The sequence below is a fragment of the Centropristis striata genome, chromosome 21 (assembly GCF_030273125.1).
Source record: "Centropristis striata isolate RG_2023a ecotype Rhode Island chromosome 21, C.striata_1.0, whole genome shotgun sequence".
Classification (NCBI taxonomy): Eukaryota; Metazoa; Chordata; class Actinopteri; order Perciformes; family Serranidae; genus Centropristis; species Centropristis striata.
In genome coordinates this window covers 101927-246105 of record NC_081537.1, presented here as the reverse complement: position 1 = coordinate 246105, position 144179 = coordinate 101927, and the positions used below count along the sequence as shown (strand labels likewise).

Below are 144179 nucleotides of genomic sequence, written 5' to 3'. Positions count from 1 at the left end.
GTAGAGAGAGTCTGACTGGACGATGTTACTGGGAGGTGGAGTGGAGAGGGAATAGAGTTGATGTAGCAGCTTCATACAAGAACATCAGCAGAGGGGGGTCGGTTGACTCTTTATTTGGATTCAATGACAAGTCTTGGGCATTAACATGTCACAACAACAAATATACATTTTGGTACAACAATATCCAAACTCACATCTCAGGTCCTCTGTCCTCCACAGTGGGAGTGTACCTGGATCACAGAGCAGGTATTCTGTCCTTCTACAGCGTCTCTGAAACCATGACCCTCCTCCACAGAGTCCAGACCACGTTCACTCAGCCGCTCTATGCTGGACTTTGGCTTGGTTACATATATGGAACCACTGCTGAGTTCTGTAAACTCAAATAACCAAAGGGACAGCAGGTAAAAATGTGTTTTAACTCTTAAAGCTCCCATTTTGTTCACCTTTGTGGTGTTTTATTTGAAGTTTTTATATCTATAAGAGGATACATTTGTAGTTTTATGTGCTAAAACCACCTGAGTTCAGTTGTTCATCTGCTCTCTCAGCCTCCTTCTGCAGCTCCAGCAGCTCAGATCATGTTGGGCCTGTCTCATTAATATTCATGAGCCTTTCTTCTGATTGGCTGACAGTCTTGAGTGACACCAGGCCAGGCTAACCACAGTTAACAGTTTGCAGGTTAAACTCACCAGTGAATGCAAAAAGACGATGGCCACCGCTGAGGAAGATGTTGTCAGACTTTACATGTTAGAGCCTGATGATGCTTCCCTCTGACTCAAACATGAAATATATTACTGGTTCACTTACAGGTTGCAGATTTACAGTCGGACACGATAATGTGTATACTGCCGTATCCTATAGGAGCAGCTTCTTTGAGTGACAGATTTTTAGGAAGCAGTCAGAAAATATATTTTCACAGTATTTTTATTGCAACTGCACCTGCTTTATAATCACAAGACTTGTAACTGGTATTTTTCCACAATAAGGGACCTTTAAACTGATTTCTTTCCATGTTTGTTGCTGAGAGCTCATCGTTGTGGCATTTCTTCTCTGCAGAGATCAGCTGTCAATCAAACATTATGGGCGGGGCTTTGACATCTGCTCATTAGTTGTTCTGTAGATGTTTGACTTTCCTTCCTGTGTCTGTTGAGCCACGGAGGCTTTCACTGCTCATGATGACTGTTGTTCACCTCAACTCATATTTCTCTGCAGGAAAATGTACATTTCTCTGAGCTCCAAATGTTTGTTGAATATTTGTATGTTGTTGTTGTTGTTTTTCTTTCATGCATGGGTCTGAAGAGAGAAAGCTCCAGATATTCAAAGAAAATGTTTTTTAAAAAAACTAGAATTATATCTACATTTATTTGTTTGTTAGACCAAATGTTGCTGTTATAATCAAAGCACAAATGAGGCTCTATGATGTATTATAAAACTATAATTATCATGTTCATAATCAATAAGGAAATAGTCATAATTATCTTGTATATCTCTGAGATTCTGATCAAACTAATTGATTGTGTGGATGAAGTGAATCTGTACAAGAAATCACTGAACAAAAATCATTTAACAAACTTCACTGATGGGATGTGTGAACAAACTGTTTATATAATGAATAAACAAACATAAACAAAGTATTTTCTTCTGGTCTTAATTCCAGGGTTTGATATAAAGCTGATGGATAAATGATGAGACTAATATGAGATATAACTGAGGCTGTTCTCCTGAAACAACACAAAGTTCACTGTTCATGTTGAGAGCAGAAGAACATTTGTCAGTCAGTCTCTCATTTCTCCAACAAAAGCTGTTTTAATGAGGAAAGTTCAAAGGTCAGAGTTTTCTATCACTTGTTGCTTTTACAGCCAAGATTTGGTTTGTGCTCTTAGTTGATAAAAGGATTTATTACAGACACATTCCTGACACATATACATGCTACTAAACTCTTAAATCTTAGTGAAGTCAACAAGGAAGAAAACTCTAATCTATTGTCTTAATGTTTACCTGTTGACTCAGAAGAGTTTGCCTGCTAAAAGTTGAAATGAGCAGTGAGTTTAAAAGAGAAATGAGCTCTGTTGTAAACGAGAGTTGAACAAAGTGTCAAGGATCCTTTCTTCAGAGTCGCCCCCAGAGGCCAGAGTCCTTCCTGTATCACTGCTGACTGCTGGCAACTCAAACAACCAAAGTCATTTAACCCTTTATCAGGCAAAGAACTATGTTTGGTAACTTCAGGTAATATTTAGAGAAAAAAGTTGCAAATTTGCTAGATTAAAGTGGCAAATCTACCAGAAAAAAAGTCGCAGATTTAAGAGATTTAAAGTGGGAAATCAAAATCAATCAAATCAATCAAAGCAAATTGGTAAAAAAAAAAGTGGTAAAAAAGCAACTTTTTTCTCCCAGATTCACCACTTTAAATCTCATAAATCTGCACATTTTTTTCTCGTAGGTTTGCCACTTCAATCTCATAAATATTTTTCTCAAAATATTATTTTCGTATGTTTTTTTTTACACATTCTAGCGGTATGTAATATCCTCCAATATTCTCTAGGGTTGAAATTTGGAATTTGCAAGTATTTCAATGAGTGTCCTATTAAGGGTTAAAGTGGTGAATCTGGGAGAAATAAGTTGCTTTTTTCCCACTTTTTTCTCATAAATCTGTGACTTTTTCACACAGATTTGCCACTTTAAATCTCTTCAATCTTCGACTTTTTTCTTGTAGATTTGCCACTTTAATCTAGTAAATTTGCAACTTTTTTCTCGAAATATTACCTGAAGTTACCAAATATAGTTATTTGTCTGATAAAGGGTTAAATGATGCAGGATAAAATGTCTTTTAACTTTTAAAGCTCCATATTGTTCACCTTTGTTGTGTTGTTATTCAAGTTTTGACACCTAAAAGGAGATAAATTTGTAGTTTTACATTCTAAAATGATCTCAGATCAGTTGTTCATCTGCTCTCTCAGCCTCCTTCTGCAGCTCCAGCAGCTCAGATCATGTTGGGCCTGTCTCATTAATATTCATGAGCCTTTCTTCTGATTGGCTGACAGTCTTGAGTGACACACGGCCTTTAACTTTACAACTTTACATGTTAGAGCTGGAGTCACAGCCTGAATCCCAGATGATCTAAAAACCTCCACAGTTGTATTTTATGAAGCACTTTGTAACTTTAGTTTGAAAGGCGACAGACACACAAACATACACAATATGTTCACACACAGTGTGTCTTTATAGTCCGTTAGTCTAGCTTGGGGTTGCTGTAACGTTTGACCGGCGCAGGCTAATGTTTCCCATAGACTTCAATTCATTATGCTAAGCTAGCGCACTATTATAGGTCATCTTGTGTCATTTTTTGGTCATTTTAACATCTATTTTTGGTCATTTTTCTGTCTTTTTTAATCATTTTTACATCTATTTGAAGTCATTCTGTGTCTTTTTTAATTATTTTTACATCTATTTTTGGTCATTTTCTGTCTTTTTTTAATCATTTTTGCATCTATTTGAAGTCATTTTGTGCAGGCTAATGTTTCCCATAGACTTCAATTCATTATGCTAAGCTAGCGCATTGTGCTAACTGTAGATACGACTTAATTATCAACTTATTTAAAACATTTGCAAATCATTTAACACTATACATGGTGAGTGACTGTTTACTTTCCCTCTTTTTCTTCTTTTAAGGTGATCTAGTTCAAGCTCAGTTCAAGTCTGAATGAGAGTTGTAGAGCGACCGGAGCAGAGTACTTCTTCTTCTTTGGTGCTTCCTGCATATTTTTGAAAATCGACTCGGACAAACTGATTGGCAGCTCTGGTGGGCGTGGCCAGCAGGGTGGCCAATCACATTTCAGGGGTAGCCGGTGCCCCCCCCCCCAGCCCCCATGGTGGCCACGCCTCTGTATATGAGGCGTTTGTTCCACTAGTTTTTTTCAGGTTGTTGCCAGGAAGTTTTCTGTAGGTCATCAGTGACAGACTACTGATTGGTGGGGATCACTTTATGACTGATTGAGCCAATTTGTACGATCCAATTACTACTTTTAACTACGTCTTTTATTCATTTTACTGTTTATCTGTTTGATTGTATTGTTTTATTTATAGCATCATTTTAGATTCATACACTTATTATTTATTGCTGATTGGTATATGGAAATGTTTGTTTCATTGTTGATTCTATGTTCAGCACTTTGGAGACGTTGTTGTTTAAATGTGCTACAGAAATAAAGTGGACTGGATTGGATTGATTATCTTGCTGCAAAACCAACTTTGGACCCACCAGTCTGAGTCCAGATGGAAGTGAATGATGCTGGAGGATGGAGGTCCTGGTCCTTCATCAAACCCTTTACTTCAGACAGATCTCCTCCTCTATCACCTGGAAAACATCTCCACCTCCAGGCTTTATTGTGGGAGTTATGCATGGTGTTTTAAGACCTTCACCAGTGTTTCTGCTGACATAGACTGTGATTTGAACCAAATAGTTTCTTTATTTTCTTTCGTCAGTCCAGAGAACTGGTGTCCACTCATCATAGGTGTGTGATTTTGCCCATGTGTATTAGATTAGATTCAACTTTATTGTCATTGCACATGTCACAAGTACAAAGCAACGAAATGCAGATAGCATCTAACCAGAAGTGCTTAAGCAGTAATTGTGAATCATATTGCAATATATACAGGAATGAATTGTATAAAAATGCAGTATATATAGTTATAGATTATATAATAAAATAAAAAGAATTAATGCAGATCTAACTGTACCTTAGTGCAGGAATATATACATATACACACATACATATACACATACACATCTCTTTTTCTTGTTCTTTGGACCAAGTATTTTGTTTGTTCCTAACAGTTTTTAAAATAAAGTCATTGTGAACAGAAAATTGAAGTTGTTTGGCCTGTATTGTCCTTGCTTCCAGACTTTGGGCCTGTACTGTATACCTCTGGCTTGTCATATTTATATAGTGACTTTTTAATTAGAAACGGCGACTCTGATGTACATTGTCAAGTTCTGTCTTCTTTTTGACCACAACTTTGCCCCAACTTGAAAAACTGCCTGATCAGTATGTGAAGGATGCAAAGGAACAACTCGTTTTCCACTTTTTCTTTGGTTTTTTATTTTCTTGAAGATGGTTGGTGATTTATGGTTCATACAGAATTATGCAGAGTGGTGTGAAATAGGTTGATAACCTTTAAGAAACAGAAAAACAGGCATTAGTCTTGAAAGCAAAACACTAAACATTTAACTAAACAGTTTTTCTAGAAAATACATTTTACCATTACTTTAAAACAAACAAAGTCATTCAAAATTAACCAAGTACACACTTAAAGTAATGATTTACATACTTAACCATAAGGTTTACTTAAACAAACGTTACATTTTTTGTAACTAGTTGAATCAAAACAGTCATAAAAAAGCATGACCTCAACATATATCATTCCCTATTTAGAGTGGGTTTCTCCTACCAGCTGCATCTCCGATCTGATTAGGAGTTGTGGTCTTCTGTTGTTTCCAGCAGCAGGTGAAAGGGCCAACTTCTTCTTCTTCTTATTTTAATTGGTGGCTGGCATCCAACTTATAGGTGCATTGCCGCCACCTACCGGATTGGAGTGTGGATCATTTGATTAGCAGGAAATAAAAGAAAACAACAAACAAAACAAAAAGAACAAAAAAAAAAAAAAAAAAAAAAAAAAAAAAACCTAAATCCTCTCCATTAGCCCTGTTTCCCTCAGGTATTTCCGTACTTGTTTACTGACATTGTCTGATCTTTGCAATAAATTTCCTAGTGTAAAACTGACTTTCTCCCTTTGCATGAATGCTTTTAAATCTCTCCTCTCCCTCTCATACTCCTTACACTCCATCATAACATGCTCTACTGTTTCAGGTTGATTACAGTTTGTACAGTTGCCTGTGGGATGTTTCCCTATTATACTTAGTGTGCTATTGAGTCCCGTGTGCCCCAGCCTCAGACGGGTGAACACCACCTCTTCCTTCCTGCTCCTGTTCAGCACCCGTCCTCCCCCCACTTGTTTCTGTATGTTATAGAAATGCCTACCTGTTTCATTTCTGTCCCAGTACTCTTGCCATACTTTTTGCATTTGTGTTTTTATGATTGATTTCCCTTCATCTCTTCCGAGCGGGATGTTATTTATTTTTTGAGACCTTACTGCCTGTTTTGCAAGTTTGTCTACCTCCTCATTGCCCTCAACCCCTGCATGAGCTGGGACCCAGACAAAACAAACTGTCTCCCCTCTACTATGAAGTTCATGCAGCAGCTGATGTATTTCCATAATTATGTCCTGCCTACATGACTTCATTGTTTTGATACTTGTTAAAGCTGCACAACTATCCGATGCTATTAATACATTTACTTTACTGTTTCCCTTTAACCACCTTAGTGCCAGTGTAATTGCCAAGAGTTCAACTGTATAAACTGAGGCATGATCTGTGGCTCTCTCCTTAATTGCCAGTCTATGCTTTGGGATGAAAACAGCTGCCCCTGTGCGTCCAGTTTTTGGGTCTTTTGACCCATCTGTGAATATTATTAATCTGTCTACATATTTCTGTTCAATATATTTTTGCACAATTTCACCTGTACCATTTTGTCCTGATTTCTTCTTGAGTTTGGTCTGAATGCCAAAATCCACCAACGGCTCCTGAAATAACCAAGGAGGTATTACTGATAAAGGAACACTCGATATATACTGTATATTACACAAACCAATGTTTTCAGCCTTTGCATTTCCCACCCAGCCCAGGTTCCTAAAGTTTGTCTTACTGTGTTCTGAACACTCATCTAATATTGCTTTTGCTGGATGTGAATTTTTGTGCCCCTGTAGATATACCCAATATGCCAGCATAAGCTTCGCCCTTCTTATGCGTAGAGGTTCTTCAACCATCTCAACTTGTAGAGCTGCTACTGGGGAGGTCTTAAAAGCCCCGCTACATATCCTCAACCCTTTAGCCTGCTCTACATCCAGTTTCTTCAGATGGCTTTCTGCCGCTGACATATAAGCCACACTGCCATAATCTATCCTTGATCTCATCATAGATTGATATATATTTACTAGAGATTTCCTATTCGCACCCCAATCTCGTCCTGCCAAACACCTCATAAGGTTATTAACATTTTTACATGTATCTCTCACTTTTTCAATGTGATGCTTCCAGGTAAGTTTTTCATCAAAAAGTACACCCAAAAAACGAATCACTCTGACTTGTTCTAGTGTTTGTCCATATAATTTTATTGATATCTCCTTGTGTCTCTTAGCAAAGCATATCACCTGAGTTTTTGCAACTGATAGTTTAAACCTCCATCTACTTGCCCACTTCTCCACTTTATCAACTGCTGCCTGCAGTTTTCTCTGCAAATACTCCTGGTTTCTCCCCCTCACCCATAAAGCCCCATCATCAGCAAACAATGCCTTATTTATTCCACCTCCCACCTCCTCAAATATATCATTTATCATGCAATTAAACAATACCGGGCTACACACACTCCCTTGTGGAGTTCCGTTTTCAACTTTATATACTGGCGAGTACTCCTTCCCTACTCTCACCTCTATTGTTCTTCCAAATATGAAGCCCAACACCCAGTTATATAACTTCCCCCCCACTCCCAACTTATCTAATTTGACTAACAGCCCTTCTTTCCATAACATATCATATGCCTTTTCAATATCAAAAAATACAGCAACCACTATTTCTTTGTTTGTCTGTGCTTTCCTAATATCTGATTCTAACTTCAGTACTGAATCCATGGTGTTTCTTCCTTTACGAAATCCACTTTGATATGGTGAAAAAAGATCTCTACTCTCTAAAAAATGCATTAACCTTTCTGTTACCATCTTCTCCATAGTCTTTCCTAATTGTGATGTTAGAGCAATTGGTCTATAATTTGATGGATCTGCTGCTACTTTACCGGGTTTTAATATTGGTATTATTACTGAGTGTTTCCATGCTTGCGGTACCTCCCCTGAATCCCAAACTTTGTTAAATAACTTCAATACCACTTCCAGTGACCTATTGTCCATATGATCTAACATACAATAACAAACTTCATCTTTTCCTGGTGATGACTGTCGAGTACTAGAAATGGCTCTCCTTAACTCATACATATTGAAATGCTGATCTAGGTTATCCCCTCTTGCATGTTTTTTGTTGCAAACCCAAGTATTTTGCTCTAACATATTCTGTCTTTGCTGCATCGCTTCTGTTGAAATATTTTCTGAGCTATGAACTTTAATCAACGTTTCAGCCAGTAACACTGCCTTTTCTAGACTACTAGTTGCTGTTCTGTTATCTTTCCTCAGCATTGGAATTGTTATGTTTCTTCTTATCCCACTCATTTTTTTGATCATTCCCCAAACATCTGCCATCTGTACATCCTGCCCTATCCCACTACAGTACTTCCTCCAACATGCCCTCTTAGCTGCTCTGATCGTCCTTCTCACCACTGCCTGTGCTTTTCTATACTGAATCAATGATTCCATTGTATGATGTTTCTTTAATAACCTGAAAGCCCTATTCCGTGTTTTTATTGCCATTCTGCAGTTATCATCCCACCATGGTACACTCTTCACACTTCTGCCCCCTGAAACTCTTGGGATTGCCTCATTAGCCGACTGTATTATAGCTGTGACTACTTTCTTATTCCACTCATCTACATCTGTCCATTCCCCTCCATGTAATTTCTCAAAACTATTTCTACTCATCACCTGAAAAATGTCCCACTTAGCTTTGTCTATTTTCCATCTTGGCACCCTCGTCTCTGCTTCATGTTGTATTTCTACTCCAACCTTACTAATGACTGGATAGTGATCGCTGCCCATTAACATTTCATCTAGCACTTCCCAGTCTGTGATACCTGCCATCTCATTTGATATTAAGGTTAAATCAATCGCACTCTCCTTATTCCGTGCACAATCATACCTTGTGCCCCTTCCATCATTCATGCATACTAACCCTTTGTCTTCTATTAATTCTTCCACTATTGATCCATTCACATCTGTTTTCTCACTCCCCCATAACGTGCTGTGTGCATTAAAGTCCCCACACCACACTAGTTTCCCCTGCACATCCCCCAGTACCCTATTCAGTATATCCATACTCAGTTTGTTACATGGATTATAGTAATTAATAATCATTAATTCATATTTTCCTGTCCAAATTTTTATTGTTATAGATTCATGATCCCTTCCTAATTGAACAGTATTGAACCCTATCCCATCCTTGACAAAGGTTGCTACCCCACCACCTGCTCCAGTCTCCCTATCGTTTCTTACCGCTGTGTACCCGTGTATTATAAAATCCCACTGCACTCTCATCCACGTTTCTTGGACACAGATTACACTGGGCTTATCCTGCATCCCAGAGATAAACTTCTTAAACTCCTGCCCATTAGCTATAAGGCTTCTTGCATTCCATTGTAATATACTTAGGACCATGATGACCCACCACCCCATGATGATAGTTGCTGTGACGGTATCTGTGAACTGTGTGATCCTCCTTTCAACATGTCCTCCACTTCCTCCCACCCAATGGCATCCACTCCCAAATATTTCTCTGCTGCTCTCACTATTATTTTGATTTTTTCCGTTTTTTTGTCTGTTTGCGCAGTACAGTTAACAACATCAACCATGAACAGTATAAATTCTCTCTTCCCCACAATCAGAGTATCTTCCTTAACTTTTTTGCATCCTTCACATGCTCTTACTTCATGCTTATCTGTCATCCTGACATTATTCTCAGCTGGCTGTTCCCCCACCCTTCTAGCCGCTTCTGCGTATGTGATCCCATGTGAAGTTTTCATTCGCTGCACTTCAGCTGCTTTCTTACTCACTTCACATCCCCTGTACGCTGAGGAATGCTCCCCTCCGCAATTACAGCACTTGAGTTTGGCTCCATTTTCACATTTCCCGTACTCGTGCTCCCCAGCACATCTCCCACACCTTTGCTTCCCCCTACACACTGCCGCAACGTGCCCATACTTCTGGCATTTATAACACCTCAATGGCGGAGGCACATATAGCCTCACATCATAACTCATGTATCCTATATACACTTTATCAGGGAGTCGTTCCTCGTCAAAAGTAAGCATTACAGATAAACTATCACATTTTTGACCTTCACGAGTTGTTTTCAGTCGCCTTGCTTCCCTCACTTTCGCTCCCTTTATATTCTCTTTTATCTGATCAGTAGATACACTCACCGGAATCCCAAAGATCACTCCTCGAACGAGACCACCTCCACTCTTAGCTAGCGTTGCTAGTACTTTTTTCCCCTCAATTTTGTTCAGCCTGATCGCTCTCCCCAACTGCGCACTATCTCTACAGAAAACCAGCAATGCTCCACTGCGCAAAACTTTCGCACTTTTCACTTCTCCCACTTGTTTATTTATGGCTTTAGTGATGCGAACAGGGTTCCACTCCCCAAATGACGCACCTTCTTGTTCCAGTGTAATTATTATTTTGTGCTCCTCCTCACCTTTTTTCGCTTGTTCACTATCTGTCTCTTCTGACACTGAAGTCCTTCCTTTCTGTTCCCTTTCTTTGCGTTTACGCTTAGCTTTCCCCCCCTTCACAACATTCCAGCCTTCGTCCCTCCCGCCACCATACTCCATCTCAAGCTCACTTCCTGATCCGTCACTTCCTTCTGCCATCTCCTGTCCATTCACAATCCGGTTCCGAAAGGGCCAACTGAACCACCACCAAACATTTAGTGCCATGCCTTTCCAGTTGGTGTGCAGCAGAATATGGTCCCCCTGGGATCACTTCCTGCTACTTTGGTTCCACCCACCTCTTGTGTGTGGTTGCCCTCTGCAGGTCTGGAGTGCATTTTGTAATTGTGTTTTTGATGAATATTGGGATTTGACACAACATACATTAATGTATTAACCAGAAGATGTAGCCTTAATGGAAACATAATCACCATCATTGGCTGTTAGATCTTATGGTCATGTGAAAAAATGACAGGAAAAGTGGAATACTTAAAAAAAGAATGAATGTAAAAGGAACTTTTCACCCCAAACTGAACATTTGTTCATCAGATACTCACCATGTGGTACCTTGAATTCAAGAAGAAAACGTTTTATCTCTACAGTGAACAGAGAATCAGAGAATGTCCGACAGTGTATTAAATCCTCAATGAATGGTAGTAAATGGGGGAGTGTTTTCTAAAAACCCAGTGTCAAAAAACGGATACTTTTACTATGTCTAGTCATAATATATCATGAATCTTATCTGATTTAATGTGTGTTGTATATGTCAGGTTAATGGGACCATTCTGTAGATCAGGGGTCTCAAACTCAAATTACCTGGGGGCCGCTGGAGGCAGTATCAACATGACCAAAAAAAGACACAAAATTTTTTTTAAAAAGACACAAAATTACTAAAAAAAAGACAAAATTACTAAAAAAGACACATAATTACTAAAAAATACACAAAATGACAGAAAAAAACTAAATTACTTAAAAAAGACACAAAATGACAAAAAAAAATACACAAAATTACTAAAAAAAGACACAAAATTACTAAAAAAAAAGACAAAATTATTTAAAAAAGACACAAAATTACTAAAAAAAGACAAAAAATTACTAAAAAAAGACACAAAATTACTAAAAAAGACACACAATTATATAAAAAAGACAAAATTATTAAAAAAAGACACAAAATGACTAAGAAAGACACACAATTATATAAAAAAAGACACAAAATTATTAAAAAAGACACAAAATTATTTTAAAAAATACACACAATTATTAAAAAAGACACACAATTATTAAAAAAAAATACACACAATTATTAAAAAAGACACACAATTATTAAAAAAAATACACACAATTATTAAAAAAGACACACAATTATTTAAAAAAAGACATACAATTATTAAAAAAGACACAACATTATTTAAAAAAAGACACAAAATTACCCAAAGCAGTAATTAAAGGGACCTTCCACACACAACACAGTAAAGTGCCATTCATATAAAACTCACATTAAACTTTCATATCAAGGTGGGGGCCACAAAATATCATCACGAGGGCCACAATTGGCCCGCGGGCCGCCAGTTTGAGAACCATTCTGTAGAGTCAGTTTAGTTTCTGTAATCATCAACCAGAAATGTATAAATTGGACACTGGTTCCATCTACTGACTCATTCATGTATTACATCAATAGAAATGTGTATTTTGTGTCTGGTCGAGTAATGGAAGATAAAATAATAGCAGTTAACATCAGAAAGTTGTTTTTTCTTTGAGTCTTGAAAGATTATCAAACCATAACTCCTCATCTTTATCTGCACTGTAAAAAAAACTGCTGTTTTTATGGTAAAAAACCAGCAGCTGTGGTTGTCAGAACTTTACCGTAATAAATACAACTTTTTCTAATATTACGGTAAAATGATATTAACACTGTTGATTTCACGTTTAAGATTGCCATTTTATTCCATATTTTACTGTATAAATAAAAAGTTTTTCCATCAAAAGAAACGCTGTTCTGCCATATAATTGATAAGAAAATACTTTATAAATGCTGCATAAATTAAAGATTTTACCATTAAATATTACAGTATATTTCTGTTAGAGATATGGTGTTTAGTACATTTAACAGTGAGAAAAAGTATTTTTACAAAAAATAAATGCAAAAATTACAGTGATGCTTGTTTATATATTACAGTATATTTTTGTTACAAACACGGTGTATGGAGTATTTTACAGTGGAGTAATTTATTATTTTTTTTAAATAAAAAACTGGCTGATATAAACATTTTTTACAGTGTAATATTGTCATTCTGCTCAGTTTTTTTTTTTTTTGTAATATATTTTATTGATTTCACAAGAACAAACAACGAACCATACAGCACAGACATATTTAACCAAACTGCAAAATGAAAAATACACTAATTCACATATATGAATTGCACATCATACAACATACAAAAAATTCACATGGGGACTATACTGAAAAGGGAGAAGAGAGAGAGAAGAGAAAAAAAAAAAAAGTATTCTATGACTTATTGATGAAGGTAAAATATGGTCGCCCTTTCTGCAGCAGGTCAACGAGGTCACCAGGAAGGTGATTCAACAGAGGTTGCCAGATACCATAAAATAAGTCGTCATTGCCCTTTAACGAGGCACTGAGGTGTTCCATAGGAAAAACCTTGAATATTTCCCTGTACCACTGTGTAACTGAAGGGGGTTTGTCTTTAATCCATTGAAACAAAACACATCTCCTCGCCAAAAGAAGCAGCTTGCCCATTAATATAAGCTGTCCAGCGGGTAAAGAGAGCTGCCCCTTATGTATATTCAAAAGAAATAAGATTGGTTCCAGCTTTACTGTTTTGTGAAAGATTGAGCTGAGTTCCTTAGCAATATTATATATATATATATATTTTTCCAATATCTGGCTATCAAGGGACATTGCCAAATGCAGTGGTAGTATGTCCCTACCTCTTTTTTACACTTCCCACACAAAGGGGAGATCTGGGGATTTATTTTGTTTAGAAGGTGAGGGGTGCATTGTAGCCTGTGTAGAATTCTGTACTGGCTTTCTCTGAGTCTATTACAAGTAAAAGTTTTCTTTATAGATTCAAAGGCATCTGACCATGCGTTGGCATCGAGGTCAGCCTCCAAGTCCCTACCCCATGACTCCATATACCTGCTGGTAGTGACAGGATTCACAGAGTATAGTTTTGCATAGAACAGGGAGATGAATCTTTTACCGTTCATGGCAGTTAGATTAAAATTAAGGAGGAAACTTTCAACTGGGCTGACTAATGGTTGGTCTGTTGGGAGTGTAAAATTAGTTTGTACAAAGTGTAAAATTAGTTTGTACAAAGATTCTGCTCAGTTTTAACTCCTTAAACCACCGAACCATCAGGAGGCAGAATCACCTGAAATGACTCATAAAATGTGTGTTAAGAAGAGACATTGAGAGGGAAAAGGTGTGTGTTTATGATGAAAATGTTACATGCGGCCGGTCTTCATTTATGATTTAGGGATAAAAACTGAAAACATAAAGTTAAAGTTATCACTTCCTGTCCAGTAAAAGCCAACATGATGGAAGACGAAGCGTTCTGGCTCAGTGTTTTTATTAAACAGCTCAATCTGATTCAGAGACATCCTCTCTATCCCTCTGTTACTATTTCAGAAAGTATGAATCTACTTATGTCTACTGACTCTCTTCAGTGTCACTGCAGCTTCCTCTCTGTCCTGCTGTTTCCTGGTTCCCTCCCCTTCACATCTACTAGTTAGAAAATGGGTGTTACCAACATGGTGCTGACTCACTGCACACACACACACACACACACACACACACACAGTTCAGATCAGAGCTCAGAGCGGTTTAACTTATGAGGAAGTGAAACTCAGACAGTCGTTGTGACTGAGAGGTGAAATGGCGCAGAAAGGAGTTCAGCTGGACCGGGAGAGTTTCTCTTGTTCCATCTGTCTGGATCTACTGAAGGATCCAGTGACTCTTTCCTGTGGACACAACTACTGCATGAAGTGTATTAACAGCCACTGGGATGCAGAGGATCAGAAACTGGTCTACAGCTGCCCTCAGTGCAGGAAGGCCTTCAGAACGAGGCCAAAGCTGGAGAAAAACACCATGTTAGCAGATTTAGTGGAGCAGATGAAGAAGACTGGACTCCAAGCTGCTCCTGCTGACCACTGCTATGCTGGACCTGGAGATGTGGCCTGTGATGTCTGCACTGGGAGAAAACTGAAAGCCTTCAAGTCCTGTCTGCAGTGTCTGGCCTCGTACTGTGAGAAACACCTCCAGCCTCATTATGAATCACCTCCATTAAAGAAACACAAGCAGATGGAGCCCTCCGAGAAGCTGCAGGAGAACATCTGCTCTCAGCACGATGAGGTGAAGAAGATGTTCTGCCGGACCGATCGGCAGTCTATCTGTTATCTCTGCTCTGTGGACCAACATAAAGGCCACGACACGGTCTCAGCTGCAGCAGAAAGGAGCGAGAGGCAGAAAGAGCTGGAGGTGAGTCGACTCAACATCCAGCAGAGAATCCAGGACAGAGAGAAAGATGTGAAGCTGCTTCAACAGGAGCTGGAGGCCATCAATCTCTCTGCTGATAAAGCAGTGGAGGACAGTGAGAAGATGTTCACTGAGCTGATCCGTCTCATGCAGAAAAGAAGCTCTGAGGTGAAGCAGCAGGTCAGATCCCAGCAGGAAACTGAAGTGAGTGGAGTCAAAGAGGTGGAGGAGAAGCTGCAGCAGGAGATCAGAGAGCTGAAGAGGAAAGACGCTGAACTGAAGAAGCTCTCAAACACAGAGGACCACAACCAGTTTCTCCACAGCTACCCCTCACTGTCAGCACTCAGCCCGTCTACATCCAGCATCCAGATCTGTCCTCGCCGCCGCTTTGACCACGTGACAGCGGCCGTGTCACGAGTCAGAGACATACTGCAGGACGTCCTGAGAGACAAATGGACAGACGTCTCACTGACTGAAGTGGATGTTTTACTGTCAGATTCACCAGCAGAGCCCACGACCAGAGCTGAGTTCTTAAAATATTCATGTGAGATCACACTGGATCCAAACACAGCATACAGACGGCTGTTATTATCTGAGGGGAACAGAAAAGCAACATACATGGGGGATCAGTTCTATCCAAGTCACCCAGACAGATTCACTGGATATATTCAGGTCCTGAGTAGAGAGAGTCTGACTGGACGATGTTACTGGGAGGTGGAGTGGAGAGGGAATAGAGTTAATGTAGCAGCTTCATACAAGAACATCAGCAGAGGGGAGTGGAATGACTCTTTATTTGGACAGAATGACAAGTCTTGGGCATTAAGATGTCACAACAACAAATATACATTTCACTACAACAATATCCAAACTCCCGTCTCAGGTCCTTGGTCCTCCAGAGTGGGAGTGTTCCTGGATCACAGAGCAGGTATTCTGTCCTTCTACAGCATCTCTGAAACCATGACCCTCCTCCACAGAGTCCAGACCACGTTCACTCAGCCGCTCTATGCTGGACTTTGTCTTCATTTCATATGTGGAAACACTGCTGAGTTCTGTAAACTCAAATAACCAAAGGGACAGCAGGTAAAAATGTGTTTTAACTCTTAAAGCTCCCATTTTGTTCACCTTTGTGGTGTTTTATTTGAAGTTTTTATATCTATAAGAGGATAAATTTGTAGTTTTATGTGCTAAAACCACCTGAGTTCAGTTGTTCATCTGCTCTCTCAGCCTCCTTCTGCAGCTCCAGCAGCTCAGATCATTTTGGGCCTGTCTCATTAATATTCATGAGCCTTTCTTCTGATTGGCTGACAGTCTTGAGTGACACCCGGCCAGGCTAACCACAGTTAACGGTTTGCAGGTTAAACTCACCGTTGAATGTAAAAAGACGATGGCCACCGCTGAGGAAGATGTTGTCAGACTTTACATGTTAGAGCCTGATGATGCTTCCCTCTGACTCAAACATGAAATATATTACTGGTTCACTTACAGGTTGCAGATTTAGAGTCGGACACGATAATGTGTATACTGCCGTATCCTATAGGAGCAGCTTCTTTGAGTGACAGATTTTTAGGAAGCAGTCAGAAAATATATTTTCACAGTATTTTTATTGCAACTGCACCTGCTTTATAATCACAAGACTTGTAACTGGTGTTTTTCTACAATAAGGGACCTTTAAACTGATTTCTCTCCACGTTTGTTGCTGAGAGCTCATCGTTGTGGCATTTCTTCTCTGCAGAGATCAGCTGTCAATCAAACATTATGGGCGGGGCTTTGACATCTCATTAGTTGTTCTGTAGATGTTTGACTTTCCTTCCTGTGTCTGTTGAGCCACGGAGGCTTTCACTGCTCATGATGACTGTTGTTCACCTCAACTCATATTTCTCTGCAGGAAAATGTACATTTCTCTCCAAATTTTTGTTGAATATTTGTATGTTGTTGTTGTTGTTGTTTTTCTTTTATGCATGGGTCTGAAGAGAGAAAGCTCCAGATATTCAAAGAAAATGTTTCTAAAAAAAAAAAATCGAATTATATCTACATTTATTTGTTTGTTAGACCAAATGTTGCTGTTATAATCAAAGCACAAATGAGGCTCTATGATGTATTATAAAACTATAATTATCATGTTCATAATCAATAAGGAAATAGTCATTATTATCTTGTATATGTCTGAGATTCTGATCAAACTAATTGATTGTGTGGATGAAGTGAATCTGTACAAGAAATCACTGAACAAAAATCATTTAACAAACTTCACTGATGGGATGTGTGAAAAAACTGTTTATATAATGAATAAACAAACATAAACAAAGTATTTTCTTCTGGTCTTAATTCCAGGGTTTGATATAAAGCTGATGGATAAATGATGAGACTAATATGAGATATAACTGAGGCTGTTCTCCTGAAACAACACAAAGTTCACTGTTCATGTTGAGAGCAGAAGAACATTTGTCAGTCAGTCTCTCATTTCTCCAACAAAAGCTGTTTTAATGAGGAAAGTTCAAAGGTCAGAGTTTTATATTACGTGTTGCTTTTACAGCCAAGATTTGGTTTGTGCTCTTAGTTGATAAAAGGATTTATTACAGACACATTCCTGACACATATACATGCTACTAAACTCTTAAATCTTAGTGAAGTCAACAAGGAAGAAAACTCTAATCTATTGTCTTAATGTTTACCTGTTGACTCAGAAGAGTTTGCCTGCTAAAAGTTGAAATGAGCAGTGAGTTTAAAAGAGAAATGAGCTCTGTTGTAAACGAGAGTTGAACAAAGTGTCAAGGATCCTTTCTTCAGAGTCGCCCCCAGAGGCCAGAGTCCTTCCTGTATCACTGCTGACTGCTGGCAACTCAAACAACCACAGTCATTTAAAGGATGCAGGATAAAATGTGTTTTAACTTTTAAAGCTCCATATTGTTCACCTTTGTTGTGTTGTTATTAAATTTTGACACCTAAAAGGAGATAAATTTGTAGTTTTACATTCTAAAATGATCTCAGATCAGTTGTTCATCTGCTCTCTCAGCCTCCTTCTGCAGCTCCAATTGTGGCCCTTGTGGTGATATTTTGTGGCCCCCACCTTGATATGAAAGTTTAATGTGAGTTTTATATGAATGGCACTTTATTGTGTTGTGTGTGGAAGGTCCGTTTAATTACTGTTTTTGGTAATTTTGTGTCTTTTTTTATATACATATAATTTTGTGTCTTTTTTGGGGGGTAATATTGTGTCTTTTTAAAATAATTTTGTCTTTTTTAGTAATTCTGTGTCTTTTTCTGTCATTATGTGTCTTTTTTTTGTAATTTTGTGTCTTTTTTTGGTCATTTTGATACTGCCTCCAGCGGCCCCCCAGGTAATTTGAGTTTGAGACCCCTGATTTATAATATTAAGTCTATTAAAAAAAAGTATTTTCTTCTTCTATCTATCAATAGTATCTCAATTATCTTGTTCTGAGTATAATTTACCTACTGACAATAGCTTTATGTGCTTATTTTAACAACATGTGTCTTTTTGTAACTAAACTGAGTGAATAACCTCTTCACAGGGATTTCAGTCTTGACTAAAGCACTAAAAAAGACACAAAATGACTAAAAAAAGACACAAAAAGACACGTATTGACCAAAAAAAGAAACAAAAAGACTAAAAAAATAGACAAAAAGACCAAAAAGACACAAAATGATTAAAAAAAGACACAAAATGAACTGAAAAATAAACAAAATGACCCAAAAAAATAGACAGAAAGACTTGTTTTTAGGATTGACATTGTGAGCTTTTTCATGCTTTTCAATCTATTCAACTGTTGAATATGGTGAGTTTTTACCTAAAATATTGGCTCCAGTTGAGAGTTTTAGTTGCATGTAGTTTAAATGATATTTAAAAGTATTTTCTACCACCAGTATCTACCATCTATCTAGTGTAATTACACGGGAAACGTATCTTCAGTGGTGGTCGGAATCTGCGCATTGGTTGCGCCAAATAAAGTAATTCCTCTCTGAATGGTAAAGGGCAATAAGTAATCAATATGCTATTAATATATAACTGTTAGAATCAATTGACACTGACAACGACCCGACTGACTTGTACCCTGTATATATAAAACATTCTAACGACATATAAAACATCACATATAAAACATTCTAACCCATTCACTCATATCATGTTAAAGGCTCCATATGTAATTAAATGTTAATTGCCTGCTGCAGGTTTAACAAGTATTTTCTAGTGTTTGTATTAATGTAATTTGTGCTGGCAAATTGTCTTGTGAATTCTGTAAAGACTATCATAAGTAAAAATATCACTGTAAACTGGCAGGAGAGAATCAGATGCAGAGCCAGTAGAATAAAGGAAACGACACACAAACGCACACACCAAAGCTCCCTCACATATAAAGGGCAATACGTAATTGATATGTAATTAATATGGATAACTGTTAGAAGTACATAAGTACAGACCTCACAATCAAATTAGATGATTGACACAGATGAATTGGACAAGAGGTCAGAAGGGTGTAATTCCATGGTACACTCAAGAAATCCAACATGTTTAAGAAAAGAAAAGTCTAAATACCAAAGTGAACAAAAACAGACTGACTCATACTAAGGAACCTGACTGACTGACTGACTGACTGACTGACTGATGTTATAATATCTTTACTTAAAAGTGTTATATTTTATTTTTTCTGTTTCTGTTATGAAGTTCAATATGTTTTTATATATGTGATTTGAACAGGCACATTGTGTTACGAGATAATATGTAAATACTTGTTTATGTGTAAATACATGTTGTACATACATGCTGAGCTAAAGTTAATAAGGGGTTAAATGCTCTAAGCAGAGAACAGGAAGGGACACACAAACTCTGACCACACTGACAGAGCGCACACATACACTGGAAGCACACACACACACCTTCAGGAAACACACACACACAATACAACGGCATTCACAGAGAGCAAACACACATTCCCCCCGCCCCTACAACTCCATCAACTCTGATACAATTTTACCCTTTTCTTTTTTTCCCCAAGAAAGAAAGTTATTAGCTAGAGGTTTTTGGATTTAAATGAGCAGATAGGCCTATAATAAGAATTTTAAACAACTCCTAGAACTGTTTGGATTAATTTTAGACGATAAAGTGATTGAAAACTTTTGTTTGATTAGAAATGACATCTCACAATACCAAAGATGATTTTACCCATGACATGTTAATGATTCTGATGTCCCAACTCCACAGTTCTGGAGACTGTGGAAGGGGGGAGTTTGGAAATGATGAAAAGCTTGATGCTTTGCCGCTTGCTTTCTTGCAACTAACAGAGCATGATATAATAATGCTAACCACCAATGCTAACAAAACGATTACTGGCTCCCTATAAAATACCCTCGCTTGAGCAGTCGCAAGCTGAGATAACATGACGCAACTAACAGCGAGCCAGAGATCAACCAGTCTAGAGGAAGACGGTGAGAGACAGCGATCAGGAGCCAACAGCAGTCCAGGAGGAAGAAACACCAGCTGGTGTCCTCTGAAGACAACAGACACAAGGACAGTATGGTTCAATATAGACAATACTGGAAAATGACTGTGATGCACGATAAGAATGAAAACATTTTGTTGTTGATGTTGCCAAGGCAACTGGGACAGCCTGTGGAGAAGCTGAAGGGCCCTAACGAGGCTTCATGTGACCAGGAGGCTCTTAGCAGAGAGGCAGCTAGCTGCAGGAGGACCACACCCAAATCACTAAAGATGAGTACGATGCAACACACACACCAACCCAGACAGTGCTGACCCACACCAACATTCACACTTCATACAGACAAGAAAACGTCACAGCAACATTATAGATCAAGCACATAGAACATTCTCATTTCAAACAGTCAGGAACATGTTAAATAGGTTTATGTCCCAGGGAGAGACAGAGCTATTTAGGAGGCCACACAGACTTCAAGTTACACAAAGTTAACCTGCTCACCTCACAAGCTGACACACCAACATGTTCTAGTAGATTATAAAACACATATTGAATGTTTGCAAATGCTGGATTTCTGAATGCTGAAGGATGTGATATGACTGTAAACTGTAAAGTGACGTGGGTTATTATCATAGTTCTCACATGTCAAATGACTCTACCCCTCATAGATATACTAGTACGGTTTGAAAATCACATTACAATAAATCAAAGTTGCCAGGATTTGAATATGACCAGCCCAGTTAATTCTGCACGGACAGGATGTGTAGGAACGACTCAGTGAACAATGAGCTCTCAGGAGCTGGTGGGGGTGTATGAAGGAGGAAGAGACTCTCAACATTAGAGGAATGTGTGGAGAGCTTTGGAGAAACAACCACTCACACCAAATGCTAAAATGTCCTTAAACCTGCAGCTATCCCCACTACGTTAAAGGCTCAGGATGAGTCCAGGGCCGGTCTGAAGTCCAGACTTCTCTTGATCATAAATGATAAAAATGTTAACTGGTAACTGTCACATAAGTGAAATCCTGAAGGTGATGAGGGAGCAGCTGCATGTTACCATGACAGGACAGAACAGACAGGTGTTTAGTATGTAGTTAGCTGTAGTTTGAGAAATATTATTATTGTACATTCATTTACATTTTACATAGCAGAATGCTGGTAGGGGGAGTCTGTCAGGGGATTGGGCGAACCAAATGTTAGAGTAATGAGGAGCCGTTTTGGCTAAGGCATTAATCAGTTTAATTCTGGTTTCCTTTGACATGTTGCATCGTATCCATGCTGAAGAGACAAACAGACCTGTTTCTACATGATGACAGAGACATTTCAGACTATATGGCGAGTGTGAAGGGCTTTAAAAACATGGCAGGTGGACCATCCAGGAAAAAGGTAATGGAACATTTAGCAGCATCACAATGAAGGAACTTGGACTGAGCAGAGGACATGGAGGGACGCCTGAAGGAACCGAAGAACACCACACAAACTGTTTTGTTTTGTTTTGTTTTGTTTACAGGATACTACGTATATTAACTTTAAATATATTGTACCACAGTTACACAGTAATGTTCAGCAGTACACATTTTATACATCTAATGTCCTCCATAGTTATGTGACTTGATTTGTCTATAATACTCAATTAATTTGACTTGTGTTGTGTCTTACATGTAACATTGTATTGGTTTGGTGATCCTGTTCAGTGATGTGGTGACATGTATCAGTGTTCGACTTTCCTCATAAACATGACAGCCTGTTTGAGGTTTTCACCAACTGTACACTGAGCCGCATCTTACAAACAGAACATACAGAAGTATTTATCAATGTTTATAATCCACTTGGGTATCTCATAATAATTAATCAAGGTATTAGGTGAAGGTTTGCTCATAACCATTAGAAAGTGTCTGACTTTGTTGATGTGTTGTAAATTTTTTAAATGTATATGTAGATACTAGTATATCAAACTCCTATTTGTCCACAAAGCAATATCTTGCAGGAAAGTCCCCACACCCAAAAGGAAAAACTCACTAGCCAAACCTGCCTGATGTTTCCTGTTTAATTTTTAAATCTCCTTAGAGGTCCCATGTTTATATAGAAACACACTTCTTTCAAATTAACTTCTGTAGATGTTGCTAATGGATATCTCCATTAAAGGGGGGATATGTCGTAGAATTAATTTGAAGATGTATTAAAATATCTGACATATAGCAGTTTAAATATGCATCAAATATGTTTTGATAAACACACAGAAATCTGACCAACAGTCACAGTCTCTTTACAGGAAAACTTCTGCTTGATTGAGATATGAACAGCTCTGATTTGGGAAATCCCAAGTGTGCTCTTATATCAAGTGTTCTTCATAACAGGAAATTACAGGACGTTGACCCTTAGTTACACAGAAACAATGACACGCAAACCTGCAAAGTAAAAAGAGAGAAACTGGCTGCTGTCTCTCAGTGTTGTTCTGACCGTTGGATGCGTTGTATCATTTGTTTTTAATGTCTGCTAAATAAATCCCGCACAAGGCTGTGATTCGAATCTATCTGTTCGTCAAGTGTTTTCTTTAAAGATTTTCTACAACGCAACTAATAAAAACTAAACTACAACTAATAAAAACTAAACTAAAACTAATAAAAACTAAACTACAACTAATAAAAACGAAACTACAACTAATAAAAACTAAACTAAAACTAATAAAAACTAAACTACAACTAATAAAAACTAAACTACAACTAATAAAAACTAAACTAAAACTAATAAAAACTAAACTAAAACAATTAAAACTAAACTACAACTAATTGTGGAGCGGCTAAGTGCTCATTTTTGCCAGAATCTTTCAGTTTATGATACAAGAATGAAAATTGGCATGAACACTCTCCATGGGTCACTTGACAAGAAAATTGTCCGAGACATTTGAAATTTAAAGATGGCGGCCATTTTTTCAAGATGGCCGACACCTAAGTGGAGCAGATAAGTGATATAATGGTTTATTTGGTGATACAAGCATAAAAATTGGCATGAGCCGTCTCTGTTGGTCACTTGACAATGACCCACCCGCAGTTATTTGAATTTCCAAGATGGCGGCCATTTTTCAAGATGGCCAACACCTTAGTGGAGCAGTTAAGTGATATAATGGTTTATTTGGTGATACAAGCATACAAATTGGAAGGAGCAGTCACTGCTGGTCACTTGACAATAACCCACCCACAGTTACTTGAAATTCCAAGATGGCATCTTGAAAAATGGCCGCCATCTTACAATTTCAAATGTCTCTGACAATTTTCTTGTTAAGTGACCCATGGAGACAGCTCATGCCAATTTTTATGCTTGTATCACCAAATAAACCATTATATCATGCAATTGCTCCACTAAGGTGTCGGCCATCTTGAAAAATGGCCGCCATCTTGGAATTTCAAGTAACTGTGGGTGGGTTATTGTCAAGTGACCAACAGAGACTGCTCATGCCAATTTGTATGCTTGTATCACCAAATAAACCATTATATCACTTAACTGCTCCACTTAGGTGTCGGCCATCTTGAAAAATGGCCGCCATCTTAAAATGTTAAATGTCTCGGACAATTTTCTTGTCAAGTGACCCATGGAGAGTGTTCATGCCAATTTTCACGCTTGTATCATAAACTGAAAGATTATATCACTTATCCGCTCCACTATAATAAAAACTAAACTAAAACTAATAAAAACTAAACTACAACTAATAAAAACTAAACTAAAACTAATAAAAACTAAACTAAATCTGTCTGTTCTATGTTTCTTTTGGAGTAATGTCTTCTTCCTGCAGAGTGGTCTTTCAGCCCATGTCTCAGGACTCATTTCACTGGATAATGACACACTTTTACCAGCTTCAGCCAGCATCTTCACAAGGTCTTTTGCTTTTGTTCTGGGGTTGATATGCACATTTTGGACCAAAGCCTGTTCATCTCTGGGACACAGAGCCCGTCTCCTTCCTGAGCGCTATGATGGCTGGACATTCCCATGGTGTTTATACTTGGCTATAATTATTAGAACAGATGAATGTGGAACCTTCAGGAATCTGGAAATATCACCCAAGGATGAACCAGACTTGTGCAAGTCCACAATTCTCTTCCTGATATCTTGGTTGATTTCTTTTGACTTTCCCATGATGTCACACAAAGAAGCAGTGTGTTTCAGGTGTGCCTTAAAATACATCCACAGGTGTGTCTCCAATTAACTCTAATGTTGTCCAAAGACATGACAGCATCATCTGGGCTTTCCCAAATTGGTTCAAGGCATAATAATTTTAGTGTATGTAAACTTCTGACTTTGAAGAAAGTAATAAAAAATTGTTTTAAAAAATCGTTCTCTCATTATTCTGGCATTTAGCAAATAGAAATAATTTTGGTAATCCTAACGGACCTAAAACAGGAAAAGTGATTGTCTGATTTCATGTCAGACAGTGAGAAAAAAAGCATATGTGTCTTTTTATATAGTGTATGTAAACTTCCGGTTTCAACTGTATATATATATATATATATATATATACATACATATATATATATGTATATATATATATATATATATATATATATATATATATATATATACTACTTTCTATTTGATAACTGTACAAAAGCTTATAAAAACAACAACCACACATCCACTCATCAACAATAAAGACAATTGAAATACACATAAAGTAATAAAACAGAATGTATTTAATAGTTCTTGATTGTTGTGTGGCAGTAGTGAGTCTGAGTGTGACTGATTCAGGATGGAGTGACTGATACCTTCATCATCGTTATCTGCAGGCTTTTTTTCTCTTTATCATGAAAAATGTCTCAATGTTTTGAATCCTTTCCATCCTGATCTCTCTCTCCCTATCACTGTCTGCACCTGAAGAAATCATGCATGACATTTGGTCTGAAATAATATTGTTGAGTCAGAAAAGCACTTTCCTTAAAGTGAAACACACAGGATAGGTATCACACACAATGACATCATCCTCTAATGATTTGTTACAGCAACCCCTCCCTCTTCTCCTGCTCTCAAACAGCCAGCTCCACTCTGTCCTGCTGTTTCCTGGTTCCCTCCCCTTCACATCTACTAGTTAGAAAATGGGTGTTACCAACATGGTGCTGACTCACTGCACACACACACACACACACACACACACACACACACACACACACACAGTTCAGATCAGAGTTCAAACCAATTTCAGTTATGAGGAAGTGAACCTTAGACAGTCGTTGTGACTGAGAGGTGAAATGGCGCAGAAAGGAGTTCAGCTGGACCGGGAAACTTTCTCTTGTTCGATCTGTCTGGATCTACTGAAGGATCCGGTGACGACTACATGTGGACACAACTACTGCATGAAGTGTATTAACAGCCACTGGGATGGAGAGGATCAGAAACTGGTCTACAGCTGCCCTCAGTGCAGGAAGGCCTTCAGAACGAGGCCAAAGCTGGAGAAAAACACCATGTTAGCAGATTTAGTGGAGCAGCTGAAGAAGACTGGACTCCAAGCTGCTCCTGCTGACCACTGCTATGCTGGACCTGGAGATGTGGCCTGTGATGTCTGCATTGGGAGAAAACTGAAAGCCTTCAAGTCCTGTCTGCAGTGTCTGGCCTCTTACTGTGAGAAACACCTCCAGCCTCATTATGAATCACCTCTATTAAAGAAACACAAGCTGGTGGAGCCCTCCGAGAAGCTGCAGGAGAACATCTGCTCTCAGCACGATGAGGTGATGAAGATGTTCTGCCGGACCGATCGGCAGTCTTTCTGTTATCTCTGCTCTGTGGACCAACATAAAGGCCACGACACGGTCTCAGCTGCAGCAGAAAGGAGCGAGAGGCAGAAAGAGCTGGAGGTGAGTCGACTCAACATCCAGCAGAGAATCCAGGACAGAGAGAAAGATGTGAAGCTGCTTCAACAGGAGCTGGAGGCCATCAATCGCTCTGCTGATAAAGCAGTGGAGGACAGTGAGAAGATGTTCACTGAGCTGATCCGTCTCATGCAGAAAAGAAGCTCTGAGGTGAAGCAGCAGGTCAGATCCCAGCAGGAAACTGAAGTGAGTGGAGTCAAAGAGGTGGAGGAGAAGCTGCAGCAGGAGATCAGAGAGCTGAAGAGGAAAGACGCTGAACTGAAGAAGCTCTCAAACACAGAGGACCACAACCAGTTTCTCCACAGCTACCCCTCACTGTCAGCACTCAGCCCGTCTACATCCAGCATCCAGATCCGTCCTCGCCGCCGCTTTGACCACGTGACAGCGGCCGTGTCACGAGTCAGAGACAAACTGCAGGACGTCCTGAGAGACAAATGGACAGACGTCTCACTGACTGAAGTGGATGTTTTACTGTCAGATTCACCAGCAGAGCCCACGACCAGAGCTGAGTTCTTAAAATATTCATGTGAGATCACAATGGATCCAAACACAGCAGGCACATGGCTGTTATTATCTGAGGGGAACAGAAAAGCAACATGCATGAGTCATCAACAGTCCTATCCAAGTCACCCAGACAGATTCACTGAATGGCCTCAGGTCCTGAGTAGAGAGAGTCTGACTGGACGATGTTACTGGGAGGTGAAGTGGAGAGGGGTTAGAGTTGATGTAGCAGCTTCATACAAGAACATCAGCAGAGAGTCTGTATTTGGACGCAATGACAAGTCTTGGGCATTAACATGTTTCAAGAACAAATATACATTTTGGTACAACAAGATCCAAACTCCCATCTCAGGTCCTCGGTCCTCCAGAGTGGGAGTGTACCTGGATCACAGAGCAGGTATTCTGTCCTTCTACAGCGTCTCTGAAACCATGACCCTCCTCCACAGAGTCCAGACCACGTTCACTCAGCCGCTCTATGCTGGACTTGATCTTGGTTACAGCGATGGAGCTACTGCTGAGTTCTGTAAACTCAAATAACCAAAGGGACAGCAGGTAAAAATGTGTTTTAACTCTAAAAGCTCCAATTTTGTTCACCTTTGAGGTGTTTTATTTGAAGTTTTTATATCTATAAGAGGATAAATTTGTAGTTTTATGTGCTAAAACCACCTGAGTCCAGTTGTTCATCTGCTCTCTCAGCCTCCTTCTGCAGCTCCAGCAGCTCAGATCATGTTGGGCCTGTCTCATTAATATTCATGAGCCTTTCTTCTGATTGGCTGACAGTCTTGAGTGACACCCAGCCAGGCTAACCACGGTTAACGGTTTGCAGCCTCGGTTAAACTCACCGGTGAATGCAAAAAGACGATGGCCACCGCTGAGGAAGATGTTGTCAGACTTTACATGTTAGAGCCTGATGATGCTTCCCTCTGACTCAAACATGAAATATATTACAGGTTCACTTACAGGTTGCAGATTTAGAGTCGGACACGATAATGTATATACTGCCGTATCCTATAGGAGCAGCTTCTTTGAGTGACATATTTTTTCGAAGCAGTCAGAAAATATATTTTCACAGTATTTTTATTGCAACTGCACCTGCTTAATAATCACAAGACTTGTAACTGGTGTTTTTCTACAATAAGAAGCCTTTAAACTGATTTCTTTCCACGTTTGTTGCTGAGAGCTCATCGTTGTGGCATTTCTTCTCTGCAGAGATCAGCTGTCAATCAAACATTATGGGCGGGGCTTTGACATCTGCTCATTAGTTGTTCTGTAGATGTTTGACTTTCCTTCCTGTGTCTGTTGAGCCACGGAGGCTTTCACTGCTCATGATGACTGTTGTTCACCTCAACTCATATTTCTCTGCAGGAAAATGTACATTTCTCTCCAAATGTTTGTTGAATATTTGTATGTTGTTGTTGTTGTTGTTGTTTTTCTTTTATGCATGGGTCTGAAGAGAGAAAGCTCCAGATATTCAAAGAAAATGTGTTTTTAAAAAAAACTAGAATTATATCTACATTTATTTGTTTGTTAGACCAAATGTTGCTGTTATAATCAAAGCACAAATGAGGCTCTATGATGTATTATAAAACTATAATTATCATGTTCATAATCAATAAGGAAATAGTCATTATTATCTTGTATATCTCTGAGATTCTGATCAAACTAATTGATTGTGTGGATGAAGTGAATCTGTACAAGAAATCACTGAACAAAAATCATTTAACAAACTTCACTGATGGGATGTGTGAAAAAACTGTTTATATAATGAATAAACAAACATAAACAAAGTATTTTCTTCTGGTCTTAATTCCAGGGTTTGATATAAAGCTGATGGATAAATGATGAGACTAATATGAGATATAACTGAGGCTGTTCTCCTGAAACAACACAAAGTTCACTGTTCATGTTGAGAGCAGAAGAACATTTGTCAGTCAGTCTCTCATTTCTCCAACAAAAGCTGTTTTAATGAGGAAAGTTCAAAGGTCAGAGTTTTATATCACTTGTTGCTTTTACAGCCAAGATTTGGTTTGTGCTCTTAGTTGATAAAAGGATTTATTACAGACACATTCCTGACACATATACATGCTACTAAACTCTTAAATCTTAGTGAAGTCAACAAGGAAGAAAACTCTAATCTATTGTCTTAATGTTTACCTGTTGACTCAGAAGAGTTTGCCTGCTAAAAGTTGAAATGAGCAGTGAGTTTAAAAGAGAAATGAGCTCTGTTGTAAACGAGAGTTGAACAAAGTGTCAAGGATCCTTTCTTCAGAGTCGCCCCCAGAGTCCTTCCTGTATCACTGCTGACTGCTGGCAACTCAAACAACCAAAGTCATTTAACCCTTTATCAGGCAAAGAACTATATTTGGTAACTTCAGGTAATATTTAGAGAAAAAAGTTGCAAATTTACTAGAATAAAGTGGCAAATATACAAGAAAAAGTCACAGATTTAAGAGATTTAAAGTGGCAAATCTGTGCGAAAAAAGTTGCAGATTTACGAGAAAAAAGCAACTTTTTTCTCCCAGATTCACCACTTTAAATCTCATAAATCTACACATTTTTTTCTCGTAGGTTTGCCACTTCAATCTCGTAAATATTTTTCTCAAAATATTATTTTCGTATGTTTTTTTTTAGACATTCTAGCAGTATGTAATATCCTCCAATATTCTCTAGGGTTGAAATTTGGAATTTGCAAGTATTTCAATGAGTGTCCTATTAAGGGTTAAAGTGGTGAATCTGGGAGAAAAAAGTTGCTTTTTTCCCACTTTTTTCTCGTAAATCTGTGACTTTTTCACACAGATTTGCCACTTTAAATCTCTTAAATCTGCGACTTTTTTTCTTGTAGATTCTTGTAGAATCTAGTAAATTTGCAACTTTTTTCTCGAAATATTACCTGAAGTTACCAAATATAGTTCTTTGCCTGATAAAGGGTTAAAGGATGCAGGATAAAATGTGTCTTAACTTTTAAAGCTCCATATTGTTCACCTTTGTTGTTTTGTTATTCAAGTTTGACACCTAAAAGGAGATAAATTTGTAGTTTTACATTCCAAAATGATCTCAGATCAGTTGTTCATCTGCTCTCTCAGCCTCCTTCTGCAGCTCCAGCAGCTCAGATCATGTTGGGCCTGCAAGGCCGCTTTAATGCATGGGGTTACCTGGGCTGAAGCCCAGGGGCCTCCCAAGTTAAGGGGCCTCCCATGTTCAGGTTCACGATGAGCTGAAAAGGTCACATTGTTTTGTAACTTGTCAGGTTTTCTGTCAATCACTCTAATTGCACGTTACGTCACGCAATGTAACGTAACTTACGTGGCTGCTGATTGATCTAAATTAGGAGTGACCCACGTGCCCCCATCATAGACATGTATATATATATATATATATATATATATATATATATATATATACATGTCTATGGCCCCCATAGCCTATGGCAGGTGGATGTAGCAGGGGGGAGCAATATGTGACGCGCTCCATCAAAATGAGTCGGAAGTCGCAGCCGCCCGTTCTTGTAAAAACATGTTTAAACATGAAAAAAGTGATTTGGGGCTGTTTTGGGGTTTTATGCGTTTCTGAATAAATAAAGCCTCAGCTTAAAGACAATGTCAACATTAATATGAAATTCAAATGATAAGTATAGTTTTTAAGCTTTTAAACGTAACGTTGTCAGAAAGTTATTCGCGGCACACAGACAGGCTGGATGACGTGGTTCAGATAGTGGTGAAGATCGCTGGCTTAACTAGATGGATTAATGTGAGGAGATCATTGCAAAACTTTTCAATTTAATCAGAGATAAAGGTGCTACATGTGATGATAACTGGACAGAGTTAATTATGGACTATTTCACCGCACCGGTAGGTGAGGAGACGAGAGGAGAGAGAGACAGCGGACGGTCCGGCTAACGTTAGCCAAGATAATGACGGAGAGAGTGAGTTGGAGGAAGATGAGGAGGAAGATATTGCACTGATGGATGAGCCGATGGTAGCATACGATGTCTCTGACTGTAGTTATCTAAAGGAGGACAATGTCTCTGACTGTTTTTATCTAAACTAGGACAATGTTAAAGAGAGAGTTTTGCAATGTTCTCCTCACATTAATCCATCTAGTTAAGCCAGCGATAGCTCGGGAGTACAAGTCGAGCAGCAAACTTCACAACAGCGGGCCTGCTAGCTGCTGTTCACCGGAGGAGACGCGAGAAGACGCGACCTAGTTAAAGAGACGACTGATGGTAAGTGCTTATACTTTATCTACACGATCATCTTTTTCTCTGTTAGTAAGGGCTAATAAAATCACTAGAGCAGGCTAAGAAAGCAGCTAATAATGCTGTGTGATAACTATAGTGTGTGTAACGTTAGCCCAGGTGTGGGCGTGTCAGGTGTCTACTGTCTCCTATACATTACATTAATTAACATAATGAGCAAAATCAGAGTTTCATTCACTCAAAAAAGTGTTGTTTCTGAACATAATCCAGGCAGTGATTACTTTTTCACCACACAACTGAGGCTAATTATTAAACAGTAATATACAAACATAATTTGTAGGAGACAGGTTTGCTGTGAGACACAAAGGTGAGGAGATCTTTAGGCTATAACAAAATAAACAGCCTAAAGTATGGTTAATGTATAGTAAAAGTATTGTTTAAAAGATCTGATATGGTGAATCATAAATGTTATGTTTCTGAATATGGGGCTGTATTAAATCCTGTGCTGCAGTCTGTCTATCAGTTAATACACTGATCACATTGAAGCAATAATACAGAAATGATCAGGCCTCATTCAACAATGATTCAATATGATTTAGCCAGCCCAAAAGGTTTGTGATGATGACTGAATTTTTTATTAATGCTATCTTATTTTGTAGATTAAATCATTTGGTCCATCTCGTGAAGCTCCATACGACTCTATGAGAGGATGCAGTGTGAGAAGCAGCAACACCAGAGGACTGCCTGCTTCCTTGATGCATGTGACAGTTTAATTATGAAATAATAATAAATAAATATGAAATAATATAAAATATATTCTGTATTATTATATTAAAAGGGCCATTGTCTGTATATATATTTTTAATTGTATGGTTATGCACTTGTAAGTAACTGTAAGTACATGTGTGCACATGGCTCACCATTTAATATTTTATAAATATTCTTTATATTAATATTTTTAAAATATTATTATATTTAAATACCCATCATATATTCTGTATTACATCATATGTACAGTATATTTGTTCAGATTTTATCATTATTGTATTCCATATGTTTTGGATACTTATCTACATGGGTTTCTAGGCCTGTACTGTGTTGTGTATGTGCTCGTGCACGTGGTCACGTGCATGTGTATGTGTGACAGTATGAGTAGACTACGCATACAGATGTGGGGTATCACCTTTGACCCAAAAATATTGTGTTCATTTGGACTCTAGTCTTAATAAATGTGTTTTAATGTGAAACATGGAGGAATCTGTATCATTTTCTTTAAAGCCCTTTTTCTCAAAACTAACTTTTGATAACAGTCGAACTTTGGAGGAGTATATCTCATGGAATATTTGGCGTAGAAACATAATGTTGGTATTGACATGAAGCTAAGAGTCTCCTTTTTACAGATATATCAAAATCTCAAAATGTGTTTCGGGGTCAATGTGACTTATTTTGATGGAGCAGGTCACATTTGCCGCGGAGCACCGCGTTTTCTTTCTCCAGTGTTTCAACTTGACTCTGCAGAAGACTCTTGTTACTGGCAGAAGGCGCTGAATGACAATTGGGAAAAAACTGGGAATTACTGAAATTTGAAATAGCAAAACACCTAAGACAGTATGGATCATTATTGGCTAAACTAAGAAAAGAGGAAGAAACAAAAGTAATTACCAAAATCGCCACTCTTACTCAATGTATGCCTGAAGATTTAACAGAAGATGACAGATAAGAACTATTTGAGCAGCAGCTCAAGCTAGATGAAATATACAGAGTTAAAGCAGAAGGTGCTTATGTAAGATCCAGAAAGCAATGGCTGGAAGAAGGGGAGCAAAACACAGCATATTTTTTTAGACTGGAAAAGTCACGCAGCAGAACGAATTGCATTCAAAAACTTAATATAGATGGAGCTGTCACAGATGATCCACGAAAGATATCCAACCACTGTTTAATGTTTTATAGGAACCTGTATAAATCACAATATGATGAAAATGCAACAAAATATTATCTTGGACATCTTTCTCATTTAAAATCTATAAGTCTTGAGCAAAGAGTCCTCTGTGACAAGCAAGTAACCTTAGAAGAAGTCAGATCGGCAATTCAGCATCTAAAGTTAAATAAATCCCCTGGAACTGATGGCTTGACATCTGAATTTTACATAACCTTCTCCGATAAGCTTGCCCCCTTCCTCCATGGTGTAATCACTGAAAGCATCCATAAGCAGACTCTTCCTCCCACTCTAAATCAAGGACTGTTAACACTGATCCCTAAACCCAATAAGGATCCACTCTGCATTGATAACTGGAGACCAATCTGTCTCCTAAATAATGATTATAAAATCTGAGCTGGAATCTTTGCCAAAAGACTTAAAGCAGTACTGGACAACGTTATTGATGAAACACAAACAGGTTTTATGAAGGACAGACATATATCTAATAACATAAGACTTGTTCTGGACCTCATTGATTATGCTGAATACTGTCTTGATCACAGCTTTATTTTATTTTTGGATTTTCGCAAAGCGTTCGACACAATTGAACACAAATTTATGTTCCAGGCTTTACAGAAATTCGGTTTTGGTCAGTACTTTTGTCCTGCAATTGAAACTATATATAAGAAAGCGAATTGCTCAATTAAACTGCATACAGGTTCTTTTCCATGTTTTGATTTAAATCGTGGAATCAGACAGGGCTGCCCTGTGTCACCATATTTATTTTTGCTATGTGCCCAACTGCTCTGACTTTATCAAGCAGAGCCCCATCAAAGGGATATCTAGAGCAGACAGGGAAATAGTCATCAGCCAACTGGCAGATGACACCTCCTTATTCCTAAAAAATGCCTCACAAATTTCAATTGCTGTTAACCGAATTTCTGAATCTTAGTAAGTGTGAACTTCTCCCACTCAAAAACTGTAATAGTACATCCATCTCCAACATACCTGTAAAGGAATCTGTCACCTATTTGGGAATCATCATCAACAAAAACACAAGCAACAGGTGTTCCATGAACTTTAACCGCATCATAGAAAAAACACAGAAAACATTCAACTGGTGGCTCCAGAGAGATCTGTCCCTTCAGGGCAGAATCCTTTTATCTAAAGCAGAGGGCTTATCCCCAATCACCTATACAGCAATATCTCTGGATGTCAACAAGCAAACCATTTGGCTATTGACAAAATTATATAGAACTTTGTGTGGAAAAATAAAATTCATTATATTAAAAAATCAACTTTAATGAACTCCTATGAAAACGGAGGTTTTAATTTTCTTGATTTTTCCACCCTGTACAATCCATTCAGAATCAACTGGATCAGGCAATTTATTAATAACCCAACATCAACCTGGAACTTCATTCCCAACTATATATTTTCCAAAATCGGTGGCCTTAAATTTTTGTTGCTCTCCTCTTACAACATTGAAAAACTCCCCACAAAACTAGCCAACTTTCATAAACAGATACTTCTTTCCTGGTCTTTGGTTTATAAACATAACTTCACCCCACATAGATATTACATTTGGAATAACAGGGACATACTATACAAACACAAATCACTTTTTATAGAGAACTGGTTCAATCATGACATAAATAGTCAGTCAGCTTTTTAGTCCGAACGGCAAACTGTTATCCTACACAGAATTTTTAAATAAATATACATTTCCTATTCCTCCAAAAGAATACGCACTAGTATTTGCTGCAATACCCTCTGGTGTAAGTATGTTGTTCAAAAGTGTCATAGTATCTGAAATTGAGCTGTTACCTCTGGAGCCTGTGCTGACAGAAGTCGGTCGAATCTGCTTTTCAGGGAAAAAGAACAATAACCGTAATATACGTGCACTATACCAAAAAGAAATCATCAGTACCCCAAATTCCGTATCATACTGGAACAATACATTCACAAATCTGGTCTGGAAAAACATATGGTCTCTACCTGCCAAATACTTCACATCACATCACAAATAAAATCAAAGAAATTTCCCTCAAACTCATCCACCGAATCTATCCCTCCAATCTATTTATGCAAAGATATAAAAAAGACATCAGCAAATTCTGCTCCTTCTGCAAACAGGCTCCAGAAGATCTTCACCACCTCTTCTGGTCATGTCCCCACCTGCAGACATTTTGGAAAAATGTTACCACATTCATCCGTCAACATATTGACAAAAACTTTCTTTTGGAATATCAAAATGTAGTTTGGTTTCTTTTCAGTCCCATTCCCCCAAGTAGACCAATATTATAAAATTAATTTAATATTATTTTTAGCCAAAGCTCATATCCATAACCGGAAATTCACTAACCAAATACCATGTACTTACCGTCTTGAAAGGGAAATCAAACAATACATTAATACAGTTACTCAATCCGAAAACAAGAAAGCCATAAAGACTCTAGAATTATTTTGTCTGTTTCCGTGTTTTTGAAGTGACTTTGTGTTGTGCTGGCCTACCAGAAACGTACCTTGTCTTCCTGCACTCTATGATTTCACACAACTATTAATTGTAATTATGTTACTCCCCCATGTAACCCCCTCACTCTTTATTTTGCTGTAATTATGTTACTGCAAAACATATTAAAAAAAAACCCTTCCTCTACTCCTGCTCTCAAACAGCCAGCTCCACTCTGTCCTCCTGTTTCCTGGTTCCCTCCCCTTCACATCTACTAGTTAGAAAATGGGTGTTACCAACATGGTGCTGACTCACTGCACACACACACACACACACACACACACACACACACCTTGTTCAGATCAGAGTTCAAACCGATTTCACTCATGAGGAAGTGAACTTCAGACAGTCGTTGTGACTGAGAGGTGAAATGGCGCAGAAAGGAGTTCAGCTGGACCGGGAAACTTTCTCTTGTTCGATCTGTCTGGATCTACTGAAGGATCCAGTGGCTCTTTCCTGTGGACACAACTACTGTATGAAGTGTATTAACAGCCACTGGGATGGAGAGGATCAGAAACTGGTCTACAGCTGCCCTCAGTGCAGGAAGGCCTTCACAACGAGGCCAAAGCTGGAGAAAAACACCATGTTAGCAGATTTAGTGGAGCAGCTGAAGAAGACTGGACTCCCAGCTGCTCCTGCTGACCACTGCTATGCTGGACCTGGAGATGTGGCCTGTGATGTCTGCACTGGGAGAAAACTGAAAGCCTTCAAGTCCTGTCTGCAGTGTCTGGCCTCATACTGTGAGAAACATCTTCAGCCTCATTATGAATCACCTCCATTAAAGAAACACAAGCTGGTGGAGCCCTCCGAGAAGCTGCAGGAGAACATCTGCTCTCAGCACGATGAGGTGATGAAGATGTTCTGCCGGACCGATCGGCAGTCTATCTGTTATCTCTGCTCTGTGGACCAACATAAAGGCCACGACACGGTCTCAGCTGCAGCAGAAAGGAGCGAGAGGCAGAAAGAGCTGGAGGTGAGTCGACTCAACATCCAGCAGAGAATCCAGAACAGAGAGAAAGATGTGAAGCTGCTTCAACAGGAGCTGGAGGCCATCAATCTCTCTGCTGATAAAGCAGTGGAGGACAGTGAGAAGATGTTCACTGAGCTGATCCGTCTCATGCAGAAAAGAAGCTCTGAGGTGAAGCGGCAGGTCAGATCCCAGCAGGAAACTGAAGTGAGTGGAGTCAAAGAGGTGGAGGAGAAGCTGCAGCAGGAGATCAGAGAGCTGAAGAGGAAAGACGCTGAACTGAAGAAGCTCTCAAACACAGAGGACCACAACCAGTTTCTCCACAGCTACCCCTCACTGTCAGCACTCAGCCCGTCTACATCCAGCATCCAGATCCGTCCTCGCCGCCGCTTTGACCACGTGACAGCGGCCGTGTCACGAGTCAGAGACAAACTGCAGGACGTCCTGAGAGACAAATGGACAGACGTCTCACTGACTGAAGTGGATGTTTTACTGTCAGATTCACCAGCAGAGCCCACGACCAGAGCTGAGTTCTTAAAATATTCATGTGAGATCACACTGGATCCAAACACAGCAAACACATATCTGTTATTATCTGAGGGGAACAGAAAAGCAACATACATGAGTCATCATCAGTCCTATCCAAGTCACCCAGACAGATTCACTTATTGTTCTCAGGTCCTGAGTAGAGAGAGTCTGACTGGACGATGTTACTGGGAGGTGGAGAGGAGAGGGGGTGAAGTTTGGGTAGCAGCTTCATACAAGAACATCAGCAGAGGGGGGTGGACGTCTGACTCTTTATTTGGACGCAATGACAAGTCTTGGGCATTAATATGTGACAACAACAATTATACATTTTGCTACAACAAGATCCAAACTCCCGTCTCAGGTCCTTGGTCCTCCAGAGTGGGAGTGTTCCTGGATCACAGAGCAGGTATTCTGTCCTTCTACAGCGTCTCTGAAACCATGACCCTCCTCCATAGAGTCCAGACCACGTTCACTCAGCCGCTCTATGCTGGACTTTGGCTTGGTTCGGGAGTAACTGCTGAGTTCTGTAAACTCAAATAACCAAAGGGACAGCAGGTAAAAATGTCTTTTAACTCTTACAGCTCCCATTTTGTTCACCTTTGTGGTGTTTTATTTGAAGTTTTTATATCTATAAGAGGATACATTTGTAGTTTTATGTGCTAAAACCACCTGAGTTCAGTTGTTCATCTGCTCTCTCAGCCTGTTGTTTTTCTTTTATGCATGGGTCTGAAGAGAGAAAGCTCCAGATATTCAAAGAAAATTTGTAAAAATAACTAGAATTATATCTGCATTTATTTGTTTGTTAGACCAAATGTTGCTGTTATAATCAAAGCACAAATGAGGCTCTATGATGTATTATACAACTATAATTATCATGTTCATAATCAATAAGGAAATAGTCATTATTATCTTGTATATCTCTGAGATTCTGATCAAACTAATTGATTGTGTGGATGAAGTGAATCTGTACAAGAAATCACTGAACAAAAATCATTTAACAAACTTCACTGATGGGATGTGTGAAAAAAACTGTTTATATAATGAATAAACAAACATAAACAAAGTATTTTCTTCTGGTCTTAATTCCAGGGTTTGATATAAAGCTGATGGATAAATGATGAGACTAATATGAGATATAACTGAGGCTGTTCTCCTGAAACAACACAAAGTTCACTGTTCATGTTGAGAGCAGAAGAACATTTGTCAGTCAGTCTCTCATTTCTCCAACAAAAGCTGTTTTAATGAGGAAAGTTCAAAGGTCAGAGTTTTATATCACTTGTTGCTTTTACAGCCAAGATTTGGTTTGTGCTCTTAGTTGATAAATGGATTTATTACAGACACATTCCTGACACATATACATGCTACTAAACTCTTAAATCTTAGTGAAGTCAACAAGGAAGAAAACTCTAATCTATTGTCTTAATGTTTACCTGTTGACTCAGAAGAGTTTGCCTGCCAAAAGTTGAAATGAGCAGTGAGTTTAAAAGAGAAATGAGCTCTGTTGTAAATGAGAGTTGAACAAAGTGTCAAGGATCCTTTCTTCAGAGTCGCCCCCAGAGGCCAGAGTATTTTATTATAACTCTGATAATAAATTATAACTCTGAAAATGAATTAAATCCATAAAAAGTATATTACTAAAAACATAATGCAATACAAACCTTGGCCAGCAGAGGGCAAAATTCACCCAGCAATGTTTCTAAAAGGTAAGTCTAATAATATAACTCAAAAAACAATTTCAATTCGTCAATAAAATTACAATGTTTTTGGGGGTGCAATACAGACCTTGACCAGCAGAGGGCAAACCTCGCCTATAGGAACAGCACTACTTAAAGCATACAGTCTCTCAACTCAATAATAATACAATAATAAAATAGATACATAATAAAATAAAATAAAATAAATAATATCATAAAATAAAAATAAAATGAAATAATAATATAATCAAACAAAAATATAATAATATTAAATAAAATAAATAATTAAATAAAAATAAATAATAGAATGAAAAAATAATAAAAAAAATATAATAAAATACAATAATAACGAAATAAAAAACAATAAAATAATATAAAGGAAATACAAAATCAAATACTATGAATAATACAAATGTTAAATAGATAAAATAAAATGAATTAGACAAAAAAAGTCTACAGAAAAAGTCTCCACATCTTCATACAAAGGAGGCTTCCAGATCCTAATAAAAACCTCCACCAAGTCGAAAAGACAAAAATAAATAAAGGATAACAAATTATGAAAAAAATACTCTAAACAGGATAAAAGTCCACATGTGACTCCATACAAAAAAGTCTCCACATCTTCATACAAAGGAAGTTCCCAGATCCTAATACAACAAAAAGGTGATGTACAAACTGGAGTATACCTCCACCAGGTCGAAAAGACAAAAATAAATAAAGGATAACAAATGAAGAAGAATACTCAAAACGGAATACACGTCCACATGTGACCTCAATGAAAAAAGAAAAGATTCCACAGCCCAATACAGGTAATGAACAAAACAAGTGCTTCTTCTTATTATATAATTCCTCATTATATATCATTATATTACTATATGTTATTATACATTATACATTAATGATTATATATCATATATTATTTATTATATATTATTATATATTAACCCTTTCGTGCATAGAGGTCACTACAGTGTACAGCTGTTAAAAAGTGCTTTTTCTCTATACATGCCTGTAATTTTGGGCACTGCTGCATATAGTCCACACTAGTGGAAGCTAATGCATCATCCCATACAAAAAATCCCATTGGCTGATCATTGCAATGGGGAAAAGTAGTCAGTGAAACCAAGATGGCCGACAGACAGGGAGAAAGACCAAACACCTCGGCTATTTCGGTGTCTAGCTTCTATAAAAAGATACCACTGCAGGTAAAAAAAATATAATTACATCAAGTAACATCTAAGGTGACATATTATGTAAAGATTTTCCAAGTTTTGATTTTATATTTGGAGGAAACACGGATTAATCGTCTGTCCACTCAATTGTACATCATGCATCAATAGCTATATTTCAACTTCAAAGCAATGTCAATTACTAAAAATGTTGTTCTTGAAAATAATTCATATTCTATAATGTTTTGGCTGTAGATCAACTTCTTTATGTTTTTTATCATGTAATTTGATATTTTTTTATATATCCTTATATTTTGTAGAGCTCAAAAGTAGTAGTAGAGCTCGTGCTCTCATCAATGCAGGATCACATGAAGATACTCACCAGAGGCAGACCCAGTGCCACTCCACCACCGGCTAACAGAGAGCAGTGTCTAAGGCCCCCTTAGATCTGGTTTGCCCCCAGAAACCACTGGCCCCAGCTCAAGGAAGCAAAAAATGCCAGCAGATGCCAAGATGCTGCATGCACACAAAGAACCAAGTAGATCTGCGTACAGCGTCTTGCAAACTCATATTACCTGGGGGCCTGGAGGCAGAATCAAGATGATACAAAAGATACAAAATTACTAAACAAAGACACAAAGTGAGCAAAAAAGACAGAGAGTGACAGAAAAAAACAAAATTACTTAAAAAAGAAACAAAATGACCAAAAAAAGACACAAAACTACTAAAAAAAGAGACAAAGTGAGCAAAAAAGACACAAAATGACAGAAAAAAACAAAATTACTTAAAAAAGAAACAAAATGACCAAAAAAAAGACAAAATTACAAAAAAAAGAAACAAAATGACCAAAAAAAATACTAAATTACTTAAAAAAGAAACAAAATGACCAAAAAAAGAAACAAAATTACTTTTAAAAAAAGACACAAAATGACCAAAAAAAGACACAAAATTACTATAAAAAGAAACTGAATTACTTAAAAAATACACAAAATGACCAAAAAAAAAAATTACTTAAAAAAGACACAAAATGACAGAAAAAAACAAAATTACTTAAAAAAGAAACAAAATGACCAAAAAAAGACAAAATTACTAAAAAAAAAGAAACAAAATGACCAAAAAAAGACAAAATTACAAAAAAAAGAAACAAAATGACCAAAAAAAGACACAAAATTACTTTTAAAAAAAGACACAAAATGACCAAATAGAGACACAAAATTACTAAAAAAAGAAACTAAATTTCTTAAAAAAATACACAAAATGACCAAAAAAAACCTAAATTACTTAAAAAAGACACAAAATGACCAAAAAAAAGACACAAAATTACTAAAAAGAAACTAAATTACTAAAAAAAGACACAATTACCAAAAAGAGTAATTAAAGGGCCTTCCACACACAACACGGTAAAGTGTCATTCATATAAAACTCACATTAAACTTTCATATCAAGGTGGGGGCCACAAAATATCATCACGAGGGCCACAATTGGCCCGCGGGCCGCCAGTTTGAGACCCCTGTACTGAGGTGTCAGGAGGAAGACTGCAGATTTATTCTAGTGAGATAACAGCAGGAGAGTCTGAAGATGAAAAGTCATCATCATCATCATCAAACTTTATTACAGACTCCAACGTCCAAATAGACATCAAACCACTGACAGAACATAAAACAAATGCAAACACAGCTGAAGAAAGAAAGATGGATGCCCTCCTGTCAATGATAACTGAATGATGATATATTTGTATATATTATGTAAGAACAGACAGAAACAGCGTGTGGTCTGTGAGCTCCAGTGGTTTCTTCTCCTGCAGCATCACAGCTCTGGAGCAGCATGTTGGAATAAATGTTGGAATAATGCATTGTGGGTAAATAAACATCTGTCCTGTTGCTTCACTGGAGACAGATTGATGCTGAGGGCTCTTTAAATATTACAGTTATAGATTAGACAAAACTACCTTTCATCAACAACCAACCTTCAGCCAGAAAAACCACGTGTTACTTGTCTGTAACAGAGTAACAAGAGTTTCTATCAGAGGAAGGAGCTCTCACAGACTTCTGGTGCTCATGATGGACACTCTGAAGGTGGTTCTACCATAGAGATCTATGGGCTCAACCATAGAGATCTATGGTAGAACCAACAGTGAGGAGGAAGTGTTGGTGGAGCTCTGCTGCCACCATGTGACGTCCATGTGGAAGTTCATCTAATTTACTAGGATGATTAATGTGCAATATTCTCTGTGTAATGCTTCATATCCAACTGCTGGTAGCACCACGAGGACAAACCTCACAGCCCCAACGCCTGAAATGATGTTGTCTTATTTGAAGTACGTTGCTATGTGTGTTGTTTTGCAAACATGCAAGTCAAGACAATGTAATTCACAACATGTCATTCAGGCATCCCGGGCTGTGTGGTTTGTCAAATTTGTCCTCAGGGTGCGGCATAATTGTGCCGTCAAATTGGTCTCAGTCGCTCAACCAGTTATGCTGCTGGTTTCCCTAAAAACTCTGGTGCTCTTGCAATAAATAAACAGTGAAGTCAAAAGAAGAAAATGCAGCAGATGAAAGTATGTTAAATGTAAATGAGCTGCTCTGCTTTATAAAGTCTCACCTGTCTGCAGGTTCCAGCTCTCCTCATTTACACCATCAGAGCTTTAAATGGAGCTGATGATCACAAAGATCTTCTGCTACATTTACTTTAAATGTCTGTTTCATGTCTGATCTGAATCATCTGATTCATGTGACAAAATCTGATGTTTATGTATTTCACTACATGGATGAATGAAGATGTTCATGTATGTCTTTTTTTCTGACTGAATCAAATTGATTTTAATATTTTTCTAATAAATTCTGCAGCATTTTTGCTGCACTAACTGACTGTTGAACTGAATGATTTGTTAGTTACTGTAGTTGTTGGTGTTGTTGTTTTATACCACAAATAAAAAGGCTTTAAATATACTTTTTTATTTAATTAAGTCATTCATATATATATATATATAGATATGTGTGTGTGTGTGTGTGTGTGTGTGTGTGTGTGTGTGTGTGTGAGACCAACTAGAATTGTATATTGTGTAAAACTAATCAGAATATCAACATTGACTCTAAAAGTGTCATTATGTATTTTGAACATTAGACATTTAACACTGATTTCTCTGTAAACCTGCTGTTTAACGTCAGATAGAGATAAAACATGTTCAAACATTCATCTCATGTGTTTATGATTATGATTAAAAATGTGTCTTTAAATGATGTTCAGGCTGACACACTGTTGTGAGTGTGGTGAATAACCACTCAGCCGTATTTATACAGTCTATGATAGACTGTAAATAGTGTCGGGGCTCACCACACTAGTGTTGAATTGTATTTAAGTTATGAGGAAATAATGTTTATTTGATTGTTGAAAACAACACCAATAAGCTTAATTATGTGAGTCAGTATATCAGTGGTGAGGTGTGTGCATGCATGCGATGTGGTGAAATGCAGGTGAATCAGCTGAAAGTAACTAAGGCCGCGTTCAGACTGCAGGCGAATCTGATTCAGATCAGATTCAGACTCAAATCAGATTTTTAGGGCTGACTGTCCACACTGTTTTTAGCAAGTGTCCAAATCGGAAATGGCTCTGTTCAGACTGGGCCACATTACTGACTGAGAGAGCTGAGGCTTCACCTGTATAACCTGGATCCAGGTGTGCTCCTCCAGCTTCTGCAGACTGGAGGAGTGGCCTGACCTGTGGCTCCTCCCACTAAAAGAACATGCCATTCATCAGGGAGGGGATCGTCACACCCCACTGCATTGATAATCACTCTTGTTGAAAATGCATTTACAATTACTCATGTTGAAGCTGCACTGGCATGTAGTGACACTATGACTATGATGGGTCATAATGCAGGCAATTAGCTGGGTGTTACCAACATGGTGCTGACTCACTGCACACACACACACACACACACACACACACACCTTGTTCAGATCAGAGCTCAAACCAGTTTAACTTATGAGGAAGTGAAACTCAGACAGTCGTTGTGACTGAGAGGTGAAATGGCGCAGAAAGGAGTTCAGCTGGACCGGGAGAGTTTCTCTTGTTCGATCTGTTTGGATCTACTGAAGGATCCAGTGAGTCTTTCCTGTGGACACAACTACTGCAAGAAGTGTATTAACAGCCACTGGGATGAAGAGGATCAGAAACTGGTCTACAGCTGCCCTCAGTGCAGGAAGACCTTCAGAAAGAGGCCAAAGCTGAAGAAAAACACCATGTTAGCAGTTTTAGTGGATCAGATGAAGAAGACTGGACTCCAAGCTGCTCCTGCTGACCACTGCTATGCTGGACCTGGAGATGTGGCCTGTGATGTCTGCACTGGGAGAAAACTGAAAGCCTTCAAGTCCTGTCTCACCTGTTCGGCCTCTTACTGTGAGCAACACCTCCAGCCTCATTATGAATCACCTCCATTAAAGAAACACAAGCTGGTGGAGCCCTCCGAGAAGCTGCAGGAGAACATCTGCTCTCAGCACGATGAGGTGATGAAGATGTTCTGCCGGACCGATCGGCAGTCTATCTGTCATCTCTGCTCTGTGGACCAACATAAAGGCCACGACACGGTCTCAGCTGCAGCAGAAAGGAGCGAGAGGCAGAAAGAGCTGGAGGTGAGTCGACTCAACATCCAGCAGAGAATCCAGGACAGAGAGAAAGATGTGAAGCTGCTTCAACAGGAGCTGGAGGCCATCAATCTCTCTGCTGATAAAGCAGTGGAGGACAGTGAGAAGATGTTCACTGAGCTGATCCGTCTCATGCAGAAAAGAAGCTCTGAGGTGAAGCGGCAGGTCAGATCCCAGCAGGAAACTGAAGTGAGTGGAGTCAAAGAGGTGGAGGAGAAGCTGCAGCAGGAGATCAGAGAGCTGAAGAGGAAAGACGCTGAACTGAAGAAGCTCTCAAACACAGAGGACCACAACCAGTTTCTGCACAGCTACCCCTCACTGTCAGCACTCAGCCCGTCTACATCCAGCATCCAGATCCGTCCTCGCCGCCGCTTTGACCACGTGACAGCGGCCGTGTCACGAGTCAGAGACAAACTGCAGGACGTCCTGAGAGACAAATGGACAGACGTCTCACTGACTGAAGTGGATGTTTTACCGTCAGATTCACCAGCAGAGCCCACGACCAGAGCTGAGTTCTTAAAATATTCATGTGAGATCACACTGGATCCAAACACAGCACACACAGAGCTGTTATTATCTGAGGGGAACAGAAAAGCAACATGCATGAGTAATGAACAGTCCTATCCAAGTCACCCAGACAGATTCACTAGATATATTCAGGTCCTGAGTAGAGAGAGTCTGACTGGACGATGTTACTGGGAGGTGGAGTGGAGAGGGGTTAGAGTTGATGTAGCAGCTTCATACAAGAACATCAGCAGAGGGGAGTCTGATGACTCTTTATTTGGACAGAATGACAAGTCTTGGGCATTAACATGTTTCAAGAACAAATATACATTTTGGTACAACAAGATCCAAACTCCCGTCTCAGGTCCTCAGTCCTCCAGAGTGGGAGTGTACCTGGATCACAGAGCAGGTATTCTGTCCTTCTACAGCGTCTCTGAAACCATGACCCTCCTCCACAGAGTCCAGACCACGTTCACTCAGCCGCTCTATGCTGGACTTTGGCTTCATTACAAAGTAGGAACCACTGCTGAGTTCTGTAAACTCAAATAACCAAAGGGACAGCAGGTAAAAATGTGTTTTAACTCTAAAAGCTCCCATTTTGTTCACCTTTGTGGTGTTTTATTTGAAGTTTTTATATCTATAAGAGGATAAATTTGTAGTTTTATGTGCTAAAACCACCTGAGTTCAGTTGTTCATCTGCTCTCTCAGCCTCCTTCTGCAGCTCCAGCAACTCAGATCATGTTGGGCCTGTCTCATTAATATTCATGAGCCTTTCTTCTGGTTGGCTGACAGTCTTGAGTGACACCCGGCCAGGCTAACCACAGTTAACGGTTTGCAGGTTAAACTCACCGGTGAATGTAAAAAGACGATGGCCACCGCTGAGGAAGATGTTGTCAGACTTTACATGTTAGAGCCTGATGATGCTTCCCTCTGACTCAAACATGAAATATATTACTGGTTCACTTACAGGTTGCAGATTTAGAGTCGGACACTATAATGTGTATACTGCCGTATCCTATAGGAGCAGCTTCTTTGAGTGACAGATTTTTAGGAAGCAGTCAGAAAATATATTTTCACAGTATTTTTATTGCAACTGCACCTGCTTTATAATCACAAGACTTGTAACTGGTGTTTTTCTACAATAAGGGACCTTTAAACTGATTTCTTTCCATGTTTGTTGCTGAGAGCTCATCGTTGTGGCATTTCTTCTCTGCAGAGATCAGCTGTCAATCAAACATTATGGGCGGGGCTTTGACATCTGCTCATTAGTTGTTCTGTAGATGTTTGACTTTCCTTCCTGTGTCTGTTGAGCCACGGAGGCTTTCACTGCTCATGATGACTGTTGTTCACCTCAACTCATATTTCTCTGCAGGAAAATGTACAGGCACTTTATTGTGTTGTGTGTGGAAGGTTCCTTTAATTACTTTTTATGGTAATTTTGTGTTTTTTTTATATATATATATAATTTGTGTCTTTTTTTTTGGGGGGGGGGGGGGGGTAATTTTGTCTTTTTAAAATAATTTTGTCTTTTTTAGTAATTCTTTGTCTTTTTTGTCATTTTGGGTCTTTTTTGGGTCATTTTGTGTCTTTTTTTGGTCATTTTGTGTGGTTTTTGGTCATTTTGTGTCTTTTTTTTAAATATATATATATATATATATATATAATTTGTGTCTTTTTTGGGGGGGGGGGGTAATGTTGTGTCTTTTTAAAATAATTTTGTCTTTATTAGTAATTATGTGTCTTTTTTGTCATTTTGGGTCTTTTTTGGGTCATTTTGTGTCTTTTTTTGGTCATTTTGTGTCTTTTTTTGGTCATTTTGATACTGCCTCCAGCGGCCCCCAGGTAATTTGAGTTTGAGACCCCTGATTTATAATATTAAGTCTATAATGTTATCTCACTTTTTTACTTCATCACTATCTAGATAATAATTTCCCTATCAAATAAAGTTATAATTTCGATTATTCTTGTCTTCACTATTCAACACAATAACACTACACTGTTTCACAGTCAAAGTGAACTTATTGCATTTGCTTTGGTTTTGAGTTGGATTTTGTAGTAACTGCAACTTTTGTATCATTATTTCTCTGAAATAAAGCAAAATTCAAATCTTAAACTTTGTCACTAGATAAAACAGACTTCAAGGAGTTCATTTTTAGTTATAACTCAGTTTTGACCAAACACTTAGTTACTGCAGTTAGACTTTGTAGGGTGCAACAGAATAGTTCCCACCATAGACATGTTATTATATATTATTAGTATTGTTATTATATTATTATTATTATTACTATTATATATGATATATATTATTATATGTATATGTGTCTATGATTTCCACCATAGACATGTTATTATATATTATTATTACTACTACTATTATTATTATTATTATTATTATTATATGTTAATATATTTTTTTATTATTATTATATATATATTATATGTATATGTGTCTATGATTCCCACCATAGACATGTTATTATATATTATTAGTATTATTATTATATTATTAGTATTATTATATTATTATTATTACTATTATATATTATATGTATTATCATATGTATATGTGTCTATGGTTCCCACCATAGACATGTTATTATATATTATTATTATTATTAGTATTATATGTTATTATATTTATTATTATTATTATATATATTATATGTATATGTGTCTATGCTTCCCACCATAGACATGTTGTTATATATTATTATTATTATTATTATTATTATTATATATATTATATGTATATGTGTCTATGATTCCCACCATAGACATGTTATTACATATTATTATTACTATTATTATTATTATTATTATTATTATTACATGTTAATATATTTTTTTAATATTATTATATATATATTATATGTATATGTGTCTATGGTTCCGACCATAGACATGTTATTATATATTATTATTATTATTATAATTATATGTTATTATATTTATTATTATTATATATATATATTATTTGTATATGTGTCTATGGTTCCGACCATAGACATGTTATTATATATTATTATTATTATATGTTATTATATTTATTATTATTATATATATATTATCTGTATATGTGTCTATGGTTCCGACCATAGACATGTTATTATATATTATTATTACTACTATTATTATTATTATATATATATATTATCTGTATATGTGTCTATGGTTCCGACCACGCCCACTAGCTGTGAACCGAGCTACGGCGGCCGGAGAGGCTGAGTTGATTTAAAGCTTCGCGGTCCGTCTCCCATAGAGGTGTATGAGCAGACATGGCGGAGCAGCAGGAGTCTCTGAGGTGCTGCAGGAACCGAGGAGGCGTGCAGCGGGTGGAGGGGAAGCTGAGGGCCAGTGTGGAGAAGGGGGACTACTATGAAGCCCACCAGATGTACCGGACCCTGTTCTTTAGGTAAGAACCCGTTTAACGGTGATAAACATAAAGATCCTCCGGCCCCGGGCCTCTTCCAGATCATTCTACTGTCAAACCTGCTGGCACGCCTGTCCCGCTCTGATTGGTCGAGCCCCACAGCGGACCCGCCCACTCCCGCTGGTCCGTCCTGTCTGTGTGGACAGCTGTCCTGTCAATCTATTAGCTGTCATAAAACGGGACAGCTAACTGCGGCTAGCTAGCTGCTTAGCTTCATGTTTTTGCAACACAACTTCACTCATTTCGGCTTAAAAATGCAGGAACCGCTGATACAAGGATGCGTTACATTACATTATAAAACATACTTTACCTGTAAAGTAACAGAATAAACCGGCTAACTGCTGTTTTAGTCGGGTTTTATCTCCTAAACGTGTGTTAGCATTAGCCAGTTAGCCACACTGCGGTGCTAGCTATGCTAATGTCTGCTACAGCTATAACTGTGTTTATCCCACTAATAGTTTATTTATTTAGATTTATAGGTGTTTATGTTTACATCAGTCACACTGTTAGTATCTGGGATCATCAGTTATCATCTGATCATCTTCATCATGTCATTAATGAACGTTTAATGTTCATCCTGTCCAAATCCAGTATATAAACCTGGATAATAATAATAATAATAATAATAATAATAATATAATAATAATAATAATAATGATACCACCTTTATTTATATAGCACCTTTAAAAACAGTGTTCACAAAGTGAACAAGCATGAATAAAACTCCTGCAAGAATAAGAAACCAATAATGAAGAATATATATATATATATATATATATTAGGGTTGTCACGATACTAAAATTTTCAATACCACAAGGATAAAAACAAAGACCCCAAAATTTAACAGAAATATTTTTATCAACAAGAAAAATGTAACACCACAGGTTAAATATTTGTAATAAAAAACAGTTGTTGCAAAAAGAAACTGCAACTATGATAACAAGCTTCAGGTCTGAGGTCGTGCAAACAATAAATAAATACAATAAACAATAACAATTGGAACAATATTTTGAGGTTGTATGGTTTAGCTGCTTAATAAGTTGTTGGATCGATACTTTTGAAAATGAGTATCGTATCCGGATACAACGTTTTAGTATCGATACTTTTTTGAGTTTCGATACTTTTGACAACCCTAATATATATACACTCATACAAATACATATATATATATATATATATATATATATTATATACATATATGCATATAAACATACCACAAAAGTTAGAAGGACCAACATCACGTGAATGCAAGTCTGTAAAAATGTGTTTTAATGTGACTTAAAAGAATCCAGTGATTCAGGTCCTCAGGTCCTCAGACTGGACGCTGTGGATGCTGTACGAGGTGATTATTGATTAGTTGTGCTGCCAAACTGAATCAATCAATTTAAAGCCAATCCTTCTCTATTACAGGGAGAGTTTACTGCCCTGCTCCTTGCTGTCTCTCAGGACTAACTGTCATAATTGCTTTATTATCTCTTGAGATGCTCACATTAGGGTTGTCAAAAGTATCAATACTCAAAAAAGTATCGATACTAAAACGTTGTATCCAGATACAATACTCATTTTAAAAAGTATCGATAGCCGCAGCTAGCAATTAAACGTAAATACGTAAATAAATAAATCAGGCACGTAGTATGCCCATATTAGGTTAATTGCCGTATACATAAGCATTAAGAGTTAATACGTTTACATCAATGTTGGTGACTGAAAAGTGTCATTTTCTCTCTTAAAGTCTCAGAATGAAGCAGAGAAAAGCAACCAAACAGCCCACAATATTGTTATTGTTTATTGTATTTATTTATTTGTTGCACTACCTCCAATGGTGGAATGTAACAAAGTACATTTACTCAAGTACTGTACTTAAGTACAACTTGGAGGTACTTTACTTGAGTATTTCCATTTTATATAACTTTATACTTCTACTCCGCTACATTTAGCTTTAGACAGCTTTAGTTACTTTTCAAGTCGAGATTTAACATAAAAAAACTTGATGAATTCAAAGTATCGAGTATCTGAAGCTTGTTATCATAGTTGCAGTTTCTTTTTGCACAACTGTTTTTTATTATTAATATTTAACCTGTGGTTCTGTTCATTTTTACATGTTGCATTTTTCCTGTTGTTAAAAATATTTCTGTTCAATTTCGGGGTCTTTGTTTTTATCCTGGTGGTATCGAAAATGGTATCGAGTTGAATATTTTAGTATCATGACAACCCTAATATGTAAGACTGTAACAGTCTAAAAGCTGCAGCTGGCCTCTTTTCTCTCTTGTAGAAAGTTGCTCTCCTCACAGCAACATTGCCGTTGATACCTTGTTGTGTATTTGCAGCAACAGCAGCCTGTTATCTGTTGGCTCCATAGGGAACACTGACGTACACACAGTCTGTGTCCAGATAAGCAGACTTCTAGTCTCATGTCTTCATAATGCCCCCACCAGGATCAAAACAAAGACCCCAACATGTAACAAATATTCTTTATTAACAAGAAAAATGCAACATGTAACAATGAACAGAACCAAACAGGTTAAATATTTATAATAAAACCAGTTAACTGCAGCTATGATAAGAAGCTTCAGGTCTGAGGTCGTCAGTGGTGGAAGAAGTATTCAGATCTCTGACTGCAGTAAAAGTACTAATACACACTGTGAAATTACTCCACTACAAGTAAAAGTCCTGCATTCAAAACTTACTGAAGTAAAAGTACAAAAGTATCAGCATCAAAATGTACTTAAAGTATCAAAAGGAAAAAGTACTCGTTATGCAGAATGGACCCACTCAAAGTGTTTTATATATTCCAAATATATTATAGGATTATTATTATTGATACATGTATGTAATCAACGTTCTACGTTCTATGTTCTACTAGATGTACTACATGTTCTACTAGATATACTACATGTTCTACTAGATATGCTACATGTTCTACTAGATATACTACATGTTCTACTAGATGTACTACATGTTCTACTAGATGTACTACATGTTCTACTATATGTACTACATTTTCTACTAGACGTACTACATGTTCTACTAGATGTACTACATGTTCTACTAGACATACTACATGTTCTACTGGATATACTACATGTTCTACTAGATATACTACATGTTCTACTAGATATACTACATGTTCTACTAGATGTACTACATGTTCTACTAGATATACTACATGTTCTACTGGATATACTACATGTTCTACTAGATATACTACATGTTCTACTAGATATACTACATGTTCTACTAGATGTACTACATGTTCTACTAGATGTACTACATGTTCTACTAGATGTACTACATGTTCTACTGGATATACTACATGTTCTACTAGACGTACTACATGTTCTACTAGATATACTACATGTTCTACTAGATATACTACATGTTCTACTAGATGTACTACATGTTCTACTAGATGTACTACATGTTCTACTAGATGTACTACATGTTCTACTAGATATGCTACATGTTCTACTAGATGTACTACATGTTCTACTAGATGTACTACATGTTCTACTAGACATACTACATGTTCTACTAGATGTACTACATGTTCTACTAGATGTACTACATGTTCTACTAGATGTACTACATGTTCTACTAGATATACTACATGTTCTACTAGATGTACTACATGTTCTACTAGATGTACTACATGTTCTACTAGATGTACTACATGTTCTACTGGATATACTACATGTTCTACTATATGTACTACATGTTCTACTAGATATACTACATGTTCTACTGGATATACTACATGTTCTACTGGATATACTACATGTTCTACTAGATGTACTACATGTTCTACTAGATATACTACATGTTCTACTAGATATACTACATGTTCTACTAGACATACTACATGTTCTACTGGATATACTACATGTTCTACTAGACATACTACATGTTCTACTAGATATACTACATGTTCTACTAGATGTACTACATGTTCTACTAGACGTACTACATGTTCTACTGGATATACTACATGTTCTACTAGATGTACTACATGTTCTACTGGATATACTACATGTTCTACTGGATACACTACATGTTCTACTGGATATACTACATGTTCTACTAGATATACTACATGTTCTACTAGATGTACTACATGTTCTACTGGATATACTACATGTTCTACTAGATGTACTACATGTTCTACTGGATATACTACATGTTCTACTAGATGTACTACATGTTCTACTAGATGTACTACATGTTCTACTGGATATACTACATGTTCTACTAGATGTACTACATGTTCTACTAGATGTACTACATGTTCTACTAGATGTGCTACATGTTCTACTAGATGTACTACATGTTCTACTAGATGTACTACATGTTCTAGTAGATGTACTACATGTTCTACTAGATATAATACATGTTCTACTGGATATACTACATGTTCTACTAGATGTACTACATGTTCTACTAGATGTACTACATGTTCTACTAGATGTACTACATGTTCTACTAGATGTACTACATGTTCTACTAGATGTACTACATGTTCTAGTAGATGTACTACATGTTCTACTAGATATAATACATGTTCTACTGGATATACTACATGTTCTACTAGATGTACTACATGTTCTACTAGATGTACTACATGTTCTACTAGATGTACTACATGTTCTACTAGATATAATACATGTTCTACTAGATATACTACATGTTCTACTAGATATACTACATGTTCTACTAGATGTACTACATGTTCTACTAGATGTACTACATGTTCTACTAGATGTACTACATGTTCTACTAGATGTACTACATGTTCTACTAGATGTACTACATGTTCTACTAGATGTACTACATGTTCTAGTAGATGTACTACATGTTCTACTAGATATAATACATGTTCTACTGGATATACTACATGTTCTACTAGATGTACTACATGTTCTACTAGATGTACTACATGTTCTACTAGATGTACTACATGTTCTACTAGATATAATACATGTTCTACTAGATATACTACATGTTCTACTAGATGTACTACATGTTCTACTAGATGTACTACATGTTCTACTAGATGTACTACATGTTCTACTAGATGTACTACATGTTCTACTAGATATACTACATGTTCGTGTGAGCCTTTAATTGCTAGCTGCGGCTATCGATACTTTTGAAAATGAGTATCGTATCCGGATACGACGTTTTAGTATCGATACTTTTCTGAGTATCGATACTTTTGACAACCCATGTTGTGAAGTGTATTGTGTATTATGTTTAATGTTTCTGAGGTTTTTTTCTTAGTTTTCTCCTCATTTCCTTTCCTTATCACAAAGTCCAGTTACAATTATGTCAATTAAAATAAAGCAAATAAAAATATGGTTTGAAAATGTTATTACAGAGCTCTTCCAGATATTCAATTTTAAAAAAACAAACAATCTAATATATTAAACAACAAGAATGAATATAAAGTGTGGATTTCAATAATAAAGGTAAATGTATCTGTATTATTATGTTGTCGTTACATAAAGAACTAAACTGAAGTGAACATGTTGTAACGAGGCGTTTCAAGACTTTCTGGATTTATTTTCTCATTGTGTGAAAAGGAACATTAACATAAAGTGTGTTGGGAAATTAATTAATTATTGTTACATTTCACAGAGAAAAACTAAACTAAGAAACACTTTATAACAGGGGTCTCAAACTGGCGGCCCGCGGGCCAATTGTGGCCCTCGTGATGATATTTTGTGGCCCCCACCTTGACATGAAAGTTTAATGTGAGTTTCATATGAATAACGAAATAACGAAAACTAGGATTGAAAAAACATTTTTGTTAAATGACAAGAGTAAAAACAAGAGTTTTTAAAAAAACGCTAACTAACTGAAACTGTATTTTGTGGTTACAAAACTAACTAAAACGAATTAAAATTATAGTGAAAATGTCCTTTTTTTTCGTCTTTGTCAACTTTTTTCATAGATAATCCAGAGTTTCTATTATAAAGAGGATTGTGTTAGTGAACAGGAACACATGGAGAATCTGTTTACTGAGACTGGGATGTTTACACAACAACCAACATGATAAACACCTGAACTGTGAGAGTTAATAACCTTATTGGGGCTGAGATGATAAACCAAAGAAATAAAGGAAACATTTATTATGACCTCTTTGAATCTGGCACCAACATATAGAACATCACAAAACAACTACAACTAAACTAAAACTAGCAAACTCACTCTAAAAACTCAATAAAACTAACTGAATTTAAAAACAAAAATTCACAACGAAATTAAAACTAAAAGTAGTAAAAAACAACAACTATTATAACCTTGATCCACCTCTGTCATATGTTTTGTGTGTTTTAATCTTGTATGACTTTTTGTCTCATATTTTGACTTTTTATCTTATAATTTTGACTTTTTATCTCATAATTTCAACTTTTATCTCATAATTTTGACTATCTCATAATTATGACAAAAAAAAACAACTATTATAACCTTGGTCCACCTGATATTGTCATATTATATGTGTGTTTTATACGTTTGGACGTGTTGATGGCTAATCTTGTTGTTCTAGTACTTGTTAATGTGTGTAATGATAATAAAAGTTATTTTCTCTCCATCAGGTACATGTCACAGGCCAAACACGCCGAGGCCAGAGAGCTGATGTACAACGGAGCTCTGCTCTTCTTCAGCTACAACCAGGTACACGTTCTACTACATGTACTACATGTTCTACTACACGTTCTACTATATGTTCTACTACATGTACTACATGTTCTACTACGTGTTCTACTACATGTTCTACTACACGTTCTACTATATGTAATACATGTTCTACTACATGTACTACACGTTCTACTACATGTACTACATGTTCTACTAGATATACTGCATGTTCTACTAGATATACTGCATGTTCTACTACATGTACTACATGTTCTACTACATGTACTACATGTTCTACTAGACGTACTACATGTTCTACTAGATATACTGCATGTTCTACTACATGTACTACATGTTCTACTACATGTACTACATGTTCTACTAGACGTACTACATGTTCTACTACATGTACTACATGTTCTACTAGACATACTACATGTTCTACTAGATGTACTACATGTTCTACTAGATATACTACATGTTCTACTAGATATACTACATGTACTACATGTTCTACATGTACTACATGTTCTACTAGATATACTACATGTTCTACTAGATATACTACATGTTCTACTAGATGTACTACATGTTCTACTAGATATACTACATGTTCTACTAGATATACTACATGTTCTACTAGATATACTACATGTACTACATGTTCTACATGTACTACATGTCCTACTAGACATACTACATGTTCTACTAGATATACCACATGTTCTACTACATGTACTACATGTTCTACTAGACATACTACATGTTCTACTAGATGTACTACATGTTCTACTAGATGTACTACATGTTCTACTAGATTTACTACATGTTCTACTAGATGTACTACATTCTACTAGATGTACTACATGTTCTACTACATGTACTACATGTTCTACTAGATTTCTGCATTATAAGCTGGCCTGGTTTGTCCCACACCAAGAGTTAAATCAGTGTAAATGCTCATGTAAAACCCCAGATAGGTGACAAATTCACGAGAAAAAAGTCACAAATTCACAAGAAAAAAGTCACAAATTCACAAGAAAAAAGTCACAAATTCACAAGAAAAAAGTGACAAATTCACAAGAAAAAAGTGACAAATTCAAAAGAAAAAAGTGACAAATTTACAAGAAAAAAATGTCAAATTTGCATGGAAAAAATTCTCAAATTTACGAGAAAAAGAGTGACAAATTTAAAGAAAAAAGCAAACTCACTCTAAAAACTCATTAAAACGAACTGAATTTGATAACAAAAAATCACAACAAAATTAAAACTAAAACTAATGAAATATCCAAAACTATTATAACTTTGGTTTGTATGTGACAGTGTGCAGCAGAAAGATAATGTTGGCATCTGATTATTTCTGGTTACATGCTGTTTAGAGAGAAGATAAATGTTAAACTGTTTCCAGTTCTAATGTATGTATGTAATGTAAACATCCACAGTTTTAGTTGTGCATGTAAAGTAAACCAGAAGTCAGTTAGAAGACGGTTAGTGGGGTGATATATTCATGATCGATTAATTGATTAAGCTTCTCCTCCCAGCCATCAAGGTTGTAAAAAAAAATATGTAAATAAAGATTTTGTTTCTATCTGCAGCAAAACAGTGCAGCAGACCTGTCCATGCTGGTTCTGGAGGTGTTGGAGAAATCTGAGGCCAAAGTCGACGATGAAATATTAGGTGAGTGGAAATATTACCTGTATTCAGTCCCAAGAGGGTCACAGTTCTGTCTGTGGAGATTATAAGGACATACTTTATTAAACTAAATATATTTCACTTTTATATGAATGAACAATATCTCCATAATGAGGCACAATTCATTGTTTTGTGCTAAAATAATATTTTCTATATTTTTAAATATATTTTTGATTCACAAATTCATTACTGTAATACGTCCAGATAAAAATGTCATTGTTTCCCCCACACCTATATACAATAAATATGTAATAAACTTTATAAAAAAATTTACAAGACAAAAGTGACACATTTCATGAAAAAAGTGACAAATTTACGAGAAAAAAGTGACAAATTAAAGAGAAAAAAGTGAAAAATTAAAGAGAAAAAGGGGCGAATTTACAAGAAAAACGTGACAAAATTACGAGAAAAAAGTGACAAAGTTACAAGAAAAATTTGACAGGCAACATTTATTGTGACCTTATTGAATCTGGCACCCAACAAATACCCCATTACAAAACAGCTACAACTAATAAAAACTAAACTAAAACTAAGCATTTTCCAAAAAATAAAAACTAATTAAAACTAGCAAACTCACTCTAAAAACTCATTAAAACTAACTGGATTTGAAGACAAAAAATCACAACGAAATTAAAACTAAAACTAATGAAAAATCTAAAACTATTATAACCTTGTGTATTTTTCTGTGTGTGTGTGTGTGTGTGTGTGTGTGTGTGTGTGTGTGTGTGTGTGTGTGTGTAGAATGCCTGGCGAAGCTGTTCAGCCCGATGGACCAGAACTCTCCAGAGAGAGTTGCGTTTGTGTCCAGAGCCTTGAAGTGGTCGACGGGAGGATCCGGGAAGCTGGGCCACCCCAAACTGCACCAGCTGCTAGCCATCACCCTGTGGAAAGGTTAGTGTATTACTATATATATATATATATATATATACTCATCCATCCATTCATTCCTCATGTTATTAATGCTGCTGTGTGTTTGAATATCTGTTTTTTTTATTACAGCAGATCATTATATCCATTTTTCCTTTCATACTTTATGAATGAAATAGTTTTTGTATTATTACATCAAGTTTACACACATGGGTCTAAAATGACCTTGTGCATTAGAAGAGTAGTGATACAAAAAGTGATTCACTGAATGAACAATGTGAGTATATGTGTAACTATGTTTGTCTTATTTTGAAGGTTTAACTTTAAAAGAGTTGTTAGAACCACCAGGTTACATTGGAAAATCACATATTTTAACATTTGAGACTTATTAGAGCCACCAAATAATAATTTACATTGGAAAAAACACCAATTTAACAAACTAGGATAGTTAATATTTGTGTCTTCTTTGTCAGGTTTTAAATGGGTGACAACATATAAACACCTTCTAATGCACAACATGGGTCAGAAATCACCTTGTGCATTAGAAGAGTAGTTATTTGAGGAAAACCTGCAATATTGAATGAAAAAATGAATTTAGTGCAAAGATATAGAACATAAAAACTCTGGTCACTTTAGACCAGGGGTCTCAAACTCAAATAACCTGGGGGCCGCTGGAGGCAGTATCAAAATGACCAAAAAAAGACACAAAATTACTAAAAAAAAGACACAAAATGACCAAAAAATACACAGAATTACCAAAAAAGACACAAAATTATTTTTTTTAAAAAGACACAAAATGACCAAAAAAGACATAAAATGACAGAAAAAACTAAATTACTTCAAAAAGAAAAAAATGACCCCAAAAAAACACAAAATTACTAAAAAAAAGACATAAAATTATTTTAAAAAAAGACACAAAATTACCAAAAAAAGATACAAAATTACTAAAAAAAGACACAACATGACAAAAAAACTAAATTACCAAAAAAGACACAAAATTAATAAAAAGACACAATTACTAAAAAAAAGACACAACATGACAGAAAAAAACTAAATTACTAAAAAAAGACACAAAAATTACCAAAAAAGATACATAATTACCAAAAAAGACACAAAATTAATAAAAAAGACACAAAATTACGAAAAAAAAGATACATAATTACCAAAAAAGACACAAAATTACCAAAAAAAGATACAAAATTACTAAAAAAAGACACAACATGACAAAAAAACTAAATTACCAAAAAAGACACAAAATTAATAAAAAGACACAAAACTACTAAAAAAAGACACAAAATTAATAAAAAGACACAATTACTAAAAAAAAGACACAACATGACAGAAAAAAACTAAATTACTAAAAAAAAAGACACAAAATTACCAAAAAAAGATACATAATTACCAAAAAAGACACAAAATTACTAAAAAAAAGACACAACATGACAGAAAAAAACTAAATTACAAAAAAAAAGACACAAAATTACTAAAAAAAAAAGACACAAAATTACCAAAAAAAAGATACATAATTACCAAAAAAGACACAAAATTAATAAAAAAGACACAAACTAAAAAAAAAAAAGACACAAAATAACCAAAAAAAGACATAAATTACCAAAAACAGTAATTAAAGGGACCTTCCTTTAATTACCACAATTGGCCCGCGGGCCGCCAGTTTGAGACCCCAGGTTCAGACCATGTTGTGCAACAAAGGGTTAACATGTTATTTTTCAGGTCCTGACCAGAGTAATCAGCTGCTCTCTCCCTGTTTGACAGTTATTGATCTGTTAATAATTAAATATTTCCCTGTTTGTGTCAGAACAAAACTACAGCGAGTCCCGTTACCACTTCCTGCACTCGTCTGACGGCGAGGGCTGCGCTCACATGTTGGTCGAGTACTCGGCGTCACGAGGCTTCCGCAGCGAGGTCGACATGTTTGTGGCGCAGGCCGTCCTACAGTAGGTCACACACACACACACACACACACACACACACACACACACACACACACACACACACACACACACACTAGTTGTGAAGCTGGAATCACTCTCTATGTCTGAGCATTGAGGATAAACAGTGGCACACATAGCTCAGGAACGACTAAACAGAGTAAAAAGAGAATAACCAGGAAATGTTTATCACAGGAGAGAACAAGCTTAAATATATGGATGGATATTACAATGGACATTTATAAAATGGAGAATATAACAGCATTTGTTCATCTCAAATTGGAGAAATTCACATCATACTGGGAAAACTGGGTCAAATATATTTTATATATTTTTATATTTCTTATAGGCCTGATTTTATTTTCACAAACCATGATGATGGCTCTGATTTATGATAAGATCAATCCCTACCCATACAGAGTTTTTTTGATTAATTTAGTTGTTGTTGTTGTTATGGTTGTTTGTTTTTATTTTCATTACTTGGATATAAACGAAAATATTATTTTGGCATTTTAGGGCAGACAACAGATGAAGTAAGAAGTATGCTCACATGATGTTTACACTGTACATGATTCTGATTCTGAATGTCAATAAAACATAAATAAAAAAAGAATATGCAGTAGATAAATTAGTCTTAATGTTTCCTCCTCCAGTAAGTTCTGCATTCTGCAGTCTGATCCACTTTCTGTCCGTCAGCAGTTCATTGAACCCATTTAGTCCTAAAACGGCTGTAAAAACTGCCTGTAAAACCTCTGGTTGGTGATTTTAAAAGTCAAAAAAGTTTTTCTGTAAATCCAACAGAAGTGTCAACTCTTCCTACTAAATAATAGATTTTTCAGCCTCTGTAGCAGATAGAAATGACATTCATAAAGTATGTGAGAGCTTATAGCTGTGGCTTTTTATGAGAAGTTTATTTGTCCAAACCTTCAATAAAGTTTTTTTTAAAAACCAACGTGTTTCATTGTGACACTCCCACATGTATTCTGATGCATTTCATTGGCCAAGAGACCGAAAATAGGTGGAAAAAACTACAAATACTACAAAACGACGTACCTGCTTTCCCGCTTTAATGGTAGAATAACACAACGGGTTTTAATGGTTGAAATGTGGTGATGCTTTCCCGACTTAAATGGGTGAAAATGATTTTGTTGTCCCGTCTCTCTTTCTCTCTGAACGTTTTCTTTCCCATGTTCTCCTTTATTTCTAACCTGTGTCTCTTCTACCTCCTCTCTCTGCAGGTTCCTCTGCTTAAAGAACAAAAACAGTGCTTCCGTGGTGTTCAGCACGTACACAGAGAAACACCCGTCCATAGAGAAGGGTCCTCCCTTCGTCCAGCCTCTACTAAACTTTATCTGGTTTCTGCTGCTGGCAGTGGATGGGTCAGTCTCTGTTTTATATACACTGAATACTTTTCATTCTGCCTGGACATACCAAGGTTATTATAGTTACGAGAAAAAAAAGTGACAAATTCATGAGAAAAAAGTGACAAATTTATGAGAAAAAAGTGACGAATTCATGAGAAAAAAGTGACAAATTTACGACAAAAAAGCGACAAATTTACGAGAAAAAAGTGACACATTTACAAGAAAAAAGTGACAAATTTACGAGAAAAAAGTGGCAAATTTACGAGAAAAAAGTGACGAATTAATGAGAAAAAAGTGACGATTTCATGAGAAAAGTGACAAATTTACAAGAAAAAAATTACAAATTCATGAGAAAAAAGTGACAAATTCATGAGAAGAAAGTGACAAATTTACGAGAAAAAAGTGACAAATTTACGAGAAAAAAGCGACAAATTTACAAGAAAAAAACGACAAATTTACAAGAAAAAAGTGACAAATTAACTAGAAAAAAGTAACAAATTCACAAGAAAAAATGACAAATTTACGAGAAAAAAGTGACAAATTTACAAGAAAAAAACGTGACAAATTTACGAGAAAAAAGTGACAAATTTACGAGAAAAAAGCAACAAATTTACAAGAAAAAAGTGACAAATTTACGAGAAAAAAGTGGCAAATTTACGAGAAAAAAAGTGACGAATTCAGGAGAAAAAAGTGACGAATTCATGGGAAAAAGTGATGAATTCATGAGAAAAGTGACAAATTTACAAGAAAAAAATGACAAATTTACGAGAAAAAAGTGACAAATTTACGAGAAAAAAGCAACAAATTTACAAGAAAAAAGTGACAAATTTACGAGAAAAAAGTGGCAAATTTACGAGAAAAATAGTGACGAATTCAGGAGAAAAAAGTGACGAATTCATGGGAAAAAGTGATGAATTCATGAGAAAAGTGACAAATTTACAAGAAAAAAATGACAAATTTACGAGAAAAAAGTGACAAATTTACAAGAAAAGCGACAAATTTACAAGAAAAAAGTGACAAATTTACGAGAAAAAAGTGACAAATTAACGAGAAAAAAGTGACAAATTTACAAGAAAAAAGTGACAAATTTACGAGGAAAAGGGACAAATTTACGAGAAAAAAGTGACAAATTAACGAGAAAAAAGTGACAAATTCATGAGAAAAAAGTGAGGAATTTACAAGAAAAAAGTGACAAATTTATGAGAAAAAAGTGAGGAATTTACAAGAAAAAAGTGACAAATTCATGAGAAAAAAGTGACGAATTCATGAGAAAAAAGTGACGAATTCATGAGAAAAGTGACAAATTTACGAGAAAAAAGTGACAAATTAACGAGAAAAAAGTTACAAATTTACAAGAAAAAAGTGACAAATTCATGAGAAAAGTGACAAATTCATGAGAAAAAAGTGCGTAGAGAAATAAACTAACCCTCTGGATGAATATGGAACATGATGTGAACTGCTTGTGTTCCTGTGTTAACACTAGATTCTGGATAGTAAAGAACATGTTCTTCTCTGTTTCTTCAGGGGTAAATTAACAGTTTTCACAGTGTTATGTGAGCAATATCAACCTTCCCTGAAGAGGGACCCCATGTATAATGAGGTGAGTCTCAGTTATTTCTATGTATAATGAGGTGAGTCTCAGTTATTTCTATGTGTAATGAGGTGAGTCTCAGTTATTTCTATGTATAATGAGGTGAGTCTCAGTTATTTCTATGTATAATGAGGTGAGTCTCAGTTATTTCTGTGTATAATGAGGTGAGTCTCAGTTATTTCTATGTATAATGAGGTGAGTCTCAGTTATTTCTATGTATAATGAGGTGAGTCTCAGTTATTTCTATGTATAATGAGGTGAGTCTCAGTTATTTCTATGTATAATGAGGTGAGTCTCAGTTATTTCTATGTATAATGAGGTGAGTCTCAGTTATTTCTATGTATAATGAGGTGAGTCTCAGTTATTTCTATGTATAATGAGGTGAGTCTCAGTTATTTCTATGTATAATGAGGTGAGTCTCAGTTATTTCTATGTATAATGAGGTGAGTCTCAGTTATTTCTGTGTATAATGAGGTGAGTCTCAGTTATTTCTATGTATAATGAGGTGAGTCTCAGTTATTTCTATGTATAATGAGGTGAGTCTCAGTTATTTCTATGTATAATGAGGTGAGTCTCAGTTATTTCTATGTATAATGAGGTGAGTCTCAGTTATTTCTATGTATAATGAGGTGAGTCTGTTATTTCTATGTATAATGAGGTGAGTCTCAGTTATTTCTATGTATAATGAGGTGAGTCTCAGTTATTTCTATGTATAATGAGGTGAGTCTCAGTTATTTCTATGTATAATGAGGTGAGTCTCAGTTATTTCTATGTATAATGAGGTGAGTCTCAGTTATTTCTATGTATAATGAGGTGAGTCTCAGTTATTTCTATGTATAATGAGGTGAGTCTCAGTTATTTCTATGTATAATGAGGTGAGTCTCAGTTATTTCTATGTATAATGAGGTGAGTCTCAGTTATTTCTATGTATAATGGGGTGAGTCTCAGTTATTTCTATGTATAATGAGGTGAGTCTCAGTTATTTCTATGTATAATGAGGTGAGTCTCAGTTATTTCTATGTATATGTATAATGAGGTGAGTCTCAGTTATTTCTATGTATAATGAGGTGAGTCTCAGTTATTTATCACATGAATCCCTAATGAAACGTAACTGTGACTGTAAGGATTCTAGCTGCATGTGTTTAAGTTTTGAGATTGATTATCCATAAACATATCTATTTTCTAACCTCTCCTCCTCCTGCTCCTCCTCCTCCTCCTCCTCCTGCTCCTCCTCCTGCTCCTCAGTATCTCGACAGAATAGGACAGGTTTTCTTTGGTGTTCCTCCCAAACAGTCTCCATCATACGGAGGACTGCTAGGTGAGTCAACAGGCTTCCTGTTACTGATCTGCTGTGTTTGTGTTAATCAGGTTTAATATTAACTTTTGGTCCATTTATGATCTGATCTGATCAACTTCACACCACTGTTCACTCTCATCACACCTCGACTCTTTTTCAGTCATTTTGTGTCTTTTTTTGGTAATTTTGTGTCTTTTTTTTTGTAATTTCATGTCTTTTTTTGGTAATTTTGTGTCTTTTTTTTTGTAATTTTGTGTCGTCTTTTTTGGTAATTTTGTGTCTTTTTTTTTTAGTAATTTTGTGTCTTTTTTTGTAATTTCATGTCTTCTTTTGGTAATTTGTGTCTTTTTTTGTAATTTCATGTATTTTTTTGGTAATTTGTGTCCTTTTTTTGGTAATTTTGTGTCTTTTTTTTTAATTTCATGTATTTTTTTGGTAATTTTGTGTATTTTTTTGGGTAATTTTGTGTCTTTTTTGTAATTTCATGTATTTTTTGGGTAATTTGTGTCCTTTTTTGGTAATTTTGTGTCTTTTTTTGTAATTTCATGTATTTTTTTGGTAATTTGTGTCCTTTTTTTTGGTAATTTTGTGTCTTTTTTTGGTAATTTGTGTCCTTTTTTTTGGTAATTTTGTGTCTTTTTTTGTAATTTCATTTCTTTTTTTTGTAATTTGTGTTCTTTTTTTGATAATTTTGTGTCTTTTTTTTGGTAATTCTGTGTCTTTCTTTTTTGTTATTTCATGTCTTTTTTTGGTTATTTGTGTTCTTTTTTTGGTAATTTTGTGTCTTTATTGGTAATTTGTGTCTTTTTTTGTAATTTTGTGTCTTTTTTGGTAATTTGTGTCCTTTTTGGGTCATTTTGTGTCTTTTTTAAAGTAATTTAGTTTTTTATGTCATTTTTTTGTCTTTTTTGGGTCATTTTATGTCTTTTTAGTAATTTTGTTTTTTTGGGTCATTTTGTGTCTTTTTTAAGTAATTTATTTTTTTTCCATGTCATTTTGTGTCTTTTTTTAAGTCATTTAGTTTTTTATATATCATTTTGTATTTTTTAGTAATTTTGTCTAGTTTTTTTTTATGTCATGTTGTCTTTTTTTGTTGTAAATTTGTCTTTTTTTAGTAATTTTGTGTCATTTTAGTCATTTTTTTTGTCTTTTTAGTGTCATTTTATGTCCTTTTTAGTAATTTTGTCTTTTTTAGTCATTTTGTGTCTTTTTTTAAGTAATTCCCGCGGCCCTCAGGTAATTAGAGTTTGAGACCCCTGGTCTATGTTCTCAGGGGGAACCTTCATAGTACACAGGAAGAGAGAAACGGTCCGATATATTCCAGATAAAGGCTCCATACGTTATAGAAAGCGTCCCCAGACGAGAGCAGCATACAAGAGATAGAGATATAATAATAATAATAATAATAATAAACGCTGTTCTGTGCAGTAAATAACGCTGAGTGTGTTTGATGTTGCAGGAAACCTGCTGAACAGCCTGATGGGTTCTGGTGAGGATGATGATGGAGCTGAAGAGGCTCAGGAGGACAGCAGCCCCATAGAGCTGGACTAGACTACAACACACACACACACACACACACACAGAGAGGAAGACCACGCCACCTTCATCTTCTCAGCGAGGGGGGGCAGGCGGACCGTGTTTCAGAGGCTGTTTCCAAATCAAACCCTCCTCCCTCCTCCGTCTATCAGCCATCCAAGTCTTAAACCAGAGGACTGACTGCTAACTCCTCCCCTCCAACTATCTAAGATATTATTATTATTATTATTATTATTATTATTATTTTAATCATTCTTTCTGTTAGTTTGGGACTCTTGCTCTCTGCTTTTTAAACAAGAGATAATAACAAACTGTGTGTGAAAAGACGGGAATGTTTGGAGTGTCCCAGTAGAGAGAACGGAATAAAAACCTTCTTCGTGATGATAATCATCATCATCAGTCGGTTTAATCACTCACTACATAAACTGACGTTTTGTTTGCCAAACAGCCGCGTGGAGCTCCGTCAGCTGCTGCTGCTGCTGTTTCTGTTTCTCAGCTTCTTTCCATGTTTAACTCTTCTTGTTTCAGCAGTAAATTAAATTGTTCTCGTAGTCAAACTCATCTGCCAGTTTCTCATCGTCTCTTTAAAGACGACGAAGCTCTCTGGAAGTTCTCATCAGACGTCTTTTGTTACACATTAAATATCAACCAAACGAACCTTTTCTGCTCTTCTTATTGTGCACTCGCTCAGCAGCAGTTTGCATCTCCAACAGAAGAAGATTGTGGAGAAATCTAAAACTTTTCAGCCATTTTTTGCATAAAAATGTATGAGTATGAGTAGAGCTGCAACAATTATTAGATTGTTAAATTAATCGTCAACTATTTTGATGCTCAAATAATTGTTTTTTTTTAAAAACAATAAGTCCAAATTCTCTGATTTCAGCTTCTTCAATGTGAATATTTCTGGTTTCTTTGTTCCTTTATGACCATAAACTGAATATCTCTTTGATATAGAGATTTGAGGACGTCATCTTGTGGTTTTGGGAAACACTCATTGATATTTTTATGCATTTTATTCACCAAACAACTAATCGATTAATCGTTTAAATAATCAACAGATGAATCCATAATGAAAATAATCGTTAGTTGCAGCTCTAGTTTGAAGCACTTCAGAGTTCTTAATGTCGCAGTGAGAAATAATTAACATGATGTAAAGTTGTTTTTACACTGAAAACTGAAAATCTGTTGGAGTGAATCTTGCTTTGTGTGTTAAACATGTTAACATCTACACTAGACGACTATTACCAACTATTTCTGACTTCTGTCGCTTTTTATTTTCCTTTTCTCTCCGTTTAGTTCAGCCAGTGCACAATAAGAAGTCATTCATTAAATAACTCGAGAAGGTTCAGTCTTCTGCTTCTATTTGTCCTCATAGCGACATTCAAGTGGTGGGTTAAACTCCTCTAGAGAGCTCTAAATAATCTTATCATGAATTAAATCCTCCATCGTAAAGTCAAATTGCAATTTAATTAAATACCAGGAAACTAAGAAAGCTCAGAGGTCTTTAACATCATGTTTATTAGCTTCTATGTAATTATCTTTGGGACCAAAATGGCCGATACTAAAAACACTGAAATAAAAAGGAACTAATTAAATGAAAATAACTTATTTAACCCTTTTGATGCCCAACATGGTCTAAAATGTCCCTCATTCATCCCCTTCATGTTATTTAATGCTGCTGTGTGTTTCTGTGCTCTATCTTTTGATATCAACTGATTTTAGGATTGAATATTCCAAGTATTCTTTAAATATCTTGTTTTTGATAACAACAGATCATTATTTACATTTTGCTTCTCACACTTTATGAAGAAAAAAAGGTTTTGTGTTATTACATAGCTAACTACTTGGCTAAGTAGCTTGCTAAGCTAACTGCTTAGCCAAGAAGTTAGCTAAGTAGTTAGCTTAACAAGCTACTTCGCTAATTACTTAGCCAAGAAGTTAGCTAAGTAGTTAGCTTAGCAAGCTACTTCGCTAACTACTTAGCCAAGAAGTTAGCTAAGTAGTTAGCTTATCAAGCTACTTCGCTAACTACTTAGCCAAGAAGTTAGCTAAGAAGTAAGCTTATCAAGCTACTTAGCTAAATTCTAAGCCAAGAAGTTAGATGAGTAGTTAGCTTAACAAACTACTTCGCTAACTACTTAGCCAAGAAGTTAGCTAAGTAGTTAGCTTAGCAAGCTACTTAGCTGACACAAAAAGGGATTTTATTAAAAAATGAATAAAGGAAAACATTAAATGAGGATGTATGATGATCAAAAACAAACTAATTGAGGAAAACCTGGAATACTGAATGATGAAAATAATTTATTGTTGAGATATAGAACATAAAAACTCACACCACAGCTGGTATCGTGGACATGTTACTCATTGATTTCTATCATGTTTCATGTTAATATCGGCCATGTTGGGATGATTTACAGGAGCAGCTCAGAGTGAATGTGATTAACTGGGAAATAGAAACGTTGAACTTCAAACAAATACTGAATGAATCCTCCAACAGTCCAGAGCTGCTGCATCACATCACTCCCTCAAACTGTCAGGACTCTGTTTCTGCTAACCTGGAAGTCAGTTTGGTTGAAATGCTAGAATGCTCAGGCTGTAAAAAGGCCTGTCTGTCCTCCTGTCTGTCCTCCTGTCTGTCTGTCTGTCTGTCTGTCCTCCTGTCTGTCTGTCTGTCTGTCCTCCTGTCTGTCTGTCCTCCTGTCTGTCTGTCTGTCCTCCTGTCTGTCTGTCCTCCTGTCTGTCTGTCCTCCTGTCTGTCCTCCTGTCTGTCTGTCCTCCTGTCTGTCTGTCCTCCTGTCTGTCTGTCCTCCTGTCTATCTGTCTGTCCTCCTGTCTGTCTGTCTGTCCTCCTGTCTGTCTGACTGTCTGTCTGTCTGTCCACCTGTCCTCCTGTTTGTCTGTCCTCCTGTCTGTCTGTCTGTCTGTCTGTCTGTCCTCCTGTCTGTCTGTCTGTCCTCCTGTCTGTCCTCCTGTCTGTCTGTCCTCCTCTTTGTCTGTCTGTCTGTCTGTCCTCCTGTCTGTCTGTCCTCCTCTCTGTCTGTCTGTCTGTCCTCCTCTCTGTCTGTCTGTCTGTCCTCCTGTCTGTCTGTCCTCCTGTCTGTCTGTCTGTCTGTCCGTCCTCCTGTCTGTCTGTCCTCCTGTCTGTCTGTCTGTCCTCCTGTCTGTCTGTCCTCCTGTCTGTCTGTCTGTCTGTCTGTCTGTCCGTCCTCCTGTCTGTCTGTCTGTCTGTCCTCCTGTCTGTCTGTCTGTCTGTCCTCCTGTCTGTCTGTCTGTCTGTCTGTCATCAGCTGTTTGCTTTGTTTTCTGCTCCTGTTTTTGCCTTTTCAATGATTCACTAATTGAGTAAATAAACTACAACTGAGAAGAGTTTGAGAATGTCTTGAAACAAATCGTGTCCTGTCAACTTTTTATTTTCAACAAATATGATCAATATTTAAACACACAAAGCAAGATGAGCACACTGCAAAAAAAGGTCGATATATTCAGGTTTTATTACTTTATTTTCTCTTGATATGAGGCCTAATTTTTGATATTTGACTAAAATTTACCAATAATAATAATGAAAAAAAAGAGAAAATTATATATCAGTGTGTTGGTCATGAGTTGCCTTAAAAGGCGAATTAAAAAAAAGTTGTTAATTTTTTTCTACGTGTCCTAAAACCAGTCTGATGTCATGGATTCACATTCCAGTGAATAGTAGAAATGATTATTAGTCTTAAATAAAGAAAGAAAAGAGAAATAGAGGAATACATAACACACAGTTAATACTGCTCCAAACCAATTTCAAACACATGACGTGAAAATTTAAGTATTTACAAAGTTTCCTTGTACGAAATACATTTAGGGATTATTTTCTTCTTCTTCTTTCTGCTTGTTGGTATTTTTTATTTACACATTTAAAGAAGCTCGTGTTGTGTTCAGGTGCGTGACTGCAGGCTCAGCCTCTGGACCGTCTCCGACAGGTGGGACATGTCCGGCTGCTGGGACTGAAGTCTGATGGACTCCAGGGTCCGGACCTGGAGACAGGAGACAGGAGGCAGGAGGCAGGAGGCAGGAGGCAGGAGACAGGAGACAGGAGACAAGAGAGAGGAGACAGGAGACAAGAGGCAGGAGACAAGAGGCAGGAGACAAGAGACAAGAAACAAGAGACAAGAGGCAGGAGACAAGAGACAGGAGGCAGGAGACAGGAGACAGGAGGCAGGAGACAGGAGGCAGGAGACAAGAGAGAGGAGACAAGAGACAAGAGAGAGGAGACAAGAGACAGGAGAGAGGAGACAGGAGACAAGAGACAAGAGGCAAGAGACAAGAGAGAGGAGACAAGAGAGAGGAGGCAGGAGACAGGAGGCAAGAGGCAGGAGACAAGAGGCAGGAGACAAGAGAGAGGAGGCAGGAGGCAGGAGACAGGAGGTAAGAGGCAGGAGACAGGAGACAAAAGACAGGAGGCAGGAGACAGGAGGCAAGAGGCAGGAGACAAGAGACGAGAGGAGACAAGAGGCAGGAGACAAGAGACGAGAGGAGACAAGAGGCAGGAGACAAGAGACAGGGACAGGAGACAAGAGGCAGGAGACAAGAGACGAGAGAGGAGACAAGGGACAGGAGGCAGGAGACAAGAGACGAGAGAGGAGACAAGGGACAGGAGGCAGGAGACAAGAGAGAGGAGACAAGAGGCAGGAGACAGGAGACAAGAGACAGGAGGCAAGAGGCAGGAGACAAGAGACGAGAGAGGAGACAAGAGGCAGGAGACAGGAGACAAGAGGCAGGAGACAGGAGACAAGAGACAGGAGGCAGGAGACAAGAGACGAGAGAGGAGACAAGAGGCAGGAGACAAGAGACAGGAGACAAGAGGCAGGAGACAAGAGACAAGAGACAGGAGGCAGGAGACAAGAGAGAGGAGACAAGAGGCAGGAGACAAGAGAGAGGAGGCAGGAGACAAGAGGCAGGAGACAAGAGACAGGAGGCAGGAGACAAGAGACAGGAGACAAGAGGCAGGAGACAAGAGAGAGGAGACAGGAGACAAGAGACAAGAGGCAGGAGACAAGAGACAGGAGGCAGGAGACAAGAGAGAGGAGACAAGAGGCAGGAGACAAGAGACAGGAGACAAGAGGCAGGAGACAAGAGACAGGAGGCAGGAGACAAGAGAGAGGAGACAAGAGGCAGGAGACAAGAGAGAGGAGACAGGAGGCAGGAGACAAGAGAGAGGAGACAAGAGGCAGGAGACAAGAGAGAGGAGACAAGAGGCAGGAGACAAGAGACAGGAGACAGGAGACAAGTTAACACAAATTATAGATGCATTTTGCTAATCGAGCTTACAAGCTAACATTAGCATTAGCTTGTTAGTTATTGTCTTCCTCTCGTCCAAACATGGTCACTTCTGACAAAAAAAAAAGCAAAATGCCAAATTTAAAGACGACTATGAGACTATTCTCCTATAGAGCAGCTATTCTCAACCTCCGGGTCCCGACCCCAATTTGGGTCTCGAGATGATTTCTGGGGGTCGCGAAATCATTTAGGAAGTCAGCTCTGTCTCCACTGTAATAAAGTGTTTATGTGTTTTAGTCTTTTTGGTCATTTAATGTCTTTTTTTGGTAATTTTGTGTTTTTTTTTTGTCATTTTGTGTCTTTTTTCGTCATTTTGTGTCTTTTTTGATCATTTCGTGGTCAATTTGTTTCTTTTTGGTCATTTTGTTTCCTTTTTTGGTCATTTTGAGTCCTTTTCTGCTTAATTTTATGTAATTTTTGGTCAATTTGATTATTTTTTGGGTAATGTTGTGTCTTTTCTGACAAATCCCAAAGTATCAAGTTGTTCCTTTCCAAGGAGTCTCTGGCTTGAAGCTGACTGTTACACACTCAGGAGGTCAGAATGGACCTTTAAACTGATAGCAAAGGACTTAGATTAAAAGTAACAATAAAATATAAAAACATATACAGTCATGTGAAAAAATTAGGACACCCTATGAAAGAAGTGGGTTTTTTTCACATATTTGGACATATGGATATTTAATATCAATTTCAACAATACTGAGAGATTCAAGTAATACAACTAAACAATTTTAACTGAATAAATTATTTTTTAAAACCTTCTGTAAAATATAATTTAAAAAAAATGAAATTTCTGGTGAGGAATAAATTAGGACACCCCCACATTTATTCCCACTTAAAATGGCTAAAATCACACACATGTGTATCACATTAGATGCACATGATTAGAACATCGTTACTCAGCATTTTGAAGGAGGCTTGCCCTATTTAAACCTCAGATATTTAGTTTGGTGTGCTCCTGACTGTTGAAGTGAGAGTGAAGACCATGGTGAGATCAAAAGAGCTGTCTGAGGCCTTCAGAAAGAAGATTGTAGCAGCTAGTGAGTCTGGTAAGCGATTTAAAATGATCTCAAAAGAATTTGACATCAGCCATTCCACTGTCCGGAAAATAATCTATAAGTGGGGGACATTCAAAACAACTGCCAACATGCCCAGGTCTGGCCGTCCAAGCAAGTTCACCTGGAGAGCAGACCGCAAGATGCTGAAATTAGTCACCAAAGACCCTAAAATGTCATTATGGGACCTACAGCAGGCTCTTGCTACTGTTGATGTGAAAGTGTATGCCTCTACAATCAGAGAGAGACTACACAAGTTTAACTTTCATCGGAGGTGTGCAACGAGGAAACCATTGCTCTCTAAGAAAAACATAAAGGCCAGAATAAAGTTTGCCAGCGAGAACATAGACAAAGACCAGGACTTCTGGAATAATATTCTTTGGACAGATGAGTCCAAAATTGAATTATTTGGACACCAGAACAGAGGACATGTTTGGCGTAAACCAAATACAGCATTCCAGGAAAAGAACCTCATCCCAACTGTGAAGCATGGAGGTGGAAGTGTCATGGTTTGGGGATGCTTTGCTGCAGCAGGACCTGGCCAGCTCACCGTCATAGAATCCACCATGAATTCTACCGTGTATCAGAGAGTGCTTGAGGAACATGTGAGACCATCTGTAAAAAAAATTAACGCTGAAGAGGAACTGGACCCTGCAACATGACAATGATCCAAAACATACCAGTAAATCCACCAGGGACTGGCTGAAAAAAGAAATGGAGAGTCCTGGAATGGCCGAGCCAAAGCCCAGATCTTAATCCCATTGAGATGCTGTGGGGTGACATGAAACGGGCTGTACATGCAAGAAACCCCTCAAACATCTCACAGCTGAAAGAATTTGTTGAAGAGTGGGGCAAACTTTCCTCAGACCGATGTCAGAGACTGGTAGAAGCTACAAGAAGCGTCTCACTGAAGTTATTTCAGCCAAAGGGGGTAATACTAGCTATTAGGGGGTAGGGTGTCCTAACTTTTTCCTCAGTTAAAATATGCATTTTTGTTGTTATCTTTTGTTTAATGAGTAAATCAAGGTTATTTTTTGTTGTTTAGCTGCAATTAAATCACATTCTTTCCCAGAGATAAATAAAAACAAGATTAGACATCGGTATGTGAACATTTCTTAATTAAGAACTGAATATTTAATGGGGTGTCCTAATTTTTTCACATGACTGTATATAAATGCACAGACAGAGAGATGTTTTAGTTGTTGTCTGCTTCTTTATTTGTCCAAAATTCATCGTATCAACTGAGTTTGTCTGGTCTGAACTGTGAGATTGTGTTCAGTGAGACAACATGATGTTAGATTGGGGGTCGAGACTCTAAAAGGTTGAGAACTGCTGCTGTAGAGAGTGTGGTGTGACTCACGGAGACTCGGGTCTCACAGGATCCGTGTTTGTGGCTCAGGTTCCACAGGTTGACGGACAGCTGACTCAGCTTGTTGTTCCTCAGGTCCCCGTGAGCCAACAGGACCCCGAACAGGGAGAAGGCCAGAGAACCCTGTCTCCGGGTGTTCTGCTGCTGGAGGACAAGAAGAAGAAGAAGAAGAAGAAGACATTAGAAGAAGAAGAAGAAGAAGAACACATTAGAAGAAGAAGAAGACGAAGAAGACATTAGAAGAAGAAGAAGACGAAGAAGACATTAGAAGAAGAAGAAGACATTAGAAGAAGAAGACGAAGAAGAAGAAGAAGAAGACATTAGAAGAAGAAGAAGACATTAGAAGAAGAAGACGAAGAAGAAGAAGAAGACATTAGAAGAAGAAGAAGACATTAGAAGAAGAAGAAGAAATTAGAAGAAGAAGAAGAAGAAGACATTAGAAGACGAAGAAGACATTAGAAGAAGAAGAAGAAATTAGAAGAAGAAGAAGAAATTAGAAGAAGAAGAAGAAGAAGAAGACATTAGAAGAAGAAGAAGACGAAGAAGACATTAGAAGACGAAGAAGAAGACATTAGAAGAAGAAGAAGACGAAGAAGAAGAAGAAGAAGAAGGCGTTAGAAGAGAAAAGTCACGTAGAGCTGATAGGGTGATAGGCCCTAAAAGATTATCACAAGATTTTTAACTCATAATAAAATAGCCGTTATAATGTTGAACTATACGATATAGAACACCCTAAAGTCCCAGCGAGTGGTTTCCTGCTCACCTCGTCCCGACCCAGAGCCTTCAGGTGGTCCAGGATCTGACCTATCAGAGTCTCACACAGCTTATTGATCTCTGATAGGAACTTGGGGTCTCCGCCATAAAGAGTCTCATTGGAGTCCACTAAGACCAAGACAGAGGAGAAACATGATCATATTAAACATATTAAACATTAATATTAATACAACCACTACAACAAAAAGATGAACAGAAGAACCAGCTGGCAGTAGCTGAAGCTGTAACGTCTGGTAGGTATTTATACCTTTAGGGATGCAGTATTTATACCTTTAGGGATGCAGTATTTGTACCTTTAGGGATGCAGTATTTATACCTTTAGGGATGCAGTATTTGTACCTCTAGGGATGCAGTATTTGTACCTTTAGGGATGGAGTATTTGTACCTTTAGGGATGCAGTATTTGTACCTCTAGGGATGCAGTATTTGTACCTCTAGGGATGCAGTAGATGTACCTCTAGGGATGCAGTATTTGTACCTTTAGGGATGCAGTAGATGTACCTCTAGGGATGCAGTATTTGTACCTTTAGGGATGCAGTAGATGTACCTCTAGGGATGCAGTATTTGTGCCTTTAGGGATGCAGTATTTGTACCTTTAGGGATGCAGTAGATGTACCTCTAGGGATGCAGTTTTTGTACCTTTAGGGATGCAGTAGATGTACCTCTAGGGATGCAGTATTTGTACCTTTAGGGATGCAGTATTTGTACCTTTAAGGATGTAGTATTTGTGCCTTTAGGGATGCAGTAGATGTACCTCTAGGGATGCAGTATTTGTACCTTTAGGGATGCAGTATTTGTACCTTTAGGGATGCAGTAGATGTAGTTCTCCTGGCTCATGGCGGCCAGCAGCGGCAGAGCGCTGATGTAGACTCGGACCTTGGCGTCGCTGGTTTCCTCCCAGGTGTAGTCCTGCACCATGTTGAGGAGACCACGGACCAGGTAGAGGACGCCGTGCTCCGGGTGGTCCTGGACACACAATCACACAAACACACAAACACACAAACACACAAACACACAATCACACACCTGTAGAACTTTAGAACCTGTAGAACCTGTGGAACAACAGATTCAGTTGGTACCTGGTTGTTTTCCTCATTCTTCTGTTTAACCCTTTGATGCACAACATGGTCTAAACTGACCTGAGTTTTTATATTCTATATCTTTGCAATAAATTATTTTCATCATTCACTACTCTTCTAATGCACAACATGGGTCAAAAATGACCCATATCCATTTTTTCTAAGTAGTTAGCTAAGTAGCTTGCTAAGCTAACTACTTAGCTAACTTCTTGGCTAAGTAATTAGCTAAGTAGCTTGCTGAGCTAACTACTTAGCTAACTAATTAGCTAAGTAGCTTGCTAAGCTAACTACTTAGCTAACTTCTTGGCTAAGTAATTAGCTAAGTAGCTTGCTAAGCTAAATACTTAGCTAACTTCTTGGCTTTTTAGCTAAGTAGCTTGCTAAGCTAAATACTTAGCTAACTTCTTGGCTTTTTAGCTAAGTAGCTTGCTAAGCTAACTACTTAGCTAACTTCTTGGCTAAGTATTTCAGGCTGACTGTAGAACTGAATGGCCTTTCTTGGACTAAAGAATAAAGTATTGTGATGTTTTACCGGGACGACCAGCAGCGTCGCCAGGAAGTTGTTGATGAAGTCAAGCAGGAAACTCTCAGAGGAGCGAAGCTTCCCCTCCACGCTGATGGAGCGAGGAACCTCCGGGAGCAGGCTGACCGCCGCCTTCAGGAACGCATCCGCTGGTGAGAAAAGACAAAAAGAAGATTAGAGAAAGGAAAGAGGTAGCTGAGGAAGGAAGGAAAGTAGAAAGATAGATATTACACGTTCTAAAGTCTCTGCGTTGGCGGCCTGTGCTCTTCAGATTCAATTTTAAGATTGTTTTCCTGGTTTATAAATGTCTTCATGGTCTTATTCCAGCCTGTTTATCTGGTTTATTCTATCCTGTGGACCCTGGAGGACCCTCAGGTCTTCTGTAGGACCCTCTGGTCTAATGGAGGAGCCTCAGGTCTTCTGGAGGACCCTCAGGTCTCCTGGAGGACCCTCAGGTCTTCTGGGGGACCCTCAGGTCTCCTGGAGGGCCCTCAGGTCTTCTGGAGGACCCTCAGGTCTTCTGGAGGACCCTCAGGTCTCCTGGAGGACCCTCAGGTCTTCTGGAGGACCCTCAGGTCTCCTGGAGGACCCTCAGGTCTTCGTTTTCTCTCTGTGGTCCACGTTGGTGGAAGACCTGAAGACCTGAAGACCTCAGAGACGCTTCACATCTTTAACAGCAAACTGGAGACTTTTCTTTTTAATTTGGCTTTTACTGGAAACAGTTTTAAATATTTTTCTGCTCATGTATCTTAGTGTTACAGGATCTTCTCTTTTTTATACATATATATATACACTCTACTCTTTAATTATTTATTGTTTTAAACTTTTTTGTTTTTATTGTTATTATTTACTTTTGTTTTAATCTTTTTAATCTATTTTTTTTTACTTTTTATTCTTATTATTTAATTTTGTTTTAATCTTTTTATCTCGTTTTTTTTCTTTTTATTCTTATTATTTAATTTTGTTTTAATCTTTATTATGTAGTTATTTAACTTTTCATTGTTATTATTATTTTCTTTTGTTTTAATCTTTTTAATCTAGTTTGTTTTAATTCTTATTGTTATTATTATTTACTTTAGTTTTTTTATTTTATTTTCTTATATTTTATCTTACCTAACTTTATTTTTATTTATTTTATTATGTTTGCTTGTTTCTATGTTTTATTATCATTATTATTTTCTCCTTTTGTATGTGAAGCACTTTGTGTTAGATTTCTCTTATATAAAAAGTGCTCTACAAATTGATTGATTGATTGATTGATTGACTGAAAAGAAGAATGTTAAGAGCTGCACAGCAAAATGAATCATCTCGCTTTTATTTCCAAACATCCTGAACTTGTCATGAGTATTTCCTGAGTTTGAAGGTGTGAGTTTAAAGGTGTGAGTTTAAAGGTGTGAGTTTAAAGGTGTGAGTTTGAAGGTGTGAGTTTGAAGGTGTGAGTTTAAAGGTGTGAGTTTGAAGGTGTGAGTTTAAAGATGTGAGTTTAAAGGTGTGAGTTTGAAGGTGTGAGTTTAAAGGTGTGAGTTTAAAGGTGTGAGTTTAAAGGTGTGAGTTTGAAGGTGTGAGTTTAAAGGTGTGAGTTTGAAGGTGTGAGTTTAAAGGTGTGAGTTTGAAGGTGTGAGTTTAAAGGTGTGAGTTTAAAGGTGTGAGTTTAAAGGTGTGAGTTTGAAGGTGTGAGTTTAAAGGTGTGAGTTTAAAGGTGTGAGTTTAAAAGTGTGAGTTTAAAGGTGTGAGTTTAAAGGTGTGAGTGTTGAAGGTGTGGGTTTAAGGGTGAGTTTAAAGGTGTGAGTTTAAAGGTGTGAGTTTAAAGGTGTGAGTGTTGAAGGTGTGAGTTTAAAGGTGTGAGTGTTGAAGGTGTGAGTTTAAAGGTGTGAGTTTGAAGGTGTGAGTTTAAAGGTGTGAGTTTGAAGGTGTGAGTTTAAAGGTGTGAGTTTGAAGGTGTGAGTTTGAAGGTGTGAGTTTAAAGATGTGAGTTTAAAGGTGTGAGTTTGAAGGTGTGAGTTTAAAGGTGTGAGTTTGAAGGTGTGAGTTTAAAGGTGTGAGTTTAAAGGTGTGAGTTTAAAGGTGTGAGTTTGAAGGTGTGAGTTTGAAGGTGTGAGTGTTGAAGGTGTGAGTTTAAAGGTGTGAGTGTTGAAGGTGTGAGTGTTGAAGGTGTGAGTTTGAAGGTGTGAGTTTAAAGGTGTGAGTGTTGAAGGTGTGAGTTTAAAGGTGTGAGTGTTGAAGGTGTGAGTTTAAAGGTGTGAGTTTGAAGGTGTGAGTTTGAAGGTGTGAGTTTAAAGGTGTGAGTTTAAAGGTGTGAGTTTGAAGGTGTGAGTTTAAAGGTGTGAGTGTTGAAGGTGTGAGTTTAAAGGTGTGAGTTTAAAGGTGTGAGTGTTGAAGGTGTGAGTTTAAAGGTGTGAATTTAAAGGTGTGAGTTTGAAGGTGTGAGTTTAAAGGTGTGAGTTTGAAGGTGTGAGTTTAAAGGTGTGAGTTTGAAGGTGTGAGTTTAAAGGTGTGAGTTTGAAGGTGTGAGTGTTGAAGGTGTGAGTTTAAAGGTGTGAGTTTAAAGGTGTGAGTTTAAAGGTGTGAGTTTGAAGGTGTGAGTGTTGAAGGTGTGAGTTTAAAGGTGTGAGTTTAAAGGTGTGAGTTTAAAGGTGTGAGTGTTGAAGGTGTGAGTTTAAAGGTGTGAGTTTAAAGGTGAGAGTTTAAAGGTGTGAGTGTTGAAGGTGTGAGTTTAAAGGTGTGAATTTAAAGGTGTGAGTTTAAAGGTGTGAGTTTAAAGGTGTGAGTTTGAAGGTGTGAGTTTAAAGGTGTGAGTTTAAAGGTGTGAGTGTTGAAGGTGTGAGTTTAAAGGTGTGAGTTTGAAGGTGTGAGTTTAAAGGTGTGAGTTTGAAGGTGTGAGTGTTGAAGGTGTGAGTTTAAAGGTGTGAGTTTAAGGTGTGAGTTTAAGGTGTGAGTGTTGAAGGTGTGAGTTTAAAGGTGTGAGTTTAAAGGTGTGAGTTTAAAGGTGTGAGTGTTGAAGGTGTGAGTTTAAAGGTGTGAATTTAAAGGCGTGAGTTTGAAGGTGTGAGTTTGAAGGTGTGAGTTTGAAGGTGTGAGTGTTGAAGCGTCTCACCCTGAGAGAGACACTGGTTGGCCAGAGCCACCTGTCCTGACAGCAGGTAGAGGCTGAGACGGCTGAAGATGCTGCTGAGAGACGGGATGGTGATGAAGCTGTAGGCAGCACACGCCTGCAGGACATATAAACAAACAAACAAATAAACAAACACACAAACAAACAGCAGCTTAGAGATCTGACAGTCAGTCACTAAACTGTCTGACCTGATACAGTTTAACCCTGAGGAGTTTGGGGCTGTTTTGTTGGTTTTTGACTCCTTTTCATTCTGTCTGTTTATAAACCACTTAAACATCTTCACCATGACGTGTTGGTGTTATTGTTTTCAGCACAACCTCACCTTTATGAGCTGATTATTATTGTTTTCATTTTGACTTACTGGATCAACATTTTGAACACAAACAAAACAAAAACACAAAAAAAACACACAAAAAACACAAAAACACACCAAAAACACACAAAAAAATACAAACAACACAAACAAAACAAAAACACACTAAAAACACACAAAAAAAGACAAAAAAAACCACACACACAAAAACTCACTCAAAACACATATAAACACAACAAAAACATAAAAATAATTTAAAAAAATAATAAAAAAACCACACAAAAAACACACAAAAAAATCCAAAAAACACACACAAAATTACAAAAACACATGAAAACTCACTCAAAACGCACATAAACACACCAAAAACATAAAAAATAATTACAAAAAACACACAAAAAAACCCACACATAAATGACAAAAAACACACAAAAAAACCACACATGAATGACAAAAAACACAAGAAAAAAAACAGTAAACATAAAAGATTGCATTAAAATGCTGAATGCACACAGCAAAATTAGAAAAATCTTTTGCAAAAACTGTAAATCATGTTACTAAATTTGGTCGAGGTGTTTTTTTTTTTAACCTTTGCTGTAAAAGAGTTGATGCATTAAATGTGACATGTAAACTTGTAAAAGCCAAAACTGTAGAGTTGAGCTGCCAGCAGGAAACATGCTGCTGGAGGTTTCTACATCGTGAAGAAGTCAAAGAGCTGCGGAGCTTTAAACTCCAGACGGTTTTCAACATTTGCTTTTTTTATGCTATGTATAAATGCAACTCCAAGATAATGTTGCATTTTCTTTTAAACTAATTGTTCCATATTTCCCTCATTAAAACGCTGCGTAGGACCCTGAAGGCTGGTCCTGCAGAGCGTACGGTGGCCTGCAGGCTCAGACGCTGAGCAGCGAGGCGACTCACCCTGACGAAGGCGGCTGTTTTACGGGAGTGAGTCCCTCTCATCACCCGGCTGGTCTCCATCGCCAGCTGGTTCACCGTCTGGAACAACAAGTAAACATAGAGGAGGAGGATACATGTGTGTGTGTGCAGGAGTACCACACACACACACATCAGACATAGAAACACACATTCATCAGCTGCATCACAAAATAAAAGTTGTTCTGTCCTGTTTTTTCCACTTACGCTAAAAATGGGAAAAAATCTAAGTCACGAAAAAAAGTCAAAATGAGAAAAAACATCAAAATGAGAAAAAGTCAAAATGAGAAAAAACATCAAAATGAGAAAAAAGTCAAAATAAGAAAAAGTAAAAATGAAAAAAAGTCAAAATAAGAAAAAACATCAAAATGAGAAAAAACATCAAAATGAGAAAAAGTCAAAATAAGAAAAAGTAAAAATAAGAAAAAACAAAAATAAGAAAAAACATCAAAATGAGAAAAAAAGTCGAAGTCACGAAAAAAAAGTAAAAATGAGAAAAAAGTAAAAATGAAAAAAAGTCGAAGTCACAAAAAAGTAAAAATGAGAAAAAACATCAAAATGAGAAAAAAAGTCGAAGTCACGAAAAAAAACTAAAAATGAGAAAAAAGTAAAAATGAGGCAAAAAGTTGAAGTCACGAAAAAAAGTAAAAATGAGGAAAAAAGTAAAAATGAGAAAAAATCAAAGTCACAAAAAAAGTAAAAATTTAAAAACATCAAAGTCATGAAAAAAAGTCAAAATAAGAAAAAGTCAAAATGAGAAAAAATCTCCAAAACCAAACCCACTCTCTTAATGTTTTTCTTTTAATGTTAGAATAGTTTTTATCCTTATGGCTTCATTCTCCTTGTGATTAACTCTCTCTGTCCAAACACTTTGTGAACTGATGTTTTTAAAAGGTGCTATATAAATAAAGTTATTATTATTATTATTATTATTATTAGTACTGACGTGGATGAGCTGCACCATGACCGGCTCCAGGTTACAGAAAGTCGCTCTGGCCTCCACACAGAAACTCAGCTGCTGCTCAAAGTCACGACCGAAAGAAACCTGACGGAGGAAGAAAATAAACATTTAACACCTGAAATAAACATATGAACTTGTACAGTTTATTCCTCAATGCCATGTTATTGTATCAAATAATGATTATAAATATAATATCAATAGTTTTTCTGGGTCATGTCTATTCATCACGATGAACATTATCTCATTATTTATTTCTCCTTTTCACCTTTTCACCAATCTTCTTCTGTAAAACTGTTTTTAAATATTTATGTCTTCAGTCAGAACAAACAGTCTTCAGAAAGTACTGACAGATTACTCAGTAAACTTTTGGTTTTGTCGACTATGAGAAGATATTAAATCTTGTTTCTGAGAGAGTTTTGTCACCATGCGGATGAATCCGATGATCAGCAGAGCCAGAGATCTTTTCTCGTCCTCCAGAGTGAGAGCGCTGAAACACAAGAGATAAATCATCTCTCCTCATTAACACGAGTGGAACTGGTCTTCAACATCACTGACGTTCGTTATTATTAAAAAGAAAACAAACACTAAAATTATGAGAAACTATAATTAAATAATGATGACGGAAAAAAATTACAAGTCACAAAAAAAGTCACAGTCACAAAAAAAGTCATAATGAGAAAAAAAAGTCAAAATGAGAAAGTCAAAATGACAAAAAACGTTGAAGTCACGAAAAAAAGTCACAAAGTCACGAAAAAAAGGCACAAAGTCAAGAAAAAAGTAAAAATTAGGAAAAAAAGTTTAAATCATGAAAAAAAGTCCAAATGAGAAAAAAAAGTAAAAATGGGGGGAAAAAAAGTACAAATGAGAAAAATCGTCAAAGTCACAAAAAAAGTCAAAATGAGGAAAAAAAAGTGGAATTCACGAAAAAAAGTCACAAAGTCACAAAAGAAACGTCAAAATGAGAAAAAACGTCAAAGTGACGAAAAAAATGTAAAAATGAGAAAAAACGTCAAAGTGAAGAAAAAAAAGTAAAAATGAGAAAAAAGTAAAAATGAGAAAAACCATCAAATGAGAAATAAAGCCGAAGTCACAAAAAACTCAAAATGAGAAAAAACGTCAAAATGAGAAAAAAGTCACAAAGTCACGAAAAAAAGTCAAAATGAGAAAAAAAGTCAAATGAGAAAAAAACGTCAAAATAACGAGGAAAAAGTAAAAGTCACGAGAATGAAAAGAGGAAGTCGTGTAAGATAATAAAGCAGCTGTTGGTGTGTTTGTTTGTGTCTTTCTGTCCGTCTGTGAATTAAATTATTTCAGTAGAGTGGTATCTGCGGCCTCGAGCAGTTCACAAATTTAGTTTTTGACAATTTGTTCTCTCCTTCTGCACTCTAGCGATGATGTCATCACTCTAGCCTCTCCATAGGGGAACATTGGGGGGATTTTGTGTCGTGTTTTTGCTGAATAATTTGAAAACCGTTTGTTGAAACTCTTAGAAAAGTCACAGCACACTTGTCATGATCGAGCCGGAAGATTTGATACCTTTTTAGTGTTTGTAAGACCAAAATTCTGAGAGGAGTAGTCGACCAAAAAAACACAATACGAAACAGAAGAATAAAATCTAGGATTAAGCCCCGTGGAGAGAATATATGATTTAAAAAAATCCCTAAATCCCTAAAAGGCAGGAATTATGACCTGAAACACACACAAGCACATAAAAACCAAACCAAACCTACTTGACGGAGTCGTGCATGGTCTTGCAGATGTGCAGCATGGCGTTGAGGATGACGGGGTCTCTGGTGGGCTCCACCTGGTGTCTGCAGGAGAAACACATCCATCAGCGTCTAGAAAGGTTTAAACCCTTACTAACACATCTGTGAGAAGTTATGGAATGATATTTAGGTCAATATTAATTCAATAAACACAAAAGAATAAATATACATATGAAATAAATCCTGGAATAAAAACACGAGACAATAAAAACATACATACGTGTAAATATGAATTTATAAATGAGTTAATCCAATTCAAATAAAATTACATTTTTCATTTTTTGACATTTTTCTTTTTTTACATTTATTAATTTCAAGGGACTTTGATTTCCTAATGTAAGGGCAACACACACTCTCGCCTCACAGCAGGAAGCTAAAGCCGGTTTGAGAAAAAAATGAGAAAAAAAGTCGAAGTCATGAAAAAAAAGTCAAAATGACAAAAAAAGTCACGAAAAAAAAGTCAAAATGAGAAAAAAAGTCACAAAAAAGTCAAAATGAGGGAAAAAAATCACCTTCATTTTTGATAGTTTCATGCAATTTATTTTCTAATGAAATAATAGAAACTTGTTAAAATGCAACTGTTGCTTTGAGGCAACAATGAACCATGATGGAACCAGCAGCATGAGATAATGGTAGTGTTTGTTTATATATTTATATAATATTCAAAATCATAACATTCATCATAGTTTAGTTTTGATCTTTACAATTTAACAAAGATATATTTGATGTTGGTTGCAGTAAAGTAAACTTCAGGTTATTACTATTAATACCCTGTAGGCCATAATCTACTATTATAGTCAACTTTATGTCTTATTTGATTATAATTTCCACACATGGCAACAGGCAAAACCCCAAAACTTCACACAAAAAAAAGATAATAAAATTTCTTCAGATTATGTTTATTCAGTCTGTTTTAAGACAAAAAACACATTTTTTCGTAAGTGGCATCATAATGTACCATAGAGGGTTAAATGCTTTAAAAAAAATGTTTATCTCAAAAGTGTTTTTTCATTTTTTAAATGTTTACTTTATTTATCTAATATTGATTTAAATGTCCATAAACAGGTGTCCCTTTAATGTCACAAATGAAATAAATGTCCAGACTGTGAGGAGAGCCTTGCTTACTTTATGAAGACCTCCATGATGGACCTGCAGACCTCCACCCTCACGCTGTCCTTCTGGAACATGTCGAGGAACGGCAGGAACCGCTCCTGGAACAGAACATGACGGGACAATGTGGAACTGTGGAACAATAAAGCTGATTTTCATGTGTTCCTGTGTTGTAAACGGCGTCTGCTCACCATGGAGAAGAGGACGGAGAAGTCATGGAAGTAGGTGAGGATCTTCCTGATCACTGACTGCAGCTGCATGGAGAAACAGTTAAAACAGTCACACAGAATACATAAATACTAAATATATAATATAATACAATACAATATAATATAATATAATATAATATAATATAATATATACTGAATTTTAGGGCTGCACAATTAATCAAATTTTAATCGTAATCACGATTTCGGCTGCCACGATTAAATTAACCTGATCGCCGGCGATATTTCCATTTTAAAATCCCGGTGAAGCAGTGTTGCCAACTTAGCAACTTTGTTGCTATATTTAGCAACTTTTCAAACCCCCTTAGCGACTATTTTTCAAAAAAGCGACTGGAGACAAATCCAGAGACTTTTTCTGGTGTTATTGGAGACTTTTGGAGACTCGTTCTTACTCTTCTTAACGAGCCGCGGGGAGCAAATCATCTGATGTCAAAATCATGTCGGAGAAGAGATGAGAAGTTTTGTTTTGAAACAAAATTTTTAACTGAGCCATGTTGGTTTTGAAAAAGCTGACTCTTCAGAATGAAACAGATCACGGGGCCGGCGGCTCGTTAAGAAGAGCCTCTGGCCCCCGCGTGTCGTTAAAAGAGTAAGAACGAGTCGAAGCGGCACAGTCCTCCTGCAGCAGTCTCTCCCAGCTGCAGAGCCAGAGGGGATGTTAACCCCTTACCGTCCAGTCTGTAAATTGCTAACAGTTAGCTCTGTAGCAGTACAGTGTGTATGTGCTTACAGGCTAACAGTTAGCTCTGTAACAGTACAGTGTGTATGTGCTAACAGGCTAACAGTTAGCTCTGTAGCAGTACAGTGTGTGTGTGCTAACAGGCTAACAGTTAGCTCTGTAGCAGTACAGTGTGTATGTGCTAACAGGCTAACAGTTAGCTCTGTAGCAGTACAGTGTGTATGTGCTAACAGGCTAACAGTTAGCTCTGTAGCAGTACAGTGTGTATGTGCTGCTGCTGCAGGAGGTGTTAGCTTAGCGATCTCTGTTTGTTTACAACAAGCACTGACACTAAAAACTGTTCCTGTTGTTTGTTTAAAAGTAGTGCAATAAAAATACAGATGTTTTCCCTAACATGATGAATAATGGTGATTATCATATAATGGTGCAGCCCTAGTGAACTGTCCTCTCAGCCAATGAGCTGCTGACCTGAGGATAAGCGTCTTCAAACGCCCGGTCAGGCGTCATGTGTTTGATGATGTCAGCCAGGACGGTGTTGACCTCACGTTTCTGAGCAACAAAGTAAAGGTAACGATTAGAAAAAAGGGGAGAGAAACTTTACATACACACATTGGTAAAATAAAAGTAAAAAGGCAGCAAAACTTTACCACCAAATAACAGAAAGCAACCTTCAGTTATTTGATGTATCCAAGGGTCTAATAATGTAATAATCCCCCCCAAAAAAAATCCAGTTTGCACTTAGTATATGGAAAATATTTAATATTTTGTGTTTTTATCATTCAAAACACGTGTATTAACATTTCTAAAAGGGCATTAAAGGGTTAAAATTATTTAAGAAATGCATGTAATTGTTATAGTTATGATCAGGACTGAAGTTGGTCAAAAGATTTGGTGCATTGAAAGTGAAAAAAATATTCATTCATTATATTTTTTGCACCAAGGATAAAAGGTTATTTATTTAAAAATATAAATAATATAAATAATATATCTGTATTTACATATATATATATTTATATATATCTGTAGAATAATTTAAGTTGTTTTTTTTACTTTAATATGACAATAAGTCATATAACTTTTGCTTACATTTTTTTTTTCAATTTCTTTTAAATTTTTTACATTAAATTTAAAGTTTTACTGTAAGAAAACAGAAAGTTGCATTCATTTCATATTCAGCAATATGATGATAGTTTTTTTTTTTTTTTTTTTTACATAAAATTCACTGTAATTTAACATTCAACACCATTAATTACTCAATAATAATTTAGCTATAATGCCTTATTCGATTCATTTAAATATTCCAACATCCAATTTATGGTTAATGTATGTAATAAAAGTAAAAACAAGTGAAACACTGTAAAAAAAAAAATAATCCAGTAAATTTCTGGTAAATAACTTTTTTGTGGTTTTACTCACGGTGAAGTGTCGGCAGGTAAACTCCACCCAGATCTCAGCACAGTTCACGTAATCCTAAAAACCCAAATAAATCACATTTATTATCATATAGAAACATTTGTGTGAGCGTCATGGCGGTGTGGAAACATTAAATGTGTTTTTTATAGTTCTTAGAGCGAAGAAAAACTCTGAAGTGGTCTGAAAACGCTCCTCTAATGCTGGTTCACACTAAAAGATGTCTCCAGTCCCAGACTGAAAGCTGAAAGTCTTTAGTAAATCTAGTTTTACTGGATCATCTCCATGGTTCAGTTTAATCTGGTTCATATCAGTCTTTTATAGTCTTGGGTTTGTCTCAGTGACGTAACACAACAAGGTTTTATTCATAATGATATTGGGTATTATCAAGAATGTTTCCATGACTGTAGATGTAAAAATGACCAAAAAATGAGACAAAATTATCGAAATAGACACAAAATGACCAAAAATAGATGTAAAAATGACTAAAAAAGACACAAAATGACCAAAAATAGATACAAAAATGATCAAAAAATACACAAAATGACCAAAAATAGATGTTACAATGACTGAAAGATACGGTACACAAAATAACCAAAAATAGATGTTAAAATTATCAAAAAGAAACAAAATCTCCAAAAATGGATGTAAAAATTACTAAAAAGACACAAAATGACCAAAAATAGCTGTTAAAATGACTAAAAAAGACACAAAATGATCAAAAATATATGTAAAAATTATCAAAAATAACACAAAATGACCAAAATTAGATGTAAAAATTATCAAAAAGACACAAATGACCAAAAATAGATTTAAAAATGATTAAAAAGACACAAAATGACCAAAAATAGATGTAAAAATGATTAAAAAGACACAAAATGACCAAAAATAGATGTAAAAATGATTAAAAAGACACAAAATGACCAAAAATATATTTAAAAATGACTAAAAAAGACACAAAATGACCAAAAATAGATGTAAACATGATCAAAAGACACAAAATGACCAAAAATAGATGTTAAAATGACTGAAAGATACACAAAATAACCAAAAATAGATGTAAAAATTATCAAAAAGAAACAAAATGACCAAAAATGGATGTACAAATTACTAAAAAAGACACAAAATCTCCCAAAATGGATGTAAAAATGACTAAAAAGACACAAAATGACCAAAAATAGATGTAAACATGATCAAAAGACACAAAATGACCAAAAATAGATTTAAAAATGGCTAAAAAAGACACAAAATCTCCAAAAATGGATGTAAAAATGACTAAAAAAGACACAAAATGACCAAAAATAGATGTAAACATGATCAAAAGACACAAAATAACCAAAAATAGATGTAAAAATGATCAAAAAGAAACAAAATGACCAAAAATGGATGTACAAATTACTAAAAAAGACACAAAATCTCCCAAAATGGATGTAAAAATGACTTCAAAGACACAAAATGACCAAAAATAGATGTAAACATGATCAAAAGACACAAAATGATCAAAAATAGATTTAAAAATGGCTAAAAAAGACACAAAAACTCCAAAACTGGATGTAAAAAGGGCTAAAAAAGACACAAAATCTCCAAAAATTGATGTAAAAATGACTAAAAAAGACACAAAATGACCAAAAATAGATGTAAACATGATCAAAAGACACAAAATGATCAAAAATAGATTTAAAAATGGCTAAAAAAGACACAAAAACTCCAAAACTGGATGTAAAAATGACTAAAAAAGACACAAAATAACCAAAAATAGATGTAAACATGATCAAAAGACACAAAATGACCAAAAATAGATGTTAAAATGACTGAAAGATACACAAAATAACCAAAAATAGATGTAAAAATGATCAAAAAGAAACAAAATGACCAAAAATGGATGTACAAATTACTAAAAAAGACACAAAATCTCCCAAAATGGATGTAAAAATGACTTAAAAGACACGAAATGACCAAAAATAGATGTAAACATGATCAAAAGACACAAAATGACCAAAAATAGATTTAAAAAGGGCTAAAAAAGACTCAAAATCTCCAAAAATGGATGTAAAAATGACTAAAAAAGACACAAAATGACCAAAAATAGATGTAAACATGATCAAAAGACACAAAATGACCAAAAATAGATGTAAAAATGATTAAAAAAATACACAAAATGACCAAAAATAGATGTTAAAATGACTGAAAGATACACAAAATAACCAAAAATAGATGTGAAAATGATCAAGAAACAAAATGACCAAAAATGGATGTACAAATTACTAAAAAAGACACAAAATCTCCCAAAATGGATGTAAAAATGACTAAAAAGACACACAATGACCAAAAATAGATGTAAACATGATCAAAAGACACAAAATGACCAAAAATAGATTTAAAAATGGCTAAAAAAGACACAAAATGACCAAAAATAGATATAAAAGTGATCAAAAATAACACAAAATGACCAAAATTAGATGTAAAAATGATTAAAAAGACACAAAATGACCAAAAATAGATTTAAAAATGACTAAAAAAGACACAAAATGATCAAAAATAGATGTAAAAATGATCAAAAAGAAACAAAATTACCAAAAATGGATGTACAAATTACTAAGAAAGACACAAAATGGATGTAAAAATGACTAAAAAAGACACACAATGACCAAAAATAGATATCAAAGTGATCAAAAATAACACAAAATGACTAAAATTAGATGTAAAAATTATCAAAAAGACACAAATGACCAAAAATAGATTTAAAAAAGGCTAAAAAAGACACAAAATGACATGATCAAAAGACACAAAATGATCAAAAATATATGTAAAAATGATTTAAAAAAAAACACAAAATGATCAAAAATAGATGTAAAATGATTAAAAAGACACAAAATGACCAAAAATAAATGTAAAAATGAGTAAAAAAGACACAAAATGACCAAAAATAGATGTAAAAATGACTAAAAAAGACAGAAAATGACCACAAATATGTAAAAGTGATCAAAAAAGACACAAAATGACCAAAAATAGATGTTAAAATTATCAAAAAAGACACAAATAGATGTAAAAATGACTAAGACAGACACAAAATGACCAAAAATACAGTTATGGTACCTGAGGACTGCGGACTTTGGTGACCACCTTCCAGGCTTCGTTGAGGATGGTGAGTCTCTCTGGTTCTGGAGGATCGGCACAGGCCAGACTCCGACCCAGAGAGCCGAACAACAGATGCTGGAGGGAAGATTCAGAGCTTCAGTCAGATAAAAAGGATTCTTTAACCACAACTCAACAGAAAGAAGAAACCTTTTTGAATATTCCTTCTCGTGTTTCGTGTTTTCTGACCTTGGGGAATCCGGCCTCGTCGCAGTCTTTGATCATGCTGATGAAGTCCGTCGCTCTGGCTGCTACGAACTCCGACCTGAACGCCCTCATCACTGAATTCAGCAGCAAAGCACTATGGGAAATACAACAAACAACCAGGAACCATTGAAACACTCTAAAAAACTGTTTCTCCTTGTTGTGGTGTATTAACTCCTGCACTTTTAGTGAAAAAGAAAAATTAAATGACCCCAAAAAATATTTAAAATTACCCCCCAAAAAATGTAAAATGACCCCAAAAAAGGTATAAAAGTTACGATTGAAAAGAAAAAAAAAATACCCCCAAAAATATGTAAAATTACCCCAAAAATATGTGAAATTCCCCCCCAAAAATATGTAAAAGTTACAATTAAAAAATAATACCCCCCCAAAAATATGTAAAATTACCCAAAAAAAAGATGTAAAAGCTACAATAAAAAAAAAATACCCCCAAAAATATGTAAAATTACCCCAAAAATATGTGAAATTATCCCAAAAAATATGTAAAATTACAAAAAACAAAGATGTAAAATCACCATAAAAAACAGCAGTGACGGCTCCTCTCTCTCTGTTGCAGGACGGAAAGATACAAAAGATCCTTCTCTCCTATTATTATTATTATTATTATTATTATTGTTATTATTATTATTCTCTCCTACAGCCATCAGACATAACACTCACTGGACTCACCCTCGGGGAGAAATAAAGGAGTTTTGAATTTGAATTTTGAATCTTAATAAGGATCAGTGAAGATTTGATTCAACTGATCTGAAATGGACGGAAGCCCTGAGACAATTTATAATAATAATATTATTATTATTATTTTTTTTATGAGTGCACTGAACTTAAACTCACCTGAAATAAAACATGAAAGCTTTCAGGCAGCGGTGCCCTTCAGCCCCTTGTGGTCAACATCCGAATTACACCAACAAACACTTAAAAACTGATCATTAACTTAAAAATTCACTTTCAAAAACTTTTTTCTTTCCCGTTTCACAAATTCTTTTTTTTTTCTCATTTGCTTCTCAGGGCTTCCGTAGAATGAGCCAGATAGACTGACTGAATATTTTTCTCCTGAGGAAAATAAAAACATGAACTTCTTGTTATCTTAACACAATAATTATTATCACAGCGTCTCACTCACTTGTTCCCCAGCTTCTTACATCTCTCCATCATCTCCGTCAGCAGAGGCTGAAAACACAAACAGCGTTAAAAACACTTTATAAAGACAGACTTTTACACTGAAGCTACTTCCTGCTGACTCATATTAACATCTTTCAGTTTGAAGAATCCCAGCTAGGGCTGGGCGATACAGCCCTAAAAGATTATCACATAATATTCTTGACGATCTTACAAAATACTGAAAAATATATAGAAAATATGATGTTTTTAGTCTGTATAAATAAATAAAAATCACACAACAAAATAAAAAAGCAGCAACAGCATGCAATAACAAGACAAAAGCTAGCCCAAGCACCTATTTTTTTCCTCCAAAGTGACAAAATAAGAAAAAGAAGTAAGAAAAATAATCCTTGCTGATACAATAGGTCCCTCACTGACTGAGTCAGTGCTCGGGCCCTAAAAATAAATAATCCTTGTGGATACAATAGGTACCCCACTAACTCAGTGCTCGGGTCCTAAATAATCCCTGTGGATACAACAGGTACCCCACTAACGCAGTGCTCGGGCCCTAAATAATAATCCCTGTGGATACAATAGGTTCCCCACTAACTCAGTGCTCGGGTCCTAACTAGAGACCTGGAGCATTCAGAGGATGGATGGCTGAGACACTAGATTCACAATAAGGGGTTTCTCAGCAGGCAACACAACACAAGCGATTTCGTACAATTGCAAAAAAATATACAGATTTACTACATGTCAAAAGTTCTTGACAAAATGCTACTCTATGGCCCTCTAGGGGGTTAACCGGATCTTCATTTGAATGAGCAAACAAAGTTCAAACTTGTCGTGCTGCTCCTTGTCCTGGAATGTAGAAAAGCCTGATAACGCCTCCCTGTGTTGTGTAACAACAAATACGATTTCAGGAGAAAATAACTACGGGTTATTTATTTCTCTCCAATAAAACATGAAACCTGGAAACTTAATGAATCATGTATGAAAGTGAACATAGAAAAGGAGGAGCAGGTTTTAACTGCAGCTCTGTTTGAACACGGAAACATATCTGAAAGTTAGAGAGCAGCTCTTCGTCCTCCCCCTCCTCTCTCTCTCTCTCTCTCTCTCTCTCTCTCTCTCTCTCTCTGCTCTCTCTGCAGACACTTCCTGTTCCCTCCCCTTCAGATCTGAAGTCATAAGGATGGGTGTAGCCTGCAGAGCTGACAGGCTCCACCTCCTCCACATGTTGTTCAGATCAGAGCTCAGACCAGTTTCATTTATCAGGAAGTCAGACACAGACGGACTTCTTCTCTGAGAGGTGAAATGGCGCAGAAAGGAGTTCAGCTGGACCGCGAGAGTTTCTCTTGTTCGATCTGTCTGGATCTACTGAAGGATCCTGTGGCTCTTTCCTGTGGACACAACTACTGTATGAAGTGTATTAACAGCCACTGGGATGGAGAGGATCAGAAACTGGTCTACAGCTGCCCTCAGTGCAGGAAGACCTTCACAACGAGGCCCAAACTGGAGAAAAACACCATGTTAGCAGATTTAGTGGAGCAGCTGAAGAAGACTGGACTCCAAGCTGCTCCTGCTGACCACTGCTATGCTGGACCTGGAGATGTGGCCTGTGATGTCTGCACTGGGAGAAAACTGAAAGCCTTCAAGTCCTGTCTGCAGTGTCTAGCCTCGTACTGTGAGCAACACCTCCAACCTCATTATGAATCACCTCCATTGAAGAAACACAAGCTGGTGGAGCCCTCCGAGAAGCTGCAGGAGAACATCTGCTCTCAGCACGATGAGGTGATGAAGATGTTCTGCCGGACCGATCGGCAGTCTATCTGTTATCTCTGCTCTGTGGACCAACATAAAGGCCACGACACGGTCTCAGCTGCAGCAGAAAGGAGCGAGAGGCAGAAAGAGCTGGAGGTGAGTCGACTCAACATCCAGCAGAGAATCCAGGACAGAGAGAAAGATGTGAAGCTGCTTCAACAGGAGCTGCAGAACATCAATCGCTCTGCTAATAAAGCAGTGAAAGACAGTGGGAAGATGTTCACTGAGCTGATCCGTCTCATGCAGAAAAGAAGCTCTGAGGTGAAGCGGCAGGTCAGATCCCAGCAGGAAACTGAAGTGAGTGGAGTCAAAGAGGTGGAGGAGAAGCTGCAGCAGGAGATCAGAGAGCTGAAGAGGAAAGACGCTGAACTGAAGAAGCTCTCAAACACAGAGGACCACAACCAGTTTCTCCACAGCTACCCCTCACTGTCAGCACTCAGCCCGTCTACATCCAGCATCCAGATCCGTCCTCGCCGCCGCTTTGACCACGTGACAGCGGCCGTGTCACGAGTCAGAGACAAACTGCAGGACGTCCTGAGAGACAAATGGACAGACGTCTCACTGACTGAAGTGGATGTTTTACTGCCGGCAGCAGAGCCAAAGACCAGAGCTGAGTTCTTACAGTATTCACGTCAAATCACTCTGGATCCAAACACAGTAAACACAGGTCTGTTACTATCAGACGGGAACAGGAAAGTTACATATACAAGTCAAAAACAGCCTTATCCTGATCATCCAGACAGATTCACTGATCTGTGGCAGGTCCTGAGTAGAGAGAGTCTGACTGGACGTTGCTACTGGGAGATGGAGTGGAGAGGGGATGGAGTTTATCTAGCAGTCTCATACAAGAACATCAGCAGAGTAGGATGGTTAGGAGACTGTCTGTTTGGATATAATAACAAGTCGTGGGTGTTAGGTTGTACATATAACAAGTATCACTTTCTGTGCAACAATGGCCATACTCCCGTCTCAGGTCCTCGGTCCTCCAGAGTGGGAGTGTTCCTGGATCACAGAGCAGGTATTCTGTCCTTCTACAACATATCTAAAACCATGACCCTCCTCCACAGAGTCCAGACCACGTTCACTCAGCCGCTCCACGCTGGAGTTAATATTCATGATTTTATTGAGGAACGGGGAGCCTCTGCTGAGTTCTTTTAACTCAAATAAACAGAAGTACTGTAAAGAGAAGCAGGTTAAACTCTTCAGATTCCAGGTTAAATCTAAATGTTGTGCTTCTTTCAGACAGGTGGAAAGAGAACATGTTTCTTAAACTTCACTTTGTTTATTTGAGTCTGTAGATTTCTCCTAAATTCAACAAAAGTTAACGTTAGATAACGCCTCATTTACATATTTAAACAGAAAACTTAAAAATAATTGTCTTCAGGTCAGTAATCAACTGGGGAAGTTTCACGGTGAAATCTGTGAGTTTACATTTTACTGGATTCTCAACTTTACAATTAAATTAAATTAAATTACAGTTTGTACGACCATAAACCTTCAATGAGCAACAAAATTAATCAGTATTCACCATTGTTATTTACTGTTCTTTTTTATTCAGGAAATCAACAAAAATATTGTGTAAATAATACGGTCACTTTTCTTAAAGTTCTTATTCTTATAATAAACTTAAAATAACAATTTACAAATAATGTCTATAAAAATCAAAAAACTTAAAAAATGTGAAAAGTGCAAAAAAATGTATTTTCCTTAAAAAGGCATTTAAAAGTACCCATTAATACAAAACTGTTCAAAAAGATGAAATGTAAAAATACTTAAGTTAGAAAAACATTAAATTATTAGTGTGGATATAAACCCACATAGCTACATATTTAATTTCATTTCATTTTTGTAATTTTACCTTTTTTTCCTTAAAAACTAATTTAAAGTAAAAAGCTAAAATAACAGTAACTTTCCTGTAAAAAATATAAATAAATAAAAGAGAAATAAATATTAACTATTATAGGCATGATACTTAAAATAAAAATTGTCATGTTAATTTACAGATAATATCTGTAACTTTAATAAAAAATGCAAATAAAAAAACTACTGTAAAAATTGTATTTTCTGTAAAATCAGGTGTATCTGTGTTTTAAAGTAAAAGTAAACATAAATATAAAACTAATAAGAATGACATTAAAATTTCAAAGAAAACATTCAATTGTTATTGTGGATCTAAACCCTTATATAGTGAGCTACATATTTAATTACAGATAATTATTGTAATTTTAAAGTAGAAGTAAACTGTAGAAATAATACAGAAACTTTCTTGTACTATTAAAATCTAAAATAAATGTAATTTGTTTTTATCAGCTTTAAACTTGAATTAACAGTTGTTTTGTTAATAATGAGTTGCATATATTTAATTAGAGATAATTATTGGTATTTTATGTTTATTTGTATGTGATTTAAATAAGCAGATGAAAAATTGTGTATTTTTTGGAGTTTGTTATTATTGGTGTAAAACTTAAAGTAATAGTTGGGTTTTTAATTTACAAAAAGTGTCTTTAATTTTAGAGTTTTTGTTCAGTTAAAAAATAAACAATCTTAAAAATGTTTGTTTGTTTGTTTGTCCTCGAGTTTTCCCTCAATCTGTGAGGCAGAAATCACCACTTGAGCAGCACTTTGACCAAACTTTCTCCATTCTGAGCTGAGCTTTGTTCATCAATCATTCATCGTCTGATTTATACACATTTTAATAGAGAAAACATGGAGAAAAGTAGGATTATTTTACTCCAGAAACACTGGATCCTACATTTCCCATCATGCAGCTGGACAGTGTCTCAGCTGTGAAAAGTTGATCCCACAGCGCTCCCTGCTGGACAAACTGTGGAACAACAACATTCATCTTCTGCTTTTTCTTTGACTTGATCTGCAACATTCACAGCAGCATGAGTTTAACTACAAATAAAACATAAATGCAAAAATAAATATTTTTTAATTTATTATTTTCACTTTGTATTTTAACCTCTTATTTATTTATTTATTTATTGATTATTTTCTTTATACATTATTACATTCATAATGAAGTGTGTCATCAGGTAAAGTCCTCAAATAAATAAATACATTTGAAAAAATAATTGATAATACATTCATTTAAATTACAATTAAGTACATAAGTGCAAGAATAAATGCAAAACTAGGGCTGCAAGCAGCAGTGAACGGGCCCTAACAAGCAGCAGTGAATGGGCCCTCGCACCCAATGCGTGTCGGGGAGCTGGCCGGTCGCTGGCAGGCACTGCGGTAGTTTCAGACATCGAAACTGTAAATCAGATGAAGTTTGTAGTATGAAGCTGATTTCCTGTTGTCAGTAGGGGGCGCTATGACTTTTACTGCATTTTGAGATAGGGATGTGTTCAGGCATGGACCCTTGTGAATCATAACACATTTGGGGCAGACTGGACAATGTATGGCGAAGTTACAACAACTTCCTGTTTCACGGCGTGGATGGTCACCACGGCAACAGCATGCAATAACAAGACAAAAGCTTGCCCAAGCACCTATTTTTTCCTCCAAAGTGATAAAATAAGAAAAAGAAGTAAGAAAAAAATAATCCTTGCTGATACAATAGGTCCCTCACTGACTGAGTCAGTGCTCGGGCCCTAAAAAATAATCCTTGTGGATACAACAGGTTCCCCACTAACTCAGTGCTCGGGACCTAAAAAATAATCCTTGTGGATACAACAGGTTCCCCACTAATTCAGTGCTCGGGCCCTAAAAATAATCCTTGTGGATACAATAGGTTCCCCACTAACTCAGTGCTTGGGACCTAAAAAATAATCCTTGTGGATACAATAGGTACCCCACTAACTCAGTGCTCGGGCCCTAAATAATCCTTGTGGATACAATAGGTACCCCACTAACCCAGTGCTCGGGCCCTAACTAGAGACCTGGAGCATTCAGAGGATGGATGGCTGAGACACTAGATTCACAATAAGGGGTTTCTCAACAGGCAACACAAGCGCTTTCGTACAATTGCAAAAAAATATACAAATGTACTACATGTCAAAAGTTCTTGACAAAATGCTACTCTATGGCCCTCTAAGGGGTTAACTGAAGCTTCATTTGAATGAGCAAACAAAGTTCAAACTTGACGTGCTGCTCCTCGTCCTGGAATGTAGAAAAGCCTGATAACGCCTCCCTGTGTTGTGTAACAACAAATACGATTTCAGGAGAAAATAACTACGGGTTATTTATTTCCCTCCAATAAAACATGAAACCTGGAAACTTAATGAATCATGTATGAAAGTGAACATAGAAACAGAGGAGTGTTGAAACTGGGGAGAAGGTTTTAACTGCAGCTCTATTTGAACACGGAAACATATCTGAAAGTTAGAGTGCAGCTCTTCGTCCTCCCCCTCCTCTCTCTGCTCTCTCTCTCTCTCTGCAGACACTTCCTGTTCCCTCCCCTTCAGATCTGAAGTCATAAGGATGGGTGTAGCCTGCAGAGCTGACAGGCTCCACCTCCTCCACATGTTGTTCAGATCAGAGCTCAGACCAGTTTCATTTATCAGGAAGTCAGACACAGACGGGCTTCGTCTCTGAGAGGTGAAATGGCGCAGAAAGGAGTTCAGCTGGACCGGGAGAGTTTCTCTTGTTCGATCTGTCTGGATCTCCTGAAGGATCCGGTGAGTCTTTCCTGTGGACACAACTACTGTATGAAGTGTATTAACAGCCACTGGGATGGAGAGGATCAGAAACTGGTCTACAGCTGCCCTCAGTGCAGGAAGATCTTCACACCAAGGCCAAAGCTGGAGAAAAACACCATGTTAGCAGATTTAGTGGAGCAGCTGAAGAAGACTGGACTCCAAGCTGCTCCTGCTGACCACTGCTATGCTGGACCTGGAGATGTGGCCTGTGATGTCTGCACTGGGAGAAAACTGAAAGCCTTCAAGTCCTGTCTGCAGTGTCTGGCCTCGTACTGTGAGAAACACCTCCAGCCTCATTACGAATCACCTCCATTAAAGAAACACAAGCTGGTGGAGCCCTCCGAGAAGCTGCAGGAGAACATCTGCTCTCAGCACGATGAGGTGATGAAGATGTTCTGCCGGACCGATCGGCAGTCTATCTGTTATCTCTGCTCTGTGGACCAACATAAAGGCCACGACACGGTCTCAGCTGCAGCAGAAAGGAGCGAGAGGCAGAAAGAGCTGGAGGTGAGTCGACTCAACATCCAGCAGAGAATCCAGGACAGAGAGAAAGATGTGAAGCTGCTTCAACAGGAGCTGGAGGCCATCAATCGCTCTGCTAATAAAGCAGTGAAAGACAGTGGGAAGATGTTCACTGAGCTGATCCGTCTCATGCAGAAAAGAAGCTCTGAGGTGAAGCGGCAGGTCAGATCCCAGCAGGAAACTGAAGTGAGTGGAGTCAAAGAGGTGGAGGAGAAGCTGCAGCAGGAGATCAGAAAGCTGAAGAGGAAAGACGCTGAACTGAAGAAGCTCTCAAACACAGAGGACCACAACCAGTTTCTCCACAGCTACCCCTCACTGTCAGCACTCAGCCCGTCTACATCCAGCATCCAGATCCGTCCTTGCCGCCGCTTTGACCACGTGACAGCGGCCGTGTCACGAGTCAGAGACAAACTGCAGGACGTCCTGAGAGACAAATGGACAGACGTCTCACTGACTGAAGTGGATGTTTTACTGCCGGCAGCAGAGCCAAAGACCAGAGCTGAGTTCTTACAGTATTCACGTGAAATCACTCTGGATCCAAACACAGTAAACAGAGATCTGTTACTATCAAACGGAAACAGGGAAGTTACATTTACGAGACAAAAACAGCGTTATCCTGATCATCCAGACAGATTCCTTGATGTGTGGCAGGTCCTGAGTAGAGAGAGTCTGACTGGACGATGTTACTGGGAGGTGGGGTGGAGAGGGACAGGAGTTAATCTAGGAGTCTCATACAAGAACATCAGCAGAGCAGGGAGGTCAGGTGACTGCAGTTTTGGATATAATAACAAGTCGTGGGCGTTAGGTTGTGCATATAACACGTATTACTTTCTGTACAACAATGTCTATACTTCCATCTCAGGTCGTTCGTCCTACAGACTGGGAGTGTACCTGGATCACAGTGCAGGTATTCTGTCCTTCTATGACATCTCTGAAACCATGACCCTCCTCCACAGAGTCCAGACCACGTTCACTCAGCCGCTCCACGCTGGAGTTAATATTTATGATTTTATTGAGGAATGGGGGGCCTCTGCTGAGTTCTTTAAACTATAATAATCAGAAGTGATGTAAAGAGCAGCAGGTTAAACTCTTCAGACTCCAGGTTAAATCTAAATATTGTGCTTCTTTCAGACTGGTGGAAAGAGAACATGTTTCTTTAACTTCACTTTGTTTATTTGCGTCCGTAGATTTCTCCTAAATTCAACAAAAGTTAACGTTGGATAACGCCTCATTTACATATTTAAACAGGTCAGTAATCAACTGGGGAAGATTCACTGTGAAATCTGTAAGTTTAACATTTTACTGGATTCTCAACTTTGCATTTTAATTAAATTACAACCTTCAATGAACAACAAAATTAATCAGAGATAACCATTGTTATTTACTGTTCTTTTTTTATTCAGATGTTTTATTCAACAAAAATACTGTGTAAATAATACAGTAACTTTTCTTAAAGTTCTAATTCTTATAATAAAAAAATGCAAATAAAAAACTACTGTAAAAATGGTATTTTCTGTAAAATCAGGTGTATCAGTGTTTTAATGTAAAAGTAAACATAAATATAAAACTAATAAGAACATCATTACAATTTCAAAGAAAACTTTTTAATTACAGATATTTATTGTAATTTTAAAGTAGAAGTAAACTGTAGAAATAATACAGAAACTTTCTGGTACAAAAATCTGAAATGAATGTAATTTGTTTTTATCGGCTTTAAACTTGAATTAACAGTTGTGTTGTTAATAATGAGCTGCATATATTTAATTAAAGATAATTATTGTCATTTTATGTTTATTTGTATGTGATTTAAATAAGCAGAAGAAATATTGTAGAAATATTATTGTACATATTTTTTTGGAGTTTGTTATTATTGGTGTAAAACTTAAAGTAACAGTTGGGTTTTTAATTTACAGAAAGTGTCTGTAATTTTAGAGTTTTTGTTCAGTTAAAAAATAAATAATCTTAAAAATGTTTGTTTGTCTGTTTGTTTGTTTGTTTGTTTGTTGAGTTTTCTCTCAATCTGTGAGGCAGAAATCTCCACTTGTGCAGCACTTTGACCAAACTTTCTCCATTCTCCATTACACATTTTATTAGAGAAAACATGGAGAAAAGTAGGATTATTTGCCTCCAGAAACACTGGATCCTACATTTCCCATCATGCAGCTGGACAGTGTCTCAGCTGTGAAGAGTTGATCCCACAGCGCTCCCTGCTGGACAAACTGTGGAACAACAACATTCATCTTCTGCTTTTTCTTTGAGTTGATCTGCAACATTTACAGCGGCAGGAATATAAATATATTTTATTCATCATATTTATTAATTTTTATTTGTGAACGACCAGGCTCCACTTCAGAAACATAACTAAATCTTTTAACTACAAATAAAACATAAATGCAAAAATAAAAATATATTTTTTTCATTATTTTCACTTTGTATTTTAACCTCTTATTTTCTTTATTATTTTCTTCATAAATGTTTTCATTTATGATGAAGTGTGTCATCAGGTAAAGTCTTAAAAAAAAACACATTTAGAAAATGATAAATAATATGATAATGATAATACAATAATTTAAATTACAATTAAGTACATAAGTCCAAGAATAAATGCAAAACTAGGGCTGCAAGCAGCAGTAAACAGGCCCTAACAAGCAGCAGTAAACGGGCCCTAACAAGCAGCAGTAAACAAGCCCTAACAAGCAGCAGTAAACAGGCCCTAACAAGCAGCAGTAAACGGGCCCTAACAAGCAGCAGTGAACGGGCCCTAACAAGCAGCAGTAAACAGGCCCTAACAAGCAGCAGTAAACGGGCCCTAACAAGCAGCAGTGAACGGGTCCTAACAAGCAGCAGTGAACGGGCCCTAACAAGCAGCAGTGAACGGGCCCTAACAAGCAGCAGTAAACGGGCCCTAACAAGCAGCAGTAAACGGGCCCTAACAAGCAGCAGTGAACGGGTCCTAACAAGCAGCAGTGAACGGGCCCTAACAAGCAGCAGTAAACGGGCCCTAACAAGCAGCAGTGAACGAGCCCTAACAAGCAGCAGTGAACGGGCCCTAACAAGCAGCAGTGAACGGGCCCTAACAAGCAGCAGTAAATGGGTCCTAACAAGCAGCAGTGAACGGGCCCTAACAAGCAGCATTAAATGGGTCCTAACAAGCAGCAATGAACGGGTCCTAACAAGCAGCAACGAACGGGTCCTAACAAGCAGCAGTGAATGGGTCCTAACAAGCAGCAGTGAACGGGCCCTAACAAGCAGCAGTAAATGGGTCCTAACAAGCAACAGTAAACGGGCCCTAACAAGCAGCAGTGAACGGGCCCTAACAAACAGCAGTAAATGGGTCCTAACAAGCAACAGTAAACGGGCCCTAACAAGCAGCAGTAAATGGGTCCTAACAAGCAACAGTAAACGGGCCCTAACAAGCAGCAGTGAACGGGCCCTAACAAACAGCAGTAAATGGGTCCTAACAAGCAACAGTAAACGGGCCCTAACAAGCAGCAGTGAACGGGCCCTAACAAACAGCAGTGAACGGGTCCTAACAAGCAGCAGTGAACGGGCCCTAACAAACAGCAGTAAATGGGTCCTAACAAGCAACAGTAAACGGGCCCTAACAAGCAGCAGTGAACGGACCCTAACAAACAGCAGTGAACGGGTCCTAACAAGCAGCAGTGAACAGGAAACTCTTACGTCATTACGGCAACAAGTAGGAATGTTGACAATATCATCATATGCACTTTTTTACCCACAAAAAAAATATACTGGTATAATCGTGAACGATACGATATGGAACAGCCCTAATCCCAGCTAACAAAGTGTGTGAAAGAGTGTGTGTGTGTGTGTGTGTGTGTGTGTGTGTGTACCTCTGGAGCTCGGTAGGCGATACACTGCAGGATCCAGTTAATGGCAGGTGAATAAAGCGTCAGGTACTCGGGGACCTCCACCCTCTGCAGGACCAGCTGGTTCTGGACGCTCTCCCCGCTGACCTGCCGGAAGGTTCCCAGCAGGTCGAAGAAGTTTCGGTTCAGACTGTCCTTCAGGTGAGGGGCCACTTCCATCCCCACCTGGACAGATTCAACAAGATCAGAATTAATTCAGCTGTGCAAACAGAAACAAACAGAGTGTGAAAAATTAGCTGACAGATGTGTCTATTGTCCGGCTACTGCGACCGGCTAATGTGATCGGCTAACATGATGGGCTAACGTGACAGGCTAATGTGACCGGCTAACGTGACGGGCTAACGTGACCTGCTAATGTGACCGGCTAACGTGACAGGCTAACGCGAAGGACTAACATGACAGGCTAACGTGACCTGCTAATGTGATGGGCTAAAGTGACGGGCTAAAGTGACAGGCTAACGTGACGGGCTAACGTGACGGGCTAACGTGAAGGACTAACGTGAAGGACTAACGTGACAGGCTAACGTGACCTGCTAACGTGATGGGCTAAAGTGACGGGCTAACGTGAGGGGCTAACACGACTGGCTAACGTAACCGGCTAACGTAACCGGCTAACGTAACCGGCTAACGTAACCGGCTAACGCGACGGGCTAACGCGACGGGCTAACGCGACCCGCTAACGCGACCTGCTAACGTGAGGGGCTAACACGACCGGCTAACGTGACCTGCTAATGTGACCGGCTAACGCGACCGGGTAACGCGACCGGGTAACGTGACCAGCTAACGAGATCGGCTAACGCGACCGGGTACAGTTGGAGAACTCCGACATCAGTCGGACTAACACGTTTACATGCTCTTCAGTTGTCCAGTTATAGTCAGATTAGGACAGTAATTTGTTTTTTGTCTCAGTGTGTCTCACCCTGCAGAGGTAAGCTCTGGCGTACGCTGCCACCAGCGGGTCTCCGATCCCTCTGATCATGGCCGTCAGCCGAGGCAGCGTCTCCTGGATCCCACTGGGTGGTTGGTAAAAGAAGAAAAGGGACAGAAAGCAGAACGGCTCTTTAGTTGGTCAACTGGAACTAATATATCCCAAGTAACCACATTACATACACGTCTGATCTGAGAATAAATATGTGCGTGACGTCATAGAAATGTAATATTTCTAAACTAAGTTATTGGAACAAGTCTGGCACAATATCAAACACACACTGAAGCTGAATGTAATTTACGTAGAGCTCTAAAGGGAATCAGAGAATAACTAATGAAGCCAACTGACCTTTTGTTCAGGAAGCGGTTGCACTTGAGAATAGCAGCTTCAACATATCTGTTCACAGGTCAAAGAGTCACAAATACAGAAGTAAAGAGAACATCTCTGATGATCAATAACACTGCAGTTAAACAATCCAATAAATTAATGAAACACCTTTTAGTTTGTCTCTCTCAACGGCACTGAGTTGGTCTTAGTGTTGCTCACCGGCAAACATTAGCATGCTATCGATCGCCGGCTAATGTTAGCACGCTATTGATCACCAGCTAACATTAGCATGCTATCAATCGTAGCTAACGTTAGCATGCTATAGATTGCCGGCTAACGTTAGCACTCTATGATCGTTATAACGTTACATCGGGAAATTATAATTATCTTGAAATAACGTGATAATGTCAAGCGTGTCCAGACGTGTGCATCACTTTTAAGTGTCCTCTGGAAACACTTCTGTTGTGTTGTGGTCTTTTTTTTTCTATATGCTGCTCTTGTGTTGTCATATTGATGAAGATGTTTTCTCAGTTTGCTTGTGTTTTGTGTATTTGCTTGTGTTTTCTTAAGTTGCAGCGCTGTGAGCTCTCAGGTCCACCGTCATTTTCTCATGTTTGCCGTATGGGGCAAATCGTGCTATTTCCTGTTTCCCCTAGTCATTGCTGCTGTATTTTGGTGACCTGCAGTGTTTGATGCAATACAACCAAATTGAGAGTGAAAAAAAGTTAGCACTAGCATTTAGTATACAGAAAATAATTCATTTTCTGTGACATTATGTAAAGAAACTGGCATTTAAAGGGTTAACATTGTGAAACTGAATATAAAAAGGCATCAAAAGGCCTGAGGAAGACATAAGTCCATTAGTTGTGGACGTGATCATGCTGGAGGATACAGTCTGGGCAGCAGCTCTCTGATGGAGGCGATCTTGAAGAACCAGTTGAGACACGTCTCTTTGGCCGTGTCATTGACGTCGTCCACTGTGAACGAGTCTGAGGAGACAAGAAGACAAAGACAAGTCAGACACCGGCCAGAGACACTAGTCATCATTTATCAAACCAGCGTAGAAACCAGCTCAGATCTGAGCGTATATTTGGTCTGACAACAGACTTCTTCATGACGTTGCAACGTAGAAACGAAGCAGCTGGCAGCTTTTTGTAGAAGTTTCCATGTCCAATTTAGTGCATTAACTCTTTTTCAGCATAGGTAAAAAAAAAAAACACCTCGACTAAGTGTGAGTTTTTGCAGAGTTTTTTCAAATTTTGCAGTTAGCATTCAGCATTTTTAATGCAGTATTTTGTCTTTAATGGGGTTTTTTTTGTGTTTTTTGTACATTTTTGTGTTTTCTATGTGTTTTATGTGTATTTTTTGTGTGTTTTTGTGTGTGTTTTATGTAATTTTTTGGGTGGTTTTTGTAAAAAAAAAAAAAAATGTGTTTTAAGTGGGTTTTATGTGGGGGTTTTTGTAAAAAAAAATGTTTTTTTATGTGTGTATTTGTAATTTTGTGTGTGTTTTAGTGTGATTTTTTGTGCTAAAAATGTTGGTCAAAATGAAAAAAATAATAATCAGGTCATATAGGTGAGGTTGTGCTGAAAACAATACCAACATGGCATGGTAAACACTTTTTAAGTCGTTTATACAGGCAGAAGGAAAAGGAGTCAAAAAACGACAAAATAGCCCCAAACTAAAGGGTTAAAACTATGCGAATCTATAACAATATGTCAAAATTGACCAGTGCATGAAAATGTTTTCACCGGTCAGAGTCTCTCGCCTTTAAAGAATTAAATACCACGCCCTAATATATATCATATATATATAATATAATAATATATATAATATATAGCTGATCCAAAAGGCTCACCTCGAGAGTTTACGACACCGAAGGACGCAATGCGGCCAAAAAGAGGATTTTTTTCCCCCTAAAGTCGCTTTATTATCAAAGTGCACCGTTACAAATAACAACAGGAGGAAATAGACATTTTACAGAAATACATAGCGACGGAGGTTTATGAAATAAAAGTTCTTATAGTTATAAACTCAAACAAGTTGACTGAATATTTTACATTCGGAGCACAGACTTAAAGTTTTCACAGCTTTTTGGTTGAAGGAGGTAAACAATGTTTCAAAGTCAGTTTTAATCCAAAAGAAGAGGAATTTCTCAGAGTCAGGAAGTGAAACGCTGACGTCCAACAGCTGCAACCACAAACTGGTTTCTGGTCTCGTTAAGAAGCCACCGGCCCCCGCGGCTCGTTAAGAAGAGCCTCCGGCCCCCGTGGCTAGTTAGGAATAGCCTCCGGCCCCCGCGGCTCGTTAAGAATAGCCTCCGGCCCCCGCGGCTCGTTAAGAAGAGCCTCCGGCCCCCGTGGCTCGTTAAGAAGAGCCTCCGGCCCCTGTGGCTCGTTAAGAAGAGCCACTGGCCCCCGCGGCTTGTTAAGAAGAGCCTCCGGCCCCCGCGGCTTGTTAAGAAGAGCCTCCGGCCCCCGCGGCTCGTTAAGAAGAGCCTCCGGCCCCCGCGGCTCGTGAAGAAGAGATCGTTAGCAAACGATTTGTACAATAAATCCCGCACAAGGCTGTAATTTAAATCTAGCTGGTCGTCAAGTGTTTTTCTTTACAGATTTTCTATGACACTTTCTGTCGTACGCTCGTTTGATAAATGAGGTCCAATGTCTCCATCACGGCAGGAGCTAAATGAGTTAAATACCAGTTTTGGAGTAAAGAGTGTACCTGGTAGAGGTCTTGGGTCTGAACACATGGTCCAGATTCTGTCGTACACCAGCCGGCCTGCAGACGGGACAGAAACAGTCAGAAAACATGACATGTTTGTTTTTGTTTTTTTTATTAAACTGACAACTACAAGGATACTTTACCGAAAGTGTCGAGGATATCAGTGATGAGAACAAACTTGCTGGGGTAGAACTGGATCACAGACGTGTCGGACAGAAGCTTGGAGCACTGAAACAACAGATCACAGTTTATAGACGGGACCGAACCTGGGAGAAACCTTCAGAAACGGAGGCATTTTGGGGTCAAAGTGTTTTCTTGGTTGTTCCTATAGTGTGTTTTTGTGCTGAATCCATTTCTGCTGGATGTCAAGCTGTTAAAGTTACGGTTCAGTCATAATTATTGATTAATTCGCATAATGGTTGATTAATCGCCCAATATTAGAAATGTCTATAATTTTCCAATGTGTGAATCTATTATAAATGGTTGTTTGGTGTCATTGTAAAGGAGCATCCATGGCTTTCATTTAAGCCCAAAGTTGGATCTTTCTGATAAACACAGAGGTCACATGACCTCTTTAAACCAGAAATTACACACATTTTACCACAATTTTGGCCTAAACTATTTAGCTGATGTCAGGGGTCTCAAACTGGTGGCCCGCGGGCCAATTGTGGCCCTCGTGACGATATTTTGTGGCCCCCACCTTGATATGAAAGTTTAATGTGAGTTTTATATGAATGGCACTTTACTGTGTTGTGTGTGGAAGGTCCCTTTAATTACTTTTTTAAATAATTTAGTGTCTCTTTTAATAATTTTGTCTCTTTTTTGGTCATTTTGTGTCTTTTTAAAATAATTTAGTGTCTTTTTTAGTAATTTAGTGTCTCTTTTTTGGTCATTTTGTGTCTTTTTTTAATATTTTTGTGTCTTTTTGGGTAATTCTATGTATTTTTTAGTAATTTTGTGTCTTTTTTGGTCATTTTGTGTCTTTTTTGGTCATTTTGTGTCTTTTTGTAGTAATTTTGTGTCTTCTTTTGTCATTTTGTGTCTTTTTTTTTTTTAGTAATTTTGTGTCTTTTTTGGTCATTTTGTGTCTTTTTTTGGTCATTTTGATACTGCCTCCAGCGGTCCCCAGGTAATTTATGTTTGAGACCCCTGGTTTATGTGATCCCTGTAGGATCAAGGGACATCAGGAACCAAAAACCAACAACTGCAAAACTTAATAGACTCTGTCAGTTCAGGAAAAGTATAATATACCCAAACTACTTCTTTGTGAGAGGTTATGATACCAAACAACCATAATATGTATGCAGCTCTGTCTACTATGATTCTACACAGAGAACAAAGAGTTTCATGAGTGTTTTGAGGTGCTGGATCACCTGGATGACGATCTTCAGGGCTTTGACCTTCTGGTCCGAGGCCCAGGCCTCCTTCAGGGACTGGTTCAGCTCCTCGATGCGGTTGGCGTAGTCCTGCTGGGAGAGGTTCAGCAGCTCTCTCTGGGAACCCTGTAACCATAGCAACAGAGTCCGTTTAGTGCTCTCAATTATTTTACATTTTTTGTATTTTTTGGGCCTTTTTCCAGGAAACTGCAATTCCCAACATTAAGGCCTGTAGAACCTGATAATGTAATAAAAATCTGTACTTGAATGCATTGAAAATGTAATAAAACCTGATAATGTAATAACTTCCCGATAATGTAATAAAGTGCATTTCCCAATAATGTAATACACTTTTTTACCAATAATGTAATAAAGTATAACATTAATGGAGGTTATTACATTATCAGGTTAGCCTTCATTTCCCAAGTCCTGATAATGTAATAATTCCCCAATATTATAATAATTTAACAGCAGACCACCCATTACTTGGGTTGAAGTGGTGATACTGTGTATCAACTCTAGCTCCAGAGCTCTAGCGCCACCAACAGGTCAAAGTTGATGTTTATTAACTCGTTTTTCCCAAACGAGGTATCACTGGAACCATTGGGCCAATCCCAGCTCAATGCATCCTCAATGGGGTTTTTCGGCCATATTGGATTTTCCGCCATCTTTGATTTGATCAAAAAGAAGAGTAAGAAAAAGTCTCTGTATTTGTCTCCAGTCGCTTTAAAAAAAAAAAAGTCTCTAAGGGGGTCTGAAAAGTCTCTCTTGCTAAGTTGGCAACACTGCTTTGCTGGCTTTTACAAATGTCGCTCGTGTTGTGGCGTCCAGTACTACGTCACATCCTGCTTAGCGTTCTATCCAAAAGGTTGAGAACCACGGTTAGAGAACAACTGACCTCCTCCAGATCATCCAGCTCCTCCAGACGAGTCCGAACTTTCTCTGAAACAGCAGATGATCCTGGACTTGGAGCTTTTCCTGCAGCAACACCAGCAGTGATGGTTAGCAGTCGACCAGTAAAAACACACACAGACTACAGAAGTTTATTGTAGGACTAAAATAAGAGACTGCCAACATGTTCCCGTTAGAGGTCATAACCGTGTCATGACTGTCTCCACTATCATAAAGGTGACTTTACTTTAAGAAAACAGCCTTCTGTGTACCTTTGTGCAGTGATATCACATAGAAAAGGTTTATTTACAGTCCAATATTTACTCTCCTTTCAGCTCTGTTCTCCTGAGAAAACCATCAGACTTTATCTGCTCTGAGCTCCATTAAAGAACCTGACTGACTGACTGACTGACTGACTAACTAACTGATTAACTAACTAACTGACTGACTGACTGACTGACTGACTGACTGACTATATAACTAACTAACTGACTATCTAATCAACTAACTAACTAACTAACTAACTGACTAACTGACTGACTGACTAACTAACTAACTGACTAACTGACTGACTAACTGACTAACTGACTGACTAACTGACTAACTAACTAACTAACTAACTAACTAACTAACTGACTGACTGACTGACTGACTGACTATATAACTAACTAACTAACTGACTGACTGACTGACTAACTAACTGATTATCTAACTAACTAACTAACTAACTGACTAACTGATTATCTAACTAACTAACTAACTAACTAACTGACTGACTGACTGACTGACTAACTAACTAACTAACTAACTAACTAACTGACTGACTGACTGACTGACTGACTATATAACTAACTAACTAACTGACTGACTGACTGACTAACTAACTGATTATCTAACTAACTAACTAACTAACTGACTAACTGATTATCTAACTAACTAACTAACTAACTAACTAACTAACTAACTAACTGACTAACTGACTGACTAACTGACTAACTGACTAACTAACTAACTAACTAACTAACTAACTAACTGACTGACTGACTGACTGACTGACTATATAACTAACTAACTAACTGACTGACTGACTGACTAACTAACTGATTATCTAACTAACTAACTAACTAACTGACTAACTGATTATCTAACTAACTAACTAACTAACTAACTGACTGACTGACTGACTGACTGACTGACTGACTGACTGACTGACTGACTGACTGACTGATTATCTAACTAACTAACTAACTGACTAACTGACTGACTGACTAACTGACTAACTAACTAACTAACTAACTAACTAACTAACTGATTATCTAACTAACTAACTAACTAACTAACTAACTAACTAACTGACTAACTGACTGACTGACTAACTGACTAACTAACTAACTAACTAACTAACTAACTGATTATCTAACTAACTAACTAACTAACTAACTAACTAACTAACTGACTAACTGACTGACTGTTATGTTAACTAGCTGGTTTCTAACAGTGTCTCCTGTCCCGGAGGGTTTAATATCCGGTTGCTAGGGAACAGAGTGAGCCCTTACCTCGATCAGAGCCCATGAACAGGTTCTATGAGGACACAAAGAGCAGATAATGAGATAATGAGATGAGTGCTGGTGAACCTCCTGCAGCATCACATGATATTACTGCTGACTGACTCACGATGGAGAGCTTCTCTGTGGTGGTGAACCTGGACAGGATCTCTCCTCGTTTAGAGGACCAGGGTTCAAAGTCTGCTCCCACCACCTCCTCCTCCTTCTCCCTCCTCTTCCTGCCCACCTCCTGCAACCACAATATCCACAGATATCAATATAGAAAACAATGCTGTAGGTTTCATCTGGTCTCCCAATATTTTTACCCATTTTTCTATTTAATTTCAGCGTTTTCCTGAGTGTCGGTATCTGACTGATATTTATATATATGTATAAATATATATATAAATCCTTTATTTAACCAGGTAAACTAACCCCTGTACACACACACACACACACACACACACACATATATATATATATATTTAGTCTTTTGGTTCTACTGATCTCCCCCGGACTTTGAATATGTGTAATTGTTCAATGTTTTGTATTTGTCCATAAAAGATGAAAATTATCTATGAATAAAGAGTTAAAAAAAACAAAAACAAAAAACAGTTTAGGTATCATCTTTTCTCCCAATATTTTTACCCATTTTTTAATTAAATCTCAGCATTAGCCAGAGTGTCGTTGTTAACTGACCCCTATATGTATATATATATATGTATATATATACATATAAATATATAAATATATATATATATATATACAGTGGTGGAAGAAGTATTCAGATCCCTTACTTAAGTAAAAGTACTAATAAAACACTGTGAAATGACTCCACTACAAGTAAAAGTCCTGCATTCAAAACTTACTGAAGTAAAAGTACAAAAGTATCAAAAGTAAAAGTACTCGTTATGCAGAATGAACCCACTCAGATTGTTTTATGTATTCTAAATATATTATAAGATTATTTGTATTGATGCATTTATGTTTGTATCATTTTACTGTTGTCCAGATAGGACTAATGTTAATTACTTAACACACTGTTATGTTTTATAAATGTGTAATCATATTAAATATATGGTATTTTTTCATGTTGAATCTGAAAAGTAACTAAAGCTGCTGGCTAAATGTAGTGGAGTAAAAAGTATAAAGTTACATAAAATGGAAATACTCAAGTAAAGTACAAGTACCTCAAAATTGTACTTAAGTACAGTACTTGAGTAAATGTACTTAGTTACTTCCCACCACTGTATATATACACATATATATATATATATATATATGTATGTATATATGTATATATATGTGTGTGTGTGTGTGACTGACCCCTGAGGAGGAGCTGTGTGGGGGTCCTGCAGGTTCGCTGCTGGAGGCTGCAGCGAACATGGAGAGCGGGTCGGTCCCGTCCATCATGGAGCTGAGGGGGTCTGGAGGCACCGAGGAGGAGGAGGAGGAGGAAGAGGAGGTGCTGCCTTTACGAGCTCCACGACGGGTCTTTGTGTCCGTCACCTGATGGAGGAGAAGAAGGAGAACAGCTGTTCAACTACACACAAAGAAACTGAGTTATGATTATAATAACATCAGAGATCAGTCTATGAACTGACTCGCTCCAACTATTATCACTAGTCTCATATTATTATCTAGTGGGAATAAAGAAGAAAATCATTTTCAGGTAAATTGATGAATAAAATAATGATGTTAGATGAATATGTTATTAAGATGAACTCTATGAGACAGTGGTGGTGGTTTACCATGATGGGTTTGAGAGGATGATAGTCTCCAAACTCAACCAGAGACGCTTCAGGACGACTTCTCTGAAGCTCCACCTCATAGTTACGATTACTGGAACGCCTTCAGACAGACAGGCAGGCAGACAGGCAGACAGACAGGCAGAGGGGTAGACAGACAGACAGGCAGACAGACAGACAGGCAGAGGGGTAGACAGACAGGCAGACAGACAGACAGGTAGACAGACAGACAGACAGGCAGACAGACAGACAGGCAGGAGCAAAAGAAAGGAAAAAAAGACACAAAAATGACCAAAAAGAGACATAAAATTACCAAAAGAGACACAAAATATCAAGAAAATACATAAAATGACAAAAAAGACACAAAAAGAGACAAAAAAATACCAAGAGTGACACAAAATACCAAGGAAATACATAAAATTACCAAAAAAGGACGTAAAATGAACAAAAAGACAGACAGACAGACAGACGGGAGCAAAAGAAAGGAAAAAAGATACAAAAATGACCAAAAAGAGACATAAAATTACCAAAAGAGACACAAAATATCAAGAAAATACATAAAATGACAAAAAAGACACAAAAAGAGACAAAAAAATACCAAGAGTGACACAAAATACCAAGGAAATACATAAAATTACCAAAAAAGGACGTAAAATGAACAAAAAGACAGACAGACAGACAGACAGGAGCAAAAGAAAGAAAAAAAGATACAAAAATGACCAAAAAGAGACATAAAATTACCAAAAGAGACACAAAATATCAAGAAAATACATAAAATGACAAAAAAAGACACAAAAAAGACATAAAATTACCAAAAAAGGATGTAAAATGACAAAAAAGACACAAAAAAGACCAAAAAAAAGAGACAAAAAAATACCAAAAGTGACACAAAATACCAAGGAAATACATAAAATTACCAAAAAAGGAGGTAAAATGAACAAAAAGACAGACAGAGAGACAGACAGGAGACCAGATTCAGGTGTTTCTACTGACAGATTTCCAGTCACCAGGTGAAGTTTCTCAACGTTGACAGTCTGATACATTTTATTTATTTATTATTATTTATATGTGGCTGTATTACAAATGATGACATATGACAACAACCCTGATTCCAGAACTGTTGGGAAGCAGTGAAAAATTAAATTAAAACAAAAAGCAATGATTTGCAAATGCAAAATTTTTGTCTTATAATCTCATTATAGCTCTATAAATCTGATTAAACTGGGAGGTGTCTGCAGATTCCCACCTCTTTTTTTTGGTCATTTTATGTCTCTTTTTGTGAGTTTTTTGTGTCTTTTTGGTTTTATGTTTTATGTATTTTGGACACAAAATGGCCAAAAAAAAAAGAGGGAATCTGCAGACACCTTCCTCGCCGCAGTCGGCATTAGATTGAAGGCCACAGCCATAATAATATGTAATAATAATAATATATATAATAACACTACTGGTGATCTAACTGGTCTTTCCTGCAGAAAGATCAGCTCAGATCATTGGGTCGCTACTGTCTAGTTCATCTCGGGTTGAACAGGTTTTAACTGCATTAAAGCTCTCAAACAAACACAATATCCATAAATACCAGATTAATATTGATAAACTGATTTATTAAAGGAAGAGAACAGCTTCTCACCACTGCACCGCAGCCATGTTGCTCTGCTCATGTGACTCTCAGGACTTCCTGCTTACACAGAATCTGCTTAAAACACCGTTTCTGTTTTTATTTTTATTTTTTATATTGTTATTATGGTGAGGACTGAACCTGTTTATACGTCACATGTTGTTATTTACAGCTGGAACAACAACAGAATGGCCCGAGACACGTTTTAAAGATTTATTACAGCTAAATACAACTACACTTCCCAGGATACACTGCGAGCTGCACCAAAGAGGAGAAGAAGAGGAAGAGGAAGAGAGAGGTCTCACTCTGGTTTATTTTCCAGACACGGAGTTCCTGTAGAGGAACTTTCCGTTGTTTTCTGGGCTGTTTAGTACAGAGAACCTGAGAAAAACACATTAAATACACAAACAAACTGAGAAAACATCTTCATCAATCTGACAACAACAGCAGCATTTAGAAAACAAAGACCACAACACAACAAACTGAGAAAACATCTTCATCAATCTGACAACAACAGCAGCATTTAGAAAACAAACACCACAACACAACACAACACAACACAACACAACACAACACAAGTGTTTCCAAAATACAAAGTAACTAGTTGTTGTTGGGGTTTTTCCTCACAAAATGTATATTATATATAGTATATAGTATATATATATACTATAGTATGACCTTTTTTTTTTTTAATTTTTGGATATCCCATAAAATGCTCACAAAAAAACAACAACAACAAAGAGAACGTTTCTGTAGTGCAGCTGTTCTCAACCTGGGGGTCGGGACCCCAATTGGGGTCTTGAGATGATTTCTGGGGGTCACCAAATCATTTAGGAAGTCAGCTCTGTCTCCACTGTGTTAAAGTGTTCATGTGTTCATGTGTTTTAGTCTTTTTGGTCACTTAATGTCTTTTTTTTGGTCATTTTGTGTCTTTTTATTGGTCATTTTGTGTCTTTTTTTAGTCATGTTGTGTCTTTTTTTGGTCATTTTGTTTCCTTTTTTTAATGTCATTTTATGTCTTTTTTTAGTCATTTTGTGTCCTTTTTGGTCATTTTGTATCTTTTTTTTTGGTCATTTTGTGTCTTTTTTTGGTCATTTTGTTTCTTTTTTTTAGTCATTTTGTGTCTTTTTTTGGTCATTTTATGTCTTTTTTTAGTCATTTTGTGTCTTTTTTTGGTCATTTTGTGTCTTTTTTTGTCATTTTGTGTCTTTTTTTGGTAATTTTGTGTCTTTTTTTGGTCATTTTGTGTCTTTTTTTGGTTATTTTGTTTCTTTTTTGATCATTTTGTGTCTTTTTTTGGTCATTTTGTTTCTTTTTTTGGTCATTTTGTGTCTTTTTGTTTGGTCATTTTGTTTCCTTTTTTTAATGTCATTTTGTGTCTTTTTTTAGTCATTTTGTGTCTGTATTTGGTCATTTTGTGTCTTTTTTTGGTCATTTTGTTTCCTTTTTTTATTAAGATCTCTGCTGCTGAGTGAAGCTCTGTCTCAGAGAAGATCTCTGCTCTGAGTGAAGCTCTGTCTCAGAGAAGATCTCTGCTGCTGAGTGAAGCTCTGTCTCAGAGAAGATCTCTGCTGCTGAGTGAAGCTCTGTCTCATAGAAGATCTCTGCTCTGAGTGAAGCTCTGTCTCAGAGAAGATCTCTGCTGCTGAGTGAAGCTCTGTCTCAGAGAAGATCTCTGCTGCTGAGTGAAGCTCTGTCTCAGAGAAGATCTCTGCTCTGAGTGAAGCTCTGTCTCAGAGAAGATCTCTGCTGCTGAGTGAAGCTCTGTCTCAGAGAAGATCTCTGCTGCTGAGTGAAGCTCTGTCTCATAGAAGATCTCTGCTGCTGAGTGAAGCTCTGTCTCAGAGAAGATCTCTGCTGCTGAGTGAAGCTCTGTCTCAGAGAAGATCTCTGCTCTGAGTGAAGCTCTGTCTCATAGAAGATCTCTGCTCTGAGTGAAGCTCTGTCTCAGAGAAGATCTCTGCTCTGAGTGAAGCTCTGTCTCAGAGAAGATCTCTGCTCTGAGTGAAGCTCTGTCTCAGAGAAGATCTCTGCTCTGAGTGAAGCTCTGTCTCAGAGAAGATCTCTGCTCTGAGTGAAGCTCTGTCTCATAGAAGATCTCTGCTCTGAGTGAAGCTCTGTCTCAGAGAAGATCTCTGCTCTGAGTGAAGCTCTGTCTCAGAGAAGATCTCTGCTGCTGAGTGAAGCTCTGTCTCAGGGAAGATCTCTGAGCTGCGCCGCTCTCTGAAGACACCATGCTAGCAGGTTAGCCTGTTAGCCTTCCCATAGATCCCTATGAGAGGTACCTATGAGGAGGACCATGACCTGACCGGAGGAGACAGACCAGTGCTCCCGGTTCACCTGAGCAGGTAGAGCAGGAGCACGTGCAGTCAGCTGTTAGCTAGTCACCTGTGTTTATTATTAACGGCTGCTAAGGAGTTAGCAGGAGCAGCTAGCAGGAAGCTAACGCTGCTAAGGTGTTAGCAGGAGCAGCTAGCAGGAAGCTAACGGAGCTAAGGTGTTAGCAGGAGCAGCTAGCAGGAAGCTAACGCTGCTAAGGTGTTAGCAGGAGCAGCTAGCAGGAAGCTAACGGAGCTAAGGTGTTAGCAGGAGCAGCTAGCAGGAAGCTAACGGAGCTAAGGTGTTAGCAGGAGCAGCTAGCAGGAAGCTAACGGAGCTAAGGTGTTAGCAGGAGCAGCTAGCAGGAAGCTAACGGAGCTAATCAACCTCCTGATGCTGGAGATTAATGACATCATCAACAGGACAGGATTTATCTGTCCCTAGGTCACACTTCATTATTATTATTATTATTATTATTATTATTATTATTATTATTTTATTTATCTTTCCCTAGGTCACACTTCATTATTATTATTATTATTATTATTATTATTATTATTATTATTTTATTTATCTTTCCCTAGGTCACACTTCATTATTATTATTATTATTATTATTATTATTATTATTATTATTATTTTATTTATCTTTCCCTAGGTCACACTTCATTACTTTATTATTATTATTATTATTATTATTATTTCATTTATCTTTCCCTAGGTCACACTTCATTACTTTATTATTATTATTATTATTATTATTATTTCATTTATCTTTCCCTAGGTCACACTTCATTACTTTATTATTATTATTATTATTATTATTATTTCATTTATCTTTCCCTAGGTCACACTTCATTACTTTATTATTATTATTATTATTATTTTATTTATCTTTCCCTAGGTCACACTTCATTACTTTATTATTATTATTATTATTATTATTATTTCATTTATCTTTCCCTAGGTCACACTTCATTACTTTATTATTATTATTATTATTATTTTATTTATCTTTCCCTAGGTCACACTTCATTACTTTATTATTATTATTATTATCTTTTATCTCAGTGGTCGTCAGCTTTATTTAGACAAAGCTGATTTTATTCTCTGTGCTGTTTATAATAATAAATAAAAGATACTGACAGACAGAATACTACAGTTAAATATTCCAGACTTTAATTCAGGACGTTTCACAGGATCTAACCTAAACTACAGAGGAAGACAATACAAGCTGAATATTATTATTATATATAAATATATATATATATATATATATATATATATATGCACACCCTGCACACTACACTATTATTATTATTATTATTATCATTATTAATAATATTATTATTATATACTGTTGCTGCCATCACTATTATTACTATACACTGTGATATACTACTAGTATTATACTGGCTTTTTACTATTGTTATTATTGTTATATATATATATATATATATATATATATATATATATATATATATATAAATCTTTCATATTATTATTATCATTATTATTATTATTATTATTATTATTATTATATACTGTACTATTATTAACATTATTACCATCATATCATCATCTACCTACCAACTGATCTTCTTTTAACTTCTTAAGTGTCCTTGTTCTATTCTGGGTTTTTTATATTGTTGTTTTTATTTATTCAATGTCAGTATTTTATTCTATTGTATTTTATTGTACTTAAATACTGGACTGCTGTGACAATTTAATTTCCTTTCGGGGATGAATAAAGTAATCTATCTATCCATCCATCCATCCATCCATCCATCCATCTATCTATCTATCTATCTATCCATATTTTTTTTCAATAGTTATAGTGAAATAATAATTCTTGGTGTGAATGCACAGAGAAGATTATGTCAACTTTTAGTGAAACTTATGTTTTGAAAACTTTGTTAATTTTTGGATTACAGCAAAAGAAAAGAAAAGAAAAATCACACCCATGGTCCTCAGGGTCCAATAATAATGAAAAAAACATTATGAAATTTATATATCAATGTGTTGCTCATGAGTTGCCTTAAAAGGTGGAAAAAAAGTTGTTAATTATTTTCTACATGTGCTAAAACCAGCCTGATGTCCTGGTGTAGTCTACGGGAGGACTTTAAAGGGTTAATGGAGTTTGGCTGGAAATCAGTGAGACTTTAATGTTGGAATCTGGGTCACATAGTTTTTATATAAAATCATTTCTCACAGGCTGTTTTCACTTTGTTTAGTAGAAAAGCAGAAAGTTCAGCCTGTTGAAACCAAAGTTATGATAGTTTAAGATATTTTATTAGTTTAAGTTTTAATTTCGTTGTGATTTTTTTTTTTTTTTTTTCAAATTCAGTTAGTTTTAGTTAGTTTTTAGAGCGAGTTTGCTAGTTTTAATTCGTTTTTATTTTTTGGAAAATGCTTAGTTGTAGTTTAGTTTTTATTAGTTTTAGTTTAGTTTTAATTAGTTTTATTTTTTATTAGTTGTAGTTGTTTTGTAATGGGGTATTTGTTGGGTGCCAGATTCAATAAGGTCACAATCAATGTTGCCTTTTTGTCACTTTTTCTTGTAAATTTGTCACTTTTTTTCTCGTAAATTTAACAATTTTTTTCCAGTAAATTGGTCACTTTTTTTCTTGAAAATTTGAGATATTTTCCCCGTAAATCTGTCACTCTTTCTTGTAAATTTTTCACTTTTTTTCTTGAAACTTTTTTTTAAAGAAAAAAGAGAAGAGATTTTTTTTAATTAGTTGTAGTTGTTGTGTAATGGGGTATTTGTTGGGTCCAGATTCAATAAGGTCACAATAATTGTTCCTTTATTTCCTTTGTCTGATCCATCTCAGCCCCAATAAGTTTATTAAGTCATAAACCAGATAGATGAAATAGATTTCATATCAACCAAAAAGGTTTACGGATGGAAAAAGTTGACAAAGACCAAAACGAAGGACATTTTCACTATAATTTTAGTTAGTTTTGGAACCACAAAATACAGTTTCAGTTAGTTATCGTTTTTTTTTTTTAAAACTCTTGTTTTAATTTTTATTTCAGTTAAGGAAAATGTTTTTTCAAGTCTAGTTTTTGTTATTTCGTTAGTTTTCGTTGCTTGAAGCCTTTTAGTTGCCGTCTACTAAAGGTCCCTGATTAGAACCCTCATTATTCATGCCTTCCTATTTTGGAGAACCTGAACAAGCCTTATCTGTGTAACCAATACTCACTTTCATGAAATGATGCCCAGGATCAGGTAACTTCTTTATTTCCTTCTTCACATATTCACCCCGTGGCATTTCCCTCTTACAGGGTTACCGCCCGGCATCTCCCCTGAGACTTTCTCAGAGCGTTTTGGCCCGGAGGTCTGAATCTGCTGTGAATTATTAACAGGAGAAGTTTATTTTGTAGGCGTAGCTCATTAGCTGAGAGCTCGTTTAATTTGACGGACACGTGTCGGACACGTCGGCGGGAGGTTGCCGCCTCAGGACTCTACGAGCTTTCTAGGAGTCCTCGGTGAAGATGGAGGACTCGGCGGTGATCAAACTTCGCTACGAGCAGCTGCTGTTTTACGCCGCCTGTGTTTGTAACTGTTGGAGTGTGTGTCTGTGTTTGTGTGTGTGTCTGGAGGGTAGAGTGTGTAGGCGAGGAGGAGGAGGAGGAGGAGGAGCAGGAGGTGTTCGTATGGGCAGCAGCTGGAGGTGGCAGCTCTCCCGGGCCATGAGGCTGGCTCTGCGGTGGTGCCGGCTGCACCGAGGGCCCCGGAGCGGAGGGCCCCTGGGCGGAGGCCCCGAGGCCTGGAGGATGAGGAGGCGCTGCGTGGAGCTGTGGAGCTACAGCAGACTGCTGCTCCGCTCGCTTTACTCCAACAGCCTCAACAACTCCGACACGCTGCTGGACTGTGCCTTCGAACCCGTCTACTGGATCGTAGACAACGTGACCCGCTGGTTCGGAGTGGTGAGTTCCTCTTCTTCCTGTTGGCCTCCAGTAGGGCTGGGCGATATGGACCAAGAGTTATATCCTGATATATTTAGACTGAATATCGATATACGATATATATCCTGATATATTTAAGGCTGAATATCGATATACGATATATCCTGATATTTTATAATCTGATGTCATTATACTGTCTGAATCTAGCGACAAAGTGGCTAAGTTATGTTATGTACGTTATGTTACGTTGACGTTATGTTGACGTTGACGTTATTTTTTACGTTGATGTTATGTTGACGTTATGTTACGTTGGCGTTACGTTGACGTTATGTTGACGTTATTTTTTACGTTGATGTTATGTTGACGTTACGTTGGCGTTACATTGACGTTATGTTGACGTTACGTTGACGTTATGTTGGCGTTACATTGACGTTATGTTGACGTTATGTTGACGTTACGTTGGCGTTACGTTGGCGTTATTTTGACGTTACGTTGACATTACATTGACGTTATGTTGACCTTATGTTGACCTTATGTTGACGTTATGTTATGTTGACGTTATGTTGACGTTACGTTGACGTTACATTGACGTTTTGTTGACGTTACGTTGACATTACATTGACGTTATGTTGACGTTACGTTGACGTTATGTTGACGTTACGTTGGCGTTACGTTGATGTTATGTTGGTTACGTTGATGTTATGTTGATGTTATGTTGATGTTACGTTGATGTTACGTTGATGTTACGTTACTTTGATGTTGCATTGACATTCCGTTAAGTTACGTTGAAATTTCTTGACATTACGTTGACATTACGTTGACGTTACTTTGACATTACGTACGTTGTTGTGGCATCAAGTACTACGTCACATCCTGCTTAGCGTTCTATCCAATCAGCAACCAGGCTGTTTTCAGGGGAGAAACACGGCCCCGCCCCCTGGTGGTTGGAGGACTGCTGGTGTCGAAAGTCTTGATTAGATTTGCAGGAGAGACGCATTTTAAAATGGAAATATCACCGACCATCAGGTTAATTTAATCGTGGCGGCCAAAATCGTGATCACGATTAAAAATGTGATTAATTGTGCAGCCCTAGCCTCCACCCCTCCACCCTCTCATCTCTGGTTTCACCTCTCAGGTGTTTGTCTCTCTCGTCGTTCTCCTGACGACCTCCGTCGTGGTCATCGTCTACCTGTGTGTCCTACCCACAATCCTCAGCACCTACCCTCTGTTCTGGGTGGTGTGGCACCTCTGCGTGGGCCACTGGCTTCTCATCATGGTGGTCTTCCATTACTACAAGGCCACCACCACCTCGCCAGGACACCCACCCAAGGTACAAACGTCTCACAGCCAAGATGAGTTCAAGGTTCAAGGTTTTTATTTGCCATTTGTGAACAGACAAACAGTCCAAACACACTGGATTATTTGTGCAGGACTCTCTCGTGGTCAACAAAGAAAAACTTGTTTTATAATACTGTTTTGGCTGGAGATAAACTTGTTGTCAGAGACACACATAGTCTGTCCTCTCTGCCTTGTTGTGTTTACTGACTGGTTTTCTTAATCAGCAGTGAATCTGAAGCCATTGGTGTTTGCTGGACACATTGTATATCTACGTCTTCACTGCCACTGACTTCTGTAATGAGACTATAAATCCTCTGTATTTGTGTTTTTTGTTTATTTTAGGACAAACTTCAAATTCCTTCAGTGTCCATCTGTAAGAAATGCATCACTCCAAAACCAGCCAGGACGCACCACTGCAGCATCTGCAACATGTGAGATCAGCAAACCAGACTTTTTATGTTCAGAATATGTTAAACTAGAAGATTTCCTCTGGGGAAATTCTGAAAGTAAATAAACAATTAATACTAGTAATGTTATGATACTATAAAATATACAAGGAGCACACCTACAACAAGCATTCCTTTACAAGTATTTATTTATACAGCACCCTATGACCTTTAACCTCACAATGTGTGTGTGTGTGTGTGTGTGTGTGAGAGAGAAACATGTGTATCTGGAGGAGAGTGCGCGCGGAGTGTGCGCGTGCATTTGTGTGTGTGTAATTAAAATCACATAAAGTTACCTGTGTGTGTGTGTGTGTTTGTGTGTGTGTGTGTGTGTGTGTGTGTTTGTGTGTGTGTGTGTGTGTGTGTGTGTGTGTGTGTGTGTGTGTGTTTGTGTGTGTGTGTGTGTGTGTGTGTGTGTGTGTGAGAGAAACGTGTATCTGGAGGAGTGTGCGCGCTTACACGCGCATTTGTGTGTGTGTAACAAAAATCGCATAAAGTTACCTGTGTGTGTGTGTGTGTGTGTGTGTGTGTGTGTGTGTGTGTGTTTGAAGCATGTGTATCTGGAGGAGTGTGCGCACTTACGCACATGTGTGTGCGTGTATCTGTAACTGTAATCACATCAAAGCATCAAAGGCGTTGTGGTCGACCAATCAGAGCAGAGCAATCAACAGAATTAACTGCCACCTGAATGTTCATGGAACAGCTGTTGCTGTATGGGACCCTGATAAATCTGTATTATAAAGCCTGTGTGTTGTTTTCCAGGTGTGTTCTGAAGATGGACCACCACTGTCGTATCCTTCTAACAGACAATACACAAACACGTTTACTTTTCTGCTGTTTAAGTGCTTTTTAAAAGTAAATCCCAGTCTTGTCCACATTGACCTGAACCTGTTTCCAGCCTGGCTCAACAACTGTGTGGGCCACTTCAACCACCGCTACTTCTTCTCCTTCTGCCTCTTCATGATGCTGGGCTGCCTCTACTGCAGCATCAGCAGCAGGGAGCTCTTCCTGGACGCCTACAGCGCCATAGAGGTGAGAGGGCGAACCACAAAGCCTTTAGTGTTATTGCACAACGAAATGTACCATCAACCCGTCCAAAACGTATAAAATCACACAAACAATATGACAGGAGGTGAAGAGAAAGAAATACAGCACAACGTGAGGGGAGGAAAGGAGGAAAAAACTAGTGGTGTCAACAATAATCGATTCGGCGATGCATCGCAATGCGGGGCATGCACGATTCAGCATCGATGCGGCAAAGTGCCGTAATCGATTATGTTTATTTCCTGTCCTCCAGTGGAAAGTTGTGGTGGACAGGGTGGGAATTTCTCACTCTGGCCTTGGTGCCCTGTGAAAAAATGTTCAATTTATGGCCAAGGTGGCCTTTGCGCCCCTGTCAAAGTTCCAGTAAACACAACGCTAACCCGACCCACTCCCCATCCTTCGAGAGGTGTGCACATCAACACATGGCTCATTTGAATATTCTAATGAGCCATGTGTTGATGCAGCACAGGTAAGCTAGCGGGACAAGCTGTTTTGATATGTTGTGACTGAAGTATGTGGTAGTATTTGACAGAACTTAACATTTACGTTTTTATAGAAAGTACTATTGATAGGTAATTACCATTGTATTCGCCTATTTAAAGTCGACTCGTTAACGTGACATTTTTGCGTCATGAAAACTAGCGATAGCTAGCTAGCTGGGATAGCGCTAACGTCTTCCCTAGCTCAGGGACAAGGGACATTTAGCTGATGTAGACTTCACCTCAGCAGGTTCCTTTTTACGGCAGGAGGAGGCATTTCTCTTTCCTTACCTCTTAGATGAACTCAGGCAGGAGATTTGTTTTGCCATCTTTTCAAAATATAGCCAATAAAATCTGTTGTTATTAAGCCTATCTGACTGCTTGTATTGCCTCATGTCCCTTGTTGTGTGCAGTATAATTGTGATGCATCGTAGAATCGAGTTGAATCGAATCGTTACCTGGTGAATCGTAATCGAATCGAATTGTGAGGGCAGTGCCAATGCACACCCCTAGAAAAAACAATGAAAACATTTGAATGATCAGGCCTGGGATCAAACCTGATGGTTCCCAGTGGCTGTAGCTTGTTGTAGCTGGAGGTACCAGGAGAGACGGTGTCCAGGTTAAATGAGGGCGATGTTCTGTAAGGCAGCACCTGTCAGGCGGCAGCGAGAAGATGAGCTCAGATGGCAAATGATAAGAGAAACAGGAGACATGAAAAGGATCTTTGCTTTCTGCTCTCACATTCACCTCTGATCCAGGACTCTGATCCAGGACTCTGATCCAGGACTCTGATATCAAAGGTGGTGCAGTAAACAACTGCAGCTGGTAAACAAACAACTTTTGGCTCTGAGAAGCAATTAGTCTGAAAGTTGGGAAGTCCTGCCACCCAAAGATCTCTGAACCAGAGCAGGATCAGCTTCTTCATGTGTAACGTCCCCGTGTTGTCAGCAGCCTTTTGATCCTCGGATCAGATCTGACAGTAAAATAAGTCCCTGACTATTTTATTTTATTTCCTGTTCCCCTCCAGAGATACTACCAGACTCCTCCTCCAACCGAGTCCTACGGAGAGACCACCGCCCACAAGAGCATCATCTTCCTGTGGGTGCTGACCAGGTGAGAACACTGTTAAATATAATAATATATCATATGAAACTAGAAGATCTGAGGAATCTTTAGAGCCCAAACATGTTAGATATCATGTCGGGAAGTCTATTTTGGTGATTTTCAAAGCGGTCATGTGACCTCTGACCTCATGCTGTCTGAATGAAAACAGGCTCTGTGTCCCACTAGTCTCCTCTTAATGCTGATAACATGCAGTTTAAGGGGGAAAAAACACACTTTTGGTATCTTTATGTATATTTTACATCTGTTTTTGTTCATTTCATGTCTTTTTTTGGTCTGTTTTGTGTCATTTTGTGTCTTTTTTGGTAATTTTAGGTCTATTTTGGTAATTTTGTAATTCTTTTTGGTGCTCATTTTAGGTCTTTTTGGTTATTATGTCGGTGGGATGATGTTAGTCATCGGTAGGAGCCAGTTGATAATTTTATGTCATTTTGATTGTGCTTTTTTCGTGTTTTTTATTTGATTTGATTTTTTTATCATTTAATGCCTTGATTGTTCCTTTTTGTGTCATTTTATGTATTTTTTGGTCATTTTACATCTGCTTTTGGTAATTTTGTGTCTTTTTTTGGTCATTTTATGACATTTTTGTGCCACTTTTGGTATCTTTATGTCCTATTTGGTAATTTTGTAATTCTTTTTGGTGCTCATTTTAGGTCTTTTTGGTTATTATGTGGGTGAGATGATGTTAGTCATCGGTAGGAGCCAGTTGATAATTTTATGTCATTTTGATTGTGTTTTTTGGTAATTTGGGGTGTTTTGCATTTCTTGAGTCTGGACCTCAGTGTATAAAAATGAGCTGCTGTGAACTCTTGGATAATAATTAATTAGACATTTTTGAGCAGAACAACTTGACTCACAGCGCTGAGCTTCGTCTCAGATTAATCTTCAGGTTCACAGCTTTCAGATGATGTCAACCTCTTCTATGACATTTATTGTTGACCTGCTATCTCCCCCTAAACACCCACTCTAAAGCTCTTTGGACAGTCAGGGGTTAATGAGATATAAAGGCTGTCCCGTGTCCCTGCAGCTCGGTGGCGGTGGCTCTAGGAGGACTGACTCTGTGGCACTCCATCCTGATCACCAGAGGGGAAACCAGCGTGGAGCGCCACATCAACAACAAGGAGATCAGGAGACTCCGAGAGAAGGGAAAGGTACTAATAACACCATTCATTGGGCAAATATCAAATATTAAAATACAACTCTGGAAACATCTGTTCATGTTTGTTTTGTTCTGATGCAGATGTTCAAAAATCCATTTCACAATGGAAAAATCAACAACTGGAAGCTGCTGCTGGGAGTCGAGAAGAGGAGGTGGGTTCTTCTATTTTTACGTTAAAAAACAAACTTTGGTTTGGATACCTTGAATATTAGAGATAGAAACTTTATCCCCTTATGGGACGCATTATGTTGCCAGTTAGGAACGTTTTTTTGTCTTAAAATAGACAAAAAAAACAACCTGAAGACATTTTATAATTCTTTTTTTTTATTTTTTGGGGGGTTTGTTGTCCGTAGGCAACGTTGAACCATAACGGTGCTCCAGAGGAAAAGAACGTTTTTAAAATTGCTTGAAATGTTTTTGTTTTTTTTAGCCAATTCATAATCTTTGTTCCTGTGTTTCCAGTCACTGGTTCACTCGGGTCCTGCTGCCCTCCAGCCATCGTCCCAGCGGGGACGGCATCATGTGGGACTGCAGCTTCACCAGGAGAGACCCCATGGCCATCTGATCCTCCTGGTAGACCCAATGGCCATCTGAACCTCCTGGTAGACCCCATGGCCATCTGATCCTCCTGGTAGACCCCATGGCCCTCTGATCCTCCTGATAGACCCCATGGCCATCTGATCCTCCTGATAGACCCCATGGCCATCTGATCCTCCTGATAGACCCCATGGCCATCTGATCCTCCTGCTAGACCCCATGGCCATCTGATCCTCCTGATAGACCCCATGGCCATCTGAACCTCCTGGTAGACCCCATGGCCATCTGAACCTCCTAATAGACCCCATGGCCATCTGATCCTCCTGATAGACCCCATGGCCATCTGATCCTCCTGGTAGACCCCATGGCCATCTGAACCTCCTGGTAGACCCCATGGCCATCTGAACCTCCTGATGGACCCCATGGCCATCTGATCCTCCTAATAGACCCCATGGCCATCTGATCCTCCTGGTAGACCCCATGGCCATCTGATCCTCCTGGTAGACCCCATGGCCATCTGAACCTCCTGGTAGACCCCATGGCCATCTGATCCTCCTGATAGACCCCAAGGCCATCTGATCCTCCTGGTAGACCCCATGGCCATCTGAACCTCCTGGTAGACCCCATGGCCATCTGATCCTCCTGGTAGACCCCATGGCCATCTGAACCTCCTGGTAGACCCCATGGCCATCTGATCCTCCTGGTAGACCCCATGGCCATCTGATCCTGGTAGACCCCATGGCCATCTGATCCTGGTAGACCCCATGGCCATCTGATCCTGGTAGACCCCATGGCCATCTGATCCTCCTGGTAGACCCCATGGCCATCTGAACCTCCTGGTAGACCCCATGGCCATCTGATCCTGTTAGACCCCATGGCCATCTGAACCTCCTGGTAGACCCCATGGCCATCTGAACCTCCTGGTAGACCCCATGGCCATCTGAACCTCCTGGTAGACCCCATGACCATCTGATCCTGGATCCTCCAAACCATTTCAAAGAACTCGTGATGTGTCACAGTGTGACTGAAGTTCTGCTGCTGCAATCAAGGAAAAAGAAGCTTTGTAGTGTTTTTGTTGTGGTAAAACCACGACTGCTTCATTGTTTTTGGATCTTTTATCATTTCCATTTGACGGCAGGTCTAATTAATGACCTGACCTCCATAAAAGGTGCTGCTGGACAGCATCATTCTAGGTCCAAACCCTGATCCCACACAGTTGGAGATAAACTGATGCAGGACGGGGATAAGGACGTATAGGGGGCAATGGGGAACAGGGGCCGGATTCACAAAGCATTCTTAAGAAAAAAATGCTTCTTAAGTGCCACTTTTTTCTTAACTTTGCTCTGAAGACAAAATTTAATAAGATTTGGTATTCATGAAGAAATTGTGATCTTTTTTTTTTTTGTTTTTTCTTAACTTTCTTCTTATTTTTTCCTCAGATAGAACTTGAGAACAAATGAGATTCTTGAAAACAAAGTTCTTAGATTTTTTTCTCAAATATCTTCAGAACTTTAAGAGAAAAGAAAAGTCTTGATATTTATTAACTTGAACAAATTTTATGAAATTTATTTTCGATTTCTTAAATATTTAGTTTAGCACTAGACTAATTTGTTAACAAATGTAATAACGTCCTAAGTGAGAAAACTAACAAGTTCCTAAGACAACAACGACAGTTCTTAAGAAAAAAAAAGGTGAATAACATTTAAGAACATTCTTAGGAACATCTTGTTGTTTTTCTTGAGAATTTTCTTAATTTTTAACTTAAGAACACATTTGTGAATCCGGCCCCTGGTCTGAAACTAACCATTATTTTCATTATTGATCATAATCTGCAAATTACTTTATCAGTTAATTGTTTGGTCTGTAAAAGAGTAAAAAAAAATGTCCATCTTGGTTTGTTAAAGTCCGAGGTGGTTGGACTTTATCTAGTGAAGAGCATTAAATCTCCAGTTTTGAGGCTAAAAACAGCTTTTTTTACTTGTTTTTGTATAAAAAATGACCACAACAAGTAATCGTTGCAGCTCTTTTGGACCATTACGGCTTTTTAAAGGTGCTATGTGTTGCATTTTCTAACAATAATTCATCACATTGTAAACTTAAGATTTGGTTCTGTTTTACATTTGGCTTCACAGAAAAGTTTACACAGTTTAAATGTGTCAGTATTAAAGAGACAGTTCACCCCCAAATCAAATATACAGATTTATCCTCTTACCTGTCGGGATATTGATCAATCTGATTGGCTGTAGAGATTTCTGCTTTCTCTCTTTAATGGAACCAGGTTGAACTTCACTTGTGGAGCTGAAGGAGCCGTAAAAACTCAGCAAGCAGCAAGAAATCACAAGCTGATTTACTCAAGATAATCCAGACAATTTAATGTAGAAACCATCCTACAAAAGGTCATAATGGAGGATAATCCTCCTTATTCTGGGTGAGTTGTAGGGCTGCAACTAACGATTATTATCATTATGGATTAATTTGTCCATTATTGAAACGACTAATCGATTAGTTGTTCGGTCAATAAAATGTATAAAAATATCAATGAGTGTTTCCAAACCACAAGATTTTGTCCTCAAATCTCTTGTTTTGTCCACAAACCAAAGAGATATTCAGTTTATTGTCATAAAGGAACAAAGAAACCAGAAATATTCACATTGAAGAAGCTGAAATCAGAGAATTTGGACTTATTGTCTTTAAAAAACCCCTGCTCAAACCAATTATTGATTATCAAAATAGTTGACGATTAATTTAATAATCGATTATTGTTCCATTAATGGAATAATTGTTGCAGCTCTAGTGAGTTTTGCTCTTTTTGATAGTAAAATGTAAAACATAGCACCATAAGAATCGACACTGTTGATCTGTGATCTGCTGATAAATGTTGTCTATATTAACTTTAAGTGTTTCTTAATGGGGGGGGGGACAAGTTGTGATATGAAAACTTTTTTTTTTTAAATGTTCTTTTAAAAAACTTCCTGTGCTTATTTAAGTAATTGTGTTTTTAAGGTTTACGTGTTTTGCTGTTGTGTGTTAACTAATGAACCCGTCTGAACTGATGTTCTGGTGCCGAAGAAGAGCGAAAAACCAAAAGTTTGATCCGCTTGTTTCTAAACGTTTGACTTGAATCTGTTGCTACGGTAACGAACAGAAAACATGTGCTCGTCCTGAACATTTCTTCTGTCTCGGTAAAGAAATTGTCGTGTGCCTTGTTTCGGCTCTTCTGCCTTTAAATCGAGGCACTTTAAATATCAGGCACTGTGAAATATAATTCCACATTTATAATTCCCTTTCAGATGTTTCACCCCGACGTGTTGATGATGGATGGGTTGGCTCTGTAGTTGCCATAGAAACATGAGCTGTGACATTGTGTGTAACCAATGGGAGCCGTGCTCCTCAGATCTGTCTTTTTTAATAAAACACCTGTTTTTATATTTCTTGTTTCAGTTTTCAGGTTAAAACAATGATATTAAATGCATTTTGTATAATTACAAAGAATTGTTTAATGACACTTTAAGTTAGACATTTTAAATACTGTCTTATTTCCTTGGCATAAGTTGATGTGAGGTCCAAAGTCTTACTGCAACCTTCGACAAGAACTAGTGATGGGACAACGAAGCTTCATGAAGCATTTCCTTTATTTTTTGACCCCACGAGATGGCGGTCTTGGCTTTAAAAAAAAAAGGCTTCAGCAATGGTGACCGAGTGTGTTTTCAGTCCAATACCCGGAATGAGGCGGGTCTCACTCGCCAAAACGCCCCTAATCTGAATACAAGCCGTCCTAGCAGACTTTTGTCAGGACTTCTTTAGTCCCTGTAGTAGAGCAGGGTCTTTATTCTCCCCTGAAAACAGCCTGGTTGCTGATTGGATAGAACACTAAGCAGGATGTGACGTAGTACTGGACGCCACAACAGCACGCGACATTTGTAAAAGCCGGTGAAGCAGTGTTGGCAACTTAGCAACTTTGTTGCTATATTTAGCGACTTTTCAGACCCCATCAGAGACTATTTTTTGAGAAAGCAACTGGGGACAAATCCAGAGACTTTTTCTGGTGTTATTGGAGACTTTTGGAGACTCGTTCTTACTCTTCTTAACGAGCCGTGGGGGCTGGAGGCTCTTCTTAACGAGCCGTGTGGGCCGGAGGCTCTTCTTAATGAGCCGCGGGGGCCGGTGGCCCGGTTAATTCACGATCAGGATGTTTATTATCAACAGAGACTCTGTGCATAATTAGCCATGCTGGTTTGTTTATGATCAGCTGCTGACGTTGTGCACAGTTAGCGACGGCGGGCACAGTTGCGTCTCCCGTGTTTAATCCGTCGAGTATGTGACGTCACGGTTGAAACTGTCGCTAAGTGATTATGTGACAATCTAAAACCAAACGTCACCTCCAGAGTCTCTAAATCCCTCTGGGGGACTATTTTTGTAATGGAGACACGCAGAGAGGAAACACCGAGCGCCACCTCTTGGGCTCCGTAAATAAAGAAAATGCTTCACGAAGCTTCGTTGTCCCAACACTAACAATAACTATGAAATAGCATCAATATTTTTTCAAGTATTGAGAGAATACAAGGCAGATGCTTCACATGATGTTCACATAACTTACAATCTTAATATAACGTACATTAACCCCAACATAGGTATTTAATTAATTATGTAAAATGCATCTTAAATGTAACTCATGTCAGCGGAGGTGTGAAACATTGATTCATGTCAGCAAACAGATGAATATTCACCAAACAAACACAAACAACTCATTAAACATTCATCCAGAGGAATAAAAGGCTGCTGGGTCAGTGCTGATCTCATTTGGTTGCAAGTCAACAGACCAGAAGCCAAAACTCTTTAAATAGTTATCAGTTTTTTGTTTGTTTTTTAAAATAAAGAAAGAAAATGTTGCTACCACATTGACATCATTGATCAGCCAGAGCCCATGAGCCAGGCACTGTTGGCTTTCTCTCTCTGTATAGGAGTTAAAACATTCAATTCAACAAGCGCCGTTATGAATCTCACAACTATTTACTAGATCTACACAGGTTAGGGAGTATTTCTGCCAGTAAAAGGGGAAAAAGATCCTGCAAGTCATTATAACAGGAAACCTTCTGGAAATAATGATCTCAAACAATGAGAAACTTTATCAAAAGATACTAACTCAATATTTGGAGAAAGGAAACGTGTTCTTTTATTTTGAAAGTTTAGTTCATTATGTTGCGATTCTATGGCATAATTTCTGAAATACTGTTAGTATTTTTTGTTAGACACAAAGTCATTACTTTAGGAAACCAGGACATTATTGTGAAATATTAAGTAATTAGTTCAAGACAGCTACTTATTATAGTGTAAAATGGGTTTTCATTAGATTTTCAAAAATCTTACTAATTTCTTGATTATTATATTATAGATATTGAGTTATTTATCAAGTAAACATTCTAAACTTCAGTAAAACTGTCCTTCACTTCATTATAATTATACAAAGATTTTTAGCTCCTGAAAGATAAAATTTTGGGCTGAATGATGAACATTGGAATGATTATTGGACTGGTTATTGGATTTATTATTGGACTGGTCATTGAACTAGTTATTGGTCTGGTTATTGGACTGGTTATTGAACTGGTTATTGGACTGGTTATTGGACTGGTTATTGGACCAATGATTGGACTAGTTATTGGACTAGTTATTGGGAGTCGTTATTGAACTGGTTATTGGGCTGGTTATTGGACCAATGATTGGACTAGTTATTGGACTGGTTATTGGACTAGTTATTGGACTAGTTATTGGACTGGTTATTGGGAGTCGTTATTGAACTGGTTATTGGTCTGGTTATTGGACTAGTTATTGAACTGGTTATTTGGTTATTTGAGTCACATTCTTAGTAATAACCATAACGCTTCAGGAGAATTGGATCCATCTCCTCCCATACGTGGTGAGAAAGACAACAGCACACATTAAGATTTGAAACATTTTAAACAAACTGCTCATCTTCATTCTTTTAACTTAGACAAAGCTCCATAAGTCCGTCCACATTATCTTCTTCTTCTTCTTCTTCTTTGTGCGTTCATGAGAATACAGACAGTTATAACAAAAAGGTTTCAGTAAAAAGGGAGAGAAGATGGAGGATGGAGGGATTCTGGTCAGAAAGAGGGAACTGGAAGATCCAGGACCAGTGGAGAGGGCTGTGGTGGTGTGGATTTGGTCCTCAGGTACCTGGTCCTGGAGGTACCTGGTCCTGGAGGTCCCACATCTGTTCTTCCAGGTTCAGGGGGGATGGGAGGACTTGGTTAGACTTGGGGGACGGGGGACTTGGATTATATTTGGGGAGCAGAATCAACTTCCCCCAGCGCTTCCTAACAAGAACCTGAGAGGAGAAAAAACAGTCAGAGCTCAAAGTGGGTCGGTACCAGGCGGCAACCTCCAAAATAAAAACAAATTACAAACGTGAATAAACACAACAAAATCATTAGTTTTAGTTTATTGGCTTTAAATCACTCTTAGATTTTCAATCTGTACCTCTAATTAGAATCACATCCAGGTCTGAGCAGGGGAGGCAAACCAGGAAGTGCCTTAAGCTGCATTCTACCAAAAATTCCAGCAGGGGGCGCTAAGGTTGGCTGCAAAAGCATTTTGTTCCATTCATTTCGAAAACTTGTCACTTGATTTATTCCCTCATAAATGTTTTTCAGGACAACACTATGGTCTCAATCACTAGTAAAACATCTTCTTCAACACAATCTGATGTTAATAGTGTAAATAATGGCCCCATTTAGAAGAAAATATAAGATAAAGAACCACAAGAACCACCTAAAGGACCAATGGAACCACCCTAAGGACCCGTAGAACCACCTAAAAGGACCAAAAGAACCACCTAAAGGACCGTAGAACCATATAAAGGACCCATAGAACCACCTAAAGGACCAAAAGAACCACCTAAAGGACTGTAGAACCACCTAAAGGACCTGTAGAACCACCTAAAGGACCAAAAGAACCACCTAAAGGACGAATAGAACCACCTAAAGGACCCGTAGAACCACCTAAAGGACCGTAGAACCACCTAAAGGACCAAAAGAACCACCTAAAGGACGAATAGAACCACCTAAAGGACCCGTAGAACCACCTAAAGGACCGTAGAACCACCTAAAGGACCAAAAGAACCACCTAAAAGACCCATAGAACCACCTAAAGGACCCATAGAACCACCTAAAGGACCAAAAGAACCACCTAAAGGACGAATAGAACCACCTAAAGGACCCGTAGAACCACCTAAAGGACCCGTAGAACCACCTAAAAGACGTCACGCTCACTACAAACATTATTGACATACAGTCTGTGGTGTCTACATATTGTTTATATCCAGTGTGTGGTGGGTTCTCAGTGGTTCTGGTTCTGGTTCTCACCAGTCTCCTCGGGCCTGGACCGCCTCTCGTCTCACCAGCCTCTTCTTGTCGTCCAGAGGGCGGGCCAGCGCTCGCAGCACTCGGGCCCGAAACGGCAAAACCTGAACCAGGAACACGGGGAAAGACAAAGAACATCAGGGAACAGGTGGAGATTTTCTCCCACTGTCAGTAAAAATAAGTACTAGGGAAAAATAATGAGAAGAAGGAAAAAATCATTATGCACTTTGATTAAAAAAAAAAAAAAAAAAGTGGAACTGACGAGAATAAAGTAACTTTCTGTGTTTGTTAAAGTTGTAAAGATGTTCACAGGTTGGTTGTTCCTGAGTCAGTCAGTCATCAGAGGAACTCTGTTTTCTATCTGAACATTTAGAGAGACTGAAGCTACAACCGGACCTGGAAAACAAAGTCAAAATCACTTAGGTCAAAATGAGAAAGAAAAATGTCGAAGCCACGAGAAAAAAGTCACATTTTTTCACTCCAACTTTTTTTTTTCATTTGGACTTTTTTCTCATTTTGACTTTTTTTCTCATTTTGACTTTTTTTCTCATTTTGACTTTTTTCTCATTTTGACTTTTTTTCTCATTTTGACTTTTTTTCTCATTTGGACTTTGTTTCTCTTTTCGACTTTTTTTCATTTTGACTTTTTCTCATTTTGACTTTTTTTCTCTTTTTGACTTTTTTTTCATTTGGACTTTTTTTCCTCATTTTGACTTTTTTTCTCATTTTGACTTTTTCTTCGTGGCTTCATGTCATAAAATAATCAATAACCTCAATATTTAAAAGGTGTAGGAGCTACTACAACTACGGTTTTGGGAAAATCAGCTTTTATGTTATTAATTTAAACTTTTAAAACATATATAAGACATATTGATCAGGTCTAATTTACCCAACTAAAAGTTGACTAAATTCTCCACATTTTAACTTTTTTCTCTAAGTGCATAATCAGTTTTTTCCCTCCTCTCATTATTTTTCTCCTTCTGTAAAACTGTAAAACAGCAGTCATTTAAAAAAAAAGAAAATAATTGCAGAGTTTCACTGGTTGAAGTAGAACACTATTCTATAATATTATGTAAAAGTATACAGTCTAATCAGCAGAGGTTAGGTGAAGCAGAGACTCTCAATCTGAAATCCTGAGAAAGTATTTAACATTTGACAGAAGCTGAAACATGTAAAACAGCAGAAACTATTGAGAGTTTCACCTCGTGTTCTGGGAAACGGCAGACAGCATGAATACACCGCAGAGAGGCCATCCGAACGTTCTGCAAGGAACAGAAACAAACTCAATATGGAACAGAGCTAGAAACAAATAAAGTGGCTGAACAGAGAAATCAGAGCTTATGGATATCTAACCCGAACCCCCACAGGCTCTCAGTGGCACCAGCACTATTTACTCATACTACAGCTACAGCTCAAAACATTAGAATATCATGAAAACTGAAACTCAAACATTATATAGATTCATTACACACAGAGTGAAATATTTCAGCCTGTTTTTCTTGTAATTTTGATGATTCTGGCTCAGAGAGAATGAAAATACTAAACTCAGTCTTAGCCTCTGTTATCCAGATAACATTTCAGCCCCAATAGTCGATGAGTCCTGAGATTGAGTACTAATAAACCCACGTGAACATGCTAAGATGCTAAACTACGATGGTGATAGATGCAAAAATGACCCAAAAATACACAAAAATGACCGAAAATAGATGTAGAAATGACCAAAAAGACACATAAATGACCCAAAAGACACAAAATGACCAAAAAAGGAAACAAAATGACCAAAAAAAAGACACCAAATGACCAAAATATGATGTAAAAATGACCAAAAGACACAAAATGACCAAAAAAGACACAAAATGACCAAAATTTGATGCAAAAATGACCAAAAAGACACAAAAATGACCAAAATTTGATGCAAAAATGTCCAAAAAGACACAAAAATGACCAAAAATAGATGTAAAAATGACCCAAAATGACCAAAAATACACAACAATAGATGTAAAAATGACCAAAAAAGACACAAAAATGACCAAAAGAGACACAAAATACCAACTGTGGACTCCAAAATTGAACTTCTTCACAATATTCTCATTTTATACTGAGACACTGAGTTTAGTGTTTTCATTCTCTCTAAGCCAGAATCATCAAAATTACAAGAAAAACAGGCTGAAATATTTCACTCTATGTGTAATGAATCTATATAATGTTTGAGTTTCACTTTCTGAGATGACTGACAACAAATATTGAACTAGTTCATGATATTCTAATTTTTTGAGCTGTAGCTGTGAGTCATTTGTGCGTCTTTTTCTCTAGTGTGAGCATCAACACTGCTGATCAGTTTGAAACCTTGTTTTACTCAGAGTGAAAGCACTACTGCCAGACGGCCAGTAGATGAACCCTGTGAGTGTGGTTGTGCTCACCATGTTGGTGCTGGAGGTGAGGCCCGTCAGCCTGCTGATCAGAGCCTCCAGCTGCCTGATGAGAGCTGGAGGAGGGTCCATGAGGACGGGCTGCAGGCAGGACAGAGTGGACAGCTGGACGCCCTCATCAGGGTAGGACAAGGCCTCCAGCAGCAGAGACAGCAGCTGGACGGGGGCAGACATTCAGAATTAATACAGTTTAACAGTTTATTACAGTGGTGGGCCATCAGGGCCAGCAAGACCTCCAGCAGCAGAGACAAGAGCTGGACGGGGACAGACAGTCAGAATTAATACAGTTTAACAGTTTATTACAGTGGTGGGCCATCAGGGCCAGCAAGACCTCCAGCAGCAGAGACAGCAGCTGGACGGGGACAGACAGTCAGAATTAATACAGTTTAACAGTTTATTACAGTGGTGGGCCATCAGGGCCAGCAAGACCTCCAGCAGCAGAGACAGCAGCTGGACGGGGACAGACAGTCAGAATTAATACAGTTTAACAGTTTATTACAGTGGTGGGCCATCAGGGCCAGCAAGGCCTCCAGCAGCAGAGACAGCAGCTGGACGGGGACACACACTCAGAATTAATACAGTTTAACAGTTTATTACAGTGGTGGGCCATCAGGGCCAGCAAGGCCTCCAGCAGCAGAGACAGCAGCTGGACGGGGACAGACACTCAGAATTAATACAGTTTAACAGTTTATTACAGTGGTGGGCCATCAGGGCCAGCAAGGCCTCCAGCAGCAGAGACAAGAGCTGGACGGGGACAGACAGTCAGAATTAATACAGTTTAACAGTTTATTACAGTGGTGGGCCATCAGGGCCAGCAAGGCCTCCAGCAGCAGAGACAAGAGCTGGACGGGGACAGACAGTCAGAATTAATACAGTTTAACAGTTTATTACAGTGGTGGGCCATCAGGGCCAGCAAGGCCTCCAGCAGCAGAGACAAGAGCTGGACGGGGACAGACAGTCAGAATTAATACAGTTTAACAGTTTTCTGTTCTGTTCTGTTCTTAAATCTCGGCTATTGGAAGAACAACACTGTTGCCTAAACTTGTATATTTGTTTTAATGTTAGCTAATTGTTGGGGTACCATCCGCAATTTCTACTGAGTACATACATAAACATCACTGCTTTATTAGGGCCTCGGGGCAATCTCCCCAGCACTGGTCCCTACAGCAATATCTGTAGGGACCAGTGCTGCACTACTGTTATACTGTGGATTTCTTCTTCTTCCTCTTCCGGACGCTATTTCGTCCCGCTACTAGTCCTACAACTTGAAGAGTTGCAGGACAAATTATATATCAAAACGTGCGGTTTGATCGGGATCGGTGTGCTATTACTTTTCTCTACAGAATACAAATTTTTCGCGATGTAAGTCGCGAAAAACTGCCCAAAATTTTGCATTGAAATGAATGGGACGGCCGACAAAAAATGAGCGAAAAAGAACAATAATTGGAGATTTTTAAACATCTACTTCTCCGGCATAATTTCACCTAGAGACTCCATTTAAACTTTAAACAGTAGACACAAGTCTTGTGTATCGGTGTATTAATCCACGTTTCGATAGGTCATATAGTTTTTTATCAATCCCTGTTCAATGACCATGATCATTTTTGGAGAAATTCTGAGATTATAATGGGTGTGTATTGCACAGAATGTTCGTGTCACAGTGTGTGACATCATCGCCATCGCCGGGGGCTACTGCCGGTGTACACACACCGGCAGTAGCCCCTGTGGCCCTTTCAAAATTTCCCCAGAGGAAATGTTCTAGTTTTCTATTCTGTTGTGTTTTTAAGGACACGTTTTCTCTCCTCCTGCTCTTTCAACTGTTCTACTTGTTGTTTCCGTTGTTTTGATGGAAGATGGAAATTAGCCGTTGGCTATAATCTTGCATATTTACATGTATGTGTTCATTAATATGTATTGTCCCTGTTTTGAACTCAAACTCCAAACTCAATATGAGATAATATCTTGTTACTGACCGGTGGGAGCTCGGTGACTTGGACCTGTTTGGGCAGCTTGTTGACGATGAGAGACAGAGCCTTCAGGTAGTTGGGCTTCTTCTCTGTACAACACACACATTAACACATTAACAACATTAACAACATTAACAACATTAACACATTAACAACATTAACACATTAACAACATTAACAACATTAACACATTAACAACATTAACAACATTAACACATTAACACCATTAACACATTAACACATTAACAACATTAACAACATTAACACATTAACAGCATTAACAACATTAACAGCATTAACAACATTAACAACATTAACAACATTAACAACATTAACAGCATTAACAACATTAACAACATTAACACATTAACCACATTAACAACATTAACAGCATTAACAACATTAACACATTAACAACATTAACAGCATTAACAACATTAACACATTAACCACATTAACAACATTAACAGCATTAACAACACTAACAGCATTAACAACATTGACAGCATTGACAACATTGACAACATTAACAACATTAACAACATTAACAGCATTAACAACATAAACAACATTGACAACATTGACAACATTAACAAATTAACAACATTAGCAACATTAACAACATTGACAACATTGACAACATTGACAACATTAACATTAACAACATTAACAGCATTAACAACATTAACAGCATTAACAACATTAACAGCATTAACAACATAAACAACATAAACAACATTGACAACATTGACAACATTAACCACATTAACAACATTAACAACATTAACAACATTAACAGCATTAACACATTAACAACATTAACACATTAACAACATTAACAACATTAATAACATTAACAACATTAACAACATTAACAACATTAACACATTAACAACATTAACAACATTAACAACATTGACAACATTAACAACATTAACAACATTAACAACATTAACACATTAACAACATTAACAACATTAACAACATTAACAGCATTAACACATTAACAACATTAACAACATTAACACATTAACAACATTAACAACATTAACAACATTAACAACATTGACAACATTAACAACATTAACAACATTAACACATTAACAACATTAACACATTAACACATTAACAACATTAACAACATTAATAACATTAACACATTAACAACATTAACAACATTAACACATTAACACATTAACAACATTAACAACATTAATAACATTAACAACATTAACAACATTAACCTGGTTCATAAAACCAGAGAAGACCAGAGAAACAGTCAAAAACCTCAAAAATAACAAGTCATTCATGCACACGTTTGCTGCAGAAATAACTCCTTTTATAGGCAAAAACAGTCAAATTCAAAAAAGATCCAGACATATTTACACTTTCTATGTCTCCAGAGACAGACTGGGGGATTTAATCCCGACTATGGTTTCTCTGCAGCCTGTAGTCTGTCTGTCGTTTCTCTCTGCTGTTGTCCAGGCAACATTCTTAATCTGCCTCATGGGTCAATCAGTTGCAAAAAAGAGCAAATTGCCGTCAGCTGCTAAACTTTCTGTGTGTGTGTGTGTGAGGTGGATGTTGACACGGAGCAGGTTGGAGGTTATGAACTCTTTGTGAATGTGTATAAAGGACATGAAGCCTCCTCCAGCAGGCCGTTTCCTTCATTCTGTCCTTTTCCTTTAGTAAACCGTTGGAGTTTGAGGCTGTTTTGTGGGTTTTTGACTCCTTTTCATTCTGTCTGTATATAAACCAGTTAAAAATCTTCACCATGACATGTTGGTGTCATTGTTTTCAGCACATCCTCACCTATATGACCTGATTATTGTTGTTTTCATATTGACTTACTGGATCAACATTTTAAACACAAAAAAACAAAAACACACACACAAAAAATCACAAAAACATACCAAAAACACACACAAAATTACAAAAAAACACATAAAACTCACTCAAAACACACATAAACACACAAAAACATAAAAATAATTACAAAAAACACACAATAAATAAAGAAATGACAAAAAACACAAAAAAAACAAAAACATACCAAAAACACACACAAAATAACACACAAAATTACAAATAACACACATAAAAAATATTTACAAAAAACACACAGAAATGACAAAAAAACACAAAAACATACCAAAAACACACAAAAAAATTACAAAAAACACATAAAACCAGTCAAAACACACATAAACACAACAAAAACATAAAAATAATTCCAAAAAACACAAAGAAATGACAAAAAAGACACAAAAAACACAAAAACACAAACAAAATTACAATAAAACACATAAAAACTCACTCAAAACACACATAAACACACCAAAATTATAAAAATATTTACAAAAAACACACAGAAATGACAAAAAACACAAAAGAAACACACAGAAATGACAAAAAACACAAAAGAAACACACAGAAATGACAAAAAACACAAAAACATACCAAAAACACACACAAAATTACAAAAAAACACATAAAAACTCACTCAAAACACACAAACACAACGAAAACATAAAAATAATTACAAAAAACACACAGAAATGACAAAAAACACAAAAACATACCAAAAACACACACAAAATTTAAAAAAAAACACATAAAACTCACTCAAAACACACATAAACACAACAAAATTATAAAAATAATTACAAAAAAGACAGAAATTACAAAAAAAAAACACAAAAACATACCAAAAACACACAAAATTACAAAAAAATCACACAAAAACTCACTCAAAACACACATGAACACAACAAAAACATAAAAATAATTACAAAAAACACAAAGAAATGACAAAAAAACACAAAAAACAGCAAACACTACAGCTTGCAGTATGGCGCCACCTTGTGTTGCCGTGTTGAATCCCTGCACCAACTTGGCAGAATTCTCGCTGAAGAAGCGCTGGCGGTACATGATGCGAACGTCGGCATGGCAACGGCGGTTCAAGATGTCGGCGGAGTCGCTCATCAGCAGCGAGAAGCCGTCTGCTGCCAGAGGACCGAGCTCAGGAGAGTCCAGCAGGGAGAAGAGCTGCAACACAGAGAGACGAGGTTCACCATCACAGATCTGATCCTACTGAAGAATATTAAATCATGTGTGTGTTTGTACCTTGTTGGTGAGGCTGCTGGACAGAGGATGATACCGCAGCAGCAGAGCCTTCGCTACCTGCACACAACAACAACAACAACAACAACTACTTTATTACACTTTAGGACTCTTTACTCACACATATTTATGTTCATTTACCAACTAACTTGATTCATCGATTGACAGCAGACTGTAAAATAAACTGTTTCATGTTTCATCAGAAGCCCTGAGGAGTTAAAAACTGCTATGATCCATTTTCTATGTCTAATTTAAGTTGTTTTCTCTCCTGTGTTTATGACGATAGAACAGCTGAATAAAGTTTTGCTATAACCTATATATATATATATATATATATATATATATATATATATATAAATATATATATATATATATATATATATATATAAATATATATATATATATATATATATATATATATATTTATATTAAGGCCATACTGTATACCATATTCAGGTTCTTATTGTTTTTATTTATTTATTGTATTTTTGCTTTATTTTATCTTGTGTTTATAGTTTCAACATGTTTTTCTTCTCCTTCTTTGTTGGGGGATGGGAGGAAAGTTTTACTGTTCCATGTAACAACGTCTCACTGTTTGATCTGCTGTCATCTGTAAACAAAAACTAGTAAACACACTCATTAAAAACAAACAAACAAACAACAACCAGAGCGTGTTACCCAGAGGAGGAGTGTGAAGGCCTGAGTGCGTCCAGATGAAGAGGGAGAGTCTAACTGCTCACAGACTCTCTTCATGGTTCTCTGGATCAGACTGTCTAGACAATCACCTGCAGGATGATAACAACCATCACACTGAGTTCATCAAGATCACATCTAAGTTTATTAGAGAGGAACTCACTTATCAAACCAGCGGAGGACAGAAAGAGAGCGCCAAGTGGCCACTGTTCTGGGCAGTGAGATAGGGCTGGTTCATATGTATAAATACTAGGGCCGGGACTTTAACGCGTTAATTAAGATTCATTAATTACACGAAAATTAACACGTTTAAAAAAATTGACGCATTTTAATCTCACTTATTTTTGCAGCGTGGAACGTTTCTCACTGGATGAGTTTCAGGAGGAGCGATTATACTGGAGCACCAACTAGCGTTGATGAGTTGAGACAACAACAAACCACAGTGAACATGAAGGAAGAAGCTGATGAGACCTTTGGTTGGCAAATATGACAAAAAAAGCCACAAAATGACTAAAAAATTACCAAAAAATTACCAAAAAAAGACACAAAATTACTAAAAAAGACACAAAATGACAAAAAGACACAAAATGACAAAAAAAAGACACAAAATGATTAAAAAAGACACAAAATGACCAAAAAAAAAGACACAAAATGACTAAAAAAGGACACAAAATGACCAAATGAGACACAAAATGACTAAAAAAAAGACACAAAATGACTAAAAAAGGACACAAAATGACCAAATGAGACACAAAATGACCAAAAACAGACACAAAATGACTAAAAAAGACACAAAATGACCAAATGAGACACAAAATGACCAAAAAAAGACACAAAATGACTAAAAAAGGACACAAAATGACCAAATGAGACACAAAATGACTAAAAAAGACACAAAATGACCCAGAAAAACCACAAAATAACAAAAAAAAGACACAATATGACCAAAAAGCCACAATAAAGCCACAAAATGACTAAAAAATGACCAAATAAAGACTTACAAAGATTTTAATCACACTTATTTTTGCAGCGTGGAACGTTTCTCCCTGGATGAGTTTCAGGAGGAGCGATTATACTGGAGCACCAACTAGCGTTGATGAGTTGAGACAACAACAAACCACAGTGAACATGAAGGAAGAAGCTGATGAGACCTTTGGTTGTGTTTGGGTGTGTTTTTTGTGTGTTTTTATGTGTGTTTCTGTCATTTTTGTGTGTTTTTGTATGTGTTTTATGCATGGTTTTTGTAATTTTTTGGGTGGTTTCTGTAAAAAAAAATTTACGTTTTTTCGGGGTGTTTTTGTGTGTTTTAAGTATTTTTTATGTGGGGTCTTTTGTAAAAAAAAAAAGTGTTTTTTAATGTGTTTTTTGTAATTTTTTATGTGTTTTTTATGTGTTTTTGTGTGTTTTTTGTGTTGAAAATGTTGATCCAGTAAGCTGACAGCTTTACCAGAGGATTGTGAGGGAGAAGACTAATTTTCCTACGTTTCTATGTATAAATTATTTCTGTAGAGTGGAATTTGCGGCCTGGAGCGCAGTTTTCAAATTTATTTTTTGACAGTTTTTTCTCTCCCTCTACACTCTGGCGATGATGTCACACACTGTGACACGAACATTCCGTGCAATACACACCCATTATAATCTCAGAATTTCTCCAAAAATGATCATGGTCATTGAACAGGGATTGATAAAAAACTATATGACCTATCGAAACGTGGATTAATACACCGATACACAAGACTTGTGTCTACTGTTTAAAGTTTAAATGGAGTCTCTAGGTGAAATTATGCCGGAGAAGTAGACGTTTAAAAATCTACAATTATTGTTCTTTTTCGCTCATTTTTTGTCGGCCGTCCCATTCACTTCAATGAAAAATGTCTTATTATATATTATATATATATATATATATATATATATATATATCTATAAACGTACCCTGAGGTCTCTTGTTATATATATATATATATATCTATATATATATCTATAAACGTACCCTAAGGTCTCTTATTATAATATATATGTGTAAACGTACCCTGAGGTCTCTTGTTATATATATATATATATATATATATATATATATCTATAAACGTACCCTAAGGTCTCTTATTATAATATATATGTGTAAACTACCCTGAGGTCTCTTGTTATATATATATATATATATATATATCTCTATAAACGTACCCTAAGGTCTCTTATTATAATATATATGTGTAAACGTACCCTGAGGCCTCTTGTTATATATATATATATACACATCTATAAACGTACCCTGAGGTCTCTTATTATATATATATATATATATATATATATATATATATATATATATGTATATCTATAAACGTACCCTGAGGTCTCTTATTATAATATATATATATATATATCTATAAACGTACCCTGAGGTCTCTTGTTATATATATATATATATATATATATATATCTATAAACGTACCCTGAGGTCTCTTGTTATATATATATATATATATATATATCTATAAACGTACCCTGAGGTCTCTTGTTATATATATATATATATATATATATATATATATATATATATATATATATATATATATATATATATCTATAAACGTACCCTGAGGTCTCTTATTATATATATATATATATATATATATATGTATATCTATAAACGTACCCTGAGGTCTCTTGTTATATATATATATATATATATGTGTAAACGTACCCTGAGGTCTCTTGTTATATATATATATATATATATCTATAAACGTACCCTGAGGTCTCTTATTATATATATATATATATATCTATAAACGTACCCTGAGGTCTCTTATTATAATATATATGTGTAAACGTACCCTGAGGTCTCTTGTTATATATATATATATATATATATATATATATTTATAAACGTACCCTGAGGTCTCTTATTATATATATAGTTATATATATATATATATATATGTGTAAACGTACCCTGAGGTCTCTTATTATATATATATATATATATATGTGTAAACGTACCCTGAGGTCTCTTGTTATATATATATATATATATATCTATAAACGTACCCTGAGGTCTCTTATTATATATATAGTTATATATATATATATATGTGTAAACGTACCCTGAGGTCTCTTGTTATATATATCTATATATATATGTATAAACGTACCCTGAGGTCTCTTATTATAATATATATGTGTAAACGTACCCTGAGGTCTCTTGTTATATATATATATATATATATATATATATATTTATAAACGTACCCTGAGGTCTCTTATTATATATATAGTTATATATATATATATATGTGTAAACGTACCCTGAGGTCTCTTATTATATATATATATATATATATGTGTAAACATACCCTGAGGTCTCTTATTATATATATATATATATATATATGTATAAACGTACCCTGAGGTCTCTTGTTATATATATATATATATATATATATGTATAAACGTACCCTGAGGTCTCTTGTAATATATATATATATATATATATATATATATGTATAAACGTACCCTGAGGTCTCTTGTTATATATATATATATATATATATATATATGTATAAACGTACCCTGAGGTCTCTTGTTATTATAATATATATGTGTAAACGTACCCTGAGGTCTCTTGTTATATATATATATATATATATATATATATGTATAAACGTACCCTGAGGTCTCTTGTTATTATAATATATATGTGTAAACGTACCCTGAGGTCTCTTGTTATATATATATATATATATATATGTATAAACGTACCCTGAGGTCTCTTGTTATTATAATATATATGTGTAAACGTACCCTGAGGTCTCTTGTTATATATATATATATATATATATA

General features: G+C 37.2%; 11 protein-coding genes across 14 annotated transcripts in view; 9 read left to right on the top strand and 2 right to left on the bottom strand.

Moving 5' to 3' along the window:
• Positions 1 to 640, top strand: part of LOC131959798 (tripartite motif-containing protein 16-like) — a 1919-nt gene extending 1279 nt beyond the window's left edge. The window contains exon 1 of the mRNA XM_059325017.1: positions 1 to 640. This exon is cut by the window's left edge and continues 1279 nt beyond it. Coding sequence (XP_059181000.1) covers positions 1 to 386 — 386 coding nt within the window. The 3' untranslated portion in view covers positions 387 to 640.
• A 13733-nt stretch (positions 641 to 14373) lies between these two features.
• Positions 14374 to 16709, top strand: LOC131959841 (tripartite motif-containing protein 16-like). Its single transcript, XM_059325064.1, has one exon. The coding sequence runs from the start codon at positions 14374 to 14376 to the stop codon at positions 16036 to 16038; it is 1665 nt and encodes a 554-aa protein (XP_059181047.1). The 3' UTR covers positions 16039 to 16709.
• An 8727-nt stretch (positions 16710 to 25436) lies between these two features.
• LOC131959803 (tripartite motif-containing protein 16-like) lies at positions 25437 to 27315 on the top strand. The gene has a single exon (XM_059325022.1). The coding sequence runs from the start codon at positions 25660 to 25662 to the stop codon at positions 27313 to 27315; it is 1656 nt and encodes a 551-aa protein (XP_059181005.1). The 5' UTR covers positions 25437 to 25659.
• An 8458-nt stretch (positions 27316 to 35773) lies between these two features.
• On the top strand, positions 35774 to 37438 carry LOC131959800 (tripartite motif-containing protein 16-like). The gene has a single exon (XM_059325019.1). It carries the CDS (start codon positions 35774 to 35776, stop codon positions 37436 to 37438), a length of 1665 nt encoding a protein of 554 aa, XP_059181002.1.
• Positions 37439 to 43789: 6351 nt separating this feature from the next.
• LOC131959797 (tripartite motif-containing protein 16-like) lies at positions 43790 to 46300 on the top strand. Its single transcript, XM_059325016.1, has one exon. The coding sequence runs from the start codon at positions 43790 to 43792 to the stop codon at positions 45455 to 45457; it is 1668 nt and encodes a 555-aa protein (XP_059180999.1). The 3' UTR covers positions 45458 to 46300.
• A 1873-nt stretch (positions 46301 to 48173) lies between these two features.
• Positions 48174 to 65927, top strand: get4 (guided entry of tail-anchored proteins factor 4). Its single transcript, XM_059325029.1, has 9 exons — positions 48174 to 48320; positions 54932 to 55010; positions 56570 to 56651; positions 57408 to 57557; positions 59350 to 59488; positions 60721 to 60861; positions 62371 to 62446; positions 63683 to 63755; positions 65194 to 65927. Exons 1-9 carry the CDS (start codon positions 48184 to 48186, stop codon positions 65283 to 65285), a joined length of 969 nt encoding a protein of 322 aa, XP_059181012.1. The 5' UTR covers positions 48174 to 48183; the 3' UTR covers positions 65286 to 65927.
• A 2816-nt stretch (positions 65928 to 68743) lies between these two features.
• On the bottom strand, positions 68744 to 112443 carry vps35l (VPS35 endosomal protein sorting factor like). 2 transcript variants are annotated; one of them, XM_059325010.1, is made up of 30 exons: positions 112405 to 112443; positions 110781 to 110880; positions 110356 to 110538; positions 109160 to 109279; positions 109042 to 109066; positions 107493 to 107572; positions 106592 to 106720; positions 105362 to 105446; positions 105219 to 105275; positions 103390 to 103486; positions 102519 to 102566; positions 102162 to 102255; positions 101207 to 101407; positions 90386 to 90432; positions 89227 to 89338; positions 88999 to 89115; positions 85909 to 85962; positions 84961 to 85041; positions 83778 to 83840; positions 83602 to 83687; positions 82441 to 82521; positions 81134 to 81197; positions 80696 to 80794; positions 79735 to 79812; positions 78483 to 78597; positions 75398 to 75537; positions 74587 to 74752; positions 73777 to 73895; positions 73005 to 73157; positions 68744 to 69286 (listed from the first exon to the last, which is right to left on the bottom strand). In XM_059325010.1, exons 1-30 carry the CDS (start codon positions 112419 to 112421, stop codon positions 69188 to 69190), a joined length of 2910 nt encoding a protein of 969 aa, XP_059180993.1. In that variant the 5' UTR covers positions 112422 to 112443; the 3' UTR covers positions 68744 to 69187. The 2 variants fall into 2 exon arrangements, with proteins under 2 accessions (XP_059180993.1, XP_059180994.1); XM_059325011.1 differs by having other exon boundaries at positions 73005 to 73154.
• Positions 91597 to 93390, top strand: LOC131959801 (tripartite motif-containing protein 16-like). Its single transcript, XM_059325020.1, has one exon. It carries the CDS (start codon positions 91678 to 91680, stop codon positions 93340 to 93342), a length of 1665 nt encoding a protein of 554 aa, XP_059181003.1. The 5' UTR covers positions 91597 to 91677; the 3' UTR covers positions 93343 to 93390.
• LOC131959794 (tripartite motif-containing protein 16-like) lies at positions 96226 to 99312 on the top strand. Its single transcript, XM_059325014.1, has one exon. The coding sequence runs from the start codon at positions 96735 to 96737 to the stop codon at positions 98403 to 98405; it is 1671 nt and encodes a 556-aa protein (XP_059180997.1). The 5' UTR covers positions 96226 to 96734; the 3' UTR covers positions 98406 to 99312.
• A 5280-nt stretch (positions 112444 to 117723) lies between the features above and the next one.
• zdhhc16b (zinc finger DHHC-type palmitoyltransferase 16b) lies at positions 117724 to 128172 on the top strand. The gene is made up of 9 exons (XM_059325026.1): positions 117724 to 118644; positions 119759 to 119953; positions 120304 to 120392; positions 121170 to 121198; positions 121306 to 121439; positions 122958 to 123043; positions 124080 to 124203; positions 124293 to 124363; positions 124674 to 128172. Exons 1-9 carry the CDS (start codon positions 118210 to 118212, stop codon positions 124774 to 124776), a joined length of 1266 nt encoding a protein of 421 aa, XP_059181009.1. The 5' UTR covers positions 117724 to 118209; the 3' UTR covers positions 124777 to 128172.
• Positions 128173 to 130684: 2512 nt separating this feature from the next.
• mms19 (MMS19 homolog, cytosolic iron-sulfur assembly component) overlaps positions 130685 to 144179 on the bottom strand; it is a 47410-nt gene continuing 33915 nt past the window's right edge. For all 3 annotated transcript variants that reach the window (XM_059325007.1, XM_059325009.1, XM_059325008.1), the window contains exons 24-31: positions 140325 to 140431; positions 139650 to 139706; positions 139385 to 139571; positions 136530 to 136612; positions 134548 to 134712; positions 133330 to 133389; positions 132131 to 132231; positions 130685 to 131094 (exon numbers count right to left, since the gene is read on the bottom strand). In XM_059325007.1, coding sequence (XP_059180990.1) covers positions 131064 to 131094; positions 132131 to 132231; positions 133330 to 133389; positions 134548 to 134712; positions 136530 to 136612; positions 139385 to 139571; positions 139650 to 139706; positions 140325 to 140431 — 791 coding nt within the window. In that variant the 3' untranslated portion in view covers positions 130685 to 131063. The remainder of the gene's footprint in view (positions 131095 to 132130; positions 132232 to 133329; positions 133390 to 134547; positions 134713 to 136529; positions 136613 to 139384; positions 139572 to 139649; positions 139707 to 140324; positions 140432 to 144179) is intronic.

What these genes read in the sequence shown, in the direction of transcription:
- LOC131959841 (XM_059325064.1), top strand. Translation starts at nt 14,374, where the DNA reads ATGGCGCAGAAAGGAGTTCAGCTGGACCGGGAGAGTTTCTCTTGTTCC.
- vps35l (XM_059325010.1), bottom strand. An exon ending in ATCCTCTCAAACCCATCATG is followed by an intron (nt 110,539 to 110,780) that starts GTAAACCACCAC and finishes CTCCTCCATCAG; the next exon opens with GTGACGGACACAAAGACCCG. An exon ending in TCTCCGTCCTCTTCTCCATG is followed by an intron (nt 83,688 to 83,777) that starts GTGAGCAGACGC and finishes GTTCTGTTCCAG; the next exon opens with GAGCGGTTCCTGCCGTTCCT.
- LOC131959794 (XM_059325014.1), top strand. Translation starts at nt 96,735, where the DNA reads ATGGCGCAGAAAGGAGTTCAGCTGGACCGGGAGAGTTTCTCTTGTTCG.
- LOC131959801 (XM_059325020.1), top strand. Translation starts at nt 91,678, where the DNA reads ATGGCGCAGAAAGGAGTTCAGCTGGACCGCGAGAGTTTCTCTTGTTCG.
- LOC131959803 (XM_059325022.1), top strand. Translation starts at nt 25,660, where the DNA reads ATGGCGCAGAAAGGAGTTCAGCTGGACCGGGAAACTTTCTCTTGTTCG.
- get4 (XM_059325029.1), top strand. Translation starts at nt 48,184, where the DNA reads ATGGCGGAGCAGCAGGAGTCTCTGAGGTGCTGCAGGAACCGAGGAGGC. An exon ending in TACCGGACCCTGTTCTTTAG is followed by an intron (nt 48,321 to 54,931) that starts GTAAGAACCCGT and finishes TCTCTCCATCAG; the next exon opens with GTACATGTCACAGGCCAAAC. An exon ending in TCTTCTTCAGCTACAACCAG is followed by an intron (nt 55,011 to 56,569) that starts GTACACGTTCTA and finishes TTCTATCTGCAG; the next exon opens with CAAAACAGTGCAGCAGACCT.
- zdhhc16b (XM_059325026.1), top strand. Translation starts at nt 118,210, where the DNA reads ATGGAGGACTCGGCGGTGATCAAACTTCGCTACGAGCAGCTGCTGTTT. An exon ending in ACGCCTACAGCGCCATAGAG is followed by an intron (nt 121,440 to 122,957) that starts GTGAGAGGGCGA and finishes GTTCCCCTCCAG; the next exon opens with AGATACTACCAGACTCCTCC. An exon ending in TTCCTGTGGGTGCTGACCAG is followed by an intron (nt 123,044 to 124,079) that starts GTGAGAACACTG and finishes GTGTCCCTGCAG; the next exon opens with CTCGGTGGCGGTGGCTCTAG.
- LOC131959797 (XM_059325016.1), top strand. Translation starts at nt 43,790, where the DNA reads ATGGCGCAGAAAGGAGTTCAGCTGGACCGGGAGAGTTTCTCTTGTTCG.
- LOC131959800 (XM_059325019.1), top strand. Translation starts at nt 35,774, where the DNA reads ATGGCGCAGAAAGGAGTTCAGCTGGACCGGGAAACTTTCTCTTGTTCG.